Source organism: Lampetra planeri, chromosome 5 (genome assembly GCF_965212315.1).
Source record: "Lampetra planeri chromosome 5, kcLamPlan1.2.h2, whole genome shotgun sequence".
NCBI classification, from domain to species: domain Eukaryota; kingdom Metazoa; phylum Chordata; class Hyperoartia; order Petromyzontiformes; family Petromyzontidae; genus Lampetra; species Lampetra planeri.
The window spans coordinates 23,416,355-23,560,533 of NC_136111.1; the positions used below are offsets into that span (position 1 = coordinate 23,416,355).

The 144,179-nt window shown below is 50.1% G+C and overlaps 1 protein-coding gene across 3 annotated transcripts; it reads right to left on the bottom strand.

The window, feature by feature from the left end:
- Window positions 1–7,646: 7,646 nt before the first annotated feature.
- On the bottom strand, window positions 7,647–109,789 carry LOC144719176 (netrin-1-like). 3 transcript variants are annotated; one of them, XM_078595053.1, is made up of 7 exons: window positions 109,470–109,789; window positions 88,212–89,482; window positions 56,513–56,701; window positions 43,286–43,435; window positions 41,251–41,301; window positions 16,947–17,021; window positions 7,647–13,777 (listed from the first exon to the last, which is right to left on the bottom strand). In XM_078595053.1, the coding sequence occupies exons 2-7, from the start codon at window positions 89,374–89,376 to the stop codon at window positions 13,359–13,361; spliced, it is 2,049 nt and encodes a 682-aa protein (XP_078451179.1). In that variant the 5' UTR covers window positions 89,377–89,482; window positions 109,470–109,789; the 3' UTR covers window positions 7,647–13,358. The 3 variants fall into 3 exon arrangements, with proteins under 3 accessions (XP_078451179.1, XP_078451180.1, XP_078451181.1); XM_078595054.1 differs by lacking the exon at window positions 109,470–109,789 and adding an exon at window positions 95,758–96,414; XM_078595055.1 differs by lacking the exon at window positions 109,470–109,789 and having other exon boundaries at window positions 88,212–89,484.
- Window positions 109,790–144,179: the final 34,390 nt, after the last annotated feature.

The window sequence follows — 144,179 nt, forward strand, 5'->3', positions numbered from 1 at the left end:
CATTGGCAGGTTATTCGCCATTGAATGTTCATCACGAACCGCGGGGCGCCTGCAAAGTGACTTGGGACACCGCAGTGCACACCACCCTCAGTCGAGAGCAGTGGTTCTTCTTAAACATGGGGATGGACGCACCCCTCTATGGGGGTGCGAGATGCCCTTTCTGGGGGGGGGGGGGGTGCAAGACGTGGCCACATTTTTGTTTAGAAAGGTAAACCATCGAACCACAAATTGAGCACGGGCACGAAAGTACGACTGCTTTGTTCCATCGAACCCCGTGTGTGTATGAACATTGTACATTTGTTTTAAAAATTGTCAACCAAAATAGCTGCAGTCAAAAGTTGAGAGCTGCTGCTCTGAAGCGACCACGCGGGGGGGACTCCGCGTCACGCGTGCGCCAGCAACGGGAGGCTCGAACCATCCCCATCGATGGATGTCGCGACTCTACTTGCAACTCCTCTCACTCTTTTTCTCGACCCAACACGAAGTTTAGACGTTTTACTTCACGGGCTCTCGTTCGGGGCTGACTTAGCCCATCATCCCTTCCTCTGGGGCGGGTAAAATCATCACCCCTTTGATTTTGTACGTTTGCCCACTGACAAAGAAATGATCAGTCTATAATTTTAATGCTAGGTTTATTTAAACAGTAAGAGACAGATTTACAACAAAAAACGCATGTCAAAAATGTTTAAATTGATTTGCATTTTAATGAGGGAATAAGTATTTGACCCCTTTGCAAAACATGACTTAGTACTTGGTGGCAAAACCCTTGTTGGCAATCACAGAGGTCAGACGTTTTAATGTAGTTGGCCACCAGGTTTGCACACATCTCAGGAGGGATTTTGTCCCACTCCTCTTTGCAGATCTTCTCCAAGTCATTAAGGTTTCGAGGCTGACGTTTGGCAACTCGAACCTTCAGCTCCCTCCACAGATTTTCTATGGGATTAAGGTCTGGAGACTGGCTAGGCAACTCCAGGACCTTAATGTGCTTCTTCTTGAGCCACTCCTTTGTTGCCTTGGCCGTGTGTTTTGTGTCATTGTCATGCTAGAATACCCATCCACGACCCATTTTCAATGTCCTGGCTGAGGGAAGGAGGTTCTCAACCCAAGATTTGACGGTACATGGCCCCGTCCATCGTCCCTTTGATGCGGTGAAGTTGTCCTGTCCCCTTAGCAGAAAAACACCACCAAAGCATAATGTTTCCACCTCCATGTTTGACGGTGGGGATGGTGTTCTTGGGGTCATAGGCAGCATTCCTCCTCCTCCAAACACGGCGAGTTGAGTTGATGCCAAAGAGCTCAATTTTGGTCTCATCTGACTACAACACTTTCACCCAGTTGTCCTCTGAATCATTCAGATGTTCATTGGAAAACTTCAGACGGGCATGTATATGTGCTTTCTTGAGCAGGGGGACATTGCGGGCGCTGCAGGATTTCAGTCCTTCGTGGCGTAGTGTGTTACCAGCTGTTTTCTTGGTGACTATGGTCCCAGCTGCCTTGAGTGCATTGACAAAATCCTCCCGTGTAGTTCTGGGCTAATTCCTCACCGTTCTCATGATCATTGCAACTCCAGGAGGTGAGATCTTGCATGGAGCCCCAGGCCGAGGGAGATTGACAGTTCTTTGTGTTTCTTCCATTTGCGAATAATCGCACCAACTGTTGTCACCTTCTCACCAAGCTGCTTGGCGATGGTCTTGTTGCCCATTCCAGCCTTGTGTAGGTCTACAATCTTGTCCCTGACATCCTTGAAGAGCTCTTTGGTCTTGGCCATGGTGGAGAGTTTGGAATCTGATTGATTGATTTCTTCTGTGAACAGGTGTCTTTTATACAGGTGTAATAAAGGACTCGATCCTGGGTCTGTCTCCGTTGTCCTTTATTCGGGTTCTTACACTTTTCCCACACGGCCCTCGCTCAGAGCTCTCCCCTTGGCAGCTCCATAGCTGCTCTCGCTCCCGTAGCCTCCACACCTCTGCAGCAGATCCCCTGTGCAGTCCTCCGGCTGCCCTCACTGCAGCTCCACCGCTGCCCTCACTGCAGCTCCACCGCTGCCCGTCGTTCCTCCGCGCTTGGTCACCGCTGGCCGACGGTGCCAAGTCTTACTCCCCCGTGTGTGTGGCGATCTCGCCACTCCTCGACCTCCGCCCTGCGTGGCCTCACTCTAACTCTGTCTCCCACACTCTCCCGTCTCTTCCGGTATCTCTCCCTTAAGACCTCACCCCTCTCTCACACGTGACCTAACTCCTCCTCCCCATGACGTCATATCCGCGAAGCCGTTTACGCCCGCATTACACAGGTAACAAGCTGAGATTAGGAGCACTCCCTTTAAGATTGTGCTCCTAATCTCAGCTCGTTACCTGTATAAAAGACACCTGGGAGCCAAAAGTTTTTCTGATTGAGAGGGGGTCAAATACTTATTTTCCTCATTAAAATGCAAATCAATTTATAACATTTTTGACATGCGTTTTCTGGATATTTTTGTTGTTATTTTGTCTCTCATGGTTCAATTAAACCTACCATTAAAATTATAGACTGATCATTTTTTTGTCAGTGGGCAAACGTATGAAATCATCAGGGGATCAAATACTTTTTTCCCTCACTGTATATACACACACACACTCACACCCGCTATACGAATGTTGAGTTTCCACCGCTGGCTCACAGCTGTAAAGAGGAGATGCGCACCAATGCCTCAAAGCTCATTTGAACGGAACATCGCTTTGACAATTGCAAGCAATAAAATCCAAACCCTAGCAGGGAATCTTGACATTTTACCGAGCACTCAGACGATCTAAAAGACACGGGAATAGGCGATCCGTTGTAATTGCATTTGATTGCAGCGCCACTAACCAACACAACATACCTTGTATCATCTGATCGTCCTTAGTGCCCAACAAAAACACTGGGGGGGGGGTGGGGGTTGGGGGGGGTGGGGGTTGGGGGGGCTGTTTGGTGGCAATAAGCGTGAGAAATGTTTCCCGGCAAGGGCGCCGGGAGCTGGCTGACAAAAGGAGGCGCCCGTGCGGGGGGGGGGGGTAGTTTGCGTCCCGGCGCTTCTCAAGGGGCCGGCGTCGAGAGCCCTCGAGCTGATGTTTCGGGACACTGCCTTGGACAGCTCAGGCCTCAAGTTGGGCCTCTCTGGCGCAGAGTGTCTGGCCGTTTGAAAAGGACACAGTGGGCGACTCGCTCCGCGTGGGCAGTTCAGCGCCTTGTGTTTGAAGAGAATTGTAGCGCCCGCATTTGATCTTCACTAAAAGCGGACGCAACCCAAATGAGGCGGATAGATTTCTGGAGTCGTTTTTTCCCCCCAAGTAAAAAAAGAAAGTGTGTGCGGAATTTGAAGGACACAATGATTATTAGCCTTGTTGTGAATAATAATAATTAATATTAACATGATAATTATGCAGGCTTGCCTCCTTCCCATATCTGTTTTTACACTTGCAAAATAAATATTGAACACGTCCCATTGGCCACGCAGATTTCTGAGAGTACATTTTTCAAGTTGCGTTGATTTAATAAAAGCGAACTGTGGACCAGTTTCGACATTCAGTGTCTGATTAGCAGTCAGGCTTGCTTAACCCAATGCGGATTGACTGCCAGATGTTTATTGCCAAGACCCGCTCGACGCGAACCTATATAATACATAACAACAGATAAATGAATAGCGTCGTTTCCAGGAAGTTGTGTGTCTGATGGGATGTGTAAAAATACTTTGAATTGTTTTACATGGAAAGACAAATGTGTTGGCAGTGGGCGCATACAAAGTGCAAATTTGTGTGAAGCAACAAATCGAGTTTGACTGAACATTGCATCATCACTTATAGACTACCGCTTAATTTGGTGTAAAGTAGAATTTTGACACAAGACTGTAGATATAATATATATTTGAAGAGTTGTAAAAATCTACCACTATTACCTTTTAAAGAGGAAAGTGAATACATATACGTGACTTTGGCTTCTAATATTTTTTCTTGGGAAAAATAAATCACTCGTTGGCGTTTTTTTGCAGGAGCATTCAAGGCTGCAAGGGACGGCGTATCGCGTGTTCCGCGAAGATGAGTTGATGAGTCAATGAGTCGATGAGTCAATGAGTTGATGAGTCAATGAGTCGAAGGGATCGATGAGTCGATGGGATCGATGAGTCAATGAGTCGATCAGTCGTTCATTCCATCGGTCGGCGAGTCGATCAGTCGACGAGTCGATGTCACGAGACTCGCAGTGTCGCGGGGATCGCTCCAGCGCAGCCTCCTCCCTCATCTGCTCTGAATTTCGCAGAAAACTCTTGCTCCAGCAATAAATAAATAAGCAATGTGCTATCATACATCACGAAGACAACTCAAGGTATTTGGGGAATTTCTTCACTTCATCGAGCTTTGAAACACTTCACGGCAAATTCCGAGTACAATTTCTGAAATTCGTGGACTTGAAAATTATACACAGTATTTCTACGTACTGTACACGAGTGTACACAGTGAATGAAACCAGTAGCTCTTTGCGGGCAAGTCCACAGTGGCTCTCCTATGGATAGACTCGCCCCACCCATATGAATGTGGAATGTCCACCAGTCGCCCAGGGTTGTAAAAGGTGGATGAGTCCCGCTCATTGGAGGGGAGCACCGCTTCGGCTGTTGTCTGTTTATACCGAGGAATGTCATTGGTGTATGTTGGTGGACAACAGGAGTAGTATCTGTGCTTTTTAAACACACTTTCTGAGGCAAGGCCCAACGCGTCAAATGGCCAGCAACAGACGTAGCAGCATTGCCACGCTGCCCAGGCTTGACCCGGACACTGCAGCAGTTGGCATCTGTGATCGGGTGGCATTAATTGATTTGTACCAAGGTCTTGGTAGTGGTGCTGTGTAGAACTTCATCACAGTCGACTGAACAGTTTTGATCACATACGTGGTCGGGTTTGGTCTCCGGTGGGCAACATGGCCAGCATGATCACATATGCGAGTGATGAGAGTTAACGCGTTCCTAGAATTTGGCAGGGTAGTTGTAATAGCGTGGGAGAAGCCCAAAGAGAGGTGACCCGCAGTGCGGACGCCGAACACAGAGAAGAGGTTCGTGGATCTCGAACAGGGGTCGGCGACCAAACTAACAAGAAGGAGACATTTTTTGTTTTAAGAATTCGCTAACAAACTCAATATTTCAAGAGCCGCAATGCACGTGGTGACTGACGTCACAAAGGCAGCCTTTAGCCGCGTGCGGCTCCCGGGCCGCAGGTTGCCGACCCCCTGACCTCGAACACGAGGGTGGAAGCAGTGCCTGATTAAGCTCGTGCGGGGCCTGTAGCATCTGTTATCAAGGGGCCCTAAATAAAAATACACAAATATTAAAACAGACATTTTAAGACACACTTAAGCGGTTGTGCTTTTTCTACGTTGTCCCCACCTGAAGAAGGACGCTTGTGTTGCGCCCGAAACGTCGTGATTTAATTTAGTTGTTTTCATTAATTTTATTTTTTACCTCCATGACTTGACCGAAAAAAACAAAGAGTGGACATTTTTTACTTGCATAATAAAGTAATTGTATTTTTTCATTTGCTATACAGCCACAGATAATACGACAAATCTCTAACCTTAAACACCTAGTCGTTCATAAAAGTTGAAGGTGGTATAGTACTATAGTAATAGAGCAAGTGCAGAATCACTGAACCGGAATTGATAGCTTGAAAGCATTTAGCGCGGGGTCCTTGAAAGTGCGGGGGCCAGTAGCTACTACATATGTAGCTACTACATATGTAGCTACTTGTGCTACGAGGATAATCCGGCACTGCCTCTACACCACCACCACCACGACACTGCACGTGCGTTGACCGTGATGCATTTCCCAACTGCGTTGAGCAACCGGTAAACATTGAGGGATTGTCTTGAAACTCGCGGCGCTTCAGTCGAACGGGCAAACAAATAACGCGAGGAGACGTGACCTTGCAGAGAACAAACTTGAGTTTGAGTGCCTCCCCACCCGCCGTCCCGGTATTGTGGGGTTACACAAGACAAAGACCCCCCCCCCCCCCCCCGTGTAGCCTCAACAGACTGTTGGGGCACGTGCTGTTAGCGAGTAGCACCTATGAAGGTTGACACGGCGCACGAGATGGTGGGTGGCCAGAACCACGCGCGGCCGCCTTTGTCTCCCTGGCGGCGATGTTTACACACTGCACCAGGTACTCATTTGAATTGGAGTTGACCTAAAACAGGTCAAGGACCGGTTCCGATAATCGTCACTGATTTTGGCCGTGAGCGCGATTCGAACTCGGGTCGCCAGGTTCCTAGCGCGGCACGCTAATCGCGACACCACCGCTCCCCACACACACACAAGGCACACACACACAAGACACACACACAAGACACACACACAAGACACACACACAAGGCAAACACACATGGCAGACACACACACAAGACATACACACAATACACACACACACAAGGCACACACACAAGGCAGACACACACACAAGACACACACAAGGCACACACACACAAGACACACACACAAGACACACACAAGGCAGACACACACAAGACACACACACAAGGCACACACACAAGGCAGACACACACACAAGGCAGACACACACAAGACACACACACAAGACACACACAAGGCACACACAAGGCAGACACACACACAAGACACACACACAAGACACACACAAGGCACACACACAAGACACACACACAAGACACACACAAGGCACACACAAGGCACACACACAAGGCAGACACACACAAGACACACACACAAGACACACACACAAGACACACACAAGGCACACACACAAGGCAGACACACACAAGACACACACACAAGACACACACACAAGGCAGACACACACAAGACACACACAAGACACACACACAAGACATACACACAAGACACACACACACAAGACACACACACAAGACACACACAAGACACACACAAGGCACACACACAAGGCAGACACACACAAGACACACACACAAGACACACACACAAGACACACACAAGGCACACACAAGGCAGACACACACAAGACACACACACAAGGCAGACACACACACAAGGCACACACAAGACACACACAAGGCACACACACAAGGCAGACACACACACAAGGCACACACAAGACACACACACAAGACACACACACACACGGCACACACAAGACACACACACAAGACACACACAAGGCAGACACACACACAAGACAGACACACACACACGGCACACACACACACACAAGACACACACACAAGACACACACAAGACACACACAAGGCAGACACACACAAGACACACACAAGACACACACAAGACACACACAAGGCACACACAAGGCAGACACACACACAAGACACACACAAGGCAGACACACACACAAGGCAGACACACAATACACACACACAAGACATACACACAAGACACACACACACAAGACACACACAAGACACACACACAAGACACACACAAGGCAGACACACACAAGGCAGACACACACAAGACACACACACAAGACACACACACACAAGGCACACACACAAGGCAGACACACACACAAGGCAGACACACGCACAAGACACACACAAGATACACACACAAGGCAGACACACAGTAACAGCGTCAACTATTTATTGCTTTCACACAATTAATCTGAGGAGCCGCTCCGTTGTTGCAGTGAGGTTGCGTTTATTACGATTGATAACGACGGACAACTGTTAAAAACCAAGCAAAAAGCTTTCAGTCATAGAATTTTTAAAACCTTTATTTGCTTATATGTCCTTTAAAGTTATGCCTAACATTGCGTAAAATTGCAGATATTCACAACACTAAGAAAATTTTCAATTTTATTTCTAAATGATAAAATAAACAAACAGTCTTTTAAATTAAATAAGATATTTATTTTATATAATGCAACGGGGCAATATATTAGTGTATAGGTAAATTGAAAAACAAAAAACCTTAAAAAAAAACCTTTAAAAAAAATAACTACGAAACTAAACATTGAATTATTGTAAAGTGTTTAAAAGTAGTAAAATAATACTATGCGTTTGAGGTTAACACCTACTTGTGAAAGTTCAAAGGTTAACTGTGCCCTCAACTCTCACTCCACGAACTCACAGGCAAAGTGACTACCAAGCCAGGCATATAAAGGACACACAGCGGGTCACTGAACGCTCGTTATGTACACAACACTTTATACATTATGCATTTTACATACCGTTTACCCTGTGACACTTGCTTTAAAACGACCGCGTCGTCTTTAGTCTACCAACGTTATAAAATCCACTTTTATATCGAAAATGCTTAATTTTAAGCTGCTGCGACGCCGCAATTAAATGGAATGCTGCCTATTAGCCCATTCATCAGCCATTTGTTTAATGCGCTCCATGCGTGGCTTACCTATTGGGGCATGGATATTTGAACAATTAAATGTCATGTTTGCCCATGATAATTAATTGGATAATTGCTCATTTCCAGACACGCTCTAAATCTGGATAAACCGACAGAGCTCACGAGATCTCTCTTCAAAACGTGACCACTCCGCGTCGTCGTCTGGAAGCCCTGCAGTCCGAATGATGAACAATATGGTTTCTATCATTGCCATGTAACTCGAACTCTCTACACTCTATCAACATGACGAGTTGGCTCAGCCTGCTTTAAATCGGAGTTGTCAGCTTTCCCGTGCATATCCCCACCAACTTGACACTCTCGTCGATGAGGGCTCCACAAACCGAACTCTGCTACACAAGTGAAGTTACACCGAGGACCGCGGCGACATTTTAGCTTTCCACTCTACACAAACTATAACGGGTGATTTTAAAACCATGCACGCAATCTGTATTTACCTCTTAAAATTAAGCATTCACTTTTCCACAAGGATCATCACACGGTTGCTTTGTCTAGAGTTCCTTATGTGATATAAACCTGGACTAGTCGTTAAAACCCTACGAACCCAGCACTTTAATAACAATACTGCGACATAAATCCAGCTCCAGGCGTAGGGACCTTGTGTGAGATTCTGCAGAATCGTACAACACGTTTCGAGTGTGAAGTGTTACTGCATTGATTAAATGTTTTATATTACCGCTGTGTAGCAGTTTATCACCGTTGATAGCTTAGTTACTCTAACTCACAAGGCAGCAGTGACTAAAGATTAACATCTTATCCGATGAATACGATCGAACATCGATGCTGTATAATATTTAATTATTTTTCACCACGCTTGTTTCGCCAGGAAGTCAGCCTCTTTTTAGGAGGGACCCTGCGAAGTTTTCGCAGTCGGGGGCGATGTTGCTGTGTAATCCAAATGGATTAATTTGCAGGTAATTTTTCAGCATTGGGATGTTGGGCCATTATCAGTTACATTGCGTTTTTTTTATTCGCTATGGGAGGAAACCCCATGCAGGAAAGGGGGAGAAATATCTAAACCCCACACAGAAAGGTGCTTGAGTCGGGAATCGACCACAGGCGCCTGTTTCTGTGAGGCCTCCACCCTGCCACGCAGACCTGTGACAATGCAGCGCATCGCATCGCAGTCTTTAGTCAATCCTTGCCGTCGAGTGCTTAATGAACGCTCTGCTTTTCAAACACTACGAAATGTCCTAAATGGCATCATCAGTGGTAGTTTATATGTATTAAGTGGAAAATGACAGTGGTAGTCAGTACTATTACAATTATAATCACCAAGCTATTAAAAGATATCTTAAACTAGCGAAATAAAATGCGTAACTTATCACACAAAAAAATCCTCAATATCTTATGTTACCCTAAAATTATATAGAACGCTTAATAATCCTATCGGATACTTTTGTAAGACTCTGTATTATTGTAAATGTTGCTATGTAATAGGCTCTTGCGGAGGTACATATCACAAATGGTATGCTTTCGTCCCTTCACAAGGACTAAAAATCACCATGGCTTTACTTTAAGCGTGTTCACACCTCTGGCGACTTTCTTAAATGCAGACCCATTTTCAGCAAGGGCTCGATTAATTCAAATTAGTGTGAGTCTACTATATTCAAAATATAGGAAAGGATTTATTTATATTCTATCGAGAAATTTAAAGGTGTATCTGTTTATTTGCTAAATTAAGTGACATCCTCATTCGTATAAATATCTGAAAATATTTGTTACGAAACAATGAATCACACAATAGGGCCCACTTCCATATCTGTCTCTCCACGTAACGAGTTCAAGTATTTTACACTTCCCATCAGCCACACACCCTCCGGGAAGCTATTTTTCAGCAACATTTTGTTCAATACGAGGAAAACGCCTTGCACCAATTACCACCACCACAAAAAGTTCTCCACTCTTGATAATTGTTTTTTTACCCTTCTATCTGGCAACAAAACTGACACCTTTTTACAAGGAGTCATGTTTGCATAGACCGCAATACCAGCAGTCATAATACAAACAAAAGACATAACTCTGATAATGTGCACTGTCCTTGAAGTTGATTGGTCCACACCCGAGACAGCTTTCCTTAGAGCCTAGTCTATGCGGAGGAACAGATATGGGAAGGAGACATACCGTCTGATGATATATTTGACCACTTTTATTCTCCACAATGAGGCGAGTAATGATGTTGTGGCATGTATGAAAATATACGCGTACAATTCGGAATCGTGTTTTGTTATTTGATCAAAAAAGTTGTCCGAAGATGCCATTGGGTCGACCCTGGAGTCCAGAGCTCCCGCACACCGCGCCGAGTGACGACACCTCCAGAGATACGTTCGCGCTCTTCGCACTCACAAATAGTTCTACCGTTGTGTCCAGTACGAAAACAATATCTACACTTTCCACGCTAGTGTTTAATGGATAACGTCACCTGGCAAGCAAACGCAAGCGACAGCAACGCGGAGGACGGCAACAGGCCTCCAAGTGACGTGGGCCACACGCAATGAACGCCACACGCGCGCGCACACGCGTCTCCTGCACGACCGCCTTTCTTGCACTGGCTCGAGCTCGGCGTTTCTTGTAAAGAAAACGATGATCAAAGGGCAGATTCAAAAGTGTCGCACATTAACCAGATGAGCGCTCTACGCCGTCAGTCATTGCCAGAGAATTGGCACTCAGCGTGGTAGATTTTGGGGCTCGCATAATGTTTACAAAACGCTCTGAAGGCAAACTTAAGAAATGGATAGTTAAGGGCTACGTTTGCCTGCAAGCCATGGACAATCCGGAAGCGACACCGGAAGGTTGAGTGCAACCGCAGCGACCGATCTAGAACCGTGGAGTGCACGGTAACGCCACTGCCCGCTTTGGTCACTCGCCGGCAGCATTTCGGACATTCCCCATGAGGCTACGCGTGAAGCCGTCCGCTGGCTCACCTCGGCGTGATCGCACAAACGCCGCCAATCAACTGCCCGCCTCCATGCGCAAGAAGAGGACCGCAGACATCATCAAAACGACGTCGTCGCATTGGCCGCTGAACTGCAAGTCGCGATGCCCTATGTGAAGAATTTTTTTCGTTAAATTATCGTTCGAAAAGAATCTCTACTCGAGGTTTGGTGATGTCCACCGCGAGCGAAGGCAGGGGCCGACGAGACCCCGGCTCTCCGTGCCACTGCTGCTGCGCCGAGTCATCCAGCGAGCGCTGTGAGCGGCGCGGCTGCTCCAGCACTCGAGGGGAGACGGAAAAGACGACGAGAGTGGCGGCAGTGGCGGTGGCGCGATGGGAGAACGGAGCGCAGCCGCGCCCCCACCCCCACCCCGCGCATGCCCCACCACCACCACCCTGCAGGGTGCGCGGTGGTGTCTCGGTGCGCCTGCTCCTCCCTGGCCGCCTCGGTTGCAGACTTAGTTGGGGAGCTTTGTTTGTCGGTTAAAAGAAAAACAGCAAATGCCACGCACACCGTAAGCTTTCAATGCAGCCATTCTGGCCCACCGTCAAAAGGCAATTTGTGAGATAAATTCGGTAAATGTTTTATTTCGCGTTACTTTGCGTTGATTGTTATACTTTATGATTAGGTGATTTTTGTCTTGCTAGCTTCAGATAGCGACAGGACGACGCGCGTGAGTTTGTAAATTCTCAGGACGGCCAGCTTTATGCATTTACCGCTACTTTGCCTTACAATAAATGCATAACGAGCAAACAAACGTAGACATCTAAATTACAGTGCGTTGCGTCTCTGTGCGTGTGTGTGCGCGCATAGCTTTATACATGTAAGCACGTTCCAAATGACACTGACGTATTTTAAAGACACCGTTCTTTAAAATGCACGCGTTGGCTGAATGCACGCTCGGTGCACGTGAAATAGGGCAATGTGTCTGTCCATTGCCACCTCAATCAAAAGAGATTCACCAATTAAATCAATTCATCGTCGTCACCATCAGCCACGCTCAATCCACTGCTGGTATGAAAGCCTCTCCAATCTGTCTTCATCTCTCACGGACCCGAATCACATCCTCAGTGCGAAGGCAAATTCTAACAGGAACGGAAACATCCTGGGAGCGATCATGCAAGAGTGATAATAAATGACCGCCCTGGAGTAATTTGCTCGTGACAGTTGTGAATGTTACGACTTCGCAGTGAAAGTCCTTCCATTCCATAGACATTTACTGAAAGCGAATAGCGCAGGTGGTACATTGTGATCGTTATAATGGGATCATAAACGATAACTAGCTCTTATTTCGGATTGCCCAGAACCCATAATTTGAATATGAACTGCATTCAGTTGCTTTAGTCGTTATTCTGTGGTGGTATTTTCGTAAATCTGCCAACATGGTGTAAACGGACATGTGTAGCGATGCGTTGTGACCGGTGATCGTGTGTCAACATCCGTAATGCAAGTTGCTCAGCTCTTCCCCGTCAAGGTGAAGCTGTTCACTCGAGACGCATAACATCGCAGTCATTGTTGTTATACTTCACAACACATTAAGCATGCAATAACAAAAATCGTATGCTTGCTATATATGTATATACAGGCGCATACATATATATGGGGTAGAAGATGGGAATTATAGTTTGCTAACTCGTGCACAAGGACACACGCGCGGACACGCTCCGCCGATTATGAATCTGACGCTGTTGGAACGCCGTGAAAAGTGACGGGCCCGCGGCTGCAGCTTCGCTCCGTCGCTTTTGTTTCTCCGCGCTTCTGCGGAAGTCCCCTGGCCGAGTCAAAGCCTCGACCTCGGTCCGTTTGTCCAGCTCGGCGAAACAAAGAGAAGCGACGCACACGCAATCCACGCGGGCCTCCCGCACGCCACGGGTCGGACTACCGGCGGCGATCCATCACGCGACCGACGCTCGCTCTCTCTCTCTCGCGACCGCAGAGGAGCACCGGGCGGGATGGGATGGGGCGGTGCGGCTCGGCCGAGAGTCGACGGGTTGGGGGGCGTTGGTGGAGAGACGCGGTAGGGGGGGGGGGCCTCATAGCTTCCCGCAGCGGCCTTTCTTCTCCCTCTGCTGGAACTTCCGCACGCGGCGCGCCCACGTGTCGCGCCACTGCACCACCATGCTCGAGCGGTCGGCCAGGAGCCCTCCGGTGGCGGCGATCGCGGCCGGAGGTGGGCCCCCGCCGCCGCCGCCACCCCACTCGGAAGCCCCCGCCGCCCCTGCCCCCTGGTGGGCCTCGCCGCCCAGCACCAGGTACTTGCGGCCGACCTGCAGGCGCGGGCAGCGGCACGCGACGTCGCGGCTCGGCACCCAGAGCGCGAGGTCGCCGCGGCGCGCACGGCCTTCGCCGCCGGCGCCGCCGCCGCTGCGGCGCCGGAACACGGCCACTACGTTCACGCTGAACTTGGTCCACTCGCCCACCGCCTCCTTCTTCAGCACGTGTACCTGGATGGCTGCGCACGCACGAACGCACGCGTGTGTGTGAGATTCGTCGTGCGGCTTGTAGGTGTCCGTAAGAGGGGGTGTTGAGTAAGAGAGAGAATTACGTTTGAGCTATTGGCGGGCTGCACGATCAGTTTCAAAGCAGGGCGGGCGGTGGCCACCCCCATGCGGCTCACCTGCCAAGCGTCCTCAACCCGGCCACACACCTCCTGCACCAGTGGATGATGAGTAGCAGCCCACGGTACGGTGACCAATCTCAAACCTATATGTCATCTCTAAGTAAGTAATATGCAGGACGTTTTCAGAATTGGGTTGGTTGGCCAACCCGTTACATTGCACGTGTGCTTATACTGCTTCTGTTACAATTGGTAACTGGCATTTTGTAAATGTGACCGCCATTTTTGTTCCAATGCAAGTATTTGTGCCATAAAGATGAAGCTTAGAAACATTCAGATTTCCCCCATGGCTCTTTGGGCCAATGTAATACGTAACTTATTTCCATATCCAAGGTGCTTTAAAATAATGTTAACACTTCCGAGCATTTGCAACAGTACCACGAGAAATGTTCCTCCGGGCTCTGGAGATCACCTGGAGAAGATTCCAGGCACGTGTTGACAATGATGGCGAACAAGTCGAGACTCTGACTTGTTGAAGCTATTCATATACATTTGTTATCAAGTTACAGTGTAGTATCCGTTCATTTTCCATTACAAACGATATTCCCATATAAGTGTAAAACAAATTAAGCACCCTGTATATGTAAAACAAAAAGTTGCGAACATAAATGTGTTGTTTTGACATTGTAAATGCATAAACAGCACAAGAGAAGGAGCACATATCCAAAAGCTCCGGAGACGGATGCCTCAGCATCAGCGTCCTTGCCAAGAAGTCCCACGGGCGTGGCTTCACTTTTGCTGGGCGCATTCCGGTCGTATGAAATCAGAAGAACAAAATCCATTTCATAGCCACGTGGTTACGGGCAGAGAGCAGAATGAGTTTACCACACGTGCCGCCTGAGGTTCGCACAAACAGACCCGCCGCTGTGAGCGTGCGCCACCGCGATCGGGCATGTTTATTGGTGACCGCCATCGCGAAGCGGTGTCCACTGGGAGGTGCAGCGGTGGCGGCGGCACGGAGACGGCGCTGCTGCCCGCGGGGGGCAAGTTGAGTGGGCAATTTTTTTATTGATTGAATGACAAATGAGTGGTCTGCTTTCTATATAACTTCAAAAACACCACCAGTGAGACGACATTATCCGTCTAATTAACTCGTTAGGTGTTATTGTGAAGCATTATGGGTAACCGCGTGGATACGCTGAGCTGGATATTAAAAAAAAGTTTTTTGAGTCCGACAGCCGATTGGCTGCTCCAAACCAACATTGTCCAACAACGTTTATTTATATTCTTGGGTCTTTCGGTAAAGTAACGTAGATAGGTTCAAAAAATAATAATAATAAACTACGACGTTTCGATCGCAACACAAGCAATCGTCATCAGGAGAAAAAATTTGCAGGAAAGATACAATGGCCACCTCCGCAGCTTCGTCGTCGTGGAGGTAGGTCTCCGATCGTACATTGACATGCAAATTTATTACCTTAACATCACTAGCCCCGCCCACCTCGCTAATGACCCTTGGGCTACACACATTTAAAACTTAAAAAATGATCCTGCCTCAGCAGCTTTCCCGCTATTGTTTCTCCTGATGACGATTGCTTGTGTTGCCATCGAAACCTCGTAGTTTTTGTTATTTTTGTTATTTTCTTTGAACCTATCGACGTGACTTTACCGAAACACCCAAGGATATGAATTCCTGCAGTCACAAAAGCTTTAAACCAAGATTTAACATTTATTTAAGCAAGCTAACTCCGGACCAGTTTTAACCTAATGGGTCTCCACAGCAGAATCAGGCTTGTGAAACTCACGCTTCTGCTTTACGAAATGTTATGGCAAGAGCACTCCGTCTATAATATTGGGCCTTGTCAATGGAAACGGCGATTGGGAAGACTGCATATCAACCCATATGCACGCAACCCAAATATTTCCACCAGGAGCAGGTCCACGCATGGGCAGAGGAGAGAGCTCACATGGATATCCCTCAACAGGCTTCCACTCGAGTACGCACGTGCACTCTCTAACACGCGCACCGCTGTCACGCCCTTGCACACACGTGCGCACGGGTAAACACGCGTGCTCACTCGTAGCATGAAGCGAATGCAGGCGCAGCACACGCACACACACAGAAGCACGCACACACACACATATGCATACACATGCATGCACACGAACAAGCACACACATGCACACGCACATGCACACGAACGCACACACACACACAGATGCACGCACACACGAACGCACACACACGCATGCACAGAAACGCACACACACGCACAGAAACGCACACACACGCACACACTTACACACACACATACACAAGCGCACGTGCGCACGGCGGCAGGAGCAGCAGCTCATAAGGAAACGAGCTGAAGAGACAGCGTTAAACAAATGAACCAAATAAATTAAACATTTGTCATAGAAGCCCCAGGGGCCACTAAGTCCAATAGTGCTGCCAGAGCTGGCACTACGAGAGTGAAAACAAGCGTTCAAAATCTCAGATGACGTTTTGGAGAAGAGGAAATTAAATTTCTCAGCCAGACTAGCACCCAATGTACAATAACCGTCTCATTTGCCACTGCCATGGTGAATATAAACAAGAATCAAAGTGTTTAATCTCTGCCTCAGGCCTGCCCCTCCGGAGCTCATGACTGATCTTGGCAGGCTACGGCCTCTTTGAAGATGTCTGAGTGGAGTGGTGGTGCAACACTCAGCGCTGCGCATTGAATTCTGGTGGCCCGAGTTTGTTTCCCGACCACGGCTAACATCACTGGCGAGTGATATCTGAAGCAGCACAGGGCCCCGTAGGTTACACAAAGTGCTCTTGCCAATAACATCTGGCTTACTTTGACGAACTGCGGGACAGAACCTGGCCCCTTGATCGTCCACCTGGGTGCGTTGCTGAAGGGCCCAGTGGTGCAGGAGCGTGCTTGGCATGGGCCCTGCTGCAAGCAGTGAAACGGGGCCCAATGTCCACTTCACCCCCCCCCCCCCCGTGTCGTCGCTCTGCTGGTGCACGTCTCGCGAGCTACACTGCCGCTGCAATAGCCTCCTGCCGAGTCCTCACCGTAGTCTTTCTTGCAGTACTTCTTGATGTTCAGCTTCTGCTTGCTCTTTGGAACTTTGCAGTAGGCCTCGCAATCTGCGCACGCGCAGCCAGCGAAGAGAGAGGAACACCAGAGGACACGAGCGTGAGCGTTGATGCGCGAGACGCGTTCTCCGGGGAACACAGACAGCGAGCGGTTCACCCCCGGAGTGCAAATCAACTTTGTTCACTCGTACCTCTGTGTCACGATCTTCGTCAAAATGTGAGAACAAAAACGGTGTGTCTATATTGTCATAATTTGCATCAATGCCCAAGTGTTTATTGATTCATTTTAACGATGTAGCCAAATACATCCATACGGTTTCTTCATTATGCCTAAAGCTTTTTATTGTTAGATTTAAATAAACAAGATGTTGGAGGATGTTTAGAAGTGCGGCTACATTCTTTGGGTAATTATTCCAGGTTCCGTGAGTTATAAATGAGAGCCGCAATGGTCACGTGACTGTTTACGCTGGGTTGCACAAAGTAATTTGCCGCGAATTGGTTACATTTATCACGGCGTGCCCGACGTAAGGGTTAATGATAAATGATATGCAATACAACAGACAAATGTAACTTTGAAATCGAGTGCCAAAATATCTAAACTGAAGCCATATGCGTCATTCCTGTACCAAGAATGTTTCATTTTAAACAACAAGATACAAAATAAAGAAGCAGACAATCCGTCTCCTTCCTATATATAAGTAAAAGTATTTTGTTCCACATCCCATCAGTCACACGGCCTTCTGGGAGTGCTCATTTTAACAGCAGCATCAGCGCAACGCAAGCAACCTCTAGACTCGCTTTAACCTGAAATGTCTCATCAGCAGTCAGTTTGAACCAATGCTTGCGAACTGCCAGATTCTAGGAGCCAAAGACCTTCTCTGTAAAATATGACTCCTAATTTCAACACGAAACTATATAATACGCAACACAAAATAAGTAAAAATGTAAGTAACAAAATACGTTATATTTTCCAAAGGACACAAATGATTATTTCAGGTTGAAAAAACGACAACTCGGAAAATATATATAGCAATGTTTTCAAGGTAATTCTGTTTATGTCATTCAATACTTGACCATTTGTTTTAAGTCACATTTGTCAATACATTTTAAAGGCTGCTTTCAGATCGAGCACCACTCCCCAAACATCCATTCACTCCTACGGCTCCTACTTTTCCTCTTCTGATTTTCTAGCAAAAGGTTTTTTTTTCAACTCAAAACCCCATTCATCCAAGAGCACAGACTCGGCGTGCTACATTTGAGCGGGCACATTTTATTTTTGTATTCATTATTATGTGGCTGGTATTTTTTTGTTAGAGTTTTCGTTAAAGGCCGGTGTGCAGCCCGGCGGTTATTTACATACTTCGGTGACATCACCCACATGGGAAAGAGCCGCGGCGGAGGCCGCGAGCGCGTCAGAGTGGCTGACCCCTCCAGGGCAGCTGCCCCCCACCCACCCACCCCCCTGTGTTTGTGCTCTGCCGTGCCCCGCTCAGTGTCATGGGAACGCTCCCAAAGCATTCAAAGGGGTCCCGTACGCACACACAACAAAGACAAAGATCCCCCGTATAGCCTAAACAGACCGTTGGGGGGAAAGTGCTGCTAGCGAGCGCGATGGCTCAAGAGGCTGGTGCGGCCAGCGTCACGCCCGTCCGCCTTTGTCTTCCCGGTATCGATGTTTACACAAACAGCCCCACGCACTATTTTTTTATACTGGGTTGACCCAGCCGAGGCCCAGAAGCGGTTTTCGTCACGGATTCTTGGCCGTGAGAGCGAATTGAACTCGAGTCTCCTGTTCGTAGCTCCGTGCGCGAACCACGACACCACTGACCCCCCACGTAGGCTCAGCTTGCCAGCGGCTTGGTGTTCTACCGCTCTGCGTGCCCAGGTGCCGTCACCCAAGTTCTATTCCCGGCCACGGTCAACGTGCAGTGGCGAATATCTAAACCGCTCGTAGAACATCCCCTAGGTCGACCGAGCCTTTAAAACGGTGCCAGAGGCTGTGTGCATAGGTATCGACGCTGGGGAGACAAAGGTGGCCTGGCGTGTTCTCTAGCAGCATTCGCCTCAACGATCTACATGGCCATCAGAGAGACGTTTGACTCTGCGTACGCTGTACACTCACTTTCACCGCCTGCCACAAGAGTCTGCGATGGAGGGGGGTCTTCATATTTGCACGCAATATACGCACATGTACTCTTTGTACAAAATGCAGTCAAGAAGTTTCAGCGCAATTTTTTATCTGTATACAACTATTTCATTATTTTAATTATCACAAAATATAACGGCTCCTAGCAACAGGAATTGTTTTCACTAGTTGTAAACAACTATTATTTTCAGCTGAAAATACGCCTACTCTAGAATAATAATGGTAGGAGTGGCAGCAGGAAATAGAACGCGTCTGAATGGACATCCACTGGGCAGATGAAGTGATTAAATCATTGAATGCGCAGGCGCTGGATGGATTGCCGTTTTGCAACATCGTAAGAGGTGGTGGTGGCTTGGGGTGGCCTTCATCCAGTAGCGGAGTGATCATGGCCGATGATGACCGATTATGTGATGATGAAGTTACGCCATAGCTTAACTGCGTGGAACGCTGATTAATTATCCAATGTATAGGTAAACATTAACAGAACGTCTCATTGTTTTTCGCAAATAAAACCGCTGCTAAAGCTGCGACTCCCAGACAATGGGCGAACGACAACTGTAAAACCCTTTGCCCGGTGTTTCCCAAGCAGTGGCTTACGGCTAAGCCCCGGGATTTGAGGACGCATCAAGGGGGAAAATTCGTTACTAATTAGGCGTGTAACGAGATTAAGAGAAGCCCCCCCCCCCCGCCCCCCCCCCCCCGTTTCATTGTAGCCGATCTCCGCTGGCACGAGCGGTGACAGTGGCGCAGCTCTCGGATGAGACCTGGTTGCCCCCCTTCGCCCTACCCACCGCCACCACCGCCCCCTCCACACCCAGCCATCCCCTGCTGACATGCCGGCAACTTAAACCAACCCCCGGGGACAATCCCCCACCACCCCCCCACCCCACCCACCCCACCGAACGTTCACGGGTTAATTGGACAAATTAACCTTTACAAATTGGCTGTGCCGCACGACCTGGGGGGGCCTATTTTCGGAGCGGCTTACTGTGGCGGGACGCGCAGAAAGGGAGCGCGCGACGGGGCGCGCAATGGGGAGGAGGGGGGGTGTCGTGAATTTGCAGATGAATGACAGAGGAAGCAGCCGGACAAAGGAACCGCGAGCCCGTGGCAGGCCGGGGTTTCTCGTCCGTGAAAATTCCCTGCTTTACTCGTGACCCGGCTCACTCAGCCGCGTCTCGCGGCGTGCAGGCCCAGCTCTGGGTGCAAACGCCGTCTGGCACCCATGCGGTTTTCGGTTGATTATTTTTTTCCATTTAGCGAAAATTATCGTCGCTTGCACAGCTATTTGCTCGCGTAAGTGGGACGCGTTTCTGTGAGTCCATGAAAAGGGGAAATTACGTTTGGAAATTCAGATTTATTTAAAATAAAATTGTTCCGTGAAGATGGTGTCTGCTATAATGTAGAACATGCATTTGTATTTAATTCAGTAAAATAATTGGATGCTTTTGGAAAAGTAAATGCAATCGTGAAAATCAGAACACAAATGTGCCTGAAGATGAAGGTATACACGTGGTGCTTATTGACTGGTTTAACTTTTAGATCAGAAATATGGGCACTGGTTAAAATATATTAAACGCTGAAAAGTGTGGAGCGACACATACTTTGATTTCTATAATCTGAAACTAACAAGGGAGTGCGTTGTGTAACAATGGTTTATTGAATGTGATGTAACACTTTATAGAACATCTACACGAGCGATGGCCTATCTAGCAACAAACAGCACATGCCTCGACAACATTGCTGTGACAAGGCTGCAAGCGGATGTCTCATCTCAAACGTGCATCTGGGTAAAATAATGTTAAATAAAAAACGGTCAAAATTAAAGCTATGCGCCTGCAGGGGTCAAATAGCGATTGTGAGCCCATCTCTCAAAGTGGATTTCCAAATGCCACGTTCTGCAAGAAGCCATCAACACGTGCTCACTCTTGAGGAAAAAATTGAACATCTCCGTAAGTCGGCGACTTAGCAGAGAGTGGCGTGGGCCGCGTCACGTGACGGGGGAAGGAATCTCGCGACACCGAGGCTCGGTGTGCACGCGCCGTGAAACGCAAGCCCCGCGCGCGCCGGGGAAAAACGCGCGTGAGAGAGAATCTGTGAGCTCGTGACAGGTGCTGATAACCCAGTGTCACCTGTTAGAGAGCTACGGCCAAACAAAACGAGAGAGCGAGGGAGGAGAGGAGGAGGAGGAGGGCAGCCTGCAGCTGTCAAGAACGACGGGGAGACACATTTGGCCGGGTGATGTAGGTTTTGCGGAAATCTGACGTAAAGGGCGCTGTAATGATTGCCAAGCCCATTCCAGGAGGTGACGACACGTATACAGATTAGGAACAACAGGAGAAATAAATATGACGTGAGATAATTTTTTCACCTCTCCGTCAAATTTTGTTAATGAAATTAAAATAAATTATACGTTTAGAAAAAGGTTAAACCTGCAGCTATGGCATCGAGAATAGGATTTTAATGAAAAAAAAATATAGAAATTTTTCTAATAGCTGCACCTTGTTCAGCTTGCATCATATAAATAGGAGTGGTTTTTACGTATGTCTCATGGCAATACCGATTAACTTTTCTAGAACTTACTCATGATATAAGCTGCAATATGGTGACATGTAGCACAGTGGCTAACTTACTGCGCAACGAAGCTGCCAACCCGAGTTTGATTCTTGGCTACAGCTAACACCAGTGGTGAGCCATGTCTCTCTCTCTCTCTCTTGCTCGCTCCACCAGCTCACACTGGGTTTTGAGTTCTTCTGGAACGCAGTTGTTTTTGCCCTGATTTCTCTTTTCGTTATTGTAGTACTTGTTTCTCTGCTTTTGCTTTCATCAGTTTCGTGACCCAGCCCACTCTTGAAAATTTGACTTTTAAGGGTATCCATCTTCTTGGTTCTTTCGGTAAAGTCACGTAGAAGGGAAGTAATAAAATAATAAAAATAAAACATAATAAAATAAAATAATATAATTATTTTAATAATAATAAAAATAAAACATAATAAAATAATATAATAATTTTATTTTATTATGTTTTATTTTTATTATTTTATTACTTCCCTTCTACGTGACTTTACCGATAGAACCAAGAAGATGAATCCCTGCAGTCACGAAAGCTTTAAATCGAAATTTTAAGGGTATCTTGAGTTCTCACCCAGTTTAACAAAATTAGCTTAAAACTTGAAACTGACCAGCGTGGTGAAGTATGGTCAAACAACCTCTATGACTGATACAGCATGACAAGGCCTGCATCTCGAGGTAAAATTACACAGGTCTTTAAATAATTGTTGTTATGCTGACCAGTGGAACTTAGGTTTGAGACAGATTCTGGATTCTGGGCTTCAGAATAAACATGCACACGCCGTGCATGCACAGTAGCCTTCCCCTCATCTGATAATTGCTTGACAACAAACGCATCTTAATCCACAAGGGTTGGAGCTACTGTGCTCGTTTTAATTCAAGAGATAACTAAGGATGTGTGAATAATAAGTAACGGCCAGTCACGTGCAACACTTTGCACGCCATGTGCAAGCCTTGAAGAAGTATGTTGGACCGTCTGTGCAAAACATGGACAACGATGGCTCTGACCACAACAGTGGTGATAGTGAGATGTCACCATCATCGCCGCTTGCCATGATCTATCCACTGCAGGATGAAGGTCTCCCCAAGACACCTATCGCTATCTCATGATGTAACAATCCATCCAGCACCCACTGCACATGAGTTGCTCTCTTTGCTCCATCTCCTCAGTGCCCGTCCTCTAGGACGCGTTCCATTCCTTGGCTGCTGCTGCTCCGTCATTATTCTTGACCATCGGTCATCGCCCCTACCAGCCGTGACGTGTCCTGCCCAAGCCCACCGCACTTGTACGAGCCACATTAGTTGTACGATGGGGGCATTGCTTTGAGCATGGTGATTGATTATGTATGCAGTGCACAACCACAGAGAGGGCGATCGGTGGTGTTGACTGGGGTGGTGTTGATATTGCGAGGTCTTCTATCAGCATTGGGATTGGCAATGGCTGCTACGGACTTAAAGTACAGTAACAGTAAATACAATTATCAATGAGGATGGTCTCCCCTCTTGGAAAGCCTCGAAGTCATGAGACGCGATTGTACGAGTGTCTGGCTTGCGTGGAGGAGACACTCGGAGTCACCAGGGAACGCAGAACGTCCCGCACACGCAGATTCAAGAGTCCGTTTCTCATGTACCACCTACAGCCCGCGCCACAGTACGAACTGAGCGAGTCCCACTAACGCACTGCAGTCGTAGCGGTACCTCCATCTGTTCTATTCCCGTGGCATTCGTCGATTGTGTTTCCTGACCGCCCAAGAGTTCCCTCCGATGGCGACTGTGATGATCGCGATTTAAGGGCGCGCTAGGCGTGCCGCGTCATCTCTCTGGTGGCGTCATTAGGCCCTACTGTGGTGCTCCCGAAGACCAATGGAACACAACAATCACGCAGAATGATCTCGAGCACCATTGTGGAGAATATGAGCAACACCATGAATAAGCAGACAATACACCTCGTCATATCTGTCTCTCTACGTGAACATACAAAATATTGCTCACACATTCCATCATCCACAAGGCCTTCTGTAAATGAATAATTTCAGCAGCATTGGTTCAACACAAAGGAAACTCTGGACCATGTTTCAGCATTCAACATCTCATCAGCAGAGTCAGACTTGCCTGAACCAACAATCCCTCGTGAACTGCCTGAACATTCCAATAGAATCCACCGTGAGCCCGTTGGCATGGCGACGCGAGGTGCCCTCCGCCACGCCTGCGTTCACGCGGGGAGGAGAAACTCAGAGTCTGCGTGGCTCCCGCGTGACTCTCACGGCCCCGCACCACAGATCGGGCTGTCCCCCCCCCCACCACCACGCTCGTCATAAGTAACCGCTGGCGCGCGCGCACACCTGGAATGTTACAAACCCATCGGCGCTGCCACCAGTCTCACTCGTCGCTCTGACCGTCGCCCCCCCTTGCCAACCCCCCACCCCCCCCCAGCTTCCCCCGAGCCATTTCAGAAGTGCCGCGGGTGCCGTGAGCCCGCTCCGCTGGTTTATAAATAACCGTGTTGATTGTTTTTCGCGCAACTTAACATTTGCCCTTCTGCGAGCAGGTGCAGCGACCGGCCATCCATCAGCCGGCCCTGGGGAGAGTGCGCGATGGGCGCCCTCTTAGCAAACATTGTATGCGTTGTTATTATTATTTGTATCATGATTACACGTCCTGAATACGGGCCGATTGATCTGGGGTGGTTACCCCCCAAAAAAAATCACGGGCGGCCCGGTGTTTTTGTTTTGAAGCCGGCGAGAGCTAAAAACATTCAGCGCAGCAGGTGGTTCATTAGGGCGAGCTGCGTAATCATCGAAGCGTGCCGACGACAGCGCAACCCAGCGACGCCATGACCGCGGTTAAGCAAGCGGTTTGCGGGGGGTGTAAAGGTTTCCTCGGCAGTCGTCGGGCAAAGCCAGAGGATGCCTTCTGGAACCAATAGAAACAGCCGGGAGGTAATTGTGTAAGAGTTGTGTCTTGGCCTTTTGCAGGCGAGAGTCCAGTTACACGGCCTGTGGAGCGAGGTAACAAATCACTGCCTCCCCCCTTGAGCAGGTGGCGAGTCGGCTGCTCTACTTGAAACCCTCTGCGCTCATTAGCCGGCCCCACCAACCCTAAGTGTTTAAGTATGTGGGTGGGCACAGGGCTATGTTTGCCTCTCTGCCAGAAAGGAAGAAAAAAAAACATCCCATTTGCTTGCCTTGTTAGGTTGTTTCATGAAACTTTTAGGCGTACATATTTGTCTCTTAAGCCAGCAGCAGCAGCAGCAGCAGAGATGGCGCTCTCAAACATCGCCGAAACACTGCAACGCTTTTCTGGAATTACGGGAAATAAGGCGAGACTTTAAGCGTAAACATTTCCATTTCATCTAAATTGCACTGGGGTGGAAACAGAGACCGGGCAAAATCAACTCTGCGCGGTTTTGTTTTTTCTTCTTTAAGGAGGGAAGAATGAAGGGGAAGAAAGTGCCAGAAGCGAGAGTTTTTTTTTACTTTCAGGGTCCAATGAACCATCCAAGCCCCTCGGGGCTCAGCGATTCCAAATCCTTTTTTTCCCTGAGGCAGTTGATTCTCCTTTAAATCCTAAAACCCCGGGAAGTGAAAGTGCCATCGTTTTATCAGCGCCTCATTCTCCTCTTTGTCGCCCTGATTGACGCGACAGCCTCTCGCTCGCCAGCTCCCCTCCGACGGCGCCCATTTTCAAAGGCAGAGCCGGTTGGGTCTTTGATTTCCTGCCTAATCTTTCCGTCCCCAGCTGGAGACAATTTGCGTCTGGTGATAAGAACAAATTGCTGGATTGCTTGCTGCAGCCTGGATCCATTGCTTTATCGGGCGCTGGCACGTGAGCAGCGGAATGATTTCCTGCTCGGTAACACGATTCGCGCTATGAAGTGGCTGCGAAGGGAAATGACTCTGACCGATTTAAAACCCTGGCGAATAGGGCGTTTTATGTAACTCTTCTTCTGTCTCCGTCTCTCCCGTCCACGGGGAAATGGGACGAGGGGCACACAGGCCACCCCACGCGTTCGACCGCGCGCAGCTATCGGGGCCGCTGATTCGAGAGGCCGGCTGAGAGAGGTGGGAGCGCGGTGCGGGTGAGGAGACACAAAGCTGCACAAGTACGGGACAGCGAATACAAATGTCCACGCCTCGGCTTGCCACCTGTCTGGGTATTTGGCCGCATCTGTGTTCGAGTGGCGGGGATGGCTTCGTCATGAGATCTTGTGCCGGAGTCGCATATAGCTTTGATAGACCTCGTGCTGACTTAGAAATATGCCTGCGTTTGTTCTGCAGTGGAAACGGCGTGGCAACACTCGGCCCAATTCACACCGTGTAAGTCTTCATGACATCCGAATGAGACTCATCCCGGCCTGCCGAGTTCTCATCTGGTTAAAAAAAGTCAGACTAACGCTTATTCCATAAATATCCCGATGTTCACGCTACGCCTGTGCTTCATTGTAGAAATTCGAGCAGATTCTTGAAGTACACACACGGAGGAAGACAGGAGCGGGTTCGACGGAACACATCTGTGAAGGCGCCCGCCTCGTCGTTATTCAGGGGCGTCAGCATGGCCCAGCGGGAGCGCGTTCGCCGGCTGCTACGGAGGTTTACGCTTCAACCCGGCAGGCCGCCCCGATTAACACTGGGCGTGTAGTAACCATGAAATACGGTGCCCCCATCTGCTTTGCAGTGGATGTTTAAGGTCCCGTGATACAATTCCAAAAATTTGGGAGACCAAAAAAAACCACAGCAATCACCGACCACCACTCGGAAAACATGGCAGGACCCCTCCTGCAAAAGATTATCGAGACTCAGTGAGGTCTTCCTGGTTGAACAAGTGAAGTAATACGAATAACACCATCACGATAACAATGACACCCCTCCCGAGTGAGCGGCGAGCACAGCGCGACGAGTGTCACGGCCGTAATCAACTACCGACGCACACCGCACGCTGCTCCTGCTGCATTCAAACTTCTTTTATACCCCACAAATGCTCACCCCCCGGCCATGCCCCCCTCCCTCCCTCCCTCCCAGTGCTCCCCGCCCGCCCGTCCCGTTGAACGGGTGGCCTGTCTAGACGCCCGTCTGCGCTTCCGATCCGGTGCTCACATTGGGGACGCTTACCCATGCTACTGGCCCGAGCCAGCGCTCAGCTCACAATTACAACCGGAGTGATCGTCAACGCAGAGACGTTTGCTGCTTGCGAATGTTATGGGCGGCGCAGTCGATCAAGAGAGGGGTGAAGCGACACTCAATTTCCAGTGGTCATCGTCCCTGCTAACCACGACACGTCCTGCGCAACTCCAATTTATTTTCGCAACAGCCAACGTGACGCCTCTGACTTGCGTATGTTCTCCAACCCGCGTGTTCTGCTTCCCGTCTCTCGGTGTAATCATCCCCCAGGTGTGCACTGCTCCACACGTCTTACAGCCTTCTCAGCTTACACCACAGTCACTGGCAGTGAACGCGTTTCTGATCCACGCAAGGCACATGCACTGGCTCAAACAGCATTGAATGAAATTCAGCAGTGGCGCAGGGGTTTGGGCACTTTGCTACGGACTCGGTCCTGAGTTGTATTCTTGGCTGTGGCTAACAACGTTGGAGCTTGATATCTGAAGAGGTCCTGGTGATCCCCTTCACCAACCTGAATTGGACAGCGTGGTGAAGTCAAACAACCTCCATGACCGAAAGCCACAATGATCTCTCCATCCAGGAGTGGACAAGGGGCTCAAAACTATTTGTTATTTTAATGGAATTGGTCAAGTGCTGATTAAAAAAAACATGTCATGAAAAGGATACTTTTACCGTGATCGTTACATAATGATATGAACACAATTCTTTATGCGCTGTGGATGGCGGCAGAGTGGTAGAGTACACAGCTTGTCATCTATAGCTTGTGAGGTCCAATCATAATCACGCATAAACTACGGGGTTAATAACACAAGCATCACGATGTTGACAAGTCAACAGTAGTTATCCTATAGATGGACTAACCCTTTGTCATAGGAATTTGCAATTTCCCGCACTGGCTCAGCGCTGTAAACAGAAGACGGCCATCACCCGAGCTCAATGCCATGGGGACATCACTTTGACTTTTCATTTTGAATTCTAGATCGCCGAGTGCATTATCGCCAAAGGAGAGGTTTCGTCAAAAATTTCCAGGCGGCAGCTGAAACACGTGCTGCACTATCAGGCGCGTGAGGGGAGCACCTGCACACGCGGCAGTGGCCGCCCGTGGCGCTGACCGCTGCACTCGCGGCATCATTCACGGTTGAGCCACGGCTGGATGAAGGCCTCCTCAAGCAGGGCCCATCTCTCGCCATCTCTGGCTGCTGCGTCAGAGCCGATCTCATCTCTCCGTACCACGCTGATGTCAACATTCTGGGCACTGTGAACTAGGGCTGAACGATTAATCGATTTCAAATCGAAATCGCAATTAGAAAAATGCGATTCGCTAATCGCAAAGGCTGAGATTTTTGCGATTTGAAAAGTCCTATTACTTTGTTGTTGGAATTGTTTTATTTTTATTATGAATCTATTTATTTAACTTAACAATTGTTCTATTCTTTGGGTCCTTCGGTGAATTCCTGCAGTCACGAAATTTGTCAATTGTTCTATGTTTGATTTAAAAAAATTAATAAACATGTTTGGAAGCAATTCATATCTTTTAAAGTATCATCCTTGCATTATAATTTATAGAGCAGTTCATATGTTTATGGTATCATGTGGTAATGCTCCATCGCATGTTTTAAATCTATCACACAGTGAATATTGAACTGAAGCTTGACTTTAAACAATTTAATTGCAAACCAAATCGCAATATGTCAGAAAAATCGCAATTAGATATTTTCCCCAAATAGTTCAGCCCTACTGTGAACTGAGCTGTCGGTATTAGGGTCTCCCTTGGCAGATAATTAACGTCAACGGCCTCTCATCTGGTTAAACAGCTGTATAGAATTTAATTTGTACTCGTAAATGATCAATGTTTACAAGTGACATGATGAATGGGAAGGCAACTCGCCTCCATCGCACATCCATCCCTCCAAATCAAATATATTATTTGTTAAACATCTCATCAGCCACACGGCCTTCATAAGTGCAGCAGTATTGGTTCAGCACAAATAATCTGAGCACAGAATTTAATTTTTACACAGTTGCTTAGCACAGGGCCCAAAAGTTATGAACGTAAAGCAGCTAGCAACCAATCAAGGTTGTCGTGACAAAATAAAGAATCAAGCCACACGTCGTCTTCCCATATCCATCTCTCCACATTAAAAAAAGAGTATTTCTTACACAACCCATTACCGGTCCAGAGTTGTAACCGAGTCTAACACATCTCGTGAATTGAGCAAAGTTGTTACTGTACGCGCTTGGGGAAGAGAGACGACGGGAGGAGGGAATTCCCAAGTGGAGCGGTGCGAGGGAAGAACCAGAAAGATAAGTGCGGTGAGCTGCAGTGCGGTGAGTGGGTGAGTGCGTGGGTGAGTGCGTGGGTGAGTGCGTGGGTGAGTGCGTGGGTGAGTGCGTGGGTGAGTGCGTGGGTGAGTGCGTGGGTGAGTGCGTGGGTGGCTGTGTTGTTACGAGCTGCAGTGCGGTGAGTGGGTGAGTGCGTGGGTGAGTGCGTGGGTGAGTGCGTGAGTGGCTGTCTTGTTGCGAGCTACAGTGCGGTGAGTGGGTGAGTGCGTGGGTGAGTGCGTGGGTGAGTGCGTGGGTGTGTGCGTGGGTGAGTGCGTGGGTGAGTGCGTGGGTGAGTGCGTGGGTGAGTGCGTGGGTGAGTGCGTGGGTGAGTGCGTGAGTGGCTGTCTTGTTGCGAGCTACAGTGCGGTGAGTGGGTGAGTGCGTGGGTGAGTGCGTGGGTGAGTGCGTGGGTGTGTGCGTGGGTGAGTGCGTGGGTGGCTGTGTTATTGCGAGCTGCAGTGCGGTGAGTACGGTGAGTGGGTGAGTGCGTGGGTGAGTGCGTGGGTGAGTGCGTGAGTGAGTGCGTGAGTGGCTGTGTTATTGCGAGCTGCAGTGCGGTGAGTGGGTGTGTGCGTGGGTGAGTGCGTGAGTGAGTGCGTGAGTGAGTGCGTGAGTGAGTGCGTGAGTGGCTGTGTTGTTGCGAGCTGCAGTGCGGTGAGTGCGTGGGTGAGTGCGGTGAGTGCGTGGGTGAGTGCGTGGGTGAGTGCGTGAGTGGCTGTGTTGTTGCGAGCTGCAGTGCGGTGAGTGCGTGGGTGAGTGCGTGGGTGAGTGCGTGGGTGAGTGCGTGGGTGTGTGCGTGGGTGAGTGCGTGGGTGGCTGTGTTGTTACGAGCTGCAGTGCGGTGAGTGCGGTGAGTGCGTGGGTGAGTGCGTGGGTGAGTGCGTGGGTGAGTGCGTGGGTGAGTGCGTGGGTGAGTGCGTGGGTGTGTGCGTGGGTGAGTACGTGAGTGGCTGTGTTGTTGCGAGCTGCAGTGCGGTGAGTGGGTGAGTGGGTGAGTGCGTGAGTGCGTGAGTGGCTGTGTTGTTGCGAGCTGCAGTGCGGTGAGTGCGGTGAGTGCGTGAGTGCGTGAGTGGCTGTGTTGTTGCGAGCTGCAGTGCGGTGAGTGCGGTGAGTGCGTGAGTGCGTGAGTGGCTGTGTTGTTGCGAGCTGCAGTGCGGTGAGTGCGGTGAGTGCGTGAGTGGCTGTGTTGTTGCGAGCTGCAGTGCGGTGAGTGCGGTGAGTGCGTGAGTGCGTGAGTGGCTGTGTTGTTGCGAGCTGCAGTGCGGTGAGTGGCTGTGTTGTTACGAGCTGCAGTGCGGTGAGTGCGGTGAGTGCGTGAGTGCGTGAGTGCGTGAGTGGCTGTGTTGTTGCGAGCTGCAGTGCGGTGAGTGCGGTGAGTGCGTGAGTGCGTGAGTGGCTGTGTTGTTGCGAGCTGCAGTGCGGTGAGTGCGGTGAGTGGGTGAGTGCGTGAGTGGCTGTGTTGTTACGAGCTGCAGTGCGGTGAGTGCGGTGAGTGCGTGAGTGGCTGTGTTGTTGCGAGCTGCAGTGCGGTGAGTGCGTGAGTGCGTGAGTGCGTGAGTGGCTGTGTTGTTGCGAGCTGCAGTGCGGTGAGTGCGGTGAGTGCGTGAGTGCGTGAGTGGCTGTGTTGTTGCGAGCTGCAGTGCGGTGAGTGCGGTAAGTGAGTGGGTGAGTGCGTGGGTGTGTGCGTGGGTGAGTGCGTGGGTGTGTGCGTGGGTGAGTGGCTGTGTTGTTGCGTTCTGCAGTGCGGTGAGTGGGTGAGTGCATGGGTGAGTGAGTGCGTGAGTGGCTGTGTTGTTACGAGCTGCAGTGCGGGGAGTGCGGTGAGTGGGTGAGTGCGTGGGTGAGTGCGTGAGTGAGTGCGTGAGTGGCTGTGTTGTTGCGTGCTGCAGTGCGGTGAGTGCGGTGAGTGCGTGAGTGCGTGGGTGAGTGCGTGGGTGAGTGCGTGAGTGGTTGTGTTGTTGCGAGCTGCAGTGCGGTGAGTGCGGTGAGTGCGTGGGTGAGTGCGTGAGTGGCTCTGTTGTTACGAGCTGCAGTGCGGTGAGTGGGTGAGTGTGTGGGTGGCTGTGTTGTTATGAGCTGCAGTGCGGTGAGTGCGGTGGGTGAGTGCGTGATTGGCTGTGTTGTTATGAGCTGCAGTGCGGTGAGTGTGGTGGGTGAGTGCGTGGGTGAGTGCGTGAGTGGCTGTGCTGTTATGAGCTGCAGTGCGGTGAGTGCGGTGGGTGAGTGCGTGAGTGGCTGTGTTGTTGCGAGCTGCAGTGCGGTGGTTGGACACAGCGTGGATGAGACGACACAGTCCCTGTCTGGTAGTCCGAATCCTCAGCATCGGTGCAGGAATCAACGAGTGAAGTTCACGGGAACAGTAACCATGGAAGTAGCAATAGAAGAGTGATAAGGAGACGACTGACTGCAGTGAATTAGTGATCGATGGGCAATGAATCAATCTGACTGTGCCTACACTCTATTATCTAAGCCTGCCCATGCCTCTCAAATCAAAGATCAGGAACTCTTAATTAGCAGTACTCGTCTACAGAACAATTACACGCCGGCCACACTGTTCACGATTTCAAGGCATCGCGGAATACTTGATCGGGCCGTGCCCGCGCGGCAGGAAACACCGCCACCTGTTTGGTGTTAACGTCGTTAACAAGAAAGGAGGGAAATCTCCTTAGTTGGCGTAATATTTGAAACGGCGTTAATGAGCCGGCGGGAGGCCACGCGCTGTCGCACCTCGCGCCCGTGGTGGGCAGCGCGCGGCAGCCTCGCGGTCAGCCAGCGGTTACAGCGAGATTAGCCGCGCCAGGATGTGGCCAGTGCAATATCTGCCCTTTGCTACCACGGGTCAAATTTGCCCACACATGCACTCCACTCAGCGGAAGATTTATTACCATCAGCCGTCTAAGGTTCTATCTGATGACAACCTCCATATTTGTGCCACGATAATAACAATGGTATACAATAATAGTTTACAACAATATTACACAATAGCATACAGATACAATAACAATGTGCAGCCAACTTGCCAATCCAATGCATACTTCACCACAATGGTCAACTCGGGCCGGCGGTTCATGGCACAGTGCACACGGCACCACCACCAGTCAATTTGTGTTCGTGTACGTTAGAGCTCGTGTATGTGTTTCACCTCCTATCACACGTGGATTGGTTGCATGCACACTGGCAAATAAACTGGAGCATACACTGAGAAGTGTGTAAAGAATTGGGATTACGCTGGGAGACAGAAAGAGGGACGTGGATTGGAGAACAATCGCAAGTTCGAGACATTGCTGGCTGTGCAGGAATGAAAGTGGACTTGGGAAAGACGCGTCAGGGCGAGAAGGATCATGGTCAAGGATCATGACGGAGTAGCAGCCAAAGGAGGGAACACGCCCACGGAGATGGAGATCAGCTCGTGTTGCAGGAGCTATATGGAGTGTGGCATCGCAGAACCATGAGAGATGGCGATCGCTTGGCAAGGCATTAATCCAGCAGTGGATGGACGATGATGGGTGCTAAGCAGAACATTTTCCCTTTGAGTCAGACCTCCTCGTGAGAGTAATTGACAAGTCACGCCTCCTTTGAGCCAGGCACGGCTCAGAAACAAAGTTGGTAGAGAAATTTTGTTAATTCCGATTGACCGAGCCTGCCTCTGGCGCATGGCCAGCAATCACAGCTGCCGTCCGAAAAAAAAATCACTTCTCTGGAGCTATTTGCCATCATTCACATTATGCCCACAGGTGTGAGACCAACTATGAGTGGACACCGATTTTCATTGCATTTGTGCGGTTGCCAGTGGCTTTGCAAATATCGAGAACATTTTTCCATGAGCATAGCTCAGCGGACAAATGTTTGCTTTGTAAGCAATTTGGGTTTTTTTTTTAATTGAAAGTCCACTGAATCTCAAGGCCCCCCTTGGACGAAAAGTATTGTAGGAAATACATGTATTGGCATATCTTTGCGGCAATGAGCAGGCAAGGTAAACCACGCGGTTAGTGTCGAGACAAGCAGCCATCAGGCTGGCCATGTGGCACCAACAGTCTGCACACGCAAACGAGCGGGTTGGAATGCGATTTGAGCACTGAACTTAATAATGAAAAGTTAAATAGCAATGTCCCCAAAGAGGAAAGTGTTAAACCAATGCGCGTACTGCGACATGCTATGACATACGGTTCACAAACACGGTCGAAAAATACAAAACGAAACTTGAAAAGTGTGCAAAGCAGCACGGAGAGACGCACTCTTGGAGTTACATGGAAAGATGAAAAAATGAGCCTTTCGACTAGAGAACACACGCAGATCAATGACATCATCCAAACTCATAAGAAAAGTGAGTGGGCTTTGGAAGGGCACGGCTAGAAGGGACGATGGGCAATGGTCAAGAATAATAGCGGATCGGCAGCTGAGCATTGGGATGCATAAGAGAGAAATACATCCACCTCGCAGATGGAATGTTGAATCGCAAGATCGTGAGAGGTGGCGGTGGCTGGGGGAGGCCCTTCATCCACCAGTGGATTGAACATGGCTGATGGTGATGAAGCTAACTGAAACACCCATGAAGGCTGTTTAGGATCTGATAAACCGTTCTACTTGGCAATGAAAGTCATTCCCCTATCTGATTGAATTCTCTTCTGGTTTTGAATAATGAAACATAGATAAAATACACTGACGCAGGCAAAAGCACACCCATTATTTGAAAATGACAATTTATTTTCTCGTTTAAAAAAAATCCCTATGCATTCATCATCATAGGACGCGTGACCTTGTTTGTGTAAACGACTACTGCGCCTCAGAAGAAGTATTTTATAATTGCCTTTTCTTAAAATTACTCCCTGTTGGCAAATCACACGCTTTCCAAAACAAAAACACAAGTGACAATTTCTACCGACGGTCACTTTCATTCAACTCCAGCGTCGTGTTTCTACTCTGCGACTGTCGAGGGCAACTGTGGAGTCTGAGTTTGGAATCGGGTTACCGGTCGTTCTCATCGCCACGCGCGTTCACTTGGGATAGATTGTCATCTTACTTTGGGTGGGAATCTTATCTCCTCGGTAATTTAACAGAGCTATTTACTGAATGCCGTAGGGAGGGGAACAAAGATGTATTTGCATCAGGTACTCAAAAGGCACTCGATTTAGTAGAATTCACAATTGTTATGATAACGCTCAATTACCCAGGGAGGTTTCGGTGAGTCTCAATACTATTTTACAGGAGGGTCCTACCAAGTGTATTTTCAGTAGGGGGACGATGTTGCTGCCGTCTATATGATCCCAAATTAATAATTTGCAGGTAATATTTTGCATTGCGGATGCCTGGAAGAAGCCATTGCCCAAAACGTTCCCTATTGTACAAAACAAAATGAATGCCCGCAGTGTTGTTGACGTATGTGTTGAGTTTTTTTTGTTATTTATTTTCCTTTTGTAGCCTGGTAACTGCGTGTGTGGCAGGAAGAGTTTGTAAATTGCCGTCACGCCACGTAATTACGCACTTCTACGAGCAGTCACCATCACCCACGCCGGGTTTGATAAATGTCTAAAAGGGCCCGGAATGTTAATAACTTTGTGCTCTTTCAGAAATGTTACAATTACAGACTCTTAAAATGTTGACACAGTACATGGCCTGCTTCTGTTATGATTTCACGTTTTAAGCGGAATAGTTTTGTTGCTAGATGTTGCTTGAGTATACCTGGAAGGCATTTGCCAACCACAAAAGCATGCTATATTCTTACGGTGGAAGTTTTTTTTAAAGAACTAAGTCCTCAATAAACCATTTTTCCTAAAAGGCACCACCTGGCCTAGCTGTGCAGAGCTGTGGTTGACAAACAGTAAAGCGCTAAATGTAATTTTGTACATTCTTACAAAGTATCATAATTTGAACAGGTGGCTCAGCGGTAAAGCGAGCAGTTTGCAGCCGGAAGGTTGCGAGTTCAAATCCTGGTGGGGGGGGGAGGGGGGGCTCTCAACCCATTGTATCTCCGGGGGTCAATCAAATTTGTACCACTTTATGTAGGAAGGTTTAATCACAGTTGTCATACCAATACAGAATTCCCACCACTGCACTGCACGGCTGTATACAGATGAGCATCAATACCTCAATACCTCACGTGAGCAGAAAATCACTTCCACTTTGACTGCTCACGAAGTAATGGCAATGGCCTTGATGAGCATCGCAACATAATCAGTGAGCCGCTCGAGTGGTATAAACACCGTCGAGATGCTTGGAACGTCTCCTCCGGTTCAGCGTCCCCTGTGCGCTCGCGCCACGCTCTGCCTGCTTCTATTCCCGCGACCGTGCGGAAGCGCGCGGCGCAACAGCGGCGGCAGCAGCGGCAACAGCAGAGAGGGAAACGCCTGCAAACGAGCAAACGTCCCCAAGCCCATTAGCGGCCCAGCGTCCATCATTCATCAGAAGCTGGCGCACTTCGTACGAATTGACATTTTACAATTTGTCCGTTGGTTTGGCAAAAAAAAAAGAAATGCACGGATCACAAGAAAGGAATCGATCATCACGCAATACTGAGAGCCTCGGGCAATTCACTCGTGAGGGAGGTGGCGCGGGGGGGGCAGACTCTGGCTTTTTAACACCTGCTCCTTTCAGTGAGGGCGACTCTTGTAAATGTCAGCATTGAGCCACTTCACAAGACTCCCCTCCCACAAGCAACCGCTTCGACAATGGAGCTTTCTTCATCGCTTAGCTCTCAGTCACACGCACACGAGTACACACAGACACACACACAATAACAGCACAAAGACAAATAACCTGCGAAAAGCCGACACGGACTGTTGGGGCAATTGCGGTTAGCGAGCACCTATGAAGGCGCAGGGGTGTGGGTGTGGCAAGGACCACGCCCGGCCACCTTTGTCTTTCTAGTGGTGATGTTTTACACACCGTATCGATGGGTCGACATAAGGGAGAGCTCAGGACCGGTTCATATATTCGCCGCTGATGTTGCGTGTGAGCAGGAAACACTCGGGTAGCCGGGTTCATAGGGCAGTGGAGTGCGAACCACAGCACTACCCTACAAAGACAAAGACCTCCCATATAGCCTTAAGAGACTGTAAGGGCAAGTGCTGTCAGTGAGCACCTATAAATGCCGGAACGGCACAGGAGGGAGTGGGTGGCCAGCACCACGCCCGACCGCCCAGGACCGGTTCAGATAATCGTCACTGGTGTTGGCCGTGAGCGGAAATCGAACCCGGGTCGCCGGGTTCATAGCGCAGCGCGCTAACCGCTAACGGCTACACTACCGCTCCGCACACACACTCTCGCTTGCACATATGCACTCGAGCAAACACAAGCCCGAGGATTGTACACGCAAACGAGTCTGTGTACACACTCCCACGTATTCACTCTCACGCACGTCCTCACAAACACACGCAGGACGGACTAAAATACCTAACGCGGACATTCACAACGAGTTGACAGGGAATACTCCGAATCTACGAATGTTGAAGCAGGGCGACGTTCAGGTTCACGCTGGGGACACTAGTTTGGTTCTGGATGTCGGGAAGGCATCGGGAGTGTGTCTCTCTCTCTCTTCGTGCCACCACTGGCAAGTCGAAGCTTTGCCCTGAACGACGTCGCGCCCCATCAGAGGCAACAACACACATCCACTCATTCTCAGCCTTGTAAAATTCACGGCGATGGTTTTAATCTACTCTTGAAATGTGCACCTGAAATTGTTTTTAAATGTGTTTTGTTTACTCGAGGATGTGCATTAAGAAATGATTGCATATCTTGTGAAAATTCATCCCTGGGAAAACGTAAATCTGAAGAACAAAGACGCGACTTTACCACTCGGTCGCCAAGTAGGAAGCGTCGAGGAATCTAATGAGCTTTAAAATCTATTTTTCACAGATGTCCAACAGGAGTGGCACGGATCGCCACCGCAAGTGATTCGCCACAGGTACCAACGTTCTCCGGCTGCTGCCAAAGTCAGTATAGCGACGACGCCTGTTAAATATATATTTGTGTTTATTTCTAGCCACATTCGGAGCACAGAAAAGAAATGGTTTAATAACTTTGCGTTAATCTTGCGAGAGTCATGTCAATACCTCTTGGGTGGTGATGAGACCAAAGCGCAGTGGAAACCAATCGTACCTTCAGAACGCTTGGCATCATCATCGGTGGCGCGGAATCTCTGATATCAACTCCCGCCGCCAAACCTTGCACTCGGCTACGTGCACGAAACTCTCATTCACAGCGCATGATGTGTCTTGATATTGCCCTGCTGCATTTGCAGCAGGACAATGTTTTTTTCCACCTGATGACGATTGCTTGTGTTGCGATCGAAACGTCGTAGTTTTCGTTTACTTTTTGAACCTATCTACGTGACTTTACCGAATGATCCAAAGAATATGAATTCCTGCAGTCACGAAAGATTTTTGTCAAGGTTTGCATTCGCATAATTTATGCACATTTATAAATGTATATTGGGTCATTCCATGTCAACTCAATCAGAACTTCCACCTCTAGATGTAGATTTTTCTGATAGTTGTCGAGTGCAAGATTCCGACCAGGTATGAAAGCAGGTCAAAATATTTGTGCTCAGCGATGACTATTTACTTACTGTTGTATAATCAGTCCCTGTAAAATCCATTGAGATGGATCACCTCGTTTGCAAGGGTGTTAGAGTGTTGATTTACACGTACACAGCACACACGTGATGTGTGTCTGTCCACACGTAATACTTTGAGTTTCGGCCGAAAGTACATTTTTAACTTTCGGTCTGGTTTAGGTTTCGGACGAAATTCGTCAACCAAAGACCTATCGGCCAGTCAGTCGGCGCTAGGCAATCCTATGCGATAGGCTGCAAACACACACACGTCAGCAGCAGCAGCAGCAGCTTGAAAGCGAGGTTACAGCCGCAACCATCGTCTGCTATTGTATATACGATCGGTCAACAGACGACAGCCTGTTTGGCTAAATGCGGAAAAACTGTTGTTTCTTAACTAGAACATTCGTTTGTTTGGATATAATTACTAAGTAAGAAACACCTAAAGATTTTATATTAAGCGACTCTTACTGCAGGCTCTGAATGATTAGTTATATATTTCTATTTAATTAAAGTAGCATTGCATCATGACATATTTCATAAATCTTGTGTTCGGTAACTTCGGTTATATACCTTTCTGTTTCGGTCTCGGTCGAAAGTGTAGTTAAGCTTTCGGTTTTGGCTTCGGTTTCGGCCGAAAGTCAATTTTGAACTTTCGGCTTTGGCTTCGGTTTTGGCCGAAACCAGAAATTCAGTTCGGTCGGCCTCTAAAATGAAGCAATCCTAATGCAGTGAGGGGGAGCCATGCTATCCACCAACTCTAACATACAACTCCTGCATCGAGAACTCCAGAGTGCCCCTATATCTATTCTCTGGCATGTAAATATAAATTAGCTGTATATCATCACTGCAGGGCATCCTGTAAGATTGTCGGGATCCCTCGTTTGTCATGGGATTGCATCTGCTCATTCCATGGCTAAGTAAAATATTCCCGGTCTAGAGGAAGATCGCTGCACATATTCCTAGCTTCACCTATGGCATGCTGCAACTTAAAATTAGCCATAATAAAACAAAAACACAGTTCAGAGACACATTATGTCCTCAGGGTAAACGATAACACATAAAAAATAAACTTACTGCAAATCACACTGCTTGTAAGTGCTCCTGATGCTTCAAGCCTCACGCAGTTGTACACTCTCAAATCCAAATTCGCCTTTATCTGTTTTACAAATCATCAAAGTGAGCAGACCGCGTTTCAACCGACAACAGCAGCATAGGAAACTGAAACGGTTTTGTTCTGGGGAGAAATAAGTGTCCCCTGATGTTATCCGTTCACTGCGTCCATCCATCCAAGACAGAGAGGGAGAGAGAGAGAGAGGGAAGAGAGAGAAACATTGTGTCTGACATTTCCCAGCAGGGTGGTTTTCAACAACGAGCAGAACCGCTCGACGCAAATCAGTCCCCGACTCCGGGCACGCACCAAGACGCTCGCTCGCTCGCATGCACCAAGACGATTGACAGAGAGGCTTACTGCCTCTCTGTCAATCCACTGCTGGATGACGGTCTCCCTACACCGTGTCGTTCACGGGGTTATTTGACCGTACTTCACCACCCTGATCAGTACAGTTTTGGTGAAGAGACCACAACGGGTTCGGATACTGCTCGCCACTGAGCATCGGCCAGCAATCGAACTCAGGTCGCCGGGGTCATATCGCGGTGAGCTAACCGCTGTGCCACCGCTCCACTCTACCCACCCCGAACAGAGATATTATCGGTATTTTAATGACATGATGGCACGGTGTGGTTTGCGGTGTCTGAAATAAGATGTAATAGATCGAAATCGAGAGCTAATTTAAAGAAAAACAAGAGGCAGCAGCAGGAGGAAGGGTGTGCAGGGTGGGGGGTAATCGGGTGAGGGGGGGGAAGACCACGATGCCTGGACCCACTGCAGCACCTCCTGCTGAAGTTAGCGTACGCACATTAAGTAATAAACTTCCAAAAACTTTTTTGGATCGCGTAAATATATAAATGTGTCGTTAAAACCCACCACCACCCGACACAGCTAACTAGTAAGGATTGTCACGTAAACAGAACGTGGCCAATTTGTTACTAGTACAGCACACCGGTGTGTTGGAGAGCCAAGCCACAACATATACAATCTGTACGACGTTTCGCCAGTAATTACAACTAGCCTCATCAGGCAACAGCCAGATTAGTAACGAATTGGCATGTTCTGTTTACGTGACAAACCTGACTAATTGGCTGTGTCGGATGGTGGCGGGTTTAACGACACATTTATATATTTATACGATCTAACCCAAAAAAAACCTGTATTATAGATGTTATTGGTCGCGAAAGCCTGCTACGTGTTAAACTAAGCAATAAACGACCGCTATTGGATCTGTTTGCTTCGTAGCATTTCATACCCCAAACAGGCATAGGCATTGTTCTCTATTTAGTCAAATTGCCCACCGACCATCATCCATATAGAGACACACTGGCCGATTAGCATGGTTGGTCATGTACGGTGCGAAAGAAGTTCAACATACATACGTTCGAACGTTGTGATTACAGCATTTACGAAGACATTACCGGAAAGCTTATCTGGCCTCTTAACTCCACGTTTAAACCGTTCCCATTTCGGACGTGCCCTGACATTCCTGCGCTCTGTCCCAAGGGCCAACGTGCAAATTGTCCTCTGCACATGGAGGCTCCTCGCAAGCGGAACAACGCTGCGTCGCTCTCGTGCTCACAACGTCAGAACACGCTGCTTGGACAGCTCTTACCGAACCCTGCGTTAGGCCCCATCCTTTGGAGTTTTTGTTTTCTCATCAAAGTGATTCCCTCCTCAGATGAATATTGAGTCGGTTCTCATCTGCCACTTAAGAGCTCTGAGCCACTTTCCTTTGGCGGGCATCTTTCTAGCACAACCACTGTTGACTTCTCCACAAAGTGGTGCTAATTGCATCGACCCCAGAGGGATGATTCCCCACGGTGTGGGTTGTGAACTGGACGCGGGCCGCCCCTTGCGCGTTAGAACGAAGCTGCTATGGCCGATGCGCAGCCTTGGTCCAGGTGGCTCGCGATTTTATCCAACGGCTGTTACCGGTGGGGGCCAAGGGTGCCCACCGCTCCTGATGCACCCCTGATGTTGATTGCAAAACGATGCCGGCTCTTTGGGTACATAGCCTGGGAGTGCGCCGCGTGTACGCAGTGTACCATACACTCAACAATACTCATTCACGGGCCAGTTCAATCCCTGGTTTGGGTGGGGGAGGGGGTTGAATCAGCCCATTGTCCCTCTGGAGCCAATAGAACGAGCACCACTTTGCGGGCAAGATGAACAGTGGCTGTCCTATGGCGGTGGAGGAATCAACGAGTGAAGTTCATGGGAACGGTAACCGTGGTCGTCGCAATAGAAGAGTGATAAGAAGACGACTGACCACCGTTGCAGTGATTCCAAAAGTTCTGTATCATTAATCACCCTGACTGCTTTACATCAAGAGCAATGGGATAGGAACAGGGCGCTGCACACCAGGTGGGCAGCAGTGTCCCCACTTCGTTTGTCCATGTCTGGTGTCAGTTGCCGTGCGTTGGTGTGAGGGCCACTGGTAGTGCCCCTGTTGCGCTCACCTGTGGAGTCGATGCTGACCGTGGGACTCGTGGGCGGAACCACGGGGATCTCTGCAGCAGAGAGACGCACGCAGACGTGAGCGTCAGCACCGTGGCCATGAGCGCCGGGTTGCCGTCCGCTGGCCCAGGCGATGTTCACACATCAAGGGGCCAGCGATGTCTACTTCACTAAACACTCGTCCTCACCGTGCAAAAACGACAACTGTCTGGTGAAATACATTGACACACGAGTTTTTTTGCTTAAATATTTGTACATATTTGATCACAAAAGTCCATTAACCAAAGGCAATGAGGAATAGTATTTCCTGTACTTTAAGTAAGAATACACAAATATTAATTTCCATGCCGGATTACGGTCTCCCAGTCATGGGGGTTGTTTGGCTATACTTCACCACGCTGGCCAATACTGGCACATCCCTCGGTTTCGTAGCGCAACGCACGAACTGATGTGCCACTGTTCCACCCTGGAATGCATGAAGCATCCCAGTTATGAACCATCACCTCCAGCACTGCACAGCGCAGACACAACCCAGCAGATCGTCTCGGTGGGAAGGTCAGCACGGACGGGCCGGATGTCCACCACACAGCGGATTACTCCACAGCGCGTCCACACGCCCCAGCTGAGGCTCATGCCACGGTGACCCAGCGCTGCGGTGTTGCGGCTCAGGTGAGATCGTGGGGCTTGGGAATTGTTTACATTGATCCACTCATTGCTGATTGCACAACATCCCACCGTCATTTAGAATGAACCACCTGTAATTTAGTCTTTTCATGAAAGCGATAACGTGTCCCATTACTACCCCATCTATGTTGAACTTCTTTCGCACCGAACGTATCGGAGGTGTGAAGGCCTCGATGCATACTATACCCATGTGTGCGTTACAAACATTTGAGTCTTGCAATGAGTTTTGCAATTTGTACGAATGAGGTTACGTAATATAACAAAAATAACTATTATTATATGAAGTATGCCTTGGTTCAAGTGGTCCTCTGGCCTTGTACTTTAAAGCTGCTATTGTAACATAACGCATGAGTGATTTCAAGTAGTTTTTTTATTCCAAGAGCAAATAAGGAAAGAATTTAGAATTTTAAAAACCCCTATATACTGGGGCTTTGCACCATTGGGGATTAAAGAGAGATGTGGGTTTCTGTCTGTGAATGTCAATCCATGACAGATCTTGTTTTGCTTGGCACGCAAACAGATACTAAAGTCCTTTAATCAGCAGAAGAAGAAGAAGCGTCCTGCAGGACAAGCCGACGAAGTCAGCCTCAATAACTCCTGCATCCCCACGGGACTGGGAGGCTATTCTCCCACTAAAAGTCCAGATGAACGATGACCAGGGCGACCGTCCCGAGCACCGCTCACCGCTCACAGGACCTCCAATGTGGGACCCTCCAGAGACGCTAAGAATGTGACATCAGAATGAGACAGTGGGGTTCCGTTGTTATTATTGTACGATATGTATCTACATTATTCCCTGTGAGATTGAAGAACATAGCGGATGAGGTTTTGTATGAGTTTCTTGAAAAACTGGTGGAAACATCTTAAGTAATGAAACCTACCACTGTTGCTAAGAAATCGCTTTGTACCGTGATCTGGTACCGGTATTGCTGTGTTGACCTCTATTGCTGTATGCTGCACAGTTTTGATAATAGACCACGGCTGCATGAGAAACGTCTCCGAATTTAAATGCACTGTGCTAAGGACCCAGTGACCCGAGTTTGATTCCCGCTCACGGCCAACACCAGTGATGATTATCTGAACTGGTCCTGGGCCTAACCCTAGGCCGACTCAGCTTCAAATTAGTACCTTGTGCGATGTGTGAACATTGCCACTGGGGAGACAAAGGCGGCAGGGAGTGGTGCTGGCCACGCATCCCCTTCAAAAGGTGCTCACTAACAGCACTTACCCCAACAGTCTGTTAAGGCAATATGGGGGATCTTTGTCTCTTTATGTTTGTGCACGTGCATGTGTGCGCGCGTGTGCACGTGTGCGTTTGCGTGTGTGTTTGCGTGTGCGCGCGTGTGCACGTACTTATGCAGGGCGCGATGTGCGAGCGGCTCTGCTGGAAGCCCTTGGCACAGCGGTTGCACGTGTTCCCCGTGACGCCATCCTTGCAGGGGCACTGCCCCGTCGTCTGGTTGCACGTCTTGCCCGCCGCTCCAACCGGGTGGCAGTCACACGCTGCGCAACCCGCCGGCACGGGCGGGCACGGACAAACGTCCAAAGCGAACACAAACCAGACGCAAATTAAGCACAAACCAAACACAAGCGGGACACAAACCCAACGCTTCCGTGCCGGCGCTGCTCTCAGATACACGTGATTCGCAAACAGGGCTTCCCAGGTGGCCCAACGGTGGAGCGAGCGGTGGAGGGAGCTGTGGCCCAGCGGTCGAGCGAGCGTTGGAGCGAGCGGTGGAGCGAGCTGTGGAGCGAGCTGTGGAGCGAGCTGTGAAGCGAGCTGTGGCCCAGCGGTGGAGCGAGCGGTGGAGTGAGCTGTGGCCCAGCGGTGGAGCAAGCGGTGGAGCAAGCGGTGGCCCAACGGTGGAGCGAGCGGTGGAGCGAGCGGTGGAGCGAGCGGTGGAGCGAGCGGTAGAGTGAACAGTGGCCCAGCGGTGGAGCGAGCGGTGGAGCGAGCTGTGGAGTGAGTTGTGGCCCAGTGGTGGAGTGAGCTGTGGCCCAGTGGTGGAGCGAGCGGTGGAGCGAGCTGTGGCCCAGTGGTGGAGTGAGCTGTGGCCCAGCGGTGGAGCGAGCAGTGGAGTGAGCGGTGGAGCGAGCGGTGGAGCGAGCGGTGGAGCGAGCTGTGGCCCAGTGGTGGAGCGAGCGGTGGAGCGAGCGGTGGAGCGAGCAGCGGAGTGAGCGGTGGAGCCAGCAGTGGAGTGAGCGGTGGAGCGAGCAGTGGAGCGAGCGGTGGAGCGAGCAGTGGAGTGAGCGGTGGAGCGAGCAGTAGAGTGAGCTGTGGCCCAGCGGTGGAGCGAGTGGTGGAGTGAGCTGTGGCCCAGCGGTGGAGCAAGCGGTGGAGCAAGCGGTGGAGTGAGCAGTGGCCCAACGGTGGAGTGAGCGGTGGAGCGAGCGGTGGAGCGAGCGGTAAAGTGAACAGTGGCCCAGCGGTGGAGCGAGCGGTGGAGCGAGCTGTGGAGTGAGCTGTGGCCCAGTGGTGGAGTGAGCTGTGGCCCAGTGGTGGAGCGAGCAGTGGAGTGAGCGGTGGAGCGAGCGGTGGAGCGAGCTGTGGCCCAGTGTTGGAGCGAGCGGTGGAGCGAGCAGTGGAGTGAGCGGTGGAGCGAGCGGTGGAGCGAGCGGTGCAGCGAGCTGTGGCCCAGTGGTGGAGCGAGCGGTGGAGCGAGCGGTGGAGCGAGCAGTGGAGTGAGCAGTGGAGCGAGCAGTGGAGTGAGCGGTGGAGCGAGCAGTGGAGCGAGCGGTGGAGCGAGCAGTGGAGTGAGCGGTGGAGCGAGCAGTGGAGTGAGCTGTGGCCCAGCGGTGGAGCGAGCGGTGGAGCGAGCGGTAGAGGGAGCAGTGGCCCAGCGGTGGAGCAAGCGGGGGCCCAGTGATGGAGCGAGCAGTGGAGCGAGCGGTGGAGCTAGCCTCTCTCTCCACCTCTGATCTTATCAAGGCACATTTCAAATAGTTCAAACCACACTGGCTTGTGGCGTTTCACACATTCAACAGAAGGTTACATTTCATAAAATTACTGTTCAATGAGAGTGAACGCAATGTCTAAATCATGTTATTTATAGACACTGCAAAGTACAGATCGCCACGATTGACACGCACGCACACCACAATGTGAATTCTTAAAGCAGATTGAACCCATAAATGTGAAAGCAATGCTCGTGAATATGGCCTTGGACATCTAATCTGCTTACACAATTCCATGATTATTGAGTTACAGTCACAAAAACACATCTCAGGACCTAATGTGCGCATAAAGCACCTCAACACTCGCCAGCCAATGCGCTGAAGGGGACACATCGAATGAGTTACCACCTCAATTCATCGTTGTTTGCCGATTGAGGCATCGTGATTTAATCGCGTTGGCAACTCCCCATTTTTTTTCAAAAGCAACTTAGAAATAAAGCGGCTGCAGAGCGCATTACATAAAAAAAAATACAGTGTCCCTTCTCTCCCTTTCCCTCTCTCCATCTCCCTATCCGGGCTCGAGAGTGTGGCGTGAACGAGCGGCAGTCTGGAGACCGCTCCTCCGCATGACTAAAAGCACACGACTACAGCCCCATACAAAATGTAAAAGTTCAGCCGGTGGTGGTTGTAGATATAAGCAAAAGTTGTGGGTTATTTAATAAAGGGTACTTTGTGATTTTTATCGCCGAATTGCTGAGCTGAGCCGAGCTGAGCATTCTCATGATATGTTGCTCACTGCTCGAGGCCGCTAATCGGGAGCGAGGAAGGAGATCGCAGGCTCCACTCATTTACAGTTGAATATTTAAAAAAATCCCCTTGCCAAAATGAGTAATAGCCAAGAGTGCGAGTAACCAAAACCCTTCACAAGTAATCAGCGTATAAACTAACATGGTGCACGCATTTGTACGTGCATTTCACGCCATCTGCGTGTGAATAAAATCCAACAGATTCGAAAAGTCGCGATAATGGAAGCCACCTGCTTGCACTGCACAAGAATTACAACAAAATCAAAACAAGGGGGAATCCACGCAAACAAAGCCACTGCCAGCGTGCGCAACACTTTGGAGTAGAACGCCGCTCCGTCAAGCATGCATGGAGTGACGCAATCACAATCAATAGCCGTCCCCTTCCCGTAAACGACTCTCCACAGCCCTCGCGGAGTGCACAATGTCAGCAGCATTGATTCAATGCAAGCAAAACTCTGGAGTGGTTTCGACATACAGCGTCTCATCAGCAGAGCCAGGCTCGTCCAAACCAAATGCCGGTGAACTGCCAGATGCTAACAGGCAAGGATCCTCTTAAATAAAAAAGGGAATTGAAGATACAGATTAAATAAACGTCTAATTAAAAGCCTCATTCATACATTGGGATCGTGAATGTGGAAGGCCTTCCAAAGGGTCAGGAACTAAATCTGTGAGCGACCTGCCACCCAGCTGTGCTCCCCAGCGCTGCTTTTGGGCAGACGTGTTCGGAGTAGGGAAACAGAAAAATTAGTTTGGAAATAAAATATCAGGTTTTACAAAACTATTAATTGGGTGTAAATTTTAACAAATGTTTCACGACATTATTCAATTATACAGAGCAAGCCACCCAAACGTCTCTGGAACCAAATCCCGTTTGTTGAAAACAATCCGCAAGTGAATTCTGCCCTCTCTGCCTTCCCTCTGTCCACGGGGGATGCGAGCTGCTGGAACGCGCACCACAGATCTGGCGAGGAAAGTTGCCAGATCTGAAGGGTTTCCAGTGCCGGCCTCTCGACAGCCCTCTTGGACATCCTTCCATCAGATAATCCCTCAAATCCAGTGTGCTTAGCTCCCTCTGAGAACTCCTCAGAGCCACTCCCCCCCCCCACCGCTTCCCAGAGGCCTTGGCTACCCTGGCATGAGTCACGTCTACTGCAGAGACGCCTTCTCAAGACGTTTGCATCTGTTTTAGGCAGGCATCCTACTTATATATTATAGATAAGTAAATAAATAAATATTGTTTCCCCATCCAATTGCCATGAAAAGCCGACTTGTTGTGCACCTGTACAGATTAGCGTTGGGAATTTGAGTGGCGTACAGTGATTGGGTTATTACTGAAAATGTGAAACAAAACTATATAAAATGTGATCATAGTTTTATATCTTAGCTCAATATAAATTTGGTGTTCTCTTAAATGTATTTTGCTAGTTTAAATAATACAGGATGTTGTCTATTATATGCTAAAAGTGTGACGGAATATGTGGAGAGCTATCATCAGATCGCTGTGTCCGAAACAATGCGAGCAGAACGGAGGCAGACTGAGTGTGTGTGCTCGTGCAATCATTTCCAACAAAAATATTCATTGCAGATAGCGTCTCGCCAAAATTCGCACTCAATTAAATGTGTCCTTCTTAACAGCACACAATTCGAGTGACAACATAATTATTCAGGGGCACAGATTCATCATTACTTTTCTATCACTACTACCACGGTTACTGTTCCCATGAACTTCGCTCATTGATTTGTCCACCCATGTTCAGAACTCAGATTACCAGACACTGACTGTTTCATCTAATCCTGCACAATGCAGCTCACAACAGCCCACTCAGTCACCCACAAACCCACTCACTCACCCACTCATTAACTCACTCACCCAAAGACTCACCCATATACCAACACACTCATCCACCTCACTCACCCGCTCACCCACTCACCCCCTCACTCCCCACACTGCAGGTCACCTCACTTCTCTTTCTTCTTCTTCTTCCCACGCACCGCTCCACTCCTGAATTCCCTCCTCCCATCGTCTCTATTCCCAAGCTCGTACGATAATAATATTAACCTCGCTCAATTCAAGAAACACATTAACTCATCTATTAATTAACTTTCATCAGGCCATTGGTTGCTGGCCGCCTGACGTTTTGAGTCTTTGAGCGGCCTCTGTACTCAGCCAATCTGTTTAAAAAAATTAAGTTTCAATTCGTTTCCCACGCTATGCAATCAGCTGGCCTCTCTTAAGCATTTGGCACAAACTACTTGACCGTCAAGAAGAACAGAAATGGCTGCAGCTTTGTCCATTCTTTGCCAGCTCCCAAACTGTGGGTCACAAAAGCAGTCCTGGGGTTAAGTATAGCCTTGCAATGATCAGATGTCACATCTCAGGAAAGGGACATCAGGAGGTCAGAGGCCAGAAGAGCAGCAGCACATGGCTATGAGGTCACCAAGCAGGTGTCGGATCGGTGTTGGATTCTCGACCCAAAAAAATGATGTTTCCTGGAAACGGAGTAAGAAATAAATTAACAACGAAAAGATGTTGGCAGCACAAAGATACGATCATGCCTCATGTCAGATACGAGACTGGGAAGAGGATTAAGTTGAAATGCGTGAGAGTTGCGGAATGTATTTTTAAACGGCCCCTCGAAAAAAGTGTCTGCGTGCGTTTAGTGGCAAGCGATGCCGTTGAGAACATCTCGGAGATGTCCATGCGCACCATGCGAGGGGGAAGCACCGAGGGTTCTCGAGAGACGAGAGCAGCGCGTATCGCCCGTCGCCCCGTGCCCATACCGTGGCGCTCTCTCTCGTGGGGGGCCTGCACCGCGCTCGGGGTGCGAGGAACACGGAGCCCCTGCGGCCTGTAGAATAGCTCCACTCTCTGAGGCGTTTCGGTTTAAACCGCTGTGGCTGTTGTCAATTATTACCGTTCACATTTGTTTGTTTGTGATGTATTTATATTTCTGCTTCTCGACAATGCTACTTCATACTATTGTTAGCTGCATTTGTGAAGTCAAAATGAGTAAATAGCTAGAACGTTCTCTCTAGCGGAACGTCCTTTCTGATTGGCCACCAGTTCTCTCTCATTTACCACCCCTGTACCAAATCTATTCAATCATCCACGTATTCTTGCTCCTCCTGCCTACTCTCCCATGAGAATGACCCATTGCAATGTAGGCTGAGACTGGTCCAGAGTTTGGCTTGATATAAACCGTGCTGCTGGAAAAAAATGCACTCCCAGAAGGCCGTTTGGCTGATGGGATGTGTGAAAAATATTTCAAACTGTATGGAGAGACAAATATGGGGAGACGTATTGTCTACATATATATTTTAATTACCATTTTTTATGCATTTTACCATTCTGAAAGGTATATGGGAAACTCTTATACAATGTACTCTTGAATGCAAAAAATACAATGACTTAAGGAAAAACTAAGAATCCAAAACGGCCATGATCACTGTTTGTTGCTGGCCGCTTGGTGCTTCGAGGCGACGCCACTCCTCCTGCCACGTGGGGCCCCGCCACGCCTTGCATGATGCAAGCACTCACTCCTTTAGTTTTACACGCAAGGCTTTCATATTTTTTTTTTACCCCGAGATATCTGCTTTGTACACATATTCTCTATAATTATAATCCCCCTTTTTTATATCCACCCTTCTACGGTGTCATTGATTTCTATCCAGCGAGCCTAATGTTTCCGAAAGGGAGACTTCTCGCACCACGCGCCGCATTAGATGTGGATTTGCGCCGACCTTGCACTCTCTGGCAACGACTAGGGCCCAGGCGAGTGGCTACAAGCGGCCCGCAGCACGGGCCCCACACAAAGGAGGAGATCGCTACTCAGCCCCAGTGACCCCGAGCAAACCTCGGGGTCACTGCAGAAGGGAGACCGCCCGCCCGCCTGCCCACCAAGGCGATAGAACGGCGGTGGCTATCGAATGGCCAAAGAACCCAGACGTCAATTGAGAACTTTTGTTACCGTTCCAAAAATCAGTCACCTCTCCCGGCAACACGCCGTGCAAAAGAAGAAGACGAAGGCTAAACTGCTCCTCCTGACGCACTCATCTGGCTCAACCATCTCGATATAAAATCGAAGACGTCGCTCTACATCAACATCACCCGCATGATTAAGACTAAGCCCTAGCAAGGCCTGGGGGCAGCTGGTGCAGCACGAGGTGCCAGCTGGCAGGGTGGGCTCTCCTTTACTTATGAAACAAAACGGTGGTGGGGGAGGGATATAAAAACAATAGGAAGATTAAAAGTGTTTTTTTTTACTTTAAGAAAAGCTCTTGGGTAGACTTTTCTCTGGCTGGCTGATGTTGGAAGAGACTGGGATTGCACTGGCAAGTCCTTGCCAGGTTCAGTCGGGCGCTGAGTAACCACTGGCTTGCACTCTGTGTTTGTGCGCGGCCCGAAGGAAATTAAATGTGAGGTCCCTTCCACACGTGGCTGCGTGCGCGCACTGTGCGTACGTGTGTCTACGTGCACTGTGTGTGTACGTGGTGGTGTGTGTGGGGCGGGAAAGTGTTTATCTGTTCAAGAGCACTCATACGCGTCCCCTTGTGAATCCGCCCAGCGGTATCTGGTCCGTGTTTCCAATGTTACATTCAGGAGTAATAATGATCCTAGTTTATCACCGAGGAAGCGTCTCGTATTCTCTCCATCTTTACGCAAACCATGCTCACCGATGCAGTCAACAATGTTAATACAGGGATGGACGTGTGTTCCATTGCTGTTGTCAACTTAAAATTGTTCATGTGTCAACTTTATTAAGTTGTTCAGGCTTTATCGGGGCACCACAGTGTAAATGTATCTATTTTATTATAAAATTAGTCAATCTTTCTGCCCAACACTATTGTTCTGGCCCTGATTTCTCTATTCGCTTCCTTCTCACTTTTCATGTTGTGGCTTTTTATCATCTCGGCGACCAAAGTCACTGTTGCAAATTAGACTGTCCTCTTGCGTTCTCACCCGAAACATCAAAATGCGACGTAAGCTTCTGCGATACGTTTTGTACACTGTATTTATAATGTAGTGTTCGGGCTCCGTGTAGGGCCTACGTCGTCAGGTAGTTTGCTTTGCATAGATGTGGGAGTTTGAGCAGAGCAATCGAAACGCCGAGCCTTTATTCATTAATACGCAGGTGCGCCGCCGTGAGAAAGGAAAAGTTTCAAAGGGCAATGCGTGAAGTAGCTAGGCCTCTTGATCCGGAGGAAGAGGGGGGGGGCTTTCTGCAGTAGCAGCGAACGAATATCCAGCGTGAGACAGGCGATGTGTGGGAGGTAAATGTTTGTTTTGTTTCTTTAACATGCGAACGCAAACACCGTAAATCACGGGCCGCGTTACGACACGCCGTAGCCATCGGCAGATGGCCACAGTTTTGACACGAAATGCCGTTGGGGCCGCAAGGAGCCGTTGGGCGTTGCGTGAACGCGACGCATCGGGTGTTGGTGCGTCTCAGCCTCCGGGATTGAGCTGCGCGGCGCGGTGATGTCAAGCGGAGCCGCGGCCGAACGACGCGGATGAAACGGTTGGTTTACAGAATTCACCGGGGCGAGGAATTCCGTCACAGAACACCCCCCCCCTCCCTCCCACAGGTGAGAGGAGGATGAACCAGGCCGTGCTGGGTGTCTGATCCGTGCCAGAGAGGGCATGGTGGCATGAATGGGTTGACTCTCTTTTCTGTGCGGGCCCAGTTTGTGTGTCCACAGTCAAATGCCCCCCCACCCACCCTCGTTCTTTACGAACAAAGCGTGGGCAAAGTGCATACCTCTTCCGCATGTTTAGATAACAACATAAATAAGTGGACAATATGCCTCCTTCCAATATCTATGTGGATGGAAAAAAAGTATTTTTCAAGTGGAGGGACAGATACATGAATGAGGTTCATTTTCTGATTGTTTACTTTGTTACTTTTGTTCCCCACAACGACACAAATCATTATTTCACATTAAAGTTGTTGAGCAATAATTTTGCCACATTAAGTCAGACAAAGCATGGAGGCTCATGCCTGGTTTGACGGCTCGCGTAGAGATTGGGGAAAATCTCAAATCTTCTGGGTGACGAGTTAGGAAATAGCAGTGCGGCGAGTGTGTTGATAAACCCATCTGTGCAGACCTTACAGTTGTACCTCGTCATATGGATATTCTCCATACATCCGAGCTTCTTTCCCCAATGCAAACACTTCTTACAAAAACTGCCCAGATATCCCAACGCAGGGCCTTGCCCACGAGTCTTGAAGCCGAGTGAGGAGTTTCTCAACAGATATATTCTAACATTGCACATGATGGCGGCAGTATGTTCAGGAGGGAAATGTCACGGTCGATGCCTGCTGGCCATGAGAGGGCTTCAGCAGACAGAGTTCGTGTAGTATTGCTCTTCCTCCTCCGTTCAAGGAACACAAACCACAGTGGCTTCACTCTATGGTCCATAGCTTGGGTTGCATGGCTACGATCGCACTACAACTATGGCTTGTGTCTTTAATTTTATACTCATGAAGAAGCTCTGCACATTGGCCTTTTTATGTTCTGATGCTGTTGATGGTTACACCAGTGAAATATTTACATGGCTTCGAAAGTTGACTTCAAGCTTTCGTGACTGCAGGAATTCATATTATTTGGGTCTTTCTTTTGCCTCAGCAGCTCTCTCGTTATATTTTTTCACCTGATGTCGATTGCTTGTGTTGCGATCAAAACGTCGTGATAATTTCATTATTTTTCTATCTACGTGGCTTGACCGAAAGACCCAAAGAATATGGCTTCTAAAGCTTAATAAGTTCTATTTACAAGCTTTATTATTAATGACCCACGTACTTATACAATAAAAGTGCATTACTAATCCATAAAATACAGAATAAGTGCCTCGTTATAACAGGGACAGTCACGACTGTGGCAGAGGGGAGGTAAATCCCCCAAAGGAGTCATTTATTTCCTGCTCTTTCAAAAATCCAATGCGTTCTCAAAACGAGAAATAAAAAAAACGTTTCCGTTCACTCGAGGCCAAACATCACTTTGCCGTGCGTCGACTCATTTTTTTTATCCTTTCCGTGCAACCCCCCCCTCCCTCCCCCTCAACATTGCACGCGTGGGATTGCTCCTCTTGGAAATTGTAAAAAAAAAACTTCACTTTTAATTTAGGCTGTAATCCTTCAAATGGGCCTGTTTATATTGCTTTCCATCTGAATGGCCCAAGCGTTGCCATTGTTGGCCACACAAATCGAGCGCGGGACAAAAGCTTTTCTTTTGCCACTTTCTTTCTTCTCCGAAGAGCATTCCGCCCTCACGCACAACGGTGCGCCGCCCCCTCTCGCCGCTAATCGAGATGAATTTGTTAGCAGCGGGTACTCGATCACCCCCCACGGACACCTCTTCAAGTCAGCAGAGGTCAAACGTGAGCCTCGTTGGACACCGGTGACATGGATTTCTCATCGATCTTCCTCTCAAACCCCAGGAAGTAACAGATTCCTAAGACAATTAAACAATACAGAGCCTTTATATGGAGGGAGAGACATGGGAAGGAGGCGTGTTTTCGACTCTTTAACTCTGATGTGCATCATTCGCCATACTTTTGATAATGGTTTTACCCAAAATATGCATTTTTTCTGAGACATAAATGACAAGAGTGATTGTGCGGTTGATGTTTATGTTGGTTTGCGCTGTCCGTGCAGGCGTCCATGTGCACGAGTGGAAGCTCCTCCACCCGCTCTATGCACGCAGAGCCAAATTCGGTTTCTTGAGCACGAGACTCAAAGTGATCTCCGTCTCCATCGGGCATCGAGGCGCTGCTCATTTCTCGTTTACAGCCTTGAACCAGTGACGATAATTCCACATTCCTATGGTGGGGGAGAGTCTATCCATCGGACCACCACTGTTGCTCTTCCCCACCGAGTGGTGCTCATCTCACCGACATTAGAGGGAGGGATGATGGGCCGAGTTAACCCACTTAACTCCAATCGCGAGCCACTCTCTCGAGCTTTGGGCCACGTGGCCGATGAAGTTTAGTCTGTGATCAGAACTCGGTTCTCCGTTTCAGAGGTAGCCACGGTGGCTGCCCCTCCACGCAGACTCTTGTTTTCTCCCACAGCAACTCTCGTACGGCTGCCACGGTAACTCTCGTTCGGCTGCCATGGCGACTCTCGTTCAGTTCCCATAGCGACTCGTTTGGCTGGCACGGTGACTTTCATTCCGTTCCCACGGCGACTCTCATTCCGTTCCCATGGTGACTCGTTCGGCTCCCACAGTGACTCTCGCTCGGCTGCCACGGCGACTCTCATTCCGTTCCCACGGCGACTCTCGTTCAGTTCCCATGGCGACTCTAGCTCGCTGCCACGGCGACTCTCGCTCGGCTCCCTCCCATTGGCTTCGGCGGCCTTGGTTCCGAGTAGCTCACCGTGACCACAATGCACTTGGCGCCCGGCCGTGCCCCACGCTGCGAGTGCCGCTAATTAGTCCCCTGCTCGTCGCTTGGCTCACGGTCCTGGCTTTGGTCGCGCTGCCCTGAAGATGTGTACCAATGCTAATGTTTCCCCGAATACAAGTTGAGCAACATTTAATTATTCACATTATGCCTTGGAACCAACGATGGTATCGTGTTGCAGGAAATCTCACTTGAAATTAATAAAATATATAAAGTTGACAATACCCCTCCTTCCCAAATGTGTCTCTCCATATACAAGTACTGTAACATAATCATTGCGCTCCTTGTACTTTTTGTAAGTAAGAAAACAACGTTGTTGCTGCATATTCTCCGTAGGGATGCCAATGACGATGTTGTGCTGTGAGTTATGTATTTTTATGTCAGACTAGGTCCCAATAAGCAATACGTTTCATGCGGTACAATAATCCTGGCAAGCCACACCAAACGTTAACCACACATTAAGTCACGTTGGCTCATTAAAGGGGCATTGGCTTTCACAGCTAGACCATCGCTAGAGCCTCCACGAGTGTTGAAACGTGTACCAGCAATCTCCTCCCCACAGCTCGTGACTAAACATGCACGCACGGAGGCCGTCCACGGCAAATTAAGATGGAGAGAAAAATAAATTAAAGCTATTCGAAACAAACTACACTAGTGTCAATGATATATAGAAAAATATATAGAGTGGTAGATGTTTGTGCTTAAGCTGTCACAATATACATTATAACCTAAACATGGGGAGCAAGGGAGCGGCCCGTGTTATCCTGACGCTATGCTGAAGAGTGAAAACTCCCATTCATTAATTTAAAAAAGAAACACATTAATTTATAGTCAGCCTCACAGACGGCTGAATAGGAGGAATTGTATTACAAGTTGCTATTGCTCTTTGAGCTTAGGAGACGCGCACTCAAGACGGAGTCTCTGCGCAGAGTGGACTCTCTTTTCCGACGAGGAGTGCTTCAGTCTTGGCAGCGACTAGCCGGAGGGAGTTTGAAGGAATCTGAGGTGGGAGCGCGTCCAGGCAGGATGCGGGAGTGGGCTCTGAGGTGGTCGTGCCCGTGGCACTAGTGGTGAGCGAAGGCTGCTGTCATCAGCAGAGACGTTTTGGCGATATAAATGATATCGTGTATTAAACTAATGTTGTTGCAACAAGACTGATGGGGGGGGAGGAGGGGGCGTTATATTTCCAAATGAACAAATTAATTACAAAAATACTACATAATTGGGAAGAGCAGTGGCGCAGTGGTTAGAACACTGCTATCTGAGTTTCGACACCTGAGTTTGATTCCCAGCTGCAGGTGACATCCAGGATGAATGAGATGTATGTATGTTGACCTTCTTTCGTACCGTAGATAGCCAACCGTGCCAATCGGAAGTGCCGGGGAAGGACTTGGATTCACCATGACAGGGCCGATACCTCGAGCCCAGGAGCCAGGAGCGCCACACAAAATCTACATTGCACCTCTTGAGGGGTCATTAAGGCAAGTAGGTCCACGTGAACGACAGCTCAACAGCCAGGTTGCTGAGCTACTCATAACAACAATCACTACATGTACCCAGGAAAGCCTCACTGAGACTGAAGACTTATGTTTCAGGAGGGTCCTGCCAGATTTGAGACGGTTGGCCAAGACCAATGACATTATGCGTGTGTGCTTTGTTGGCTATTGGAAGAAACCCCATGCAGAATAAACAAACTGTTCACAGAAGGACACCCGAGTCAGGAATCGAAGCCAGCACCTTCTGGAAGTGAGGGAGGGGCAACTGTCGCCACTGCACCACGCCGAGCGGCAGGGTGGCGCAGATTTCTAAACGTTACCTTTCAGTTTAACACGTAGCAGGCTTTCACGACCAATATCATAATAGAGTTTTTTTGGGTTAGATCGCATAAACCTTAAAAAAAACCTCGATTATGGGCGTTACCTTTCGTACGCGTCGGGTGAGTGAAGGCATTCTGGCCTCTGCAGGGACCCTCTCTTAGACATAGGTCCACGTGCACGCAACCACTCCACAGGACACCAAAGCAACTCGCCATGAACCGAACCATGAGGCGATAATCACGAGCATCAACCGCAGGCGACGAGGGAGGGATTCGGCGCTGGGTGTGGCGCTACTCACGCAGTCCCGGATTATCCCAGTAGCAAAAGTAGATACATGTGTATTAGCTACGGGCCCCGCACTATCAAGGGCCCCGCGCTAAATGCTTTCAAGCTATCAAATTCCGGTTCAGTGATTCTGCACTTGCTCTATTACTAGAGTACTATACTGCCTTCAACTTCCATGAACGACTGGGTGTTTAAGGTTAGCGATTTTCCGTATTATCTGTCTCTATGGCAAACGAAAAAATACAATTACTTTACTGTGCGAGTTAAAAATGTATGTGTTTTAATATTTAAGTGTTTTTTTTTTATTTAGGGCTCCTTTATAACATATGCTACATGCCCCGCACTAGCTTAATCCGGCACTGTTTAAACTCACGCTTGCAGGCCTTGCGGTCGCTGATGTGCTTGCCGAGGTCGCGGTAGAAGCCCTCCTTGCAGTAGTGGCAGTGCCGCCCGGCCGTGTTGTGCCGGCAGTTGAGGCAGATGCCGCCGCTCTTGCGGCCCGACAGCTTGTACAGCTCCATGTTGAAGCGGCACTTGCGTGCGTGCAGATTGCAGTTGCACGCTGCGGTGACACGATGGGGGGGGGGGGAGACATGATCAGCGCTGCTGCTGCGCGATGGGCAAGCGCGAACATCGTGGGTATCAGAATCAGAAGATGTATTTATACCGGAGGATTCCAATGTGCTGTAAAGCTCTCTGGTGTAAAAGCGGCACTCGCTGGGGCTCCCACAGCGGGAGACGCGCTGCGGCCGCTGGGTCACAAACGTGGCCTGGGCACGGACGGCTGCAGTGTGAAGTGGGTAATTATGGAAACGCAAAACATTCCCCAATAACACCGTGGCCTTACAAAGGTACACAACAAATAGCAGGTGACGTTTTGGGTAATGACCCTTCCCCATAATATGATCATGGGCAGCGTGTGAAGGCTAATGCCCCAAAACGTCGACTACGTCATAAAGTGGTTTCCTCTCAAGGTTGCGGTATTATTGACGAATGTGTTTGGGTTTTTTTTGTTACTTGTGCACGACTGCTAATGTGGCATCACCAAAAATTGTGTATAAATTATGGTTATATTTTTACAACGCGGACCGTGGACAAGCACAACTATTGTCAGGCAAGACAATCTACATCCGGTAGATGACAAAAAGGCAGGGACCATTCCGTTTCTCCGACTCCTAAACGTGTCGTGCGTGGCTCTCGACAGGGTCGAGGCCAAGTGGGAAGCGCTGAGATTCCCAACGAGCAGGGGAAGGGAGGAGCGGATGGGGAGGAGGAGGTCGACGCCACGGCAACAGCCAGGGGAGGAGCAGAGCGGCTCGACCACGACGGAAGGTCTCGCATCGACTCGTGTGCACCATGTCTGGAATCTCTAGGCCTAGTATCTGTAACTCATTAAGCACATAGACGTGTATTTGTTGATGTGTCACTGACAGCGAGCTGATTATTTTTTTGACGCGAGTAAAATCTTCACTGGTACTGGACAGCCCCATCATTCGTAAACCCGCACTGACCAGCGAGGGGAAGTATGGTCAAACAGCTGCTATGACCGACATGGCATGAGGAGGAATCTTTCATCTAGCATGAATTGACAAAGGCCTGTAAATGACTTCCATCATCATTATATTTTTACTGCTTCTGTATAATACAAAGGAATTGAGAGTGCCCATATACATATATATTATAAAACTGGGGAGTTTTTGTACAATATTATTACTTTTAGTAACATACTCTTAGTTAAGCACGTGATGCACGGTCCCATAGAGATTTTAATGTTGTTGCTTCTGACCACGTTTACCGTTGTTGTTGCCATTATAAGCGACGTTCAACATCGCCGACAATCGGCTGCCTTTGTGGCGAGCGTTGCGCCGCGGCAGCGCTCGCTCGCTCCGCGGGGCCGCGTGCGCGAGGACTTTCAAGGAGCTCGTTTAGCCTCCCCGAGGCCCTTAACATGCAATGTTCATTTTAAATTGGGGCTCATTCTGAAGATACGAAGCAGACCTCGGGCTTCAGTCATCCCGTTAATTACCCTTACGATTTATTAATGCAAATCACGCGACGGCTGAGCTGCGTCTTCTGATGTCTGGGAGCCTCGTTACCCCGGGGCCTTCAGACACGTTTCCACAAAACGTATTTTCCTTCGGAAAATTTCACCGTCTGTGTCCTTACACTTCCAACTGTTGTGCTATTTAACGGTTGTTTGTGTGTTTAAGATTAGTTCCTTTATTGTTTACCGCAAAGTTTAAATTGCCAAACAATTAATAAACCAGAGCCATGAGCGTTTCGCGAGTGCTCCGTGGCGTTATTGTGTTTGAAATTTGTTTTAGTTTGTAAATCAATCTCCGGGGTTTTACCTCGAATGTTTATGAGACAAAATTATTATATGGGCATTTATGGAGAACATAACAAACAAAATGAATAATCAGACAATACGCCTCATCGTATCTGTCCTTCACAATCGAGATGTCCATCTCGACAGAGTTAAGCAGACGATATTTTTACTCGACAAACCAAGAGCTAAAAGATCCGCAGATGTCGTTCGCTGTGCAGCGCCACTTGAAATTCCATCTCGCGAGGCGGTGGCCTCTACGATAATTATAGAATGTATGTGCCGGATGTACCAATATTGAAGTTATTTAGCACCGTATGAAATTAACCGTGCTAATCGGGCTGGCCGACTGTGCGTCTCAACTAGGGGTCGGCACGGTTTGAACCGACTCAAACTGGTTTCAAATTGAGCAATCCAAACCAAACCAGCGACGACTGAACCAAACCAAACCAAAACCAAACCAAACTAAGCTAAACCAAACCTCTTAAGTTGGCTTGAACCAAACTAGTTTGAGCCGGTTCCACCCTGTCCGAGCCAAACCGAGTCGGTTTTCGTAGCCCCAAACCAAACCGAACCAGTTCAAACAGAGCCAAACCAAACCGATTTGGTTCGGTTCAAACCGCGGTTTGGTGGTTTGAGCCAAACCGTGCCGACCCCTAGTCTCAACGGTTAGCGACAGCAGTAGGTTGATTTAAATTCTAGTTTCATCATTGACCGAGCAGATTCATAATGAAGAAAAAAATAATTTCGAAAGCTTTGTCAACATTCTGGCACGTCGGAACAAGAATTAAATATTCGATTAAAGTATCCTGGAACGACCGAGAGACATTTTAATTGAGGGTAAGAATAAAGTGGAATTAATTTTCACGATAATTTTCCAATAATTTCACAAAATGATGAAAACACAAATTGTAAACGTGGTTCATTTATTTCTCTGACATAATCAGCAGCTACACAGGTGATTCGAAAGCGTTCTTTACCGACCAGCCATTTTAGCGTGTTAAGGGCCACAAATCCTGAAATAATGAAACGAACAAAACCGGCTTGAGAAATAACACGACCGCAGCTGAGGTCACGATTTACAAACTCAGAACGTAAATTATGAAAAATCGTGCAAACTGCAAGTGCCGAAATGACTTGGAAATGATTTGTCAAATGCTCAGTGTATTTGCAACGCCTGTGGTGATATTGAGACAAACAGGATCCGGGACTGAAAAGTAAACCTTATCAATGTTTTGTTGACAAAGAGAACGGAACCAAAGACGAAGTGTGCATAGAGATGTATGACAAAGATTATGTTTGTATATTTAGTCAACACTACGTTTGTATAATTTTGAAGTGAGCTGCAGCTTCTATGTAAAATGTAGAACCTGTCAGGCCTGGCAAACGTTGAAACCAATCGCCGTAGTCCTACTCACTGTGGATGTGTTTTTAAAATTATTGATAGCACGTACGCTGCATACAAACGCGACTTCAAAGCAGCTCTATTTATTTTGGAAGATGGCTATGAATAAATGAATGCAATTTGCTATGTATTACTTCTCTACGCCTACAGCAAGGACACTGCTTTTCTTTGATCTCATAAGGCTCTCAGCTCTGCCAAGATATTTCACAGCCAATGGAATAACCGTGCCGGGCCCGACCTGAAACAACGCTGCGCTGCTGTGTTTAGTTGCGCACGGCCCACTCACGATCAGGGTGATGATGCACTGCCATGGGAATCGAGTTGGTAAACGCTGGCACTCTATGACGGCACTTCTCACAACACAACACGTTTTGTATTGTGTTGTGAAAAGTTACATTTCAACCACTTGTAATACGTATACATATTTAACGATACGACCATTGAATGAATGTGTATACACTGCATGTATATTGGTTCCCACCGTACTTTGTAAATAATGATTGAGAGAGCGCGACCGCTTGTTGACTGACGAACTCCATTGAGAAGATCTGCCACTGCACGAGAAACCCAGACACCCGCCCTCGACTCCTGGCCACGGCGAGCATGGCTGGTGAGCGATCCGCGCACCGCTCTCGAGCCCCCCCCCCCCACTGCACCAAACCGCACTGAGCAATGTGGTAAAGTATGGTCACAACCATCCCCCATTGTTCGACGCAGCCTGGGCAGGCCTTCATCCAACAGTTGGTTGACAAAAAAGCTCAACAGTAATTAAAAGAGTTGAAGCTTTCGTGACTGCAGGAATCCATACACTTTGATTCTTTCGGTAAAGTCACGTAGGTAGGAAATTAATAGATCATGACGTAGCAGTTCTCCTGCTGTGTTTGTTTCACCTGATGACGGTTGCTTGTGTTGCGATCGAAACGTCGTGATCTATTAATTTTCTATCTACGTGACTTTAACGAAAGAACCAAAGAGTATAGTAATTAAAATCTGTCCCCCGAGTTTGATTCCTGTCCATAGCTAACATAAGGGGGGACGAGGGGGGGGGTATCCTTGGTAGCTACAATGGCTGCCCCCGTCACCGACCCCCATACACGCGAGCATGGTGAGGTATGGTCAAACAGCCAACACGTGTTATTTGGGGCTGGGCATCAAAACGGCCTTGCCGTTTCATGATCCACTCACGAGCACGAGTGTGAGTGGGTGTGGACAAACACGCCGAGGGGTTTTTGTCTGCTCAGTTCACATATTATGCCGCATTCTTAGACTCCCTATTTGTATCGAAAGGGTTCGTAAGTTTACCATTTCAAACATACCACCTCTCACACACATACACCATTAATATCACGACTCGCCGAGACAATTCTCATGGAATAATGACTGAATACTCTGTTCATAAATATATGCACAATTAGCCTGTGGCATACAATTCCGTAACTCGATAACGTCAGCCCGAATTAAACGTCATAGTTGCCGTATTATGTTAAAAGCAACGAGTTCAAGGAAGAACCAGCATGGCAATGGAATGACATTTATTATGCAGGCAGCCCTAATTACGCATGCAGCCATAATTAAGCATACAGATTAGTTAATCATTTAAGAACACAGTGGCGTGTGCTCCGTATATATATATCACTTACGCTCTGTTTGCATTCGTTAAATGTAATTAAATATTCTGGTCTATGTGCTGTGAAACGTTTCCTGTCATATATTTATCATGAAGGGAATGTCCTTGCCTATAAGATCGGCCGTTCGTCGATTCAAGAAAACCTGCTGATGAGAAACTGTGTGTCGAAACCAGTCAATAGTTCACTTGTCTTCAATCAATGCTGCCGAAGTGATGTACTCCTCGAAGGCCGTGTGGCTGATGGCTTGTGTAGGAAATAATGCTATCTTTCACCTTCCGGACATGTGAAAGAGACATATTTTGTTAATCGTATGTTTTACTTAATTTGACTAAATTCCAGTACTGAGAATTACAAATATGGTGTCATTCAACAAACAGCCTCAGAGCAGAGTGTGTGGGAGTGTGCGCCCCCCTCCATTGTGATGGACACAAAAGCAACAGCAGAATTCCTGCCAGAAACCCCTTCCACGGCCATTCTGTGGGATTTCCGAATGGGTTCTCCATCCCATGAGATGATGCAAAGACCGCCACTGGAATGCATTCGGGGGGCGGGGGGGGCGAATTCTTTTTTTAAATGTCACGTGTGACCCTGGCTCAAGGATCTCTGCCTCACCAGGCGCACACTCGTCACGCCCAGCGCACACTGGGCCCTGTCAGAACACGGACTCCAACCTGTTCTTACACTTATGAGGCTCGCACTACATTGCGCATCGAAGAGTCAACAGTGAATCATGCATTGCACCGCTTTGCCAGCATCAGTGACAAACACGTCTGATAGATTAAACTGCTGTGACAGTTTCACCTGAAGACGGAAGCTTGTGTTGCCTCCGAAACGTCGTGATTTTATTGTTTTTGTTTTTTATTTTTATTAATTTTGATTTAATTTTTTACCTACGTGACTTTACCGAAATAACTAAGAGTATGAATCCTTGTAGTCACGAAAGCTTCAAATCTAGAATCAACCCGAGCTATTCATTACATTCTTGTGATGGCTTTTGGCGTTCTCGGCTCTGCCACTGGTGAGACACGACCACGGAGAAGGCTGTCTCTGTTGTAGGCCAATCAGTTTCAAAGACAATGCATGTATTATACTCTTGGTTCTTTCGGTAAAGTCACGTAGAAGGGAAAGAATAAAATAATAAAAATAAAACACTAATATTCTCACGACGTTTCGATTGTAATACAAGCAATCATCATCAGGTGTGAGAACCTACGTGACTTTACCGAAAGAACCAAGAATATGAATCCCTGCAGTCACGAAAACTTTAAATCGACAAAAAATGCGTAGAGCACGTTTGTTTGAATGTTTTGCTACAAATATGCGTGGTAAATGTAGACTTGATGCCTTGTAATAGTAATCTATTTGGTGTTAGGAACATCTTAACACCGTTTTTATTACCATAAATAATGTATTGTTCATGCAAATTATATTTAAATATATTATATTGCACCGTGAGGCTGGTGAACGAAACAAGGCAGATCAGAGAATACAGAACATTTAAGAGGCACACTGCAAGTGGCACTTTAGACACAAAAAATTGAGCACGCGTATTGAGTGGAATCGAGGAAGCTAATTGGATCCCCAGTGGGGTGAACCGTGACAGCTGTTCTCTACAGACTTTCGTCTGTTCATTGGGAAGGTTTTTTTTACGGATGTGGTAGAGAATGGGATCAAGACATAATTTCCGACACAATGTCTTAGCAAATGCAAATGTGTGTATTACCTGCTATGAATCCTGGTTTAGATATGTGGTAGTGAACAAAAAAATATATAGAACATAAGCTAAAATGTGAGCAAAGCAGCATGGAGAGATGCAGGAGTGGAATGACATTGCAATACAAGAAGAGAAACACATGTATTGGAGAACACACGCAGGTTAATGGCATTCATCCAGCAGTGGATTGATCATGGCTGATCATGATGATGGAAACTGGCTGCAACGCCTACCAATGCAGAGGCTATCGGAGCAATTGAAATTAAATTGGACGATTATGCATTTTATCTGCAATATACATCTCAAACGGTGGCCAAATGCTTACTCTGTTTACTTTTTGTTAGGATTGTGACTATAAATAATGTTTTTGCGGTAGACTTGCTATTTATAACTGGAATTCCACAGAGAGTAAACACAAACCATCTAATGTGTGTTTACATATGTGGGGCCGATTAAAACACAGCTCTTTTGAAATGGTGCCCAGGAGAGGGGTTTGTGTCGAAGCCATGGCACAAGCAGAGAGAGCTACGGTCGCCTTCTGCCGAATATCCCAGTCTGAGGACACGATCAGTGAGTGTATATTGATCGCATGAATCGATCAAGTCCATCGATTTAGGTTCCTTTGACCAGGCAGTGGCCACTACCAGCCAAATGCTTCGTTAAACATTTTGAAATGCACTTGCTTTAAACGTTATCGTCATCAACCTTGATCTGTCCACTGCTGGATGAAGGCCTCCACAAGCCGTCCACCGTCCCTCGTCTTGCAATGCAACAATTCATCTGGCTCCCACACAGGAACTCATTTCATTGCTCCATCTCTGCGGCGGTCACCCCTCTCGGGCGTCTTCCCATCCTTTGACTGCCACTCCACCACTAGACTCGACCATCGGCGCCCATCCCTCCTAGCAACCTGCCCAAGCTCACCGAGTTGTAAGTTATTCGAGACGTGGATGTGAACCCACGTCGTACCGTAGTGACTGTGAGCTTCGTGTGGCCTCGAAGGGCTTCCGCTGGTGTTTTTTGTACCATGAACACAATTGACAAGTAGCCAGGAAAGGTCCGAGGAAGGTCCCCATGCTAAGCACTCGAGCCCCTTCATTCAGACATTGCTCAACGACGGCTGCCAGGTTTCCCTACGGCCAACACGAAACGCCTGCCTAAAACGAACTTGTTTGCCTGATTGTGGGAAGCAAACATCACGGCGACGTCACGAATTCATCGTAAACATATTGCAGGAAGCCTCCCCTGCTCATGGTGCTGGGCCAGACCGCTTTGCGAGACAAATAATAACGAGGCAGCTGAGCGAACCGGTCCGGAATAGGAGCCTGCGCCGCGCTCCGGGCGCGCGGTCGGGGGTCGGGCCGCGGAGGGGAAATCAAAGCGTGGTTGGCCATGAGGGACCGGTTCTGGCCGATGGCCACAATCATGGCGAATTAGCCGAGCGATGACAGAGCTCACTTCAAGCGCGCTCAGCAAAACACGCGCGCTCGCGTCAATTGCCTTGTGTGTGGAATAGTGACAAGCCACTGAAAACCATTTTGGTTTTATTTTGTTTAAACATGTCAATCCGTTTTCCATGCGGGTGAGATCTGTACTAATTGCTTACGAGTAAAGCACAGTGTGTCCTGCTACATTATTAATCCCTCTTATGTGTTTTTTTAATATAAATTGCATTATATAAAATACACATTTTATCCAAGCTCATTAGAAGCCATATTGCAATGAGTTTGCATTTCAAGTCAGGTCAGGGCAAAACTGGATTAACGTTAATCGTGCATGCCAAATAACTTCACTCGTAGATGTGTGTATGTATGTTGAACTTCTTTCGCACCGTACGTAAGGAACCGTGATAATCCACTATCATGCCACTCACTCCACTGCAGGTCACCTCACTTCTCATTCTGCTTCTTCCCTCTCATCGCTCCACTCTGGAATTCATTCCATCGTTTCTTCACCTAAGCTCTTACAATCATAACCTGGCTCAATTCCAGCAATGTTACCACTTTTATCTATTACAACTGTTATATGTTACAACTTCTATAGTGCTGTTTGTTGCAGACCGCTTAATGTTTTGGCCTTTAGGCCTGTGCTCAGCAACTTTGTAAATACTTAATTAGGACAAGCTTAAACTTTGCAATCGCAATACTTTCATAAATCCAAACTGCCCTATTTATTTTTCGATTTAAAGCTTTCGTGACTGCAGGGATTCATCTTCTTGGTTCTTTCGGTAAAGTCACGTAGAAGGGAAGTAATAAAATAATAAAAATAAAACATAATAAAATGAAAATGCCCTATTTATATTTTTTGAGCGACTCTAGATCGATATTCTTAACCATGGCCAGGGGAGTGCCATACAAGACACAGTCTCACACTCACTGCTCCTGGGGCCAGCTCACGTGACGAGTCGCGTTCGCAGCTATTCCCACTCACGGGGGCAATCCCCACAGCGCTCTTTAAGTTCACGCCGCTAACGAGCGACAATTACAGGGCCCGGCTCAAGTAACGACCCACGAGTTTCAATCCCCCACGAGCCGGGCATCAGCTGTGCCACTCGCGCTGCAGGTGGAGGAGGGGACGGAGGTTTCGGGGCAGAGGGAAAAGAGGTGCGGGGACGAGGGGTTACCCCAGCGGTGGCAGCAGCGGCGGCTTCCATTCTCGAGGCCTCCCAACCCACCACGCACGCATGGGGGTGGCGTTCGAAGGCCTCAAGCGCCGATTGGGTCGGCTGATTGGGGATGTCCCCTTTGAATGGAATTGTCGTCATTTCAACATGGGGACTTGGTCGCTTGCAACCGGGATGACAAACATCCACGGGAAAAAAAAATTGGGGCATGCTCGAAGTGTTTTTTTTTTCAGTCGCCAAAAAATATATGAAATAAATAAGAAGAATTACATTTGAAATATTTGGACTCGCGCTAATGACAGGGATAACTCTTTTGTACGAAGCTGTGGCAGTGAGGTTCTTGAGTTCAACTGAGGCTGTGCACTTGATACTATCAGCAGATGTGGTTTTATGATTTCATGGTAATTACAGGATGTGTAACTGAAAAGCATCACTCAGCATTGCAGTTCGTGGGGTTGTGACAATCCACCGATTCGTCGGTTGATTTTCATCTCGTAATGAACGATGTGTGCAAGGTATCGCGTGCTACGTATTTCCTTTCGTATCGCGGGTTTCATCCACTTGAGGCGCTAGAATTCACCGTGACGTTATACAAAGGGTGGGATCGTTACCATGAGGAGCGAGTGGATGGAAGCAGAGTTAGGAAGACTCGAGAGACAAACACACACAAAGACAAACACGTAAAGTGATGGTGCAGAGCAAGCCATGAGGCCAGGTTTCAGACTTGATATTTGGAAAGTTATGCGGTCATCGTTCGAATGCCCACGTGTTATTGATGTAACTTTGATTTCATAAAAACACAGACCACAGCCTGTAACTGTTAAGCATGTTAATAGTATAATCACTACGTAAACATATGCGTGCTTATTTTTAAAGTGTTAAGAAAATATTTATTTTCTAAAGAGTTTTTTTTATTTATTCATTTTTTTCGGGACTCAAATGGCAGCCAATTTTTTTTCAAATAAATGTTTTTTCGTGCTACGTTTGGATTTTAACACCGCCGCTTTGTTTAGCAAACGTTGGTTGTTGCTAAGGTGAGAAGATCATACTTTTGGCTCGACTCGTCTTGCTGCAGTGAACACGCTACCAGCAAACACGTGCATTAGGGTAACCTACATGTTGCACTCCAGCCAGTAGGCGATGACAAGGCTAAAAAGACTCATGGTTTACAAGCGAGCTTCCTGGACCGTGATTATACAGTTGGTAACGGTTACATTAGCCACATACGGCGGCTGAGTGGTAGAGTGAGCGGCTCGTAAATCCTGTTTGGGAGTTAACTCAGTCCATCAGCATACCTCCCCATGGGTAGATAACATGAGTACCACTTTATGGAGAAGTCACTATAGCGGTTGTTCAATGGAGAAATTCACTTGTGCCATAGGGATGTGGAATTTCCACCACTGGCTCAGGGCTGTAAATAGGAGAGCAGCCCCCAATGCTCACAGAGCAGGAAATGCCTTTGACTCCTTTTTCAAACTCTTGCCAAACGCATTTGAGGAGATAACCGAGTGATCGTGTTCAGTGACGCGGTCTGATAATTTCTGCGATTATAATCGCAGAAACTTTCGCGAAGAATTGAGTAAAATCGCTTGAAAAATTCCGAGAGACGGAGTTCGATTCCCAGTCAAGGTGGCCGACATCGAGCAACTCCATCTTTCTACATTTTGTTGGCTAACGATGACTGGCAGCGGTTTCACAGCAGACGGCATCCGTGCGTGCTACGCTTGGCTACGCGGCTCTGCTCTCCTCTCGCGGGGCACCACGCCGTGAGCCGGCACAAGCTCCGAGCATTATCCACGGCAGATGCACCCAAGGAGGTGATTGGGGAATCATTGTATTCAGATCGCCCGTCCATCCCACCGCCATCGCGTGCAATCACACTCCAATTTCCTCTGCCGGACACACCTGCCGCGGATAATTTGCGCATCCCACTGCAGATCACGGCGCCTCGCCGCACGGGAGACGAGACGTGCGACACGGGGGCTCCTCTCGCATTTAAAAAACATGGGATCGGTTCAAACGTGTAAATCTCCGGATGTCACATCTTATTTAAAACCAAAATGCATTCTTGCAGGACACCCGCGGATTTGCGAGATTCGACGATTTATTTTCCAGAATCCCAAGAACGAGTGTGGCTTACGGAGGTAATCAAAGATCGCCCCAACACGTCGGCGTAACCGACATCGCTATTGTCCGATCACGATGTTGGGAATGCTACAGCAACGACAAAACCCGCACACAAACGCAAGATCAACTCTCACAGCCCTTATTACGGGCCAGAACGGGCCAGAAACGGCCTCGGGACAACTGATTTGCGGCCAAATTATGAGGATTGTTGAGCAAATCTGGCGGCTGTTATAAACGACGACGCGAGTTGATGCGCCGCGCGTCGCGTGAGCCGTGCGGCTTGCGGGTGGGGGGTGGGGTGGGGGGCTGGCTGCGGGTCCGCGCATTCTTTCACGGGCGATTGACTTGCGGTTGATTTATGCGACACCAACTTCCTGTCCGTGCCCACCTGCTCCTCCGCGGAGGTGCCGCGTCGAGCGAGACGAGACCCACGCGGCGCGCGCTCCTCGTCGCCCATCATCGGAAGGGGGATTTTGCTCTCACGTCGTGAAGTAACGCAGGGTGCAGGTGCTGCCCTGCGACTGCTTTCCCGCGCCAATGCAGGTGGAAGGGCCTCCACTCGAGCGAGCTCTAGAGGAGGGCATTTGATCGACTCCTCCAACACGTTGGCCACACGTGTTGGAAGAGGTGGGCGGACCCGCACTTTACCCCACCACACGCGGCCTGCCGACCGATAAACTGGAGTGAACCCATGTGTACAGTACTCCTGGGGGAGCAGAGACGGCAGGGTTTGAGAAACCTCATCAATGATGGTTGACTATGTTGAATTATGTTGTAATCATTTTACTATACCGTACACACAATACACAACATCTCATTTGAAAACATAAACACTACGCCTGTGTGTGTGTGCGATGCGTTCAGCCGAACCTTTGCCACCTGCATCGGACGGTGTCTGCGTGACTTTGAGTCAACAGCAAATTATAAAAATGAAAGTCAACAAAAGACGACCGGAGAACGCCGCCTTGAAACTCCGAGGGAAGGGCGGCAAAGTCGTTAAATTAAACATTGCGCAGGCTCAGAGTGAAATAAGCCGGCGATGGAATCTGCCGTGAGAGCGTGTTTGACCAGCTGGTTGCGGCAAAGGTAAACATTTGAGCACTGGGAGGCGGGGGGGGCAGACTCGTTGAGGCCGTTACGACCCCAGCGCCCGCGGGTGGCGCCCGGAGAGCCGACCCCAGCGTTTAGCCTCCAAACTCCACCGCCGCGCAGGAGGAGCGGCAAAGCCCCGCAGAAGCCACGCGTCAGAGGCCGCGGAATGGAAGAGAAATTTCGACGCAGCGCGTGCGTGTGTTTTAGATCTCTCTCGCTCTCTCTGTGTCCACGTACAACGACACTACACACGCGCGCCTGAGTTCTCTGTGATATCACGACCCCGCGTCGCCCCGACAGGTGGGCCAGCCGTGGAGCCTCAAGCTTGCAATAGGCCCATCATCCCTCCGGCGTCGATCAAATAGGTACCACTTTGTGGGGAAGATCAACAGTAAAGATCAACAGTGTTTGCCCTATGAAGAGACTCGCCATTGGCATATAAATGTGGAATGTCTACTACTGTCTCCGGACTGTAAACAGCAGATGAGCACTACCTCAGTGCTGATTTGAGCAAGAAACCACGAACTCAATAGAACACAAAAACGTGTGACTTGCTGACTGATGTGCCTATTCCTGTTGCGAGAGGTACATCAATCCACCGCTGGTTGAAGGAGGCTACCCCATGCCATGTCGGTCATGTGGGTTGTCTGACCATATGTAACCGTGCTAGTGAGTGCGGGCTGGTGAAGTGGTCATGTGACCACGCGTTCAGATATCCCTCTTCGCCACTGATATTCGTCGTGGCCAGGAGTCGAGCTCCGCGCACAGAGTAGCGCGCCCACCCACCGCACCGCCGCTTCACCCCGTAAGAGGCATCACGAGCTATCGAAGACAAACAACAGCGGGCGATGACGCGACAATTACAGAGCGGGGCGCGCGTTACGAGCGCCCCGCTCTGCACCTCGCCCACCGTGTGTGACCAGCTGCTGCTGTTGCCGCTGCTGTTTGGTTTGACGTGAAAGTGACGGAGGAGGAACTCGGCTCTGGAGTCGCGCTCGCCTTCCTTTGAACAAATCAAACACGGCGCCTCGTCGGCCCTCTCTCCAAGCGACGCGTTCATTGAAGGCCGTGATCTTTATTACAGTCCAGGTCGCGACCTTTATTACGGCGAACGTAGGCAAACGTCTCGACAACGGCGGGGTTGCGCGAAGAACGGGACGGGAGGGAGAGCGACGCAGACGGACAGCGTCGAATCGGGCTACGCTGTCCGTTCGATACCCCCCCCCCCCCCAAACACCTCAGAGTCGTTTTCCACGTTTCATGGCCCCCGCCTGTGCACGGAAACAACATCGCACGCGCCTCGGCGGCTGTCACCCACGCTCAGATTCCCCGCAGCTCCCCCCCCCCCCCGCGCGACCGGCCGGGAGACGACACCAGCAGCCCGTGCTAAAGCGATCCCGGCTCGCGGCTCGCCTTGACCACGGCCACCCTCTCCCCAGAACCACCCCCAGCCTCCCTCCCAGCCACATGGCCCAGCCACCCCCATGCCCTGCAGCTACCTCTGCCCAGTGCTCATTCGTGCGCTTTGCCAAACTCGTACATGTGCTTGTTTAATAAATTAGACTTCTCAAAGCCCCCATTCAAGTTTCCCGGTTCCCGAGGACCCTTCCCTCGTTGGGGTCAATATCCGGAGAGGATTACGCAGTTACGCGCTGAGAAACACCATTACAAACACACGTTTCGGTAACAAGGCTGCTGCTGCTGCTGCTGTGGCTGTTATGACCAAGGCGCGGTTTTGAGCATTCCTCTCTGTGTTTTAGGGGTTCTCTTTTCCACTTTGGAGCAATCCCAGACACGCTTCTTATTCAGCTTAGGTCTATTATCAAAATTGCACCGATTGCACTAATAAAGTGGAACACTAAAACCAGTACGAGGTCTGGGTACGAATACATTCCTGTCACCCGGAGACAGATCCCAACTCCAGGACTGTCATGGGCTGGACAGGTGGCAACCCTTCACAATTTGCTGACCACTTGGGACGCTTTAAATGCTCCACGCTTGTTCTGATCCCTGCGAGTAGTTAGTAATCCTATCGTAGGAAAATATCATTATGTTTGTACGTGATAATTAATTTGAGTTCCTTTTTTAAGTTTACTGATTTACTTATACAAATTTGTGTTATTCAACAGATCAAAAAAAAGACATCCTCATATCAGTACGTTATAAATATGCCTTGATGGCGTCACACCGTGAACATGGAGTTGCGAGCGTCCCTATCGCTGCACCCAGAAGGGGGTTGATCGATGGCCGCCACGACGCGTCGGCCTCGCCACCACACGCGGCTTGCGGTGACTCTCCATGGGACGCGGTAAGGGAGTCCGCGGCGAATCTCAGACACCGACGTCCCACGGTCTGTCCTCAGCTTGAGACAAGCCGTGGATTACCATCCATTAAAGTATATTCTTACGCTCGTGATCAACGGCGATTTCTTGCCCACATAAGCATTGAAGCATGTGTCTCAACTCCAGCTCTGTGTACAGCCCGACAGACAGAGCCAGCGGTGAAAATCCCACATTTGTATGGCAGGTGCGAGTCTATCAACAGGACAACTGATGTTAGCTTCCCCACAAAATGGTACTATTTTATGTATCCCAGAGGAATGATGGGCTTAGTCAACCCCCAACGAGATTTTACAATCGCCCGTTCTCCCACGTGCTCTGCCGCTGAGCCACCTGGCTGGGTCAGCGTGGACAAACACTCGTTATAATTTATCAGGAACCCATAGATCGTTTTCATTAATCCACTGTCCACAGGGCATGGCGAATTTAAGTGAACGCGTCACGTATTCATTCATGAGAGGGCATTCCGCTGCTTTGACGTTTTGTCCCACGGTCATGGTTACGGGGTGCGTGTGTGCGCACATGTGTGCGCGCGCGTGCACGTGCTATCGATTAGTTTTCGAACGCGGAGTCACTTCAACATTTGTCCTGGGTACCTGGCTACCATAACAACAACAACACAACAACAACGTGAAACCAGCGAAACTCGTTCCTCTTCGGCCTCCGTCGAGGTTGTCACAAATCCCCAGTCCTCATTTCAACTTTCTCAAAAAAACATCTGCCGGACGAATATGTAATAGCTCGTGGTGTGTGCTCGCGCGCTCGCTCGGGGAAGCTGCCCTGTTTGTCGGAACCCGCTCTGCTGTAATTGCATCCGTCACGTAAACTCACTTAGTGGCCCCGTGCCGCATGCAGTTCTGACAAGATGCACCACGCCAACGCGCGACACGTAAACAAACATTCTCTCGGGAGATTAAATAGCACCAGAGAGTGACACTCAAAGAAACGGAGGAAGAGCCTCACCACTGATTTGTAGAGCGAGTGGTTTGCAATCTGAAGGTTGCGATTTCAAATCCTATTTTGGAGTTCACTCAGCCCATTATTCCTCCTAAAGTCCAGAAAACAAGTAGCTGCTGCTCGCAGCAGACACCGCGACTATCGCGATTTTCATCTGAAGACGGCTTGTGTTGCATTCGAAACGTCGTGATTTATTTTGTTTTATTTATACCTACGTGACATTACCGAAAGAACCAAAGAGTAAAGATCAACAGCGGTCATCCTGTGGACATATTCACCTCCACGATAGGAATGTGAAATTGCTCAGGGCTGTAAACGAAAGATGAGCATACTTAATGCTCGTTTGAGCAGGAAATTGCTCATTTGACTTTTAGCAGGATCAGCAGATAATCCACTGTCCCAAGCGAGCTGAGCCGCACCAGCAGTTCAATAGATGCATGGAGCATCGGCTTTAGCTACGGCAACCCGAAGCACCACTTCCCCCGCATGACCCCAACAAACTGTTGGGGAAATTGTTGTTTGCGAGCACCTATTAAGGCTGGAACAGCACACGAGGGGATGGATGGCCAGCACCACGTCTGGTCGTCTTTTTTTCTTGAATTCTCAAGTCGACACACAGCACCAGCTACTCGTTTAATGCCGAGTCGACCGAGAGGAGGCTCAACACCGGTTCAAATATTCGTCGGGTGTTTGCCGTGAGCGGCGATCGGACTCGGGTCGCCGTGTTCGCAGCGCTACGTGCTAACCACTGCGCCACCGCTCCACGCACACGCGCGTGCGATCCTGTGTGTGCGCCTCGCTTCACAGGAGCCTTGGCGATTCGAGGCGTTATCTCCTCCCATCCCCCATACCCATACCAGGACACACGGAGCGGAGAACAAATGCTGGGGGATGTTTGCACTGTCGCCTGTTTGCAGTCAACGATGCAGCGAGTGAGGCGGGCAGGATGATAGCTCTCCGGGTGATAAGGCATGGAGCAGTCCCTGGGTGAATGGCTCGCAAAAGGTGAATCAACTCATTAACTACGCGCGGACCACACCGCCCGCTCAGCACCGCCGCACTGCCTATCTCTCTCGCTCGCACACATCGATAGAACTCAACGTCGAGCTGTCAGGGTTATTGATGGTCCAGCACTCGCTGATTTAACTCCAGTCAGTCGCTCACTGGTGGCCAGTCGCCTCCGTATCACTCTTATATCGCTATTGCCATGGTTACCGTTCCCGTGAACTTCACTCGTTGATTCCTCCATCCATGTGGAGGAGGACTCGGGACTACCAGACACTGGTTGTTTCATCTCTCATCCACAGTGTGTTCAACCACTGCACTGTAGCTCACAACAACACACCCACCCACTAACCCACTCACTCACTCACCGCACTGCAGCTCACCTCACGTTTCTTTCTGCTTCTTCCCTGCACCGCCCCGTTATGAAAGAAATGCTTCCCATCACCTCTTTTCTAAGCTCTTATAACCTTGCTCAATTTAAGAAACGTGTTACCACTCATCTGTGCTTAGCAACTCTGTAAAAAAGATATTTGTGCCGAGTGAAACAGAATTACGGAAACAACCACCTCAACCTCGAATACAACCACGCGTATTCAATAGCAGTGCACTTCATTAAAATATAGACACAGGGTTTGTTTCATTTGCGCACTTTTCAAATCTATGAGCGGCTTGTATTTTCTCAGCGTGGTATTTGCCCTTTGTATCCAAGCAGAGGCGTGAGTCGCTCCTCTTGAGTGCCGCTATATTTGCCGTCTCGCTTGAGGTAGGCTCTCTGCTACGTTTAACGACGACTGATTCATTGTCGATATCTTTGTCGCTTTATTGGCTATTATTAATTGTTTCATACATCATTACTGCTTTGCTTGATTTGTTGTTCATCTGTGTATTCTAGAAGGGCAGAGTTTCCCCGTTTCCTTAGGGTCCCTACAGAGTAAAGTTCCATCTCAAACTACCGGTCAATCTCTCCGTCCGCTCAAGATAAGGGCCACTGCCTAAAACTCCAGGCTATTGATGGTGAAAGTGAGCACATTTGACGACGATTGTGGGTTTTTGTTGGATAATCTCATTGCGGCCCGCTAGCCAGCTAAATCCCGTGATTATATTGTTTTAATAGCCAGGTGCACTTAACGATGCCATGCACAAATTTCGATTTAAAGCTTTCGTGACTGCAGGGATTCATCTTCTTGGTTCTTGGTCTGTCGAGGAGACAGAGTCTGTCTCCTCGACAGACCTGTTCTCCACCTGATGACGGCTGCTTGCGTTGTGGCCGAAACGTCGTGAGAATGATTGTATTATGTTTTATTTTTATTATTTTATTATTTCCATTCTGCGTGACTTTACCGAAAGAACCAAGAAGATGATGCCATGCACAGTTATACACATTCCTATGGTGAACACACAAAGTGGTATTCATTTTACCGCCTGCCCGGAACAATGATGAGCTGAGTCAGTGCGGAAAATAAGATATGATAAAAGCCTGTGATAAAAAACAGATGTATCAAAAACGCGTTCCTGTGAACCCGCAGCCGTGTCTCAAAACGTTAGCAACGCCTCAATGCTCTCGGCCACAGCCATAGCCGAGCAGTGACGGTGCCAGTGCCGTTTACGAGCGGCCGGATGGGGCCGCCTCTTGGTCGCGGTTAGCTCCTGGCAGAAGAGGCGCCTCCGCTTAACGCGTTCGCCCACAAAACGCAGCGCAGCTGTTGGAGGGAACAGCGATCTCGGGCGCCACGGTGGCGAGATGTTAACTACCTCGCCTGCTGTACAAGGAGGTCGTAGGTTCGTGCCCCACCCTGACGCCTGCTGTATAGTTGGAGTTTGCGTGTTCTCCAAATGGTCGCGTGGATTTTTCTCGGGGTCCTCTGGCGTTTACTCTCCACATTTAGAAACGTGCGTTGAGAGTAATTTGGCTGCTATAAATTCCCACGTGATGATACGCCCACTTGAGCTATCATTCGTGACCAAGTCGCTTCTGAAAAAGAGCTACATAGCTCAGTGGGCTACCTGGCAAATGTGGCTCACCAGCCACACATCAACCCCACTTTCCAGGCAAGGGCACAGGGACCGTCACGACGTTCTGAGGCTCTCAGTGCGAATCTTCGACCGGGCTCCAAACACTGATTAGCACGGTTGGCTACGTACGGTGCGAAAGAAGTTCAACATAACATACACTGGTCGAGATGTAAATGTTGCAGGTGCTGCTACGCAAGCTATTCAAGCTGCGGCACGTGCTCACTGCCGCTTCCCCTCTGTCGTAGCATAGGAATAGGAACGTCTGCAAGGAAGAGGATAAACTCAACACATTCGTCAAGAAATACTGAGGCCTTAAAAGACAAAATATATAATAGACGACGTTTCGGGCAATGGCCCTTCATAAATTGAGAGGCCAGAGAGACAGAGTTAATAAGAATTAGAGATTGTAATTAATACCTTGGGGCCTAACGAGAATTAAACAGGAATAGGAACAGAAGTTGACAGCGGTTTTTCTCGGTATTGACTCACCCCTGCCATAGGAATCTGGATTTTCCAGCACTGGCTGTCGACTGTAAACAGTAGTCGAGCGCCATCTCAGTGCTCATTGAACCGCAGGACATCACTTTGGCTTTCGAGTAGGAAGCACAGTTGGCTGCACAAGTATAAAAATGCATGTATGGGTGTTATAGGTACAGTCCAAGAGCGGACTGTGGAATGGGCATTGTTCATCCCTCAGTGTCTGCTGATGCAATGAGCACCCCCTGCCTCCACGCGCCCTGAGTCGAGCGAGCCCCACCCCCCCGGTGTGAGACCGCCCCGCGCGGGATTATCACCTCCATTGTCCCGAGGCCGGGCTTCCCAGGGCCCTCCCTGATTAGGAAGGAGACTCGAGCTAGGAAAGGAGCCTCGAGAGTCCAGCAGTTTGAATTCAACCGAGGCCCAGTGGTAGGCTTCTAGGGACAAATGCTGTTTAAATGTGCCCCCCATTTGGAAACTCAGATATATCTGCTCAAACCCTCATTCATCACAAGCTCATTATCCTGCCGTGATCAATACAATCAGCCACCCATTATGGGGGAGTCAACAGTGGTTGCCCTATGGGGAGACTCACCCCCACCATAGGAACGTGGAATTTCCATCATTGCATCAGGGGCTGCAAAATCAGATTTTGAACAGGAAATCACTCTGACTTTTGACACCTCACGAAACCTCTTTCGATCTAACAGGGAACGTCGCATGGGTTTAATGTTTCATCAAAACCATGCGAGTAGTGCTTGGATGCACCTGGCAAAGGCGAGCAGTGCGGACAGTGGCAGTGCTAAGCCGGGGAAAGGCGGCAGCGACGCGGCCGTGAAGGCTCGCGCTGTGCGTTACCTCCTCGGAGCAAATCAGATTACGTGGATTTACTTGTTGCCGAGCGCCTTAACGTCACGCTGACAGGTCTGGGCTCTAAAGCAATCCCCATCGTTATCGTGCCCCGTAACGCACAGCTTACATGAAACCAGTTTCATGCCAGACGTCACGTGAGCATTGACGTGGCGCTCTCGTCTCCAGCTTGCAACCCCTGGAGGCAGTGTTGGAAATTCCACATTCCTATGGCATGCAAGAAGGTGCAGTACCTATTTTACCGACCCCAGGGGGAGGGAGGGGGATGCTGTTGCGAGTTAATGCCGTCCCAACCAGGTTTTTAACTCGCACGCTCCGGATTGCGAGCCACACGCCCCGCCAAAGAGCCTCGTGGAGGGTGCGCGCACGGAACGTCGCAATCGGCTCCCGAGGGGCGCTACATCACCGCCGTGCACGTTTGGGAAGTTTAGGAAACGTGTGCGGCGATGTTTTTCCTCAAAGACGAAGAGCGCTAAATCTAGACTTGAAGCTTTCGTGACTGCAGCAATTCATGTCCGTTGGGTTTTTCGGTAAAGTGACGTAGATAGATTCAAAGGAAATAACATTTGTTATTCTTTTGTTATTTTCTTTGAACATATCGACGTGACTTGACCGAAAGACCTAAAGAACACGCAGAGCGCTGCAACGAGAAGTCCCTGCGTGCTAACGGAGGGGCGATGACACCTCCTGGGCACCTGCTGCGCACTGCCACGCGAGATGCGTGTTCATCAACATAAGCGCGATGGCGCGACACTAACGACCCGCGGTCTCGCCAGCCCGAGGGCCTTCAGCTGCAGCCACACCGCTTACACTTTGCCCACACAAAACACGCACACACAGACACACACACGCAAGCACACAGGCCTGCATACAACCCTTTGTCTCCAATTAATTAAGGGTCGCATTCCGAGCCTTTCACGATGTCCATCATTGCGCGGTGTGTGAGCGCGTCACCGAGCTACCGAGTCGGCGAGGGAGAGCGACTGGGACCGGCCACATCAATGCCGAGAGAAACACAAAAGCCGTGGAGAGTGCGAGGGGGGACGGTCCCTGGTCATTGGAGACAGCAAGGGAGACAGAATGCGGGGGGTGGATGAATGGGCGGCCCGCCTGGGCAGGCTCGTGAGCGCCGACCCCAATGCCCTCACGTGTCGCACTCTGAATCGGGCTGGTCGTCTGTGAAATTCCACCGTATGTTAATAAAAAGTTAATTACGCAAACATATCTCAGCCACAGAGAATATTGTCTCGCGGCGCATGAATCCGTCTCTGCTCTTACACAACGAGTTTATCTCAACAGTCCATCCCATCGCTCCATCTCCGCAGAGGATGCCTGCTGCTTGGGGCGTTCCCTCCGTTGGCAACCCTGCCATGGTCCCTCCTGGGTGACGCGACTTGCCCAGCCCAGCAGCCGCTCTTGCTCAGCGAGTGATTTTTCTAGGTTGGGTTTGTTCTCCCATCGCCCTGGACCTCCCAGCAGGCATCTCTCCACGCTGCTTTGTGTACTCTTTAGCATTTGTTCCATCGACTTTGTCAGTGTCCTTGAGTCCGACCCATGTACCATCGCACGTAATGTGCCCCGATGCAAAACTTTAAAGCCACGAGGATGAGATGAAACATGTCCAAAGCGGTAGGCCACAACCGCTCGTCTTGCGCGCGTTATGGAAAGTGCAAAATCCACCAAGCCTTCGGTACGCGACACTGAATTACCACGCCCGGTGTGCTTCACGTGTGATGACTATGAAGCTAATTAATTACACGTGTCCACACGCACGCGGGTGGTCTAGCTCCTCCCTCCCCGTTACAACGCGCTGGCACGGGAGGCAGTGCAGCTGCGGGAACGCCCTGATGGACACGATTTCATTAAAAAATAAAAGTCCACGCTTTACTCATTTCTCTTCATCGGGGAAAATACTTTTTTTAAATCACTTAAAATCAGCTCACTTAAAAGGTCGTCGCTGCGTTCGACTGCGCTCTCAACGTACATTTTAAGCAACTTGACAGGGCATGTGGGACAAATCATAGCGCGTGGCACCGAGCCACGGTAAGAGCAGTCACGATCCATCATAATTCACACAAACTTCCAAGCATTGAGGGGCGATAGCTGTGTGGGGGTGGCAATACTGTGCTTATATATATAAATTGCATTAACAGACCAAAATTTAAATAGATTTGTTTTAATAACCAGACTGACTAAATCACCCCGAATATGCCCTTCCATGGCCTATCTTAGACGCTAAGCAAAGTTGAGGCTGGTTACTACTTGGACTGGTGACCACGAGTGATATCCAGGTGCAATAGGTGCGGGGTTGTGAGCTGGCCATGAAGCGACGGTGCAGCAGTGAGTTCTTGTACAGAAGAAGATCGATGGATTCGCTCCACAGTGTATCCATAGTGTATGTGGAACGAATCCACCTCGGCATAGTTGTAAGTGTTGTCCCCACGTGTGCGCGAGTTTTCTCCGGGTGCTCGCGTTTCCTCCCACACGAAGCCAAACACCCACGCCAAAAGTCTTGGACTCAGGGATACTCTCTTGGGTAATTAATTAAAGGGCATTCGCTCTAGAGAACACACGACATCATCCAACCCGTTAGGAGAAGCGAGTGGGGCTTAGGCAGGAGGAGTCACGGCTAGAAGGGACGATGGACGATTGTCAAGAATAACAGCGGAGTGGCAGCCAAGGAACGGAAGGCGTCCGGAAGCACGCCTCCCGTGGAGACGGAGCAATTGGATCGGTTCATGTGCAGGTGTTGGACGTATAGTTAAGGTGGCAGGCAGCATACAGCAAGCGGTGAATTGGCTACGCTGATGATGATCATCATTACAAGAAAGCCATAATAATGAAACGGACTATAACACGTGTGTTTCTAGAATAACAGGACACACGAGGGTATGTTCAACTATACACTACTTTCATTTTATTTCAGTGGCTTGGCATTGTTAAAATTTTTTAAAAATACTTTCGTGTGTTAATTTGATTTAATTTATTTGATTTCATCAATTAACACCGCGTGTGGTTTGCCGATGTAAACGTTTCAATTTTCCCGGAACATCGCAAGAGCGCGACTGAGAAGCGCACCGCGGCGGTACAAACTCGAAACCCAATCGCCCACGGCGCGTCCGCTCGTGTCTACGAACGTCGTTAAGTGGCCAAATGAGGAGCGCTTCGTGCTGCTCGCGAGCGTCATTTCTCACGAAGCCATGGAGCCGGGCCCCTGCAGCTGCGATGTACGTGGCCTGTGGCCCAGCACCGTGGGGGCAGCGAGGTGTTGGTGGATCACACGGAAAGTCATAAAGCTGACTCCCTACGCGTGAACATCTCCTGGTTTGCCAATATGTGGCAGCGCAGCAAGTGAGTTAATTTCCATCCGTTTCCATCTGTACGGGGATTGAGTGTTAGCCCACCTCCCCCTGGAATGTGTAGTATTTCTCCCGGTACTGCGTTTTCCTCCCACATGTATGAACACTTGTTAATAACGCAGTTGGCCAAACATGTCAAAAAACAACCGTTACATTTGGGCTATTAATGTTAGAATGTTCTTTAAATCTGATTTAAAAAAATTTGTCACAATATATATTATGCCATAAAAAATTTATGTTTTTGTTTTAGTGCCAATTTCAGGAGGACTGAGAGAAGAGAATGAGCTGCCTCTTATTTTCTTAAGTACACCCACAAGATACCCACGAGTTATTTCTCATTTATTAATTATTTACAGTAAAAAAGATATATTTTGGATCAATGGGCCCCGAATATATGTGTTACATTGCATTAACTTTCCCTGTGTTCTTGTCTTTCAATTTCAGCGTGAAGTTTATGTATAAACATCGATCAGAATTTGCTGAATGCAATGGTTGTTCCGGTCTGCGGCGACGAGTTGCCGGAGTGCGGTAACTGCCGTGCTCAGGGGGCAAGCTCTGCATCGGCCACGCTCGGACTCGACATCGACGTCCTGGTGAGGAATAGAAAGAAAGAAGAGAAGCTTTCCATTCACTGTACCTTGGAAAGGCAAACAAGTGAAGATTTAATTTTTAGAGCCATCGTGAGTGATTGCTTCACGCTGCGCAATAGACCAGGGTATTGGGCACGATTATGCAATCGCATATCGCTTATTGGTAATTTTATGAGAAGCCTTAACCTGAACAACGTTTGCAACAAACTCAGGGTCACCTATCCACAGAGTTGAGTAGAAAAATCGCCTTCTGGTTATGGATCTACAACAGGGCAGCTGCCACAGTGGTGCAACGGTCAGCAGCTTGCTGGACTCGCGATGCAGAACGCTCCGGTTCCATTCCATCTCCTGGCACGGCGGTTGCAACAATGGGGGGGGGGGGGGGCAAGTAGCTGAAACCCTCCGCCCAGCGCCTCATCTGTCCACCCCGCGGTGTCAATGGGTTCCCTGCAGTGGGCCGATCGTTTGGTGGGAAACGTGTTGGTACGCCCAGCTCTTCCAACACGGCTGATCAACGTGGAAGAGTAGACCAAATAGCGTCTCGAGTTCGCTCTGGTGGAGGTCAGGTAATTGCAGGGCAGCACCTTTACCACCTTGCGGCTGCACCCAGCACGACCGCGAGAGAGAAGAGGTGCGGGGTAGTTGACCTCCGGGGCGAGGGTGTCTCTCGCAATAAGAGGGCGCCGCACTCTGTCATCAATTGGAAGCTGAAGCCGTCCGAATTATATTGCCTTTTGGTCTCCTGAACCCGCGAGTCGATCCGTTGACCCGGGATTTTTTACGCTCCGCTCCCACCGTGACAACACGAGCCCCGGCCGGTCCTGCCTCCGACTCGCGGCGCCCTCCCCCCTCCCACCCCACCCCCTCACTCCAGCCCGCGACCGAGCGTAGAAAATCTCTCGCACCTGCGGGGGCCGATGAAACCGGAGCGTCGCGAGGAGCGGGCGCCTCTCCCACCGCAGCCTCCGCAACCGGCGCAACCCGCGCGGCCCGCGCGACGGCGCGGCTCCTGTTTATTTGCTCTGGCCACCTCCCTTTTGTTTTGGGCTTTCGCACCGGGGCACGCAGAGGGCAGCTGCGAGCAAAGCGGGGCTTTGTGCCTCAAGTCGGAAAAAGAGCGTAGCGCCCCCTCCCCCGAAGGTACGGGCCGAGGAATTCGGACCCAATAAGCTCACAACAAGGGTTACGGGGCCGTTAAGAAGAAGAGAAAATGATACCGCAATTTGTAACGTGCGACGGACGAACGGCACCGCTCAGCGCCAAAGGGAAAGATTTGCTCGCTGCGTTCTTTTGACGTTAAGTCGTTGTGGGTTTTAAAATCCCTTGCCAAATTCTTCGGCCCATTTAAGCCACTCCTCTACGAGAGATCGGGTGAGTGGAGGCGAGGAACCGGAGAGCAGAAGGAACGGCAGTCTCTGCTTTTAACGATAACATCCAAACGTACATTTTTACATTCGTGCATCCACCTGGCTTGAGACTCAAAAGTGAAAGTAATTTCCTGCTCAAAAGAGCAATGAGGCCGTGTCTATCCCCTGTTTGCAGCCCGGAGCGGGTGGTGAAAATTCCACATTCCTATGGCAGAGATATCACCCCGTAGGACGAGGAGTTATTGTCTCCATGAAGGGCGGCATTGGCTGTCGTCTTGATGTGAGCCCCATCTTCTGCAGCGAGATCGTTCAGTGTTTGGAAATTTCTACAATTCAAGTTTTGCCAGCCAGTTGGCTCAGCGGTCGCGTGAGTGGGTCGCCGCAGTCGGAAGGTTGCGAGTTCATATCCTGGTTGGTCGATTGCCTCAGCCTATCATCCCTAGTGGGGTCGATCAAATGAGTGCCCCTTTGTGAGGACGTCAGTAGTGGTTGCCCTACGTATAGACTCACCCCCACCATATGAACGTGAAATTGCCACCACTGGCTCAGGGCTGTAAACAGGAGATAAACACCCCCTTTGACATAAGGCACCTGCAGGTACAAGGGCAAACGGGTGTTTTTTAATTGACGGAGCTCGTGAGATAAAGACAAAGACAGACAGGCAGGCAGGGGATGAGGGAGGCATGGTCGGTAGGCCCTTGCCCACACTCTCTGCCAAGGTTAAACTATCTGGCCCTGCCAAGACACACCACTCTTCTAAACCATTTTCATAAATGATTTGATGGAAACTGTACAATTAATCTATGCACGTTGCCAACGGGCTGCAGTGTGTCCCACACTGATAAGCACAGTGCGAGATGGGCCGGATCAAAACAACACTGCTACGAGTTTAACAAGCAGGCTCCAGCTGTCGACACGTGAACAGAGAGAGAGAGATCTTGTCTCGACGATATATTTTAGGATGTAATTGTTCCCTTACTTGTTAAGGAGTTGAAACACGGCAAAAATACACATTTCTTAAGATGTTTTTTGTAATGGTAAATTGTTTTTTTTATCTTGAAGATAAATTAATGAGCGGGTTTCTTTCATGTTGGTATTTGCTTACATTCTGAGGGTACAAAAAAAACATTCTGTTAGACCACGATGTTTAATATTCTATGAAGAAGAGCCATTGCCAAAAACATAGCCTCTGCTATAAAACAGTCTATACATACTGTATAGACGCGCTCACCACTGCGCCACCACTCCCGCAAATAAGCAAGCAGAATGGCTGTAAAGCCGCGTGTGTGATTAACGAAGGGGTTAAGTTATGCCGGAGTGTCTGCCGTTTCAATCGGAGTCGGGTGCAACCCGCACTGGATTAGAACTTTCCCACTGGTTGAGCCGCCCTTAGAATGGCGCGATGCGTATTGCAAACAAATTCCGCGTGCGAGAATCGTCGTCTGAGCGGCGGAATCCCATGTGCTTCTGTTGAATGAATATAAATCCCTTAATGTGGCAAATGTCATTGTTAAAATAATCGAACCAGCGACCTCCGGATTGCAAGTCCAGTGTGCTAACCACTGCACGACCTCAGCTCACTTCGTAAAGTACCATCTCACGTCATTGGCATCGCGGTCCAGATCTCTTCCCGACTCGCACCACAAGGTACCTGAATGAATGTGCAACTGGATTAACAGTTTCACCGATATCCTGTGAAGCACACGGGATCGTGACGCAGCGTGCCGGGAGATAGGAGCAGCAGAGACTGACGTTCGCGTTATCGACTGTACAGACGTTTACTCCAACGGCAGATGTCCTTGCTAACCATCGTGATGAGGCGTTCCTTCTAGGGATGCTGCGATATCTTTAACTCAAACAGCTCAATCAGCATCATCGTCAATCATGATCAATCCACTGCCCGATTTAATGGCTCCCCAATCCGCCAGCGCCTCTCATAAATAAGTTATACAACGCGAACCGATCTCATTGCTCCATCTCCCAGGGAGACGTCCTCTCATGGACATTCCTTGGATGCGACTCCGTTATTACTCTTGACCATCGTCCCTTCTACCTGTGACGTGTCCTTGCCCAAGCGCACTTCTTAACAGTTTGGATGAATGATGTAATTCACAGATGAAATTTTACAACGAAAACAAACTCATTTTCTGAAGTTCTGATTGGCTCTGATTTCCAAACATCTACAAATCCCATGACATTCCACGCCTAACAAAGTAATGCAGATGGAAGCTGGCAATTCAAAGTTTAAGGTTTTTTTTATAGACTGCATATTGTTTGTAAACTTCTCTTGCATCTCTTAATGGTTGTGTTATTTTAATCATCAACATGAAGGAGAGGTTTTTTTGACAAACAAATTGGCGAACTTTGGGTTAGAAAAAGTGAAACGTACACTTCCAAAACAGTCTCACGACCAGATTCCTGGTCAACACAGGCCTCGGAAAGATCGGTCGGCATGAACTCCAGAGGCACGGGAGACGCGCAACGACTGAGGTTGAGAACGGTCTCTCAGGGGAAAACCTCGAGCCACATCTGGAGGCAAGGCTACAACAATAAATAACCTCCGGCTCGCGACGGCCCCTGCGCACGGACATCTCACGCAGAGCCCCCATTCCTAAACGGCAATCGAGCGCTCGTTGCACCAACTCGGCCATCTGGTGACAAATCTGAACGAAGTCGGAGCTCCGCCGCCCGATGATGTCCGAGTGAACAAAAATTAGCCCGGACAAGGTGAGCGGATAATGATCTGCTGCGCTGCTCCTGCGACTGCAGCATCGGCAGTGGTGCACAAACACATTCAACAACAACAAATATACAGACACATTCAACAACCAACAACAAATGCACAAACACATTCGTCAAGAACACTGTGGCCTAAAAAAGAAACGCTGTGTATGAAAGGCGACGTTTACGACAATGACCCTTCGCCATAGTATAGATGGAGACCAGGGAGGTGAAGTCATAATTAAAGTAAAAGTAGCGTAAGACGGCACGTGCAAAGTGAAACAGCGAGTGAAACGTGGAAGGACTACAACCGCTACTCACTCCACCTCGCTCGCTCATTCACGCAGAGGCAAAGGTCGCCCCGTATAGCCTCAGCAGACTTTCGGTGCAAGCGCTGTTAGCACGAGTGTGGGACAGCAGCCGTGAGGACAGCGCCAGACTATCCCAAGGTTTATCCCACGCGCCCGCTAGCGTCGGCCCGCGACCAACGAGGCCAACACAAGTTACCTAACAGCTTACATTATTACGTTGCATAGTGAGTGAAATTGTGGCTCGCTGATCATAAAAAAACACGAAAACAAGAATATATCTACTCTTTGGGTCTTTCGGTAAAGTCACGTAGATAGAAAAATAATTTTACAAATCACGACGTTTCGATCGCAACACAAGCAATCGTCCTCAGGTGAAAACAAGATCCAAGAGAATGAATTTATGCAGTCACGAAAGCTTTAAGTAAAACATATATCTGTTATGTTAAACAATTAAATTCGTTAAATCACAATATAAAACCTGTCGGTTAAAATATCCTTAATAAATTGCAATAAACAAATAATATTAGCTGTTCTCCACGTATTCATCGGTTACAAAAAAATACTCAGACAATATGCCTCCTTTCTTTTTCTATCTCCACACTTGAAATATATTTCAGCTGCATTGATTCAACAGAAGCAACTCCGCACCGTGTCGTCTTTGTTTGTGCTCCTGTTGAACCAATGCTGATTTAAATTACGCGCTGCCAAAAGGCCATGTGCCTGATGGGATGTGTAAGAAATACTGGCATGTGGAGAGATGGATAATGTGACGGAGAGAGTGCGTATGCATATTGTACTACGGTCATGAATTCGACTGCTTTGATCATGGGGAAGGAAGCGCGGCTAATCTCGTGATTGTCCATCCACGGAAGAGACCTATCGCTGTTTGACAACCTCTGCAATGGTGCCTTACGTTTCAAGGACATAACCGGCAAACACATGAAGAAAATAACGGTAAGCACATTCGGATTGAAGAAAATGAAACGCTAACTATTTCCGCTGAACAGGAAAGGAGACCGGATATCAGTGTAACCATTGCGAGAGGCGTAAAGCTATACGTCGTGCAGAATACTATATATAGTAGGGCATAGGCTGCACGTGAGCATAGCGTTTTACGCCGAGATGTCGATACATGTGCGAATGCTCGGCCGAGTATAAATACACCCGAGACTGGCAGCTGACAAGCCGCTGTCTGTGCCGTCCACGCGCGTGCATGGAGCACTGGGCAGCACTCGACATGGGCATTCTGCTAATGGTTTAAAAAAAAACTCCTAAATATAACGACACACTCGCGCGAATGCGCACACAGGTCACGCGCAGCTCTTGAGAGTCGCGCATTCAGAATGTGCCCTCGCGTCCGTTGCCCCGATAACAATTCGTGGGGAATGTGCTGCAAAATGTGCGCGAGCAGGAAAGTTTTCAATCAGAGCAATGCATAGGAAGGGCCCCGCGCGTTCTATCCGCAAACAAGGAGGCGACTTCTAGCGCCACGTACACCAGAGAATAACTTCGCCTCAATGAGAAACGTCATCATAACTGTGGCCCCCCAATAAGGGAACTGTGCTACCCCGAATTATGAAAAACCGTGCCCACAAAAGCACCCCCTAATCAGAAAACGACTGCACTCCCATAATAAGATCATTACTGCACCCCCAATAATGAAATAACTGTGCCCCCTAATAAGATAACAGCTGTACCCCCCCCCCCGATAATGGAACAGAACCCTGTACAATATAATCACTGTAACCCCATAATATAATCACTGTAATCCCACAATATAATCACTGTAATCCTACAATATAATCACTGTAATCCCACAATATAATCACTCTAATCCCATAATATAATCACTGAAACCCCATAATATAATCACTGTAATCCCATAACATAATCACTGTAATCCCACAATATAATCACTGTAATCCCACAATATAATCACTGTAATCCCACAATATAATCACTGTAATCCCACAATATAATCACTGTAATCCCATAACATAATCACAGTAATCCCACAATGTAATCACTGTAATTCCTTAATATAATCACTGTAATCCCACAATATAATCACTGTAACCCCATAATATAATCATTATGCCCCTCAATAAGAGAACAAGTGAGACACCCAAAAAGCGAATACGAACACCTTCAATCAGAACCACTCACAACCCCAATCACCACTACTCACACCCCAATCACCACCACTCTCACCCCCAATCACCACCACTTACACCCCAATCACCACCACTCTCACCCCTAATCAGCTCCACTCACACCCCCAATCACCACTACTCTCACCAAAATCAGCTCCACTCACACCCCCAATCACCACCACTCTCACCCCCAATCACCACCACTCTCCCCCCAATCGCCACCACTCTCACCCCCAATCACCACCACTCTCACCCCCAATCACCACCACTCTCACCCCTAAGCAGCTCCAATCACACCCCCAATCACCACTACTCTCACCCAAATCAGCTCCACTCACACCCCCAATCACCACCACTCACACCCCAATCACCACCACTCACACCCCCAATCACCACCACTCTCACCCCCAATCACCACCACTCTCACCCCCAATCACCACCACTCTCACCCTCAATCACCACCACTCTCACCCCCAATCACCACCACTCTCACCCCCAATCACCACCACTCTCACCCAAATCAGCTCCACTCACACCCCCAATCACCACCACTCACACCCCAATCACCACCACTCTCACCCAAATCAGCTCCACTCACACCCACAATCACCACCACTCACACCCCAATCACCACCACTCTCACCCCCAATGAGCATCACTCTCACCGCTAATCAGCTCCACTCACACCCCCAATCACCACCACTCTCACCCAAATCAGCTCCACTCACACCCCCAATCACCACCACTCACACCCCAATCACCACCACTCACACCCCCAATGAGCATCACTCTCACCGCTAATCAGCTCCACTCACACCCCCAATCACCACCACTCTCACCACAATCAGCTCCACTCACACCCCCAATCACCACCACTCTCACCCCAATCAGCTCCACTCACACCCCCAATCACCACCACTCACACCCCAATCACCACCACTCGTATCGTGAGTATCGTTGGAGCCCCCCCCCCCCGCGCCGCACGCCGCACGTACCCACGCACTCGTTGGCGTCGCGGGCGGTGGCTCTCTGCCAGGGCCGGTCGTGGTGGAAGGGCTTGCACTGGTCGCAGTCGGGTCCCGCCGTGCTGTGCTTGCAGTCGCACGCCATGGCGCCGTCACGTTCGCCGCGCACGCAGCGCGCCGCGTGGCCGTTGCACTTGCAGCGGCCGCCCACCTGTAGGTCGGCCACGGCGTAGAAGTGCGAGTCGCGGGCCCCCTGCGACAGGTGCGGCGGAGCCCCCGGGCCCTCCTGGAGGGGAGACTCCGCGGGCCCCCCCGGGTGCTGGGCGCCGTCGTCGTGCGGCGGCGCGGGCGCGTGGAGGCGGCTGAACACCACGCGGATGTCCGTGGCCGTGACCCAGTCCTGCAGCACGGGGCTGCTGTCGAAGTCGTGCGCCGAGGGGCGACCGTCCAGGGTGCTGAACGCCACCAGCCCGTCTCCTGCAGCCGACGACGATGAAGAGGATGCGGCCGCGGCTCCCTGCGAGCGCGCCTCGAGATGCGCGTCCGTGCAGAGCGCCTCCTGCTCGTTCTGTTTGGTGACGGTCGCCCTGTTGGGCCGCGCGTACATCTTGCGGCACTGCGTCGAGTAGAACTGGAAGGGCACCCACGTTTTGCCGTGGTCGGCCGACTTGAAGATGGCCATGGACTCTGGGCGCACCGAGCAGAACTGCAGGCTCACGTAGGTCACCTCGAACTTCTTGCCGAGCGCAAGGCTGAGTGTGACGTTGAGCGGGGGCTGCACGTTGCTGTCGGACTGCCAGCACGTGAGGTTGTGCGGGTTGTTGAGGTCGGTGAGGTAGGCGGGAGGGTGAGCGCGCTTCGGGTCCGAAGCGTCGCACACGTGGCACGAGCGCACGGCGGCCACACCACCGCCGCGCTCCTCGAGGAGGCCACCCGAGCAGAACCGCGCCGGGGGCTTCCCGCACGAACTCGAGGCGCGCACCTCCCTGCCGAACGCGGCGTTCACGAAGTCCGGGATGCAGCGGCGAGGGTTGCCGGCCTCGTCGCTGCACGGGTCCGGGGGCAGGCCCTGCTGCTGCGCGGCGAACATGCTGAGGCCGTAGCGCGACGCGGCCGCGCCGCCGGCCACGCACCACCCGCAGAGCGCGCACAGAGCGAGCAGCAGCCCCGCGACGCCACTGCCGCCGCACTCCATCGCGTGGACGCCGCGGGACGAGAGCTCCGGGACGCGTCCACTCCTCTTGGATCCGAACGCAGGCCCTGGAGGCGAGCGGGGTGCTTGAGAGCGGTCGCCGGAAGATCTGCGCCGGAGTGAACGGCACAACAGAGGGGTTTTGTTGAAGGGTCAGCGTCGCCCGCCGTGAGCGCCGCCAGTGCGTCTGTGTGCGACTCGGGCAGTGCGTCTGTGTGCTGCTCCGGCAGTGCGTCTGTGTGCGACTCGGGCAGTGCGTCTGTGTGCTGCTCCGGCAGTACGTCTGTGTGCTGCTCCGGCAGTACGTCTGTGTGCGACTCGGGCAGTGCGTCTGTGTGCTGCTCCGGCAGTACGTCTGTGTGCGGCTCTGAGCGCTGCGGCCCCAATGCGACCGGCGAGTCGAGTCGAGCGTAAGAAATATCTTGATATGAAATCAATATCACGATCACGTGATATACTTGTTCTGATTCGCGCGGTGATATTGACATGGAGGTAGGAGTGATTGAACGAAAAAGGCGAGAATTCTGCTTTGCCGTCTGAGTCCTCCTCTCCGAAAAAAGCCGAAACTCACGTCCGAGCGTAGAGACGTTCAGTCAGACGATTGGAAACAATTTATAAAAGTTCTACGTGAAAAATATCGCATCGTAACGCGAACAGAGCGCGACAATTATCGCGCGCACGTGAACATACACGCCACGATGCGTGTATATAAGTATACATCAGCACACACATATACCACAATACGTGTGTATACATATATCCAGCACACACGGGTACCGAGATATTGTGATGGGCACTCGTGAAGATAAAACGCACGCGTACGAGACGACGGCAATCCTACGAGCCTTCAAAGCCGTTGCGAAATCGCGCCGTGCGTCTACCGTGGCTGAGGAGCGCAGTGCCGCTGCTGCTGCACCTGCAGGGGAGCGTACTGCGCTTCGCTACCTGCAGCGGCTACTGCTGCATCTCCAGCTACTGCTGGGAGGTGAGCGTGACGGCTGATGGGTCGCGCTTCCTCCCACGCAGCTGCTTTATCGGCACAGCGAGAGAGGGGGAGGAGGAGGAGGGGTTGGGGGTGTAAATGAGGGGAAGCTTCACGCACAGTTTAATTAGAGCCCGGTTTCACCACCCGCCTCGACGCACGGCCCCCAGCCCTCATTAATTTATTTATTTGAGTGTCGCTGCCCCTAGCGCCCTGCCCCTAGCGCCCTGCCCCACTCCCCGTTAAGAAGTGGCCGCCCAGCGTTGGAGAGCGCCGCCAGGGGCCCCGCGGTTTGGTGAACAGCCGTGCAATATCGTCGTCGTCACCATCATCTTCGTCGTCGTTTTAAACACCGTTACGGCACGGACCCAAAACCCCAAGGGCCCACAACAAACAGTGCTATTGAAGGTGTCATGGACAAGGCGTTCAATGTTACAAGACACTGGAAATCACTATACGGAGAGATGTGATTTCCATGCCACGTGTATGACATACGTATATTTGTCGTGGCTATTAGCGCAAGGCATGCGTGGTTCAGTGGCACAGTGGGTTAGCGCGCTGCGACCTGAGTTCAATTCCCGACCATGGCTTATACATCAGTGGCGAGTGATATCTGGAGCAATCTCCCTGGTCCATCCCCTTCACCAACCCATACTGATGAGTCTGATGAAGCGTGGTGGTGCGGCCAATCGACACCCAACTGTGACTGGGGATGCCTTCATTCAGCAGTCGACTTACAAGCAGCGGTGGGGCTGCGAATTTAAACGGTGATCCTATCGCCTACCGAAGAGTATTAACGGACCATACCGCTAATGCGTGTTTGTCTGCATAGTAGCCAAAAGGTCACGGCTTAGTCGCGCCTATAACACCCGCGTGACTCCTCATACGCCGCGTGAATCTGGCTGCGGCTCGACAGTCCGTCACTCTGCAGGTGGCAGTCTGCATTGTCCGGCGGCGGTTAATGTAGTACCGTTCGAGTGGCGTTCCTTGTCAGCGGCGAGTGGACGGAATACACACACACACGCGGAATACACACACACACACGCGGAATACACACACACACACGCGGAATACACACACACACACGCGGAATACACACACACACACGCGGAATACACACACACACGCGGAATACACACACGCGCACGCACGCAAGCACGCGGCAGTGAGGCCGATCAAGGTGCGCACATCGCGAGACGTTTAAACGCCACCCGGTGAATCGTGAACACACGACTACGGGTCCCGCCCCCACGGTGTGTATTTGGTGTAATCGGTGTCTGCGTGCATTGCCGCTCTCGGAGAGAGGTGTTGCAGTGGCGCTCCACTACGGGCCACGCGCGTTCGATTACTACCGATCACGGTTAACATCAGTGGAGAATATCTGAAATCGGTCCAGGGTCTCCCCTAAGATCGGCTCAGCCTTAAATGAGTTGTTAATGCGGTATATAAACAATCAACAGTGGGAGGGGGGTGGCAAAGGCGGGCCGGGTATGACGCTGGATACACCACACTCTCGTGCGTCGGCCCAACCTTAATAGGTGATCGCAAACCGCACTTATTGCGACCAGGGCCGGATGAAGATTTTTTTTGTAGGCCCCTGGGCTACAGGTACTGTGAGGCCCCCAGTAATATTTTTAAAAGGAAAACAGGGTTAAAGAAAAATTAAATGTATTTTACAAGGCTAACAACAAATAAAATTCAGCATTTACAAGTGAAATAACGTTTCACAAAATCTCTGGAGGCCCTCCAGCTGGCGGAGGCCCCTGGGATCCAGCCCCTAAAGCCCCCGTGCCTTAATCCGACCCTGATTGCCACCAGTCTGTAAGGTACTACACGAGGTGTTTGCCTTGTGTGTGTACGTGCGCGCGCGCACGACAAGCCGTTAAAAATACAAACCTCTACGAGTCTCACGCTGACCCCGCGTGTTCGCGAACCCGGAGATATTGTTTTAATAAAGCGGCTTGCGTGTAAATAAACTGCGCGTGGAGTTTACAATGAGACTCTCGCATTCTCTCTCACACTCGCTCATGAGGCTCGGCCGGGTTAGCCAAGGCGCAACACGGGCGGGGTGGTGCAGGAGGAGGATTGACTGAGCTCGGCTCGGCTCGGCTCCCGTGTGCGACTCCCGTTGCACCATCGCAGTTGTAGATTGGTATACGAGTTCCAAGGTCCAAGCATAATTCTGCGGACGCGGTGCCCGGTGGATTGAATTAAAATAAGTAAATTAAATGTTAATGAGGTGAGATTAGAAGTTGAGCTTTATACAAAACGGCCCGCTTATGTCCACATCGCCCGAAATGCGCCGCTCTCTCTCTGATTTCGGAAGCTAAGCAGGATGGCACCTGCACAGCGCTTGAATACTCACGTGGTGGTCAGCAGAGGGCGGTGACACAGTCCACCAGGTGAGACGTCGAGAGACCAGGAGGGTAACTTACACGAGTCACCAAAATGACAAAACGAAAGGCAATACCATGGACGTGAGCGGCAAAATGAATCAGCGGACAAAACACCTCGCTGCTGTATCTGTCACTCAGCATAAACGCATCCACATCCCAGCAGCAGCCACACTTAACTGGGAACAGCATTGCTTCAACACAAATACATTTCAATTTAAAACGTAGGCTTTCGCCACCAATATCATCTATAATAGAGGCTTTTTGGGGTTAGATCGCGTAAATATATAAATGTGTCGTTAAACCCGCCTGATGAAGCAAGTTGTAATTACTGGCGAAACGTCGTACTCAGATTGCAAATGTTGTGGCTTGGCTCTCCACCACACCGGTGTGCTGTACTAGTGACGAATTGCCACGTTCTGTTTATGTGACAACCCTTACTAGTTGGCTGTGTCGGGTGGTGGCGGGTTTAACGACACATTTATATATTTACTTACACGATCTAACCCGAAAAAACCCTCTATTATGGACAAACAACTCTCTGAATGGGTTTTCGTTCGTGTCTCATCGACAGAGTCGGGCAACTCAAACCAACTGCTCGTGAACTGCCGCACCTTCGTAGGCACGGCCCCTCTCCCTGCTCAAGATGGGTCCTCGTGAGCAGTGCGGACGACCAATGGGGGCCAGGGTGTTCCACACAGTTGGACAGCAATGGAGAAGAGTCGACCCCCCCCGCCCGCCCCCTCCTACACATCGAGCGGATCTCCCCTCGGCGTGAGCTCACAAATCACGGCGCTCGCCTCAATTGATATCCACAGTTGCGCCGACAGGCGGTGCTGGAAAGATGCGCGCGGGCCAAGTATGTGCGATATCCAGCGGAGCTTCTCGGGAAACGTGCGCATTTGCTGCGGAGAAATGATCGAGTTTACGTCATGGCCGATGGTGTTTTACCGATGCGTGTTGTGTACATTGGGTGGTGGCACCGCCGGCATTGGCAAGTCGGTGTAATAACACCCGGTGTGTGCAATCAAACAAAAGGTCGCCACGCAGGAACTCCGCCGCTCGTTTGGCCGCACCTCGGGAGTTTTCCGGCCATTGGGCTCACACCCACGGCGCGCCCTCTCGACTGGCGGCTCGCGGGCCAAACGCGGATCCCGAAAACGCGCTTCGGGTTGGCACCGCCGAGAATCGGATGCCGCTGGCGGAGCTATCCAGGTACATTACACAGGTTCGCGAGACAACATAAATCATTTGAACACAATTGCTGAGCGCCGGCCCAAAGGTCCAACACGCCCAGCGGCCGGAAACAAACGGCACGGCCAAAATTGTAATCGAAAAGAGTGAAGCAGTTTTCTTAAATTAACCGAGGCTAGTATAAGAGGAACAGTGCGAGGAAAGAAGCAGAACAAGAGGCGTTGTGAGTTGCAGTGTGGTAGTTGAACACAGCGTGGATGAGATCCGAGTCCTTCACATGGCAAGAGGAATAATTTAGTGAAGTTCACGGGAACAGTAACCATGGTAGTAGCGATAGAAGAGTGATGACGAGTTGACTGCACGCCGGCGAGCGAGTGCCTGAAGTGAATCAGTGAGTTGTGGATCAAGTTAAATAATGAGCACATGTATGCTCATGGCATTGTTTGGCCGATCGGAAAACAGATATATACAGGATATACATTTATTTAGCCTTGCACTCCACGATCGCAGTTGGCGTGGATGCAGTGCGAAAAGTAGGGAGGAAGTGTGGGGGTAGCACGCAGCTCGTTCTAGTTACCCCCCACACACATACGCACCCCCCCCCCCCTTGGCTCCCGCTCCCCCCGGGGTCTGATTGGGATTTCACTCCGGGCTCGCCGCAACGCCGCCGCGTGGTCTTGCAGACTGCCCGCTCGAGTGTCAACGGGCGTCACGTGACGCGTTGCGTTAACACACCGCGTCATTCGTGCGAATTGAATCTCACCACGCAGCAGTGAATGTGTCAAATGGAGCTAACGCAATTGTACGAACGGGACAGCATAAAAGAAACCCGGGAAACAATACAAATGAGACGATAGACTGAAAACGAGGCGACAAGTACCGATTCGTGAATGGAATTGCGGAAGAGTTCATTGACTCGCCGGGTCGGGTCAATTTACTCTCCTGGCGACAAGGCGCGAACTTCCGCTGATTTCTTCGACAATGACCCCCTCCCCCTCCCCACAGACACTCACGATGGACGGAGCGCGCTGTTCGTGTAACAGGTAGATTATAGAATGGCGCGCACATTTGCACACTTACTCATGGTAAAGCATTTCAGATGTCGTGAAATGCGAGACGCGTATCACCCCCACCACCGCGACTGATGATAACCATATTGAGAAAACATCCCCAGCCAAAGTATGACACCTTTGCATTCACTGTTTAAACATGCACTGATATTGTGCAGCCACTTGCCAATCCTCTGCCAGATTGATGCCCCTCGGCAATGATAGTTGTTTGATCATACTTCACCGCGCCGATCAAATGCGTGTTGGTAAAGACAGAAACTGGCCCATGACCGGCTCGGGTATCATTCGATACCGATGTTTGCCGTGACCGAAAATCGAGCCTTCTACCGCTGGTCGTGCATTCGCGATTAAATTTAATTATCGGCCACGACCAACATCAGCGGCGAGTGAAATGTGAACGCGTCATGGGCCCACCCCAAGCGCGGTGCGCTAACCACTGCGCCACCGCTCCTGTACGTGCCCCGTTACGCAAACCTGTGCACGGCACGAGGGACGCGGTGCTGACGAATGCATCGGAGGTGCGCGGCGCAGCTGAGAAGCTTTCACGGGGGGGGGGGGGAGCCGCGCGGTTGCATTGAGCGGTCGCGCGCGATTGCTCTGCGCCGCGCTAAATCGAACGAAGAACTCTCGCGCGCCGCGCGATTCCCAGCGAACGATCGCCATCGGCGCATGGGAAGCGAACGGCGGCGCGAGCCGCGCACTCGGTAGCAGGAGCCTCACTGTGTGTGCTGTGCTTCGTCCTTACGTTTTGCTTTACTGGAGCTTTCTTGACGTTCTCGCAGCTGTAGTTCGCGTCTTCCAGCAGAGCGCGTGCTTGTGCTGGCGGTGTTGCGTCGATCTAGGATCCACATCCAACAGAGAGCGTTCTTGCCTACAAACATCTGGCAGTTGACCACCATTGGTTTCAGCGACCTTGACTCTGCCGATGAGACGCTAAACGTCAATACCGGTCCACGGTTTGCGTTTGTTAAACCGATGCTGATTAACAAAATAGCACTCTCACGAGGCCGTGTGGCCCTATGGAACGTGTAGTAAATATATGATTGTATTGTAGTGTTTGCGCAGAGGAACAGGTACGGTAAGAGGCCATATTGTCGGGGAGATGGGGTCGAACTGGCACCCCGATGATTACGCTCCAAACTACTGCACCACTGCGGTAGCTCCTGTACATCAACACGGGACACGCCAATGGCAAGGCCATACCTGGTGCAGACACCCTCGATAACAGCGGTAGTCGACCTTATTGGCTGCGTGGCCTGCTCCACCGCGACGCGGGGAGGACCCGCGAGCGGGCGGTAACAGCACGGGGGGCTCGCTCGGCTCGATGGGAGGATTCGGGGTAAAGTTCACGCCGTGGATCGGCTGCGCGTGGCTCTCACGTGTGGACGAGCGAACTGCGCCCAGCGCCACTGTTTATGGTGCAGTCGTTCACGCCGGGCATGCGTTGCGCGTTATCCATTACAAAACACAACCACCGATGCTACGAGCTGGATCTTTTTTTGCCACAGCCATTTGAAACGTCTCCCCCGGCGAAACCCCCCGCCCCCCACCACCCCCACACCGTGTGGCGTCGTCGGGGTTTTTAAAATATACTTCACCACGCTGGTCAGAGCGCGTTGGTGAAAGGGGGAGAGGCGGAGGGGACGAGAGCGGTTTAGATGTCACTCGCCGATGATCTCAGCGATCATTACCGGGAATCGAGCTCATGGCGCCGGAGTCAGAGCGCAACGCTCAAACCACTCCGCCGCGATCCCTCACTTCTCCGTGGTCACGCGAACGTCATGTTCCACTGAAATGGGCATTTGAGGCGGTAATCATCTCAAGTTGACATTCCTGAGCCAGCGGCGGGAATTTAATTTGTGAATGCTGAATTTTATTTGTTGTTAGCCTTGTAAAATTACAATTTAATTTTTCTTTAACCCTGTTTTCCTTTTGAAAATGCTACTGGGGGGCCTCACAGTACCTGTTGCCCAGGGGTCTACAACATCTCAATGCGGCCCTGGTCGACAGGGCCGGGAGCTCCGCACGTGCCGGAGCGGCCTGGCGCCCACGCCGCGTGCACGTGCGGCGGACACGATCAGCCGCACGCAGCACGTGCAGCAATGGTGATGTCACCTTGACATGCACGTCATGCGGGGGGGGGGGGTCCTCATTGTTCTCTGTTGTTGTCACCCCTGTTCGACGTTGAGTGATCGTATAAGCAAAATATGTTCGCTTGCGATGTATGTGCAGTGTGAGTTGGGAGCGGCAGTGTTACAGTTAGCGCACTCCGTTACGAACCTGGCGGCCCGGGATCGATTCCCGCTCACGGCCAACATCAGTGACGATTATCTGAACCGATCCTGGGCCTCCCCTCGGTCGATTCAGCCTCAAATGAGTACCTGGTGCGGTGTGTAACCATCGCCATTCGGGAAACAAAGGTGGCCGGGTGTGGTACTGGTCACCCAACCTCTTGTATGCCGTGCCGGCCTTCATAGGTGCTCGCTAATAGCACTTGCCCCAACAGTCTGTTAAGGCTACATGGGGGATCTTTGTCTTTGTAGTGTGTGGGAGTATGTAATGTGTGTGAAGTGTGAGTGTGTATGTATCTGTGTGAGCGTCGTGCGGGACTTCAAAAGGCGCTCGCTGACAGCACTTGCACCAACAAGCCAGTTTTATCCAGACGGGAACCTTTGTCGTTGTATGAATGTGTGCGTGAGTGTGTGTCGTAGTTATTTGTGATTGCGAGCAGCACACCACCGGTGGAGGAACAAAGTCCAACGTTTCATCTGCAATGGCCTGGTTTGGGGATCTTCTATATGCCCGAGGATCAAAGAGAGGGCAAGTGAATGGCAGAAGACGCCAGTGCTGCGAGCGTGTATGTGTACACAAATACAAAGAACCTGTAGGCGTATAGCTACGTAGCCTGCTGGGGGCAAGTGCTGTCTGCGACCTCCTAATAAGGCCGGCATGGTGCACGGGGGAGTGGCATTACCAGCACCACGCCCGGTCGCCTTTGTCTCGATCGGGGCTGATGGTTATACATCGCACCAGTATTTGCCACTGTTTTTTGGCCGCGAGCGGGAATCAAACTTGGAACGCCGGTTTCGTAGTGCAGAGCACTAATCGCCACGCTCTCCCTCCTCCCTTAAAAAAGATAAAGATCCCCCGTGTAGCCTTAACAGACTGTAGGGGCAAGTGCTGTTAGCGAGCAGAACCTATGAAGGCCGGAACGGTACACTAGGGGGTGGGTGGCCAGCACCACGCCCGACCGCCTTTGCATCCCCAGTGGCGATGTTTGCACACCGCACCGGGTACTCAATTGAGGCTGAGTCGACCTAGGGGACCGGTTCAGATAATCGTCAACGCGGGTCGCCAGGTCCGTAGCGCAGAGCGCTTGCCGCTACACTACCACTCCCCACACGCAGACACCGACGCACACGATTCACGTTGATAGTAAATCGGGGATCAACCCGCCTTGGGGGGACAGGAGCGCGCCACGTCCCTCCTCCCTGCGCCCGCCGCTGTCGTGAATCACGCGCGGGCGCTGCGGGTGCACGCGCCGTGTGCGTTGCGTTGGCGGGTTCTCTGTCGTCGTCGTCGTTGTTGTTATTTCAACATGAGGAAGGCATATGTGACCCGAAGGGGGCAATAGCTTTCCGGAAAGTGCAGTCAGATATACGCAGAATAAACACGCGCACTCACACACACACACGCCCTCCCACACACTCCACAACGACAAAGATCTCCCCTGTAGACTTCGCAGACTGTAGGGGCAAGTGCTGTTAGCGAGCAGAACCTATGAAGGCCGGAACGGCACGCGAGGGAATGGGTGGCCAGCACCACGCCAGGCCTCCTTTGTCTCCCCAAAGCTGACACTTTCTACACATCGCGTCAGGTACGAATTTGAGGCTGAGTCGACCTAGGGTAGGCTCAGAATTGGTTCAAATATATGCGACAGTTGTTGGTCGCGAGCGGGAATCGAACTGGAGTCACCGGGTTCGTAGAGCGGTGCGCTAACCACTTCGCCACCGCTCCGCACTCACACATCCTCAATGACTCACGCAAAGTGCCCCCCCCCCTTGATCAGCACAGCAACAACAGTAGCCGCGGGTGTCATGATCGCCGCATGGCAACGTCAACTGAACGAGAAGTGGCCTACGTGATTGTTCGTGGCCAAGTTATCGCCGAACAGATACAAACTATACACTGTAAACATTATCCGGACACTCCGTAGTTTTAGTAACAACACATAGGCCTGCTCTCCACACCGGCACATGTACTGTACTTCTCAGCAAATTGTAACGGGGTCTTAAAGACGCTGACGATTTCTTTTGATATTTGCGTGTGTCTCACGCAAAGATCCCCCGTGCAGACCACGCAAGTTGAAGAGAGAGCGCTGTTCGCGAGCACCTATTAAGACCATTATAGTGCACGAAGAAGTCAAAACCATGGCTGGAAGTCTTTGACTTTTCAACGCCCCATGTTTCCACACCACATCGAATATTTGTTTAGGGCTTAGTTGACCTCGGGCAGGCCCAGCGCCAGTTCAGATATTCTTCCCTGAGTGTTGACCGTGAGCGGCAATCGAACGCGGGTCGCCGGGTTCGTATGGCTCTGCGCTAACCACTGCGCCGCCGGTCCTCCCTCTCTCGCCCGCCCGCCGCACACTGAGATCGCTATCGCCCTGCGCGCATCGCGGGACGCGGCGCGAGCCACTTAACCTGATCCACACCCCACCCCCTCCTGCATATCACGGCTGCCTCATTTCAAAGGCACGCGTTGCGTATTTTAGGAGATTGCCTGAGAACGTCACCATTACCAACCCCTCTGGCCTCTCTCTGTCCACGGGCTACGCGGCAGGGGCGTTGCACGAAGCGTCGCCTCTACGATACGTTCCCCTTGTAACGCGTGCGGAGTATTTGTTTCTTGTCTCGTGACGTGTGCTTGCGCACAACTGGTCACCGCAATATCGCAAGAGGAGCGCTGTCGGTCGCTCCTCGTCGCCGTGCTCTGCTGCCGCCACTCGGGGCCGAGTGCGAGTGCCCGTGACGACTCTGCGCGTTGCTCGAACGCACGCAACAAAGACGAAGATCCCCCCGCGGAGCCTGCAGAGACTTGAACGGCGCGGGGGGGGGGGACAGAACACCGCCCGGCCGCCTTTGTCCAACCAAAGCGCTGATGTTTGCACACGACACTAATTTAAGGCTCAGTCGACCTAGGGGAAGCCCACCCATACACACACGTCATTTTTTAAATATATATATATAACCATGTGAGAGCACAATTATTGTTTCCAAAGGAGACCCGAGTTTAAACTGCGACCAAGTAGGGCGCGATCACATTAAAAAACCTTGTTCTGCCCTCTACGAGCTGATTGATGTTCTTATATATAACTATAGATAAGTAACACGTATATATGTGTGTGGATTATCTCTCTGTTTCATCTCATCCACACAGATAACCACCACAACAACACGTTCACTCGCTCAGCACACTCACTACAGATCCCGCAGTGCTCCACTTTGGAATTCCCTCCTCCCGTCATCTTTCCTCACGAGCTCTTACAATAATATCCTCACTCTGTGTTCAAGAAACGCGTGAACTCTTCAAGACTGCGACTGTCATCGTGCTGCTTGTTGCTGGCCGCTTGACGATTTGGTCTGTGCTAATCAACTAGAAAAAAACAATTGTTTAAATGTGCATAATCTGTCCTGAGCAATGGAAAAATCTGATAATATGATAGTGCGCGTGTGTGTATATATCTACACCACAAAGCATACATTACAAACATTAACCAAGATTCGACAATCGCAAAACATAGGCAGAATAACACACACAGAGGCAAGAAAGGCAATTTAAAACATTCCAACATACGATTATAGCACTAATTAAACACACACACACACTGGGGTATAATTATATTGTTTGGTTGATGCTGCATTTGCAGCGCTGCAGCAGCACGCAACGGACAAAACACTCGTCGTCAATAGCAGTCGCCGAGAAGGAAGAACACGTGTCATAGGTGACGTCTCGGAAAATGGTCCTTCTTTGTGTGTTACGAAGGCGCTACGAAGTAGCGCCGTTGTCGGAAACGAGATGTTATGAACCAGAATGTGTTGAGTTGTGTACTCGCGTATAAATGTGCGCATTCCGATTGTCGAGCGCAAAGAAGCCGCTGTCCTCACAGAGGCCGAGCAAAAATGAGTCTGCGTGCGTGCGACACGTCCCGGTGAGCGCCGTTCGTTTTCCCGCGAGAGCAACGCTCGACAGGGATTCGCCGATTCGGGGCTCCGCTTCACCCGCTCGTCGTCCTCGCTCGAGTAACGTGGAATGTGCCTCGTTCATTCCCCCCGCGAAATCCGCCGAGCCCGGACCTCGAAGTTTCCGTGATTCCCTCCCCCCTCTCTCTCTCTCTCTCGCCCCATCCCCCTGCTCGAGCATCGTGGAGTTACAGAGGAGGGCAACGCTCAGATAACAACGGTCCCTTACCATGCCACTGCTGGATGAATGCCTTCCCGCGCCGCGACGCTCACTGTACGTCCATGAGGTGGTGACGTGGCCGTTTGTTGCGGAGGTTCGCGGTTCAAATCCGACAGGCCGCCCTGGTTGTTATTATTGTGGGTGTATTAACCGTAAAATGCGACGCTCGTCTGCTTCCCAGTGGACGTTAACGATTTCTAGACGTCATTCGAGATGACGTAATACAGTAGGTCATTGTGTGCTGGCGTAACGGTCGAAATTTTCTAAATTCTGAATAAAAAAACGTTCTCGCAAATTACTCGCTTGGGATCACACGCGGAGATGTGGACCCTGCTGCGAAACACAGAAGCCCCGTGGTGATCCCCCCGCGCTATGGGAACGAAAGCGCCAATAGCCAACGAGCCAAACGACTCGCTACTACAATACTCACGTGCATACCAACGGCGCGTCGAAACGTCTATTCTTCACTGCGTGTGTAGTTAACTGAGCGCACATTGCATTGCTCGTGCAATCCTGATGGCAGTGGTGCAAGCGAAACCGAACGAATCGATTCGTGACCACTCGTCGTGTCTCTCCAGGGTATTTTAATATGTATGCGTTTGGCAGACCGAACTCACAATTCCCGAAACCCCCACAGCCATGCAGAGCTCGGGCGAGAGATCAAATAAGGCGTCAAATCACGCGTGACGCATGGCGTGTGGCAAGCACGGCTCGCCCGAAGGGCAACGCATGAACAAATAAATAATACCCTGCCATATTCTTGGTTCTTTCCATAAAGTCACGTAGAAAAGAAATAAAAATAAAATTAAAAATAAAGTAAATAAATAATTCATTCAAAATATGAATTAGAAATGTAAAATAATAAAAGCAAAAAACGCACAAAAATATCAATTTCTGCAGTCACCAAAGTTTTAAGTCAAAATACCCTGCCAAGTAAGATTCCTTTCATGAGCGATACGGAAGTGCAATGTTCAGCACGCCGACCCTGCGATCTGTCCCACCCGCGTTTGTTTCAACGAGGGCGACTCTCTCGATTTGACCGGGACTCGTCGTCGGCACCGTGCGCTCTCCTCGGCAGCTTCTTGCCCTTTCTGCTGCTGCCGTGGTCTGTGTGCGTGCGGCGCGACCCGCTAGCCCGGCGGGGCCACCCACGCTAACTGTGTCAAGCGCTGTGACACGCGCAGCGGGGCCCAGTCCACTGCTGGATGAGGAAACTTCCGGCGCCGCGCGGGTCTTCGGGGTTATTTTGACCATACTTCACCACGGTGGTTAGTGCGGGTCGGGGAAGACAGCGAGTGTAGACGAACAGTATCACGGTGGGTTGTGTTGCACTGCCTTCTGTTGTTGCCTGTCGGGTATCCCATGCAGCAGCCTTCTACACACACCTACTACTGTGCTGTATGTGGTGGTCGCCCATCCGAGCACTATGCAGGCCCAAAGCTGCTTAGCTTCCGAGATGAGTCCGAGGCGAAACGCACGCGCGCAGAGTGTACAGAGCGTCCGTGTGAAGTGACCGAGAGGCGAGTTGGTGAATTAATCGTTACTTAGACGGAGGAAAAACAAATCACTCAACACATTCGTCAATAACACTGTGGCCTTACAATGAATATATCAGCCGACGTTTCGGGCGATAGCCCCTCTTCATAACACGCGCGTTGAGTGTGTTTGCTTCTCGCGCTTGTGCACCAATACCAAGGCAGTTTCACCAACATCATGTGTCGCACGGAGGTCACGCAGCTCCTACCCGGGGCCCATCCCGCGATGTTTGTCAAACAACAGACGCGCGCAGGGGCTGCGCATTGTCTCGTTTACACGCGAATGTGCTGAGTAGGCGTTCACGTCTCCTCGCCGTGGGTCGATGAGGGGAAGGGTGGGGACGGATAGGCCAGAGGGAGGCGAGGTTGAGATCAAAAATTGTTAAACTGGACGCAAACGAATCAGTCGCGTGGTTCGTGGCGAATCTAAGTAACACGATGAGGGAGCGGGACACTCGCCTCCTCCACGAATCTGCGCCTTCCTGTGGAGACCCTGAGCCGAGATTGAAGGCGCCTCCCTCGCCAGAGCCCTCGCCCATTGTTTGCAGCCACTCGCTCAACGGTGACGAGCGGCCTCATTGTTATCACTCATTGTTATCACTCTTTATTATCACTCTTCGTGGTTCCCGCGAACAAAGCCCACGCCTCTCAACTCTCCCTCGCAGCTCACCCTGGGACTCGCGAGGCGTGGGCATGTTGAGAGGTCGCTGCCGAGCTCGCGTTCTCGAGGCAGGGGCCCTCTGTTAGACGTGGGGCCTAGTTCAACGCAAAACTATAAAATATACAACAACAAAATAATCACTGGCGTCGTTGTGGGGAATATAACAGAGGCATTGGCAAATCATTCGCCTTCTATGCATTTTTGTTTTTCCTTATACGCGGAGAGACGGAGTTTTGCCTCGAAATGAATTATATTCTGCATATGCGACTTCAAGTCAGTAGCCCATAACACTGCTGAAGACACATCGAATCACCACTGCCGCGAGGTGGAGTTATTCGCATGAAACGTGGCGAGGGTGCAGAAAGCGCCAAATGCACCCACAAGATCATCCCAACTTCTCAACGCGGACAGCAGCGATTGTTCCACGAGAAGGTCGTGTCGACAGCAACTCTGAATCGCCGCGCGGTGTTGCTCACAGCAGTCTAGAAGCACCCCCCCCCCCCATAGCAGAGTGCCCGTGGTGAGCCCTCCGCTTGAGCGATGGGCGTGTTCTTTACCTGGCGAGGGGGGGGGGCAGTGGTGGGATAAGTCTCTATCCCGCTGCTCCTTTCACCCCCCCTCCTCCTCCCTCTCGCCTCGCGCTGTGGTGACACGAGTCGCTCTCGCGCAAGAGACTTCCTGCTCTCTCCCTCTCTCTCTGTTGAGTTCTCGCCTGGGCAAACAGCATGCACCGGAAGCTCACAGTCTCGTATTCTCCACAGCGTCGCTCGTGATTCGTTTGTCCTGTTGCGTGCTAGGCCACGCATCTAACAGAGAGGATCCTTGCCTATAACGTCTGACAGCCAATCGGCATTGGTTCAAGCAAGTCTGACTCTACTGACGAGACACTGAGTGTCGAAACACGCCCAGAGATGTGCTTGCGTTCAACAAATGGTGCGTACTTTGTGCATTCCACGAGAGGCCGTGTGCCTGGTGGGATGTGTAGAGAAAATACTTTTTGTGTAAAGGGACAGATATGGAAAGGGGGCGTACTTGTGTGATTATTTCGAAGAAGATTGATGTGCGTTGTTTACTGAAGCGGAGGGGCGTTGACGGTAGGGTGTTAGAGAGCTCACGGGGGCAGGAGACGGCTGTGTCACAGAGCTGTGAATGAAGACACTGATAGAGTTAGTGATAGGCAGTCATAATGACGATTAGATCATGATTACAGAACTTACTATCATCACAGAAACATCATTATCATAATGCCATCATAATCGTAGTGTCGCAAAAGACAAAGATCCGCCGTGTAGCCTTAACAGACTGTAGGGGCAAGTGCTGTTAGCGAGCACCTATTAAGGCCGGGACGGTACACGAAGGAGTAGGTGACCAGCACCACGCCCGGCCGCCTTTTTCCCCAGTGGCGATGTTTTGACACCACACCAGGTACTCATTTGAGGCTGAGTCGACCTAGGGGAGGCCCAGGACCGGTTCAGATACTAGTCACTGGTGTTGGCCGTGAGCGGGAATGGAACTCTGGTCGCCGGGTTCGTAGCGCAGCGCGCTAACCGCTACACGACCGCTCCCCCCACACACACACACGGACGCGCACGTGCGCACAAGCGAGGGTTTGGCCGCTCACACCCCGCGGCTCGCACGGTGTCAAGCGCACGGCTTCCCCCGTGCCTCGGGGCACAACGCAGCGAGAGGTCCACGGCGCGCCGCGTGCGGCGTTTGCGCGGCTCCGCGTGACCTCGTCCGGGACGCGCTGCGAAGTCGACGTGGCCCGTGACCGGTGGCCGACTCAGAGCCGCCGGCTCAGAGCTCACTCGAGAGGGAGACGGGCAGAGGCGGGGGTGCTGGCTCTACGATTCAATCTGGGTCAAGGTTGTGTCATTAATAGGCGACGTTTCGAGTCACTACACCTTCGTCACGGCATCTGCGTGCTATTGAGGCAGCGACGTTTCGGGCAACGGGTCTTATTGGTCACATGCATGTGCTATGAAAGCGACGTTTCGGTCCATTTCCTGACACGTTTATGCAATTGATGACCGTGCTGGCTGTTGTTCTTGATGTTTTGTGCGCTGCTGACAACGCAGCAGGAACGGCAGGTGCAAGTGCATTGTGTCGAATGTCGCGGTTCGAGTGCTGCGTCTTCACGCGCCGCGCGCACGTGCAAACGCTGCCGTGGTAGTCGCTCTGAGTGAAACGCACGCGGGTGAACACCGGTACACAGTTACAATGACTTAACGCGCTTCAACGTTCATCAGCCGCTGGACAACTCCATGCGTTTTCCTTAAAAAAAATCACAATTATTTCGCGTGACCGATGGACAGACGCGTGCGTTTGCGTCGTGGCCCGTGAAGGGAGAGTGGCGGCGGACACGGAGAAGCCACGAGGAGGACGGCGCAAAGGGTGCCGAGGAGGGGGGAGGCGAGGGCGGTGGCGAGTCGCGTCCTCAGAACGCTCGTCCCGAGCCGATGTCGCGCGCGCGAACGTGAAGCTGGCGCGGGTTCACGCGAGTTGAATGCGCGCGGCTCATCTGCGGATGCGTCCCCTATCCGCGGGGTTCACGCAATGCAGCACGTTCACCAGACAGGCACCGAGCTATGAGCATAAACGAACGGTAAGGTGCGTGCGAGACACACAGACATACGTGTGCGTGTGGGAGAGGCACAGGTGTGGGGAGCGGTGGCGTAGCGGTTAGCGCTACGCTGCGCTACGAACCCGGCGACCCGGTATAACTATAGGGGGATCTTTGTCTTTTGTGTGTGCTTAGCGGAGAGCGGTGGCGTAGCGGTTAAAGCGCCACGCTTCGAAACCCAGCGTCCCGAGTTCGATTTCTGCTCATGGTCAACGCCAAGTGACGATTATCTGAGCCCGTTCTGGGCCTCCCATGGGTTGACTCAGCCTCAAATGAGTACCTGGTTTGGTGTGTAAACATCAGCATTGGGCGAGACAAAGGTCCTGGCCACGCAGCCCCTCGCGTGGCGTGCCGGCCTTCATAGGTGCTCGCTAACAGCAACAAGTCCCCACAGTGTGTATAAGTGCATGAAGGAATGCCGTGTACGCATACGCATAGACACACGCACGCTGACACACACGCGCGCGCGCGCGGAGTGAGCGCCACGCTGAGTGAGCGCCGTGTCAATTACACGCGGTGCCCCACCTGCGTTTCACTCGCCCGCTGCTCTCCCTCCCGGCACGCTCTCTCCCACCCTGCCTGCTGCTCTCGCTCGTTCTCTCAAGCGGCGAGGGCCCAAGTCAAAACACGACCGCTGCTCCCATGAATGTGAAAGTAGAAGAAAGGAAACGGGACCCCCCCCCCACCCCCCCCCCGGGTGCTGGGAGACTGCAGCTTCCGCGGCCACCGCCGCCGTTCGATTCCCGTGCGAGGCGGGGCCCGCGCGCCGCCTGCGGCAGCGGCAGCAGCAGCGGGGGGGGGGGGCCTGCGTGCGGGGCCCCCCGCCTCGGACTCGCTCCGCTCCGACAGAGGCGCCTCGCGGCCCCGAGCCCGCACCAGAACCCGCACCTGAACCCGCACCTGCGCCTCTTCCGACTTCGCCGACCTCCCCGGCGAGAGAAACAGAAAACAATCTCGCTCCTGCTGCTGCCCCTCCTACTGTTGCTGCTGCGTGGGGTGTTTTTTTTCCCTCGTCGTGTTTAATGAAGCATGTTGAGAGCGGTGGCGCAGTGGGTTAGCGCACCCCGCTCATAATTCAGCGCCCCAACCTGAAGTTGACTACGGCGAACATCAGCGGCGAGTGGAATTTGAACCGGTTATGAACCACCCCCTGCCACCCGCACCTCTCCACCAACCCCGCACTGATCGCCGTGGGTGAAGTATGGTCAAACAACCCCCCGTGAGCAATAGCCGCCCTTTCGTGGAATTGACAAAGGGTTCGAGATGCATTTGAAAAACGGGAAACTCGGTGTGTGGCTCCGCCCTGTGCAGCCCGCCCAACACGAGCCCGCAACGAGGGCCGCTGCAGAGAATCTCACAACCATCGCCCCCCCCCGCCCGCCCAGCTGCGTCCTCTACACGAGGCGAGTGTGCACTGGGCAGAGCGGCGACGTCGGAAACAGGGCAGGGTTTCCGAATAATCGAGGCGCGTGTTTCTCATTAGCGCTACAGTTTGCACAATTTTGAAAACACTTCTTGTGCTCGTGTTGGTTTTGTTTTTTAGAGTTCGGGGTTTGTTTTGTTTTTGCTCACGGCACGAGAGGCGGCGTCCAGAGCCGTGCGCCGAGCCCGCGTGCCCCGGCGATGGAGGCCGCGTGTCGCCGGCGTCGCCGTGAGACGCGCGGTGTGGGCGCGCTCGGAGTCGGACATGAGCACGCACAAGTTAGCCTCGTCGTGGAGAATTAATTTATTTGTGTTCTGCGTTCTTCATCATTGCGTCAAACTAGTACCCATGTCTGCGACGCTTCCGGCAATTCACCGATATCGGTGTAAAGAAGCCTGACTGCTGACGGGGCGCTGAATGTTTGCCGCGTACTCAACGAATGCTGCTAATAAGATGCCCTCCCCGAAGTGCGCGTGGCTGACGAGATGCGCTTGACAGGCGTCGTCTTTCTGCGTGGAGTGACAGGGTTTGAGAGGGAGGAGGCGGCGTGTTATCAACTTATTTATTCTAATATTTAACCGCGTCCATAATAGAGGTTTTTTGGGGGTTAGATCGCGTAAATATATAAATGTGTCGTTAAAACCCGTCACCATCCGACACAGGCAATTATTAGGCTTGTCACGTAAATAGAACACGCCAATCTAACCCAAACAATCTCTATTATGGATGATATTGGTCACGAAAGGCTACGTGTTAAATTTAAGCGCGTGTTTAGCTCACATGTTTGTGTTAAATATCACTCACACTTTTCCAAACTTAACTTTCAACGGTAGTGTTGGCGTGATGGGTCATGATAATAATAATAAAAATTACGACCCCTTTGTGAATCCACAGTTGTATGAAGGACACGAGAGATGTTTGACTATACTTCACCACGCTTGCCGTCAAAAGGGGGGTTGAGGTAGCATTCGCCACTGATGTTAGCCGTGGTCGGGTAACGAACTGAAACGACCGGTTTATAGCGCAGCGTGCAAACCACGGGGCTACCTCTCCCCGCAGATATGCTGTGTGAGCCTTTACCCACGCACTCACGCGGCGACCGTGAACACGGATCGAACCGTGGCGTTTCTCCGCCACCTCTCCGATTCCAACCGAGATGGCAGGGGAAACCACTGGAGACGTGAAATCATTATTAATTAAATGGCCTTTGGCTCTTTAATCCACACGCAGCACCTCTACGTTACAGCGCACACGACATACCAACATGTCAAGAGGCATTTTATGAAATACGTCGCATTAACGAATTAAAAGCCAGTATTTGTACACATTTGAGAGCGGTGGCGCAGCGGTGAGCATGCTGCGCTATGAACTCAGCGACCCCCCACCCCCATCATCCCCGTCGCCAACACGCACTGACCAGCATGGCGAAGTATGGTCTAATGACCGACACGATGTTGGAATCCACATCATCCAGCAATGGATTGGTAATTTTTCTTAAGACTAATATCATGAATGACGTTACTTTATACGTGAATTGAAATCTTTACACATATATAGAATGTCCCGCAGTGCGTACTAGGTATGCGCCGAGCGCAATACCCGATCACAATCTCCGCTGAACCATGGGCAGAGGCGCAAAGGGGCTTCCATAGAGAAACGCCGGCACGGCCAGGCACGAGCGAATGATTGAATGAATGAGAAATGAACGAGAAAATAAAGAACGAGCCCTCGGCAGAGAGAGAGAGAAACTCACCACAGGGCTCAGCCGCCGCGCCGCGTAGCTCCTTCCAAGCCGGGGCAGCTCACGCCATGCGCACCGCGCCGCGCTCCAGGCGGCGGTCGGGCTACATGTGAACGCGCGCTCCTTAACGCTCCGCGCTCCAATTGCTCTTGAGACAGAGAGAGAGGCGCGAAGAGGCAAATAGGGGGGGACGGTGAGAGTAGAGCGAGCTCGGAGAGAGAGGTACGCTCAGCTCTGGAGGAGGAAGCCCTCTCGCTTGGTGGAGGAGCGCAATGCACTGATATGCCACGGGCGCTCACCGCCGCTAATATACGGCGCGTGCATTACGTAAGACGCGTGTGTATGCCTGGCCTCGCTCCAGCTCACAGAAGAGGAATACGCGGCCAGCCCACACACACGCGCATACACACGCAGGAACACACACAAGCATACACACACACATGAACGCAGAGGAACACGCCCGGCCATCCCACATGCACGCACACACACACAAGGCAAATATCCCCCGTATAGCCTTAAACAGGCTGTTGACTCAAGTGTTGTTAGCCCGGCACGGTACACGAGGGGCTGGGTGGCCAACACCACTCCCAGCCGTCTTTGTCTCCCCAATACTGATGTTTACACACCGCACCAGATACTCATTTAAGGTGTAATCGACTTAGGAGAGGCCCAAGACTGGTTCAAATATTCGTTGTCACTGTTATTTGTCGTGAGCGTGAATCGAACGCGGGTCGCTCCTCACCATACACAGACGCTTACGGGTACACGGAGACGAACACGCGCACACGCCATTACATGCGCATGGGTAGCAACATGTAAACACGCTTCTATTAACGCGCAACAAACATAAAGACAAAGATCCCCCGTAAATCCTTAACAGACTTTTGGTACAAGTGCTGTTCGCGAGCATCTCTGAATTCCGGTACGGTGCACAAGAGGATGTGTGGCCGGCACCCCGCCCGACCCATCTGAACGCATGTATACACCGACAGAACACACACGTGCACAGGAACACACCAACAACACACGTGTGCACACTCACAGTGTGGAATGCGCCGCATGAGCGCCTTCGTTTTTCTGCGCGTGCGGAATTCCTCGCGTGAGCGCGACTCAGATGGAGACGCAGCGCGCGTGCACGGTGCCCGGGCGAGTACCCGCACGGTGAGTATCCATAGTCATCATCCTGGCCAGTGCCTCGCTCGCTCTCTCTCGGAGCCAGCTGTACCCGGGGCTTGAGAAGGACATCCACTTCCTACGCGACGCTCTTCCTCTTCGTCTGACTTCTGCTGATGTAGAGCAACAACTGTATCTTTACATTCATTAGGTTGCGGTAGTAGCCGAGTGTATCGCTGCGATGATGCCCCCTTCATATATAACGCCATGTGTGAGTCTATGGGTATCTGTGCAAGTCTGTCGATCTCTGTATTCTTCTTCGTATGGCCGATGTTGATGTAGAGCAACAGCTGCACTTTTACTTTGTGCAGGCTGGAACAGATCACTTCGTCAGAAGTAACGGAGTGTATCACGGCCGTCGTTCGTTTTTGTGAATCGGGAACCGAGTCCACGTTACACGTCCCATCGTTCCGTTCGGAGTGACCACGGTCGCCGCACACTGCCGGAAAGTTTTGTTTTTTTCCACGTGTACATCATCGTCAAGTATCCGTATCTGCTACTGCTATGGTCTGTGCAGCGAATGCGGTTGAGGGTTCGGGGCGATGAGATTCGCGGAAGAGCTTCTATGCCCATCGTTACTGAGAAGGCAACATTATAATTGGAGTAGCTCCGGAGAATATAAGTAACAAATTAAATGAGCGGACAATTCCCCTCCATCCCATAGCTGTCCTTCCACGTAAACATATATAAAGTATATGTTACACATCCCATCAGCCACGCGGACTTCTAGGAATACACGATTTCAGCAGCGTTGCTTCAGCTCGAACAAACTCTGGGCCAGTTTCGACACTCATTGTATCTTCAGCAGAGCCAAGCTCGCATGAATCAATGCTGGTTAACTGCCAAATGTTTGCAGAGAAGGCCCCCTCTGAAGGAATTTGGCTCCTTGAATATGTCTCCAGCAGGCGACGGGTAACGAGGTGCGATTTTGTGCAGCGCTCTGGTCCACCAAAGTTTCGACTGCAAGAAAAAGTACAAAGGCGCAGTCCTGCAACTGATCGCTCACGCCACTGATCACGAAGGGTCTTCCACCAGAGGGTTGTTGGAGGCTGGCCAGACGTACCGGATGAAGTGGGCGCGTACCCACACTTCACCCCACCGCACTCGGCTTGCCCATCCCAGCCTGGATGTGGTGAGGTAGTTACACTGCTGGGCGGACAGAGGCGGCGGGGGGGGTATGGGAAACATTCTCTATCGTGACTTAAAACTTTAATGACTACAGGAATTAATATTCTCTGGTTCTTTCGGTAAAGTCACCTAGATAGAAATAATAATTTTATTATTATTTTTTTCCTATCTACGTGACTTTACCGAAAGAACCATAGAATATTCTCTTTCGTCTCAATGATGCCTCGCCGTGAGATAACAATCTAACCAGCGACCACTGGATCACGAGTCTAGTGTGCTGACCATCACCCCACTGCGGCAGCTCCTGCTGCTGTCTCGCGAATGCGAGTTGCAGTCACGTCGAGTCACACCACACCGTGTGAGTCACTCGATCGTTAACCGCGTGCAGTCCTTTGCGCAAATTACGGCCTCTTGCCGTGTACGCCATGTCGCTAACCACTCCTCCACCGCTCCACACACGCGCCGTACAACAGTCAGCAATTGACGCGGGCTACTGCTCAAATGGGTATTTAGGCATTGGTACTCGTCTTCCGCTTGCAGCCCTGATGCAGTGGTGGAATTTCCACATTCCTATGACGAGAGCGAATATTTCCATAGCAGAAGCACTGTTGGCTTCCCAAACAAGTGGTGCTCATTTTTATCGAATCAGGAAACGAGATGGGCTGTGTCGAGCCCCTAACCAGAATGTTATATCGCGACCTTCTGGTCGCGAGCCGCTTGCTCCAGCGTTGGACCAAGTGGCCGGACACTGGTACCGAACGAGGCATTTCACCTTTAGCTGGCCGTGCGACGATGGTCGATGTGGCGCGCTCGCTTCGCTTTGTACGCGCGAGTGCGTGGTGTTTCCAAAAGGCCACGAGCAGAGTCACGCAGGAGAGTAATTTGACTTGGATGCGAGCTGACACGTTCGCGAGCCGTCGGTAGTTTTTCTTACAGTGTCAAGCTGTGTGTGATTTATATTTCAAATCTACAAGTGCTGTGAGCGAGCGCCTATGAATGAAGGTCGGCACGGCACACGAGGGGGTGGGTTGCCAGCACCATTATCGGGTGCCTTTGTCTTCCCAGTAGTGATATTTACACACCGCACCAGGTACGCATTTATGGATAAGTCAACCCAGGGGAGGCCTCAGAGCCAGTTCAAGTATTCGCTCCGGTTATTGGTCGTGAGCGTGAATCGAACTTGGGTCGCTGGGTTCGTAGCACAGTGCACTAACCATTGCAATATTGCTCCCCACATATATACATACACGTGTGTGTGTGTGTTACTTGCATTACACCTATATGAGCACGCACATGTGGAACACATGCTGTGTTAAACATTACCGTTGTGCTAACTTACAGGCGGGAATCACATTTCAACAACATCATCAGCAGCATTGATCAATCCACTGCTGTCAGATGGGCTTGCCGGGAACGCAGCCACGGCCCTACACAAGCAAATGTAAACACGTTCAATCACTGACGATACTCGCGCACACAAGGTGTATTCACGGGCGCAGCATAGCAGCAGGAGGGCCAGCATACTTTGCACGTCGAGATGACACCACCATTCTTGCGCACATTCTCAACACGATGGCTGCTCTGAGCTGCTGCTGCTGCTGCTGCTGCAGGAGGTGGCGACTCGCAATCGGAAGGTTGCGAGTTCAAATTCTGGTTGAGGGGGTTGACTCTGCCCATCATTACTCCCTCTGGGGTCGATACAGTGAGTACCACTTTGTGGAAATTGAACGGTGGTTGTCCTGTGGAGAGATTCGCCTTCGCTGTAGGATGGGAATTGTCTAAAAACAAAATTTAGCGAAATTAAACAAATTGGTGCATGGGGTGGCCTAGAGATTAGAGCACGGAGCCGGCATCACGGGGTGCAAATCCGGGCAGTCGCTCGCGATCATGGGAAGTTGGTGGCCTCATTCTGGTCACCAACGGTGGCACTAAAAACCCCGTCATTGTAAATGGTGTTAGTCAAACTCCAAGTTACGTCTGCTTAAATCGCCATCCCGTTTAACAGCCCCGAACCAGCGGTGAAAATTACAAGGTGGATTGTCTGATATTTCATTTGTTACTTATATTCTCCAAGGCGAGCCACTGATCACCTTACGGCTATATACAGAGAGGAGGAGCGCTAAGGATGCTTGTATTACCACTTGCAGATCGAGTTGTGAACCCTGGATAGCACGGCTAGACACAGTGGCGTGTTCTCCTAGATTGAGGAAGAGCGCTTCACGATTCCTACGCATTCATCTGCGTGGATTAGGGGAAATGATTCCGGTGTCAGGGTACAACGCAGCACGCGTTCGACACGAGACGACGGGACGCGCGTCTCGCTGCCGGCGACCGAATCAACGTGAACGCGTCTACCTTGTCGCAGGGTATCGGGTAAGCTAAGCATGGCCGGTCCTGGTTACAAACTGAATGGATGACGGCGCAGTGCGTACCAGGTGTTGTTGGCGAGGTGCTGCGGGATTGCACATGACATGGCAGCAGTGCCGGATTAAGCTAGTGCAGGGCCTGTATCATTTGTTACAAAGGGGCCATAAATTTAAATAAAAAACACACGTAAATATTATAACACAAATTTTTTACTTGCACAGTCAAGTAATTTTATTTTTTCATCTGCTATACAGCCATATAATACGATAAATCGCTAATCTTAAACACCTAGTCGTTCATAAAAGTTAAAGGCAGTATAGTACTATGGTAATAGAGCAAGTGCAGAATCACTGAATCGGAATTGATAGCTTGAAAGCATTTAGCGCGGGGCCCTTGAAAATGCGGAGCCCATAGCTACATGTGTAGCTACTTTTGCTGCTAGGATTATCCGGACACTGGGACCCAGCCCCGAGGGACTCTTTCTGCCCGACCCAGCGGGATGAGCGCCGCTGCCGCCGGCTCCTCGGACCGCCCGTGAAGCGCGCCCTCCCGTGGCCGCGCCGGGGGCCACAGCCGCCGCGCGAGTCGTGGAGCGCGCGAACCCTCTTCTCGTGAGCCCACCACGGATGATCGTGACGCAGGGCCACGCGCTTCGACAGCGGAATCGTGCGAAAGGTGCTCCTGGCTGCAAGGCAAAGGCGCGGCCCTGCGATTACTCGCTCAACGTCACCGCTGGCGGAAGGGCCTCAGCAAAGGAGCGAAACTCGAGATGGGTGCTGTGGGTCACTCTTCCGTGTTGACCAGACGTCTTGGAAGAGGTGGGAGTCACCCATACAACAACACGCCCGACCTGTCGATCGGCTGACTGTGGTGAACCCATTCATGTTGATGGATGAACAGAGACGCGGGGGAACCCAGTTAGACTGCTGGCTGGACAGAGGCGCTGGGTGGGGGGCACGAGAAACTTCCTCTGTCGTCTCAGCTGCCGCGCCGGGAGACAAGGACAGTTCTGTTCGCAAGTTCCGCGTGCTGATAACCATCACAACCACGGCAGTTCCCTCGTTGCGGATAGCACTCGTGTCAGATAGAATACGGCATAAGCAAAACACCTCAAACCAACCACATTTGTTAATAATCCTGCTTCATAACAGAAACAGATGCTTGACGTTTAAGGCAATTTCCATTTTTCAAACCACACGGCCCTTCCTCAAAGAGCAGAGGCACATCTAGACATTCTGCAGGGGGGGCAGTCCCGACCTTTACAGCGATTGGCACGACATTATATTTATATATGTAAACACGCTCCATGTGTTTTCACTGTTAATGTGATTTTAGAAAGTAATTTCTCATTTATTTTACACCGATTATCGATTGCACGAAAAACACAACAACATTCGGGGTCTGTCTTTTTCAGAGATGATTAAGAATAAGAGCCATTGCCAAACACATCATCCAACTGTCTGTACGCCCGCTGCAGGGCGGCAGCGGTGTTAATCATTAACGAGGCACGTTTTTATATTTGCGCTCCACTGCATTCCACGTCTCCTTTTGTTGTTTGTTGTTGTTGTTGCTCTCATATGTTCAACTCACGGACGCGTACCTTGCAGAGAGCGGCCTTGCCGTTTTTGAGGACTTGAAGACGCGGCCTCGTAATGACCCCGGGGGCGACGACTGTGCCGCGCACACAAAGATGGGGGGCAGGGGGGGGGGCACCGTGACTTTGCGTTTGGCCAAGCGAAACTTTTTATGGAGCTATCGTGCAGGTGTCTTCAACGCGCGCGCCCCGTTTATGGCTGCTCGCACACCCAGGTCATGGGGGGTCATGCAGATAACGCCCCGAGGCGCGCTCCGTAAATGAAAGCTCTCGCTTTGTGCGGAAACCTTGAATGGCCACGCGACCTGGGATCATCAGCTGAACTGTGCGGGGAAACTAATAAAACACACACACACACACACAATGTAACTGGTCTTGGCCAATCATCTCAATTCTAAAACAAAGACCTGCAAATAACTAAAATTGGCATTAAACGCTCACCCCCTACTGTAAAAATTTAGCAGGACCCTCCTGCAAAGTATCTTGAGACTCTGCGAGGCTTTCCTGGGTGAACAAGCGTAATAATAATAATGATGACAATTACCAGCAGGACAAATTGATTGTTGGGTGAGGCCACATAATGTCTTCAACAAACTTATGCCGCGGGAATTGTTCTTAAACGTAATGGTGAGTGAACTGCAACAATTATTATTATTGGCACGTTGAACACTCGTACGCACGTGACACTGTTTTGTTTGGTTATGTCCGATGGTGGAGGGTGTCACGACACACATTTGGCTGATTATTCCATGGCCGAATTAAAACAAGTGAAAATGAGTTTTAGTACATTATTTGAAATTTAAATGGAATTTTTAGATGAAGGTTTATTATCTCTTAGGTTAACACCCTTAAAATGAGAGTGTTCGTTGCTAACATTCCCCCTGCCTTTCTTAGCCACATTAGCGGCAATCCATCCAACCTGCACCCATGTCGAAGAGTCGCCCGACCAGACGGACTGTTTCGTCTCTCATCCACACAGCGTTCAACCACCACACTGCAGGTCACAACAACTCACTCACGCTATGGAGAAGAGGAAAGAAAAAAACAACGCTCACAAGGGTAGACGTAGCTTAGACATCCAGCCAAGGACATCACCCGACACTGAACGAGATCCCCCGTCGTACCGCAAATGCAAGGGTCAGCTGTTCACGGTCTGTTACATTGCCTAAAGTTCACCACAGCCGCAGTTCCGACCGTCCCCCCAAAGCCGCGCCAACAGACACCCACCGGCGCCACCACCGCTCCTCCCGAATGATGTTCCATTACAGCGGGCCCCCCCAGCTGCTGCCCACGATGGTCGGCGTGACCCTAGCCCAGGCGTTGGCGAGCGGCCAAAGTCCTCGCGGATGGGCAACGTGGTGTTGGGGAGGAGGGGCTCTTTGTATTCTCGCACCGTGGGAAGCACAACGTGCGTGAGTTCAGGCGGTCGCGGGATGTTTTAGGAAGTCGGGAAAATTCCATTGATGCCTGCAGTGTGTTCTCACTTCGTAGCGGCCAGGGCTTTATCGGCCAATTGTAACTTGGACAGTGCTGTTTATTCCTGGCACCTGCATGTTTTGGCATTTGGACCTGTACTTAGCAACTGCGTTAAACATATATAAGTATAGGGCGTAAATAAACTATACAAAATCATATTCCAGCCATTTGCAATCCACTGCTGGATGAAGGACTCCACACACTGTGTCATTCGTGGGTTGTTGTTTTTTTACGACAATAGTTCAGCACGTTGGTCACTGGGGGGTTGGTGAAGAGGGGGGGGGGGGGCGAGCGACCCGGGCGTGAGATCACTCGCCACTGATGTTAGCCGTGGCCGGGAATCAAACTCGCGTCACAAGGTTCATAGCAGAGTGCGCTGACTGCTGTGCCACCCTCGTATGTGTGCCTGAAAAGTTGGAAAATATCTGCATCGTGAACATGTTTGTACCTTTCCTAAAATTAAGAACGATATTTTCACTTAGCCAAATAAGTTTGCTAGAATTGCAATACATTTCACATAGAGGCAGGCATAGACACAGCTGCTGGCCATTGCACACGTTAATACATGCGTAAAGAAAACATATTTTAGTCTTTTAGACGACCTGCCAGATACTTTGTTACAAGTCTCTTCTCTTAACGTGACGGTATAGTAGGGAATGCACACACGGGGTGTGTATGCGGGTGCATGGAATGGCATAGACGAGAGACACGCTGCAAATGACCAGTGGTGTGAGTCTCATCCTTTCACCAAGCATTCCAATTCAAGTGATTTCCTGCTCACACGAACATCCAGACATTGCTCATCTCCTGTTTATAACCTAGCAGAACCAGTGGTGTAAAAATTTCACATTCATTAATGGGGACGAGTTTATCCATAGTTCAACCACTGTTGACTTCCCCACAAGTGGTACTATTATCGACCCCCAAAGGATAATGGGCTGAGTCAACCTGCGTCCAGATTTGTTTAAATTCCCAACCTTTCTATCGCTCTGCCGCGTAGTCGCCAGGCATTGTCACCAAACTTTACCTGCGTAGAGCGTAAAGTCAACCATGACCTCGTCGTATAACGGAATCCAGAATTTATTTTTTACAGATAAGATGTTTCAGCACAAATCCATGCATCATTTTTTTACAATGGAGCGAGCTTGAAAAAACCGCCTGGATCATATTAAATAGCAATTGATTAATGGCGGCCTGAATAGTAATCGTTACAGTAACCACGATTCCCACGGTCGCAATTAATAATCGTGAATGGGGAATCCACACGCAGCCCGTCGGAGACATCGCGACGATGATCCTCGACGTCCACGGTCAAAGAGCCGAGCGGCACGAAGTCCGCAACGGATCCCAGTAGCGCGTCCGTCGCGTGATGAGGAACAGCAGGCGCGCAGAGCCCGGGAGATTAACACGCGGCCTGGGAGAGATTACAGACTTGACAAAGCACGCACATTTGCCACAGCGGCATGAAATGCGTTACGGTTGCGTTTTCATCGATTTTCGAGCCACGTCGCGCCCGGCCTTACTCATTCCAACGCAGATACGTTTCGGAGTTGCCACGAACTAAGAGGGCGACCGCAGGGAAACTCGTGACCACGGCGCCATATTTGTGGTGACTTTCGAAGTTGCAGTGGTTGACCCTCACCGACGCTGATTGATCACTGAAGCTTAACGGCCCCAGCGTGAGCAGAAACCGCGGATGTGAGCCGTGTCACAGGAGCAGAGCTGATTTCGATTTTTTTTTTTACCTTTTAAATCAAACAAACTGAAATTGTGCGATCAACATTTTTGGCATCGCATGATCGTGAGAGGTGGTGATAGTTCAGGGAGACCTCCTTCCAGCAGTGGATTGACCACGGCTGATGATGATGATGATGCAAAACATTAAAAAAAATAAAGATTGCCAAAATGCCACTGAGGTCAAAATAACTCATCTTGACCCTACATGGCAACTCAACTCGATCACTTAACTACCACCATCGACTCCTCAGATCTTGGAAACTAAGCATGCTTGAGCCTGGTCAACACTTGTATTGGTGACCACCAGAGCTTGCTAGGTGTTGTAGGTGTGTGACTGCAAGGTGGACAGGAGATGACAGTGCTGAGTGTCACCCCTTCATATGCGAAGGTTGTATCTGGGTTGTTCGGTTTCCTCCCACACAAGCCCAATTCTCATTCATGGCATTGGCAAAACATCTCAATGTAGCAGGACCTTGCTCAAGCAAGAGTTTGGAGACTCGGAACCTCTTGAGACCCTGCACTTGCTTGCTCAGTCACTGCTGGTGGAAGGGCCTCCACGACAGCGGCCTCGACGGTAATCGTCATTCATCTCAACACGTTTGTCAAGGTCATTCGTAACATTAAGAAAACAATGCGGGCTGATGGTCCCTGTTATGGTTTAGGTTCGTTGTACAATGGCCGTGGATGCGATTTCACTTAATCACGTGTAGAATTGATTCCAACAATCAAGTCTTGCTTCCTTGGCTTCTGGAATCAATTGTTGCAATTGATTGCACAATAACGTATCTGGGTAATGATATCTGGAATAGATTTTGCCAATCGTGACCTTAAATCCTGGCAAAATATATGGCCGGAGCGTGAAAATGTAAACGCTATCATCCCAGCGCAGCCTGATCAAGAGCAAAGCACAATCGATGGTCGAGCGACAGAGTAGTGTTGTTTCGAACCAGGACCCATATATAACTGAGAAGATCCTTGCCTATAACATCTGGCAATTAATCGGCATTGATGAAAGCAAGCCAGACTCTGCTGATGAGACACCGAGTGTCAAAACCGATCCAGAGTTTTCTTGTCTTGATCCAATGCTGCTGAAATGATGCACTCCTAATAGCCCGTGTGGCTGATGGAATGCATAAGAAACGCACTTTAATTGTTTTACATGGCGGGACGGTTATGTGAAGGAAGCGAATGTCTGCTTATGTATTATGTTACTTATATTCTCCGTAATGAGGCGAATGATTAGTTCGTGCTGCAAGACGAGCAGGAAGCGAAAGTAACGAGCTACACAAGATGGCAAAGGAAGCGTGTGTCATTGAGACAACTTAACAATGGCGTTAATCATTTCAGAACCTTTGTCAATCCCCTGCTGTATGAAGGCCTCCCGATGTTGCGTCGATCAGTCATGGAGGGGGGTGTGGGGGGGTTGAACATACCTCACCATGCTGACCACAGGGGGAGTTGGCACTAGGGGGCTTCGAGGACCGTTTCGGATATCACTCGCCACTGACGTCAGCCACGGCAGCCAATCAAGACACTGAGTGTAGTGCAGTGCGCTAACCACCGTACCACCGCTCCCTCCTGGGACAATTAACGCAGTCGCTGAGAACAGGCCCAAAGGCCCAGCACGTAAAGCAGCCAGCAACAAACAGCACTGCTGTCAACGTTGTAATACGAGTTCACACAGTTCGTTCGACTCTTAACATGAGGCAACTACGTTTGCCGGCAGCATTAACGAGCACGAAAGGACTGCGAACCGCGGAGGGCACAAAGCAGAAGCCAGGCAGAACGCGCTCCAGGCGGAGCGCTGTGCGCCTCTGAGATGTCTCGCAGCGAGCACCGCAATCCGCCGAGCGCCGTGCCGCTGAGCGAGCGCCTTGAGGTGTCTACACACTGGCACCGTCGCAGTTCGCGTGTCCGCCAAAAACACGAGGCGATTTAGCTCTGAACGTTCACCAATGAACGCACAGCACACGTTTTAGATCCCACCCTTATCAAACAAATGACTTGAGTTATTTCTGCGGGCGTGATTTTTAATTGACGCAAAGCGTTTCCATCTGGACGCGCACAGAACCGTGCGATGTGAAAGGGGGTGCCGTATTTCTCACAACGTGCACTTGATGGAAATGGAACTTAAAACAAAAAGTCACCTCATATTTATCTGCACCGGTCGCACCTGCACTGCTGGAATAAAAAATAAAACTGTGTCAGATCACTTTGCGCGTAATTAATGGAGTGTTGGGCCAGGTTCGGTTATAGACACGTAAAAGCCATTAACAAACAAAACTGACAGCGCAAAAAAAAGGCAGCGGTAGCTTGGGCATAACCCAACACCCGGGGCCGCACCACCACCAATAAATCAGCCGGCAGCGGCTACATGCCGACCACAAACGCCAAACGCCCACGCCGCGTTCAATCGCTTAGCGAGCCAGCGGTAACCACACACAGACAGAGCTCCCCCATTAAACAGCCGCAATGAGCGCCATTCGCGGGCACGGAGAGGTGCGCACAGGGCGCCCAAACAAGCCGAGCAACTGAGCAACAGAAGTGGCCGCTTCTCGACAGCCGTGCCGCTTGTTGCGAACTGGCATTGTACAGACCCTGTGTCGAGCCCATACCAGATGGAGGCCTCTTAGAGCTGTGTATTCAATGTCTCAATAGGGCCTGGCTTTTGAAGGATAAACTGAGGGCATTGTATGGATAAAGATGGATGTTTTGTACTCATTAATTATTTCACCCGCAAAAAACTATTGAGATTGAACGTATCGTTTGCTTAACATTATCGTGGTGGTGGGGTTTGTGAGTTCCAATGGCCATCAGGAGTACAATACTCCTGTTAGGGTCTCCCGTGGCGGACAGGTCTGGGGGCGGGGGGGGGTCCAGACAAATTAAAGGTCCCAAAAAAGCCCCTCATGAATGGTTAGAAAAGTCAGAGAACCTTGCCGGGACAAGGGATACCGGGACACCCCTGGAGCCAGGCCTGTGGGTGGTGTTCCCCGGCAAGCGCCTGGTGGCCGGGGTTATCGGTGGGGCCCAGCCCGAAACAGCGACGTGGCGCCGTCCTGTGGGCCCCACCATCCACAGGACGAAGGGCAGGGGCGGGTGCGATGCCAGTATGGCAGGGTGAGGGATGGTCTCAGATGGACTGGACCTTGGCGACAGCTATTGGGATGTGGAATGTCACTTCACTTGGGGGGGGGGGAGAGGAGCCAGAGCTGGTGGAGGAGGTGGAACGGTGCCGACTAGATGTAGACGATCTCACCTCCACACACAGCATTGGCACTGGAAACAAACTTGTCGATCGGAGGTGGTCTCTCTCCTTTTCTGGAGTAAGCCCTGGTGCGAGGCCCCAGGCGGGTGTGAGGATACTCACAAGCCCCCGGCTAGATGCTGTTCAGTTGGAATTTGTCCCAGTGGATGAGAGGGTCGCCTCAAAAAAGAACGTATCTGACTGTTGTCTTTGTTTATGCACAAAACAGCAATTGAGAGTATTCATCCTTCTTAAAGACGGTGGGTGCGGTGCTCGACAGAGTGCCACCATCCGACTCCATAGTCTTACTGGGCGACTTCAATGCTCACGTGGGGAAACGATAGAGATACATGGAGAGGCGTGATTGGTAGGAATGACCCCCCTGATATGAACCCGAATGGTGAGATGTTATTGGAATTCTTTGCTAGTCACAGAATGTCAATAACACACACCATCCATAATACAGGTTTTTTGGGGTTAGATCGTGTAAATGTATAAATGTGTCGTTCAACCCGCAACCACTCGACACCCAATTAGTAAGGTTTGTCACGGAAACAGAACGTGCCAATTCGTTACTAGTAGAGTATCTCGAAATTACTCACACCGACACGGAGTAACAAGTCACCTGCTTACACTTTATTAATCCGACTCCCGCACCAGTTGTAGGCATTCCTATGACTGCGTCTCACTGTCACCACACACACCGCCTCCTCCTACTACCCACTCTCATCTACTCCGCATCTCACCTACTCCGCACCTCACCTACTCAACAACATTTACAATCTGAGTACGACGTTTCGCCAGTAATTACAACTAGCTTCATCGGGAAACAGCCAGATTTGTGGAGAAATCCTCATGTTTAGTTCCTTAAATAGAGGGATGGATGTGATGACGTCACTTGAGAGCCCTATTTGTGCAAAGGGGGGCGGGGGGTAAATTAATGCATATAAATTACAATGGGTAACCATTGCCGGTTGGGTCATTCACATGGTAATTGACGCACATTATACATGTACATTGTTCTTGTACCTCCTGTCGTTTGCGTGCAATAACATAGCAGTATATGTTGTTGTCTGCATACACGGAATCCCAACTGATGTATGGTGACCTGTATAGGTATGCATTCAGATTGTAAATATTGTGGCTTTGTTCTCCAACACACTGGTGTGCTGTACGAGTAACAAATTGGCATGTTCTGTTTACGTGACATACCTTACTAATTGGCTGTGTCGGGTGGTGGCGGGTTTCACAATACATTTATATATTTACGCGATCTAACCCAAAAACCCTGCATTATGGATGATGTTGGTCGCCAAAGCATACATGTGAAACTATAACACACCATATTCGAACACAAGGATGTGCATGAGTGTACTTGGTACCATAGCACCTTGGGCCGAAGTTCAATGATTGACTTTATAGTTGTACCATCGGACCTAAAGCCGTATGCTCTGGACACTCGGGTGAAGAGAGGGGCAGAGCTGTGAACTGATCACCACCTGGTGGTAAGTTGGATCCGACGCTTGGGACACCGACCAGATAGACGTGGTTTTCTGGGAACGTCTGGCGGAAGACGCAGTGCAGAAATAATTAAACTTCCTGCACTCCTGAAGAGGTCGTGGACATTGAGTCCGAGTGAACAATATTCAGGACCTCGATTGTGGATGCAGCTGTGAAAAGCTGTGGCCTGAAGGCAGTTGCTGGCTGTCATGGCGGCAACCCTAGGATCCGTTGGACACCATTGGTGAGAGAAGCTGCTAAGACGAAGAAGGAGGCTTTCTGAGCTATGCTCGGAAAAAAAGAATCCTGACTCGTTTGAGAGGATACCGGCTTGCCAAGAGGGCGGCAACTGCAGCAGTCACTGAAGCAAAAGCCCGGGGTGTGGTAAGAGTTTGGAGAGGCCATGGAGAGGGATCACCATCCGAAGCCTCAGGAGGGGTCGACGGGTCGTGGCCCCGGATGTTCTCAGTGAGGGTGGCGGCGTGACATTGACCTCAAATAAGGAGATAGTCGAGAGGTGGAAGGACCACTTTGAAGAGCTCCTCAAACGGTGGACATGCCCTCCTCTCAGGGGGCAGCCCTGGAAATAGCTGGTGGAGTGATAGCTGTGTCGTATTCTTAGTGTTAAATCAAAGTCGTTCACTGTGGGTGTTGGACTCCGCCAAGAATATGTCTTGTTTCCACTCCTGTTTGTGATTTTCATAGACAGATTATGAAAGGGCAGCGGAGGTCTGGAGAGCATCCAGGACAGGGGCATGGAGGTAGCGTCGCTGCTTTTTCAGATGACGTTGTCCTCTTTGCCTTGTTATTTTGTGATTTCCAGCGTCCACTTAAATGGTTTGAAGCAGCTGGGATGAGGATCAGCACCTCCTAATCTGAGGTCATGGTTCACTCCTTGGAGATGGTGGGTTGTTCTCGCCAGGTGAGGGGGAAACAGCTGCCCTAAGTGGAGGAGTTTAAGTACCTCGGGGTCACTGTCGCTAGTGATGGTAAGTGGGAGTGGGAGATCGACCGTCAAATCGTTGCGGCATCTGCAGTGTAGCAAGCACTGTTCCATTCTATGGTGATGAAGCAGGAGCTGAATTATGGAACAAAACTTTCGGTTTACAGATCGATCTACATTTCCACCCTCACCTATGGTCATGAGCTTTGGGTAATGACCGAAAGGATGAGATCGTGGGTACAAGGTGCCGAAATGAGGTTTCTCTGCAGGGTTACTGAGCTGAGGTGAGGAGCTCGGAAGTCCGAGAGAGCCTCAGAGTCGAGCCGCTGCTCATCCAGATCTAGAGGAGCCAGTTGAGGTGGTTCGGGCACCTGGTAAGGACGCCCCCCTATAGACTCCTGTAATTCTACCGGGCACGTCCCACTGGGTAAAAACCCTGGGGCCGGCCCAGGACACGCTGGCAGGACTATGTCGCTCGGCTGGCCTGGGAACGCCTGGGAATTTCCCAGGGAAAGGGAGATCTGGACCACCATACTCAATATGCTGCCGCTGCGACCCTCGCCAGGGCAAGCGGACTGAGAAATAAATGAACGTATCGTTTGCAAGAGTGCCGACGGCATTTGTCGACTTGTGCATAACAAGCACGCAATGACACATGTCGACGAAAATAATTATTCTTCTGTAACCTATATACAATGCATTTATGCAACGAATGTCACACTCAGTCAAACACATGAACATATATATTATATGAAAACACACACACTTAAATACATCGCAAGTTGCTGACATAATTCAGCTGGACACCGGATGCCCTCGTTTAAAGGTCAGCACTTATACTTGACGTTGGGCCCTTTTCAGATTTACAACTTTCCACACGGAACTCATTAATGCTCTAATTTAATCATTCCTGTTTTCCAAAACAAACACAAATAGCGAAATGCCAAGATATTGATGCAAGTCACCGCCACTTCAGCAATGCAGCCATTTCTACACAAGCATCGCCAGCTGGAGGCCATTGCACCATAAACATTCAGTGTGGCCGTTGCAACATCTGAACACACAACCGTTTAGGCAATGGTACATTTTCTGATGTAAGTTATTGAAATTTTTTATTTTTAAAAGCGGTAAGGTATTTCAACATCATGGAAATTTGAAAGGTCATGTTTTGAAATCATTTCAAAATGTAGCTGCAGATTTTGAAAGAGTACAACCATAAGGGCATGCAGGTTCCAATGTGACTAAGATCGCGATCTCGCTGCCACTACCACCACCGCCCCTAGCTGTCTCGCCTCCGCCAGATCCCGCAGCTACTGCACAAGAAGCACGTAGCGACCTCCACGATCTGCCCGAACGGTATCCCACCATCGGCTCTTCGGTCTCCTCTGCCTTTTGGTCTCCCGACTGGTGGAGGTTACTTAATTGCCGGTCGTGGAAATCGGCCCTCCTGCCCCACCCCGCCCGATATACAGCACTCACCTGCCAAGTTCCCTTCTACCTTCTCCTGTCCTGCCACACAGTTCCTAGCGTCCATCTCAAACACCTTGGACTTCAATGATAACCACTTCTTTTTGATCTACTTCGTCGGAGTCCAGCGCCTTGATCTGCACAATAACGTAGACAGTGCTCCTGGCTCAAATACCCTTCTTTTTGCATGCAGATTCCTAACTCTGCCAATCTGCACGGCGAGAACAATGCGCCTCTCCTCCTCCTTCTCACAACCTTATTATGGACATCACTGCCGTAGTACCCGAGGCTCCCCTCAACCACGCTCCTCCGAGCGAGACTCGTGATGCCACTCCAGGAGGCCTGTGTCTAACTCCCGCCACGCACCAACTCGGGCTAGCGGGAACCTTCAGACTCCACCGCAGCGCCAGCGACCACCAACAGCTGAGTGGATCCAGTCGAGGTCAGGGCACAATGCAAGCTAGGCCTCGATTCCCCTATGCAAGGGAATCAACACACACATACAATGATCCTGTCTAGCCCTGCAATATTAAACTATTCAATAGTCATTGAACCTGTTTATTTGGGTAGACATTACGTTCTGAACGAGGACCATGCCAACCATCGGTTTGGTGCGCATTCCATCGGTGGGCAGGTGCAGTCCAATTAGCGATGCAGGTGTGGGGTGTTAATTGGAGCTAACTGTTTCTATGTAAGTGGTAAAATAGTAATTTGAAGCTTTCGTGACTGCAGGAATCCATACTCTTTGGTTCTTTCGGTAAAGTCACGTAGAGACCTGATGGCTCAGAGTGTCCCAATGATGGCTCATTGGGACACTCTGTCTACAGAAAAGCCACCCACACGGATGCCTATCTAAAGCCTGACTCCCACCACCATCCAGCCCAGAAGAATTCCCTCATCTAAACACTACACCATAGGACCCGGCCCGGCCCGTTGCATCTCCGACCAGCACCACATAGCCAGTGAGTTAGAGCATGTACACCAAGCCCTCAGGGTGAACGGATACTCCGACCGTACAATCCGCAAAGCTGTCTCCCCGGCCATGGGGAGACAACCTTCTGATGATCCAACAAAAACCATCACTTTACCATACATAGCAGGGGTTACCAAAAAGATTTCCAAAATCTTAAACAAACACAAGATCCAGGTTCGTTTCAACACAGTGTAATAACAGCCATAGAGGGTTCACGTGGGGATTGGCTTGCCGGTCCCGCTTTGTAGCCAATAAGGGGTGAGCCAGGGAGCATGGCCTCGGCGTGATCACGGCATGTTAGCAGGGGTGATTGGCCTGGCCAATCGGGGCCTCAGCTAATGGGAAGCCGGATCAGAGGCGTGGTCCCGGGATTGACAGGGAACCATCGGGAACGGTCAACGCTGTCTACGGAGGATTGGCTGGGGGGTACCACGTGACGAAGGGATTAAGAGAGAGAGGGAGAGAGAAGTCGGGAGCAGACTTGGGAACGAGAAAATCAAGAGTCACGCGCGTAGGTACGGGGGCTCTGAGTGCCACGTGCGCGGTGGGGACTTGGCGGAAAGTCTGCCCGCTTTCCGTTGTCTGTCAGCAACGGGGAGTGTGTGAGGTGTAACTGTGGAAGTTGAAAATAAAAAGGACTGATTCCGGAAGCCGTCTCAAGAAGGTTTATTACAACAGTACAAAAAATCCGTGATTTGATCCCATCTGCAAAGGATGTGATTCCTGACATGCAATACCCTGGTGTCTACAAACGGAGTTGTGGTTGTGGCAACAGTTACACTGAGGAAACGAAACGACATGTCTCGGACCGTGTTCGTGAACACAAGGCAGATCTGAAACATGGCAGGACCAATACCTTTGCCGTTGCTGATCCTTGTTTTAACGCTGTGGGCTCACACGAAATTGATTTTTCCAAGACGAAGGTACTCTGCAAACCCACCGGCTACCTTCAGAGATTTGTTCATGAAGCCATCCAAATATATAAACACACACAACTTCAACCGAAAAGATGGGTACGAACTGAGCAATAATTGGAAGGACATTATTAACCAGGTAAAGTTTCCATCCTACCTGCCTATGCCAGCTGTTATTTCTGACTCTCTGTGTCTCTCTCTCTGTGCCTCTCTCTCAGATCTCTCACATGTCCTTTGAATTGCACTGTCATGGTCACATGTCCTTTGGATTGCACTCTCATGGTAAGAATCTCTCATTAACACTGCTGTTGTGCACATATGCGGGGATGATACTCTTATGCGGTGACGGAAGCTCATTGATGCTAATCTCTCTCCGTAATCTCTCTCTCCCTAATCTCCTCCATTAACACAATTGACGTGCTTGCATCCGTGGACTGAATTCCTTTCCAGCTCAGACCATGCTTGCTTGCTCATCATAGCTGGTTCAGAAGTTCCACTGCTGGATTATTTTTTCCGCCTGAGGACGAACGCTTGTGTTGCGATCGAAACGTCGTGATATATTATTTTTTCTTTTATTTTATTTTTCTACCTACGTGACTTTACCGAAAGAACCAAAGAGTATGGTAAAATAGTCTTCATCCAATGTACAATCATCATCATGATCAGCCATGGTCATCCCACTGCTCGATGAAGATCTTCCCAAGTCTTTGTCGTCTCTCATCGTCTTACGATGCAACAATCCATCCGGTACCTGCAGCATGCGAGCTGATTCTATCACTCCATCTCCACGGTGGACACCAACTCGGCCATGATGCAGACCATTTCGACCCCGCGTTCACCGTCCGTATCTCTAACTATGATACATCTTACCTCAAAATGCACGTATACACCTATGGTATTACAGACATGAATTTCACACAAATCTTATTTTATCAATACCATAAACATTCGAACCCCTAAACATCAAATAAATAAATCGGTACCAATCGATATATTCATTCAGAAACAGCACAATTCACACAATGTGTCAAAGCCATTGCAAACAAAAATAAAGCAGAATTTAAAAAAATAAAATCTGATGGGTATTAAAATGCAGGTATATCGGCTGCGCTCAAATACATCAAAATTCACAACAGCCACAGTTAGAACGACAGGTCGTTTGTTTCCACATAGACACACGCAACTGCGATCATCACAACCCCCACCACAGCTGATGAAACCATGAGCACCAGACTGGGGGTCAAGAAGACGGCCTCAGCGGTGTCATTGCTCCCACACTCGCCCTTCGGGTGTCACGAAAAGACAGCGTCTTGGCAGTACAGCAGCAAGGTTACCGAGTGCCCTAACTGCGGATGGCTTCACGCAGCGCCGGTCCACCCCGACGCTATAAACGTGCGCGTGCGGAATGTAACCCGGGTGATGCGCGTGGCGCGTAAACACCTCCTCCTCCGCCTCCTCCTCCTCATCCTCATCCTCCTCATCCTCCTCCTACTCATCCTCCTCATCCTTCTCATCTTCCTCATCCTCCTCATCCTCCTTATTCTCCTCATCCTCCTCATCCTCATCCTCCTCCTCCTACTCATCCTCCTCATCCTCATCATCCTCCTCATCCTCATCCTCCTCATCCTCCTCATCATCCTCCTCATCCTCATCCTACTCATCCTCCTCATCCTCATCCTACTCATCCTCCTCATCCTCATCATCCTCCTCATCCTCATCCTACTCTTACTCATCCTCCTCATCCTCCTCATCCTCCTCCTACTCATCCTCCTCGTCTTCCTCCTACTCATCCTCATCCTCCTCATCCTCCTCATCCTCCTCATCCTCCTCATCCTCCTCCTACTCATCCTCCTCATCCTCCTCCTACTCATCCTACTCATCCTCCTCATCCTCCTCATCCTCCTCATCCCCCTCCTTATCCTCCTCATCCTCCTCATCCTCCTCCGCCTGTTTATTTTGGATGGGCGCGGGGTGGTGCCGCTGGAGAGGATGCTGCGAGCGCCTCTCCAGTCCCCGCACTCCGCCCCTAGGGTCACGCGCTCTGCCGTGCTCGGGCCACGCGCTTGAGCGGCGTTAATCTTTGAGACGAGCGCGTGGGGAGTTTGCGGAGGTGGTGGTCAGGCATCTGCGGCTGGTGGCACGAGCACGGGGTGTTGGTGTCTTGACAGATTCAAGAAGAGAGTAAAATTCCGATTAACATATCGACAGAACGCGCTCTAAAGGATTATTTCTTAATATGACAATCATCCTAAGTTATGGACGTTCGCTCACCAGCAATCAGTCGCTTCTTTATCACCCTAATAGCGTTAATACATTGGATAGTGTTCCCGTGTGTTCCACTCGTTGATTCCTCCACCCATGTTTGAGGACTCGGTCTTCCGGACACGTACTGTGTCATCTCATCTACACTTTGTTCAACCACCGCACTGCAGCTCACAACAACACACTCACTCACCCACCTACTCACTCACCTACTCACCAACTCTCTCACCCAACCACCCACTCACTCACCGCACTGCAGGTCGCGTCACTTCTCCTTCTGCTTCTTCCCTCACTGCTCTACAGTGCTACGCAATCCCCTCCCATCGTCTCTTTTCCCGAAGCTCTTACAAAAACCTTGCTCAATGAAAGAAACGTATTAAGTCATATCCATGATAAATGTGTTAGTGTTGTTTGCTGCTGGCTGCTTGAAATTGTGAGTCGTTGTACCCGTGCTCAGCAATTGTGTTTTCAAAAAGAGCAAGGCCCTCGTGGGTGTTCTTGGGGTAAATAATGAAGAATTACACACACAATATTTACACACTATTATTTTGTTGTTGCATGTGTGGCAGCTTGAGCGATTGTATACAATGCACCATTTTATTTCATCATTATCATCGATGGTGATCGATGCGCTGATGAATGCCGTTCGTTTCAGAGCCACCGATCGATCCGCGCGCCGCGTCGCATCATTTAGCAGCAAAAGGTCAGGGACTCGGACATGAAGTACGATCGGTCTTCCATCCACGCGGATCCATCACCGGCAGACCCAACGCGGACTTCGCACCGATGCTCGACACCACCAATCACGGCTCACGGCACCCAGAGGCGCAAGCGACCGCTCATCGTCGGGAGCAAGGCGGTCGCTGCGTGGGGTCGATGGTGCTGCTCCACCTCTCCGATTGCCCACGTCTGCCCTCGCCCACCGACGTCTGGTGCCGACTGTGGTTTATTATTGCCTCGCCACAGCACCCAACTCTGGCAAAGGCAATACTCTGCTGCGGACTTCCCAACGCTTCGCTGTGTCTGTCAGGCGAAACAGGCACCGTGATCTCCTGCTCGCGTGCGCGTTGAGATGGTGCCCATCTGCAATGTAGGGCCCTGAGCCAATTGTAGAGATTTCTCATTCTTATAGTGAGGGTAGATAATTTAGTCACTGTTATCTTGCCCACAAAATGGTATCCGTTTTATTCTCCCCAGTGGAATGAGTCAACCCCTGTTGAGGGTTTGAACTCTGGACACCCTTGCAACCTGAATGTTCCATCTCCAGGGGGTTTCTAGGAGAAATATTTTTGTAGCTAAAATTAAATAAAGCCTCCAATTGCAAGCCGCTCGCTCTGCCACTGAGCCACCTGGTTCTGTGCCGGTTTGGGGTAATACATAGCGAGAAGACGGCAGCAGCCTTCCAGATATTTGACTCAAAATCCAATCACTGCTAGACCTGGGGTCAATTACAAACGTAATTGTGTCATTCACAATGAATTGCAATCACAATGTAATTGTAATTTCGGCTAACAATGCTGCGCTAATTGCAATTATCGTTTACCCCAGGTCTGGTCGCTGTATCGCGTTCTCCGTCAAGAGTCAATTACTTTTTATGCTCAAATTAACATTGAGGCGGTGCTCATCTTCCGTTCACAACCCGATTCAGTGGTGGAAACTTCCCATTCGCACAGTAGGGGCGAGTCTATCCATAGGATAATTACCGTTTACTTCCCAACAAAGTGGTGTACATTTTATCAATCCTCGAGGGATGATGGGCTGAATCAATCACAGCCAGGATTTGAACTGGTCATCTTCTGTTTGCGAGCCGCTCGCTCTACCAGGGAGCTACCCGGCCGGATTTTGACTCGAATTGTAAGATTCCATTTATTTAAACCGATTTTGATACCGATTATTGTTTGTTTTTGCTCTAATTCCAATTTTCTGAACTCGTGTTGCTTTTTATGCTAATCTCTCTCCTGATGATTCGGGTCACTCTTGCCAATGAGATCCTCCACTTGTCTCTGGAGTTCTCACCTGCACGGTTAAACAAATAAACTTGAATTGATCTCTGTGTGGTCCAGCAACGAGCCCCCCCCCCCCATCCTCCACAGCCGAGACCGTACCTCGGGGACCCCTCGCGTGGCGGTTCGCTACGGCACGGGGCGAGAGCGCCGGAGCCGACTCGCCCGCCGCTTGTGCGGTCACCAAACGCGGCCGAGTGCGGCTCGTCCAGCCACGAGGCGGACATCCCCGCACCGCGCGCCACGCGCTCCGCCGTCCCCCCCTCTCCCTCTCCAGTGCTGCACGCTGACCAGTGTCGAGCGCGCGCGCTCGCTTGCTCGCTCGTCTGCGCACGTGTAAATGTCAGGCATGTCCGACGCGCATTCCGACCCCGGCGCACAGGTGGGGGGGGGGGCACAAAGGAGCCGTTCATGCGCTGCCCTGCACCTGCAGCCAGGGAGGGCTCCGCTGGGAGGGGGGAGAGTGGGTGGGTGAGTGGCTGGGTGGTTGGGTGGGTGGTTTGGCGGTTGCGTGGGTGAGTGGTGGAGTGGGTGGGTTAGTGAGTGCTTGGGCAGTTGGGTGAGTGGGTAGTGGTGTGGCTGAGTGGGTGGGCGTTTGGGTGGTTGGGTGGATGGGTGGGTGATTCAATGGGTGGGTGGGTGGGTGAATGAAGGCAGCGGACTTGGCCTGTGTTTGCATGAATTGCATAAGCTATACCCATCAGTGCTTTATTGTGTACCATCTGCTATGACATATGAATTAGTAACATGAACAGTTTACGGAAACATATAAAAAAAATTGTGTCATGAAGCATAGAGAGATGCATGCTTGGGCAGTGCGGGTTGACATCCACATTGATTGCAGCCGCCGACCCGGCCGCTGTGAGCGGCACGCTACCGATTTTTAAGCCCATTCACCGCATACCAAATTTAAGAGAAAAAATTGGGGAATGTTTTATTCTTAAAAATTACATAAAGTGGCATGAATAGCGTGCAAAAGTGGAATGCGGTGAAAGGGTTTTAATATCGGCAGCCTACGCTTCCAGCGGCGGTGCTGGCAAGCCCGCGATGGAGCGATTGGAACATAATGAAGGTAAAGGCGAAGCCCTGCAACTGCTTGTTCACGCCACTGCTGACAGAAGGGCATCCGCCCGAGCGAGCTCTAAAGTGTATTTGGTCTGCTCTTCCACGTTAACCAAACCTGTCCAAAGAGGTTGGCGTAGCCACACCTTGCCCCACCACACGCGACCTGCCGAGGGACCCATCTCAACTGCAGGATGGACGGAGGCGGTGGGGGAGGGGATTTGAGAAAGTGTCCCATTGTTTCAGCGAATTCGTTTATCTGGTGGTGCTGCGTTAGTACTGGCGTACAAATGCCAAGGAGAAACGTTCAACACGTTCGTCAATAACGCTATCCTAAAAGTAAAATACACACGCACACACACATGTATAACAGGCAACGTGTTTGGCAATGGCCCTTCTTCACAGCACACTGAGGTGGAATAAATCCAAAAACCCCTGAATTGCAAGTATAGTGTGGTACACCATTACACGACCGTGGCAGCTCCGTTGGAACTGATCTGGGAGAAACGAGGCGAGAGAGAAAGTGTCATCTAGGGGGCGAGCAGCAGCAGCAGCAGCAACAGCACTCGCCTGGAATGATCGGAACCCGTCCCGATTAGTTCCTGATTGCGGCTGTGAGGCAAAGCAACACGGCGCAGGCACGACGCGGGCTGCAGCCTCAACACGGCGCGAGCCGCGCGGATGGAGCACCGTGCGAGGCAGCAGTGCCCGGGCACCAGTGACGGATTAAGCTCGTGCGGGGCCCTAACACGTAAATATTAAAACATACACATTTTTTACTTTCACAGTAAAGTAATTGTATTTTTTAATTTGATATACAGCCAGATAATACGATAAATCGCTAACCTTAAACACCCAGTCGTTCGTAAAAGTTAAAGGCGGTATAGTACTATAGTAATAGAGCAAGTGCAGAATCAATGAACCGGAATTGATAGCTTGAAAGCATTTAGCGCGGGGCCCTTGAAAGTGCGGGGCCCGTAGAATATGTAGTTACTTGTGCTACTACGAGGATAATCCGGCACTGCCGGGCACGCGGTGCCACGTCGCGCGCTCCCGACGTGGCACCTCATCGCTGATGCGACGTCGCGCTTATCATTCGCAGTTTGTAGCGGTAATTCGCGACGTGATTAATATTCCACGTAATTCAACATTCGTTTTTGAAAACGCGGCGGGTTCACATCGAGGCATCGAGCAAGGAGTACAGGCGCGAAAATGATCCTTGAGGATTAGTCAGCTACTGAAGCACGTCGCACAACAGTCCCGGCAGATGGAACATATCTGGCTTCCTCATAACACGTGGAGCGTTGGATCAACGTTGGTTCAACGGTTCCAACTGCATGCCAACCAACGTTGGCCCGACGTTGCATGTATACTACGTTATTGTCCGCGCCCGCGGACGGCGCCCTCCACGGAGGAGGTTGTGGGAGCGTCGTCTCGCTCACGTTGACAGCTATGTAAAACTATGATGATTGATTATAAGAAATATATATATATTTCCGGTCCGTACCGCAACGTATCGCAACGCACGGCCTAAATATCCTCCAGAGATACCGGGACAAACTGAGGCCTTGACCCTCACTGACACAAGATGGATACTAAGTTTCAAAAACAATTACATTCCGCCGGCCATATATTCGCCGTAAGCACGCACGCCCATCAATCATTAGTCGTCAATCATCGTCATCCATCATCAACTTTCTTTTTTCAATAACTCTTCCGGCCAAGGAATATTAACATTGATCCGATCGGCCTCACAAGGTGCGGGGTTTTGAGCTAATTTTCTGGGATGATAGATTCGTGTGAGAAGAGGAAGTGCCTCGGAACAATGTCACACTCGAGTGCAAGGGATAGACGTGGTCACGGAAATCACCATGAATACAATTACATTGTTTTTATATTCGCTAAAACGTCGTGAGATTTGTAAACAAAAAAAGGAATGGATTGTTCTTAATTGGTAAAAAGAAAATGTTGCGATTTACTGGTATCATGTACGACATGAAGCGTATGGGTGACTGCGGCGTTTAAAATGAAATAATAATTTGACGATGATGGGTATTTGGTCTACTCTTCCACGTTGACCACGCATGTGATTATAAATAGCAAGTCCTCATGAATTGGTGGTAGAAAACTCAAAGAATGCATCTTAGAAAAACAGCCACCATTGCGATTGGATCTCTTCTGTAATGTAGTTGGTTTTGCTCTCATATATTTGCCACATTATTGCACTTAGTTTTCATGCTATTGCTTTGTTGTTATGGTGGCCCGGTCGCCATGGTGATCCAGGTCATCCTTGCAAATGAGACTCCTACCCTGGTAGTGCCAGTCCTCACCTGGTTAAAAAATAATAAACCTGAAACTTTGTTTTCGAGGCCAATGAGCTCGTTAAATGTGTGAAGACCTCAAATTACATCATGAGACCTCCGTTGCCAGTATCAAAAGATGAGAATGGTGCTCTTTGGTTCTTTCGTTAAAGTCACGCAGGTGAAAAAATATATATATATCACGACGTTTCGATCGCAACACAAAGCGGTCGTCCTCAGGCGGAAAAAATAATCCAGCAGTGGAACTGCTGAACCAGCGAGTGAGCTGTTACAACAAGAGGGATTTGTGTACAACATCAAATTAAATAGACAACATGTAAGACTCCAAATTTTGTAAGTTTCTTTTTTTTATCGCAACGTGCCATAGATGTGATGCAATGCCGGTAAAGCACGCCTCCAGTATTCCTTTGTTTTTTCAATAACCTTTTTTTAAATGAAATGTAAATTGAGGTGGCTGTTACGCGGCATGGCTCACGCGCTCTCAATGGGTGAGTGTTAGAATGGCACTGATGATGATGATCACGACCCTTGGATGCACGCTCCAGTATTGTTTACATTTTGCGGCCTAATAAGTAAAAACAGTGGTTCATCCGAGAGGGGAGCTACTAAAACAGAGTGGACTTCACACCTCACTGGCTAGAGAATGTCGAATTATAATTACAGACACAGACTTGTATCAATATGGCACTTAAACCCCTCAAAGCGCCTTGCATCTCATCTCAACCATGCCATTGCCAGGCTCGAGTTGTTTTGAGTTGTTTTGCTTATGCTAGGGGACCCGCTGATGGCAGCTGTCCCTGTGCGGCACCAGCCTTTACACAGTGCCTCCCTGTGAGTGCGCATTATTGCTGTTGGTCATTCCAATTATGGAATTTCAAATTAGGATGTTGCTCTGGAAAATACATTCGGGTAATATGTATTTGTTTACAAGACGATATATGCACTGATTGCGGACTTATATTTGCAAAAATATACTGCAGTGGTACAGCCATGCAGCGTGCAGAGGCAGTGTAGCTGCACTGAGGCCCGGGCGCCAGGGTGTGATGAGTGCGGTGGGGAATGGGATCGAGGCCTCATCTCATTCTGTACACCGGGATCTGTTCTCAGTAACGCGAGCGCAGCCGCTGCGGTTATGGGCGATAGGGGCTGCTCCTGGCGCTCTGCTGGCAGCTCGACAGCGAAGATTTGCGTTGCTGCGGGCTCACCTCCTGCGGTCCCACGTGGCTCCGGGTGAGTTAAACGCGTTCGAGAAAAAAGAAAAAGCCTTAAAAACCGCAACGTTTTAAAATCGGACACATTACATGTGGTGCGCGTTTAGTGGCGTAAAAAACACACGACGAGTTATGATTTTATGACGCCCGTCCACGTGCTGGAAGCATCTTTAAATAATTTACAAATGAGTGGGAATTGTGGAAATGGCTCCAATTTACAGAGGTCATAAACATAGCATCGTGGCCTTCGCCTTTTGCTGAGCATAGCCTCGACTTTCTGTGCAAAGAACAGCCAACGGGACTGAACACCTGTGGGTGTATGGGTTTGATCCCTAGTTCATCCTCCCCATCATCGGCTATGATCAATCCACTGCTAGATGAACCACCCCCCTCCTCCAAGTTATCGCCTGCTCTCTTGATCCTGCGATGTAACAATCCACCTAGCACCTGCACACGAGCCAATTCCATTGCTCCATTTCCGCGGTAGATGTGCTCTCGTGTGCGTGTTCTCACCATTGGCTCCCACTCCGTTGCTCGTCTGGACCACTGGTCATCGTCCCTTCTGGCCGTGACGCGTCCTGCCCGTGCCCACTCACTTCCCTTCGCCATAACGGTCGTGTGTCTAACATGCGCGTGTTCTCTCATTCACGTGTTCGTCGCTGTGTCTCTCTATCTACTCGCAGGTCATTCACACATCACTTGCCGTGGGGTAAAATGTGGGTATTCAACACATTGTTTACAGCATGGAAGAACAGGACTGCGTTCTTTCTGAATTACAAGGCCCTTCTTGATACTATTGTCAGTCCTGGTCCCACAGTAAAGACTCCAAATTCCAATTGCCAGTACCATGCTCCTCAAGTGGCAACCACCAAATTAACCCTGGCTGGGAGACAAAGGCACTCATTTGAGGCTGATTCAACCGAAGGGAGGCCCAGGACCGGTTCACATAATCGTCACTGATGTTGGCCGTGAGCAGGATTCGAACTAGGGCCGTCGAGTTCGTAATGCAGCGCTATAACTGCGACAACACACACACACTAACCCACTCATGCACTTACGCACTAACCCACTCACTCACCTCATTCACTCGCCCATTCACTATCTCATTCACTCTCCACCCTGCAGATCACAACACTCGGGGCTTTCTGCTTCTTCCCTCGCACTGCTCGTACAATAATAACCTCGCTCAATTCACGAAACGCGTAACACTCTCATCTATGACAACTTTGGTAGTGCTGTTCGTTGCTGTCCCCTTGCCGTGTTGGGCCTTTGGGTCCTGTGCTCAACAACTGCGTTAAACAAACCCCATTGCGAGCAGTACACTTGCGCACCAACACCCGTCTTGGGCCGCGTGCACGACAACTCAACGTGGATCCGGTCTGTGGGAGTCGCGGTTAACCCCACGCCCGCATTTCATGCCGGTACTCTTCTGGTGCGTGCATTTTATTGCGCAAAAGACTCGCGTATTTCCATCGTTGTTATTTAAGACGAGGCGTGGGGAGGGGTAAGGGGAGGGGTAGTGGTGGTGGGTTAGGAGGGGGGGGGGTTATTCGTCATTTCCAATAACACGGAGAGGGTGCTCTCTGGAGCTTGTTTTGGGGTTTTCACGCAGCGCAGACCTGGGAAGACGCACGACGACTCTGTTGCTGTCATGCGGTGATGGGAATCTGTTCAGAGTTCCTTTGCCTTGCGATGGAGCCCCGAGGGGCCGCTCGTGGCACATCCGCACGTACGTTTGGCCCGATGATTCAACAACAAATATATATGTAATCTCCACCTATTTTACTATGACGATCATCGCACACAGCGGCTTCTGGACGTGATATCAGAGTGGCCCGGCACCGTTGTGAAGATGTGTTGCGTTTTCTCGAGCGGAGCCGTGCCTGGCAGCTCACGATTGCTGCAAACGCACGGCAATGTTCCATTACATGACCCGCGGGGTCATTGGAAACTATCTACAAACACAAGGGTACCACACTTTCCAACTAACTTTTCAGTTTCAGTGTTACTTTTAAGTAATAATACATAATTTAGTGCAACTGTTACTCTTGTATATCCAGGAAAGCCTCACTGAGTCGCATGGATCTTTTTTTCTGGAGGGTCCTGCTGAGTGTTCGGCGTTGGGGCAATGATTGCTGCTTTGTGTGTTTCCCATTTAAGTGATCTGCGACTGCTTTTCACTTTCGCAAAGTTTGGACCACGACGTCGGCACACAGTGACCTCACTCTTATTCGAACGATGTCACAGAATCTTTAACGTACACTGTCAGGCACACAACGCTTATATGGTAAACTAGTGTAATTTGCCGTCGTATGAAAGACTAAAATATTAAGATTGTATTGAATTTATTAAAAAAACATTTCTCTATTTATCACATTTGGTGTACATTGACGATCATCTCCCAAAAGTTTTCCTTGAGACGAATTTTGTTGAATCAGCATTTTGATGTATGTTCGATTTTTGCATTTTGGAAAAGCAACATAACGTTGTTTATGGAAGAAAAAAACTGTTTAATTGAGATCAAGTCCAGCAGGCTCAAAAGTTTGCCTTTTTGGCTTATTGACAGTCATCGCAGATGAAGGAATGATTGGAAACTGTCTTCGCTTCAAAATAAATTGTAAATTCACATCAGTCGGTGCCAGATCAATTCTCGGAATGTAGACAATATCTCCACGATTGTATTCTGAAATTATTTCAGCCACAATGAAATTACCGTGCATTTCACTAATCACCAGACGCGTGCCACTGCATGGCCCTTGTTTGGGGGATACGATTTCGGACCAGCATAACAATGGTTCCTTTTTTCAAAACCAATTTATGAGGTGGCATTCAAGATGGTGTTAGCATTCGCAGAAATTCTGCTGGGTAATTTTTTACGTCACTTGGATCCACGTAACCTACCCAACCTTACAGGCAGCGTACCGAGTGGCAGGCGTTAGGCACAGATCACCAAAGCTATATGTAGACATTTAAATACACGCGCAGTATTAAACCGGTCTGCCAGATTCGAATCGTCAATCGTTGCGTGTCAAAACCCTGATGATAATCATAATAATTATAATGTAATTCGTATTCAACTAACAATGCCATTAATTTACGCAGGAAAGACTCGCTGCAAAAAAAGTATCAAGACTTGTTTTCAAGAGTGTCCTGTCATAGGATGTTTGGCAAGTTCGTCTTTAAAGAGCGCTTTGTTTTGGCCATAGCAGCCAGAGAACATCCGCCAGGAACACAATAATCATGCTGAAAGGTTCATGGACCCAACTTTGAACGAATAATACAGTTCCAGGGCGGTTAGCTGTAAAAAAAATTGTGACTGAACTCCCTGGCGCTGGAGGCAACAATACTTCTGTAAGCCATGTTATGTTTTACTTTCAAGATCGAGATACCATTAGGGCACCACCACACCTCGCCAACGATACTCCCCTCCGCCAGATCCCACAGCTGCTACACATTCAACATGAAGCGCCCTCCGAGATCTGCCCTGACAATATCCCACCATGTCGCCTTAGGTCTCCTCTTCTCCGTAGTTCCCCGACTTGGTGAAACCCATCGCAATTCCAGTCTCGGCAATCGGCCCTCCCCCATCCTGCCTCACATCTACCCGACTCGCCTGCCTTGTTCTCTTCCCACTCTCTGAGATGCTCACCCTGCCCGCATATCGCGGGCGTTGGAGCAGGGAAAAACACATCCCATGGGAGTGGGTTTTTTCTATTCCTGTCGATAGAAGATGACTTTGTCGCGCGACACGCACGCGGCCAGGATCCGTGCAGGCGCCGCGCGCCCGCAGCTTCGCAGACGGCTTCACGTCGTAGCGACACTGGGTACGCGAAATCTGCGTCAATGCATCGATTTAATTAATAGATTAATGTTAATGCGTGTACTAAAACACGCTTGTCAATATTATTATTATTCTTTTTATTATTATTATTTTAAATCGTCTGTATATATGGTTTTTAAATCACATGTGTCGACAATATCTGTCAACCCCTTATCAGTGCCCTACCTTATTACAGACCAATTCAGACCTTATTGGTCACCCCGCTCATCCTACAAAGTCCCATCACAAGAGAGAAACACAAACAAATAGACTTTGTTTAGCCCGCATTGAAACGGCTGAACGCCATATGGACCTGAAAACGAAATCTCCCTGTACAGGAACACGGGTAAACCGTATGGGCTGACAGCTATGGTCTTACGTCACCCCGTATTGTACGATACCTAATGTTATGGCCATTGCAACTTGGTTGATACCGGTCAATCATCCCTGCCCTCTCGAGTTATCAGCTGGTTAAACGAAATAAACTTTAAACTTGAGCTTAAATGATGGTTTTAAGGTAAATGCCTATTTTGAAGACGTTGCGATCGAGTGAGATTGCTCTCCGGTGACCGACATGCTCTTTAACAACACGCGCATAGCGGCCTCGGCGCGATACACAACAACAATCCGCGCCGCTCGAACAATATCCAAGCCCGGGCAATTGCAACAAATGTCACGAGAACCAAGCGCGTTTGTAGAGCCCCCCCCCCACCCTTGTCCACTGCTTCACTTCGCGTGCCGCGCCAAGAAACGAGGCGCGTTTGACGCCCACACGTGCGGCGCACATTGCGAGACCGTGGCTCAGTGCAACCCCCCCCCCAACCGCCCTCTCTCGCGCTCCCACTCGGTCCACAGCCCACGTGTGCGAGCGGGGGAAAAACACGAGCGCAAGGGACTCGATGGGAGAATGGATGTCTCGTTGATACGAAAAGGAAATCTGGGTCGATGTTGGGATTGTCACCCTTTTCACCGTGGACCAAACCCAAGCAATATTAGTCAGTCTGGGTCCACGATGCGATGGTCAAAACTGCAGGATTCACGGGAATAAAGTTAAACACAATACGAGTGCCAGACCGCGTTACAAATCAATTCCTGCCACCCACACACAGATGCCGATTCCTTGACAGTCCATGTCAAACCCGGGTCAACCCTCAGTGTGTATACACGAGTGACTTGTTATGGGTTGACTTGCGCTGCTGCGTTAGTGTCCGACTCGCAATCAGAGAGTTGCGAATTTAAATCACGGTTCAACTCAGCCCATCATCCTCGTGCTGATGACTCACTGTCCGTGCTGCTGACAAACCTGCCCCTGTGCAAGGCCAGGTTCCTGACCCGCTTAGTCTCTACCTATGACTGTCTGCCTCCCGTCTAAAATCGATTTCAATCACAGCCTATATCACACATCCCACCGCGTTTTGTTCCAGCTAATACACTTCCCGATTCTTGTACAACGCATTGAGATGCGACTGCGATGAATAATTATCATCATCGATGTCCCCTGCTTGTCTTGGACGTTTGACGCAGCGAAGAGCTCGGTTAGGCTTGCAGCAGAGAGAGAGAGCAGCATGCGCGCTCGGGTACCGTGACAAGAACGAAGCCGCAGTGCGTAGCTGTGGAACATCGTCAGAGTGCGCCTTTGTGCGGCGTTAGTTATGTGGGGTGGGGGATCTGCATGTTTCTGCGAAATTAATATTTCCCAAAAACATATTTGAATTGCAACAGAGTTCACACCGTTAAACATGTGCATTTTATGAAATGATTTCCTGTTAAATTATTAAAATATACTTTATTTATGTCAACAAACGTACAGGTTGCGATAGCAAGTCACAGCAACTGCTTGTTTAAGATAGGCTATGTACAATATATACATGCGACTCAATACACTTGCAGATAATGTTAAGGGTGAATATTTTATTACAATTAATAGCATGACCATGTGAAACCCATTTGAGAGTCATAAAATGTTATTATTATTGTGGCATTTTTTTACGACAAATCTTACACATGTGGCTTCATAAACGTCCCCTCCCACCGTTACCAACAGCAGCAGCAGCAGCATCGTCGTCCCATTCAGCATCGCCACGAAGAACGAGTCACCATCACAACCGTAGAACAATCTCCTTGTCACACTGGATTCCACATCTTAGCCACCTCCAATCAGACAAAAGTATCAATCGTATCACCATCCCATTCATTATTACAAATTGTCAAACCACTGCAACCCGCTCGGGGGTGACTCCGTCATTCAGCCAGGGGCAGGGACGTGATCAAACACGAACCCTTGTCCAGTTGCTCCCATCACAGCCAGATACTTCTCACTAACTCTGAATGCACGGGCTACAGTGTCTGCTGCCCGTGCCACAAAGCGAGCATCTGACGAGTCTTTCAAAACAAATGCCGAGTTAAAGTTGGCTGGGTCGCTGTGGGGGCGCTGGGTTGTGGGTCACTGAACTGGAAGTACAGCCGCACTTTGCAAAATATCCACGGTTACAGTCTTTACATAGTGGGGTGGGCGCAGTTTACATTTATTTTTGGACCCTAAATCACCGAGCAAAAGAAACCTCCGGCTTTGTGCTTCCTTCCAGCTTCTGCATTCTTGCCTGGCACAGAAGCATGCAGTGATTTCAGCCTCGCGTCGTGGTGTCGGACTGACAAATGCCCCAGGACGAGGAGTACGCAGCCTCCATCCCACCGACGCATACCGCCTACCGTCCTCATCGCACGCATGGACACACGCGCACGATACCTGCCACCAGCAACAAGCCCGGAAACCCCTACACAACAAGCGAGCCTCGACGAGCGAACATAAACACGACTCCTTCCCACGTGTGCCCCTCCACATAAAAAACTAAAGGGTTATTTTGCACATCAAATTGGCCACATGGCCTTCTGCGAGTAAACATTTCAGCAGCATTGGTTCAATGCAAGCAAAACTCTGGACCGATTTCGACATCCAGCGTCTCATAGCAGTCAAGCTCGCTTAAACCAATCTTGGCGCACTGCCAGATGTTTATAGGCAAGGACCCTCTCTGTTAGACATGGGTCGTAGTTCGACACCAAACTATTTAAAAGTGTACGCGTGTGCCCTGGGGGGAGAGAGGGGGCCGAGGCAAGAAAGGGGCCATCACCCCCACAGGAGAGAGGTGAAGTCTCACCCCTGGGGCTACCGCCCCCTCCTCTCGATGTTGAAGTTGTCGGCACAATGTCTCCCATTCTGGAGACAGTGTTGTGCTCTCCATACAAAGAGGGCTGCCCTCACGTCTACCCTGACAATACGAACTCTCCGGGCAGTGTGTCCGTGTATTTGCGTGGGGCAGCGGTCGTGTAGCGATTATGGCACTGCACTACAAACCTTGTGATCCAAGTTCGATTCCCGCTCAGGGCCAACCCCAGTGACAAGTATCTGAACCAGTCCTGGATTCCCCTAGGTCTACTCAGCCTTAATTGAGCCCCTGATGCAATGTATAAACATCGCCACTACGGAGACAAAGCCGGCCGGGCGTGATGCTTGCCATCCACCTCTA

Bases quoted from the DNA above. Each gene is read 5' to 3' on its own strand.
- LOC144719176 (XM_078595053.1), bottom strand. From the start codon at position 89,376: ATGGAGTGCGGCGGCAGTGGCGTCGCGGGGCTGCTGCTCGCTCTGTGC. The intron at 56,702-88,211 runs GTACGTGCGGCG...GTGTCACCGCAG, and splicing joins CGACGCCAACGAGTGCGTGG to CGTGCAACTGCAATCTGCAC. The intron at 13,778-16,946 runs GTGAGGACTCGG...GTGCGTGCGCAG, and splicing joins GTACTGCAAGAAAGACTACG to CCATCCAGGTACACGTGCTG.